The sequence below is a fragment of the Dama dama genome, chromosome 11, assembly GCF_033118175.1.
Source record: "Dama dama isolate Ldn47 chromosome 11, ASM3311817v1, whole genome shotgun sequence".
NCBI lineage: Eukaryota > Metazoa > Chordata > Mammalia > Artiodactyla > Cervidae > Dama > Dama dama.
In genome coordinates, this window is record NC_083691.1 from 8,109,097 (window position 1) to 8,247,654 (window position 138,558).

Sequence of the window (138,558 nt, forward strand, 5' to 3'; positions counted from 1 at the left end):
ACCCGGGGTAGCCTATAATCTTTAACTGCTGTTATTTAACTTTTACTACTCTGATCTGGCTGCCAGTGAGATGTGAAATCACTTAGAGATGACTTGAGCCTGATCTTGAGTTTTTAGGTCAGGTGAGAGACCCAGGAGGCAACTTGTGTTGTTCTTCCTGGCACTTGAAAGGGAACACAGTGACTTCTATTCTTTGTAGGCTTTGGACTTATTCTTGTAATAGGAAAAAGGGTGGTTTTAACAGAATTAAATCCACTGTACCTTGGGACTCCCCTGGTGGTCCATTGGTTTAAGACTCCACGCTCCCAGTGCAGGGGGCCTGGGTTTGCTCCCTGGCAGGGGAACTAAGATCCTGCATGTTTCTTGGCATGGCCTAAAAATGAAATAAAAAAAATAAACCCACTGCACTTTGATGGTGCTGGTGAAGAATGGTCACATATATGAGGGTGATTCATTTGGAATCCTTCCCTGAAATGTGGAGTTTTGTGTAAGTGACATCTTCCAAGCCCCTGAAGCTTACTACTTCAAGTATTGAAACTTTTAACTTTTTTTCTTTTTTTGACTCTGCCACATGTCAGATCTTAGTTCCCCATCCAGGGATTGAACCCACTCTCCCTGCCATGCAAGCTGGAAGTTTTTTTTTTTTTTCAAGCTGGAAGTCTTAACCACTGAAGCACAAGGAAGTCCCAAAACCTTTTACATTTTAAATCATTCTGATAGAAGTCTCTCATAAAGATTCCCTTTGTGAGCTATATCTTACCCAGATGTTTCCTATTCAATAGAAATTGCACAGCAGATCAGAGAGGCAGTGCTTCCATGTCAAAAGTCCCTGGAACTAGGCAGGTTTGGGCTTGAGATCAACTCCACCTCTTATTCACTGGGTCTCTGAAGTTTTCTGAGCCTCAGTCTTCTCAGTTCTAAAATGATTATGATGAATAATAATCCCTACTTGACCGGGGTGTTACCAGGTGTTGTACACTTATTGAGCACTGACCATATCTAGACTCTGTTCTAAGCACTGTGTGTATTAACTCATTTCATGAGATCGTGTATGTGAAACACCTGGCCTGTGCCTGGGATGGACATAGCATGTGCCAGTAAATACTGGCTGCTGCCATTATTAGTAGTACAAGTCTGATATTCCAGAAAGCTAACTCATGCATCTTTTCTTGCGATCACAATGGGAGCTTGATGGCTTGATGGATTTCCAGGGCTTCCCAGGTGGCTCAGTGGTAAAGAGTCTACCTGCCAATGCAGGAGATGTGGGTTCCATCTCTGGGTCAGGAAGATCCCCCCCAGAGGAGGACACGGCAACCCACTCCAGTATTCTTGCCTGTAAAATCCCATGGACAGAAGAGCCTGGTGAGCTACAGTCCATAGGGTCGCAAAGAGTCAGACACGACTGACTGACTGAGCACAACTCAAGGACTTCCAGACAGTCCAGTGGTCAAGACTGCGCCTTCAAAAGACCCTGATGCTGGGAAAGATTGAAGGTAGGAGGAGAAGGGGGTGACAGAGGATGAGATGGTTGAATGGCATCTCATCAACTCAATGGACATGAGTTTGAGCAAGCTCCGGGAGATGGTGAAGGACAGGGAAGCCTGGCGTGCTGCAGTCCATGGGATGGCAAAGAGTCTGACATGACTGAGCTACTGAATTGAGGTTTATCGTAGTTGGGGAGCTAAGATCCCATGTGCCTCACAGCTAAAACATAAAACAGAAGCAATACTGTAACATATTCAGTAAACATTTAAAAAAATTATCTACATCAAAAAAGTAAAAAAAAAAAAGGTGGCTTGAGTCAGATCAGAAAAGATGTACAAGGAGTGAAAAGTAGGAAGGATTGAAGGGAGAGTGGGGGATGGGAACCAAGGCCAGGATGGGGAAGAGCTGCACATAATGGTTCTGGAAAAGGAGGGTTGATCGAGTTGTCAAGTGCTGAGATGTGGGAATCCCCTGGCGATCCAGTGGTTAGGACTCTGTGCTTTCACAGTCGAGGACCCAGGTTCAGTCCCTGGTTGGAGAACTAAGATCCGACAAGCCATACAGTGCAGCCAAAAAAAAAAAAACAACCCAAAACACACACAAAAAAGGGCTGAGAGGCCGTGAGTCACAGTAGACAACCAGCCCAAATGAGAGGAACAGACAAGGCTCTGATCACTGGCTGTGATGACGTAAGCAAGAAGGGAAAGCAGCAGCTCTTTCAGGGTCACATTTTTCCCACAGCACAGGGCCGGGCAGGGTCAGATGAGTTGCAGGTGGGAATCATTTCACTGTTGGGAGGAGCCCCTGCTTCATGGACTTGGGTGTGTGTTAGGGGAACAAGAGCAGGAAAGCCAGGAGTTCGAAAGCGCTGAGTCCGAGCAAAAGGTCTCCCCACTACTCCTGATAAGAAGGAGACACTTGGCAGAAGCATCTGAGGCCTCCAAATTGAGGCATCTAGGCTAGGAATGCAACTTTGCCGAAGAGCATGTAAGGCCTGCCATATAAAGCTTTCCAAATGGCCTATAGTTGTGCCTGGAAGATCACACGTTGGTTTGTGGCCAGGAGCTGGACTCCTCATAAGTTTGTCTCAGGTCTTTGGAGTCAGCCTGCCTCTTACTGGCTGTGTGCCCTGGCATGAGGTCATTTACTTTCTCCAAGCCTTGGCTTCCTCATCTAAAAATCCTCGGGACTTACCTGGTGATACAGTGGTTAGGACTCCATGCTTCCAATGCAGGGCCTCAGGGTTCCATTCCTGGGTGGGGAACTAAGATCCCACGCACTCGGGGTGGGAGGCAGGTTTAAGAGGGACGGGATATGTGTATACATGTAGCTGATTCACGTTGTTATATGGCAGAAACTAACACAACATTGTAAAGCAATTATACTCCAATAAAAAAGTTAATTTAAAAAGCTCCCAGGTAAAAGAAAAAAAACCTGAGTTTCCAAAAACTTAGAAAAAAGTTCTCATTCTTGTGTATTTGAATCTGTGGAATGAAATTTTGTATCAATGGCAATTATATAAAGGTATGTGAATATTTGGGTATTAATCATGTTATATATATTGTAATATATCAAATTAATAAATGTAAGCTATCAAATTAAAAGAAAAGATCCCACATGCCTCATGGTGCAGCCAAAAAAAAATCCTCTCTAATAAGATTGGTATCAAAAGTTAACAAGCTAATGCTCATATTTAACTTCTATGCAGAGTACATCATGCAAAATGCCGGGCTGGATGAAGCACAAGCTGGAATCAAGATTGCTGGGAGAAATATCAATAACCTCAGATATGCAGACGACACGACCCTTATGGCAGAAAGTGAAGAACTAAAGAGTTTCTTGATGAAAGTGAAAGAAGAGAATGAAAAAGTTGGCTTAAAATTCAATGTTCAGAAAACTAAGATCATGACATCCGGTCCCATCACTTCATGGCAAATAGATGGGGAAACAATGGAAACAGTGACAGACTTTATTTTCTTGGGCTCCAAAATCCCTGCAGATGGTGACTACAGCCATGAAATTAAAAGACACTTGCTCATTGGAAGAAAAACTATGACCAACCTAGACAGTGTATTAAAAAGCAGAGACATTACTTTGCTGACAAAGATCCATCTAGTCAAGGCTATGGTTTTTCTAGTAGTCATGTATGGATGTGAGAGTTGGACTATCAAGAAAGCTGAGCACCAAAGAATTGATGCTTTTGAACTGTGGCATTGGAGAAGACTCTTGAGAGTCCCTTGGACTGCAAGGAGATCCAACTAGTCCATCTTAAAGGAAATCAACCCTGAATATTCATTGGAAGGACTGATGCTGAAGCTGAAACTCCAATACTTTGGCCACCTGATGCGAAGAACTGACTCCTTAGAAAAGACCCTGCTGCTGGGAAAGATTGAAGCAGGAGGAGAAGAGGATGACAGAGGAAGGATGGCATCACCGACTCGATGGACTTGAGTTTGAGCAAGCTCCAGGAGTTGGTGACGGACAGGGAAGCCTGGCATGCTGCGGTCCATGTGGTTGCAAAGAGTCGGACACGACTGAGCAAATGAACAGCAACATCTCTCTCTACTGTAAACCAGCCCCACTTTCTCTCTCACCTGGATTACCCAAAGCAGCCTCTTCACTGGCCTCCCTGCCTCCAGACCCTTCAGGGGATGGTATTTCGCAGTAAATATAGCCAGGTTCCTCCCTCTTCCACCCCTTCAGTGACTTTCCATAACCTTCAAAGTGAAGTATAAGCTCCTGAATGTAACCTACAGACCTGCTGCTTCCCACCCTCTACTCCATTCCAGCCACGCTGAAAATTTACTTCCTGGTCATTTATATCTCAATAAAACTGGGGGTCAGGGAGAGAAAGTTTACTTCCTTAAACATACCAGGCTCTTTCAGCCCTCCAAACCTTTACCTTTGCTATTCCTTTTGCTCAGAACAACTTCTTGCTCATCCCTTTCCCAATTCCTACTCATCCTTCACATTCAGCTTGGGTGTCACTTCCTCCAGGGAGCCGCCTTTGGTCACACCCTGTGTTTCCTCCCTTGCACTGTAAGTGCTATAATTGCACTTTTTAAAAACTTTATTTTTAAAATGAATTTTTATTGTGGTATAGTTGATTTGCAATGTTATGTTAGTTTCTGTGGTACAGCAAAATGTACCACAGTTATACATATAACCATTCTTTAGATTCTTTCTCCATGTAGGTCATTGCTGGTAGCGCAGTTGATGAAGAATCTGCCTGTAGTGCAGAAGACCTGGGTTCGATCCCTGGGTCGGGAAGATCCCCTGGAGAAGGAAATGGAAACCCACTCCGGTGTTCTTGCCTGGAGAATTCCATGGACAGAGGAGCCTGGCAGGCTACAGTCCATTGGGTTGCAGGAGTCAGATACGATTTAGAAACTAAAGCACCACCACCCTTCTTTAGATTCTTTCTCAATGTAGGTCATTACGGAGTACTGAGTAGACTTCCCTGTGCTATACAATAGGCTCTTATTAGGAAACTCGCTTATACATAGCAGTATCTGTATGTCAGTCCCAATCTCCCAGTCCATTCCTCCCCTCTTTTGAAAAAAAATTTTCAATTTTTCATTTGAAAGTTTCATATGAAAATTTCATTTCTCATAGTTTGGGTCCTGCTAGTTGGGATTGACATATATACATTGTGCACTCAGTCTTTGTGACCCCATGGACTATTGCCCTCAAGGCTCCTCTCTCCATGGAATTTTCCAGGCAAGAATACTGGAGCGGCTGCCATTTCCTCCTCCAAGGGAATCTTCCCAACCCAGTGATCAAGCCCACACCTCTTTCGTCTCCTGCATTGGTAGGCGAATTCTTTACCGATGAGTCACCTGGGAAGCCCATATATACTCTGCTATGTGTGAAATAGACAACTTGGACTTCCCTGGTGTTCCAGTAGTTAAGGCTCTGCACTCCCAATGCAGGGGGCCTGGGTTAGTTCCCTAGTCAGGGAACTGGATCCCAGATGCCACAACTAAGACCCGTTGCAGCCAAATAAATAAATAAAAAAAGACAACTAAGGAGAAACTACTGTATAGTTCAGGGACCTCTATTCACTGCTCTGTGGTGACCGACATGGGAAGGAAATCTAGAGGGTGTGTGTGTGTGTGTGAGTCACTTAGTCATGTCTGACTCTGCGACCCCATGGACTATAGCCCACCAGGCTCCTCTGTCCAAGGGATTCTCCAGGGAAGAGTACTGGAGTGGGTTGCCCTTTCCTTCTCCAAAGGGGATATGGATATATATATATATATATATATATATATATATATATATGTGATTCACTTCGATGTACAGCAGAAACTTACACAACATTGTAAAGCAATTGTACTCCACTAAAAATGAATAAAATAAATAAATGTTTGGGCCCAGCTGTAGAAGGGTTTCTCAACCTCAACACAGTTGTCATTTTAGACTGGATCTTTCCGTGTTGTGGAGGGCTGTCCCATGTGCTGTGGGGTGTTCAGCAGCATCTTCATCTCTGAACACTGGATACCAGCAGCATATCCCCCTCCAGTTGTGACAATCAGAAATGTATCCAGATATCACCAATGTCCCTGGGATGGGAGGAGTTCTTAAAACCTCTAGTTAAGGACCACTGTCCTGGGAATTCCCTGGTGGTGTTGTGATCGAGTTAAGGGAAGCACACTGACTGAAACCGCCCAATCTGACCACGCACCATGGTAACCATTTGTGTGAGTTGTTTTATGACATGAGGTCCTAAGAAGGAACATGGAACTAATGAGCCACCACCAACCAGAAGAGTTTGGGAAAGGTCAAAAGGAGACACCGCGTGTCTGACCCCCTCCCAGAATCCTTCTCGCTGGCGTCCATCTTGGCTGAGCAATGCGTGCGCCTTTAGGAAGGACTCTGAGTTAGAATGATGGGCCAAAGACAACCCAGAAGCTAATCCCATCACCATGAAACCCGAGGCTGTGAGCCACGTGGCAGGGCAGTTCTCCTGGTTCCCTTACCCTCCTGCTCTCCGCCCAGGTGCTGTTTCCCAACAGAGTCTCCTGCTTTGTCAGCGTGTGTGTCTCCTCAGATAATTCATTTCCGAGTGTTAGACAAGAGCCCCATCCTGGGCCCTTTCTTAAGGGGTTGCCCTTTCTGCAACAGTCAGGACTTGACACTTTCACTGCTGTGGCCTGAGTTCACTCCCTGTTCTGGGAACTAAGATCCCTCAAGCCACTGGGCGTGGCCAAAGAATAAAAATAAAAAAGAACAACGGTCCTCCAGCAATACCATCTGTCTTATACTTCCTTGTCTAGAGCATAGCACAATCCCTGGATGTCTATTTAATCCATTTTTCATTGCAGTATTGGTCGCCTGACCGTAAACAGCATTCCTGTGAGATGTTGTGCGTTTCCCCCACTCAGTAGATGAAGGCATTAACGTCAGGACTCTCCTGGTGGCACATTGTTCGTAAGTGGCGGAGCTGGGAGTCTATCCCAGGCATGTCTGGCTCCACAGCCTCCTCCTCATGAGTCAGCTTTGCATGAGAGGCTGAGCATGAATCACCTTCTGGACCTGTGGCCTGGACCCTAGACCTGTGACAGGTGTGACAGGAATCCCACCTGGAGCAGCCCCACCCCACCTGAGTGCTGTGACCTTGGGGCAGGTCACACCTCCCCACTGGGCTGCGGGATTTCCCCTGCTATGCCGCCCTTCTTGCTGAGAGCTGATGAGAGATACATAGAGTAGGTGAGTGATGGGAGGGCTGCCTGGGCATGGGGGCTCTGCACAGGACCTGGCCTGTAGAAGGTAAGGGGTATGAAGAGAGGAAGGGGCCCACCTGAGGCCCCCACCCCCTGCCCCCCTGACAGCACATTCTCCAAGGATTCTGCTGATGCCGAGGTCTACAGCCACTCAGTTAAGAAGCCCTTGGGTCAGATAACAAGTTCCTGCCTGCATCTGCAGGAGGTCAGATAGAGGCTGAACTGTAGGCTTCAGGCAATCCTGACAGGCAGGAATGTGGGCCCACCTGCCCAATAGTCCTTTTTTTCACAGAAACAGCCAGAAATCTGGGGCTTTTATGAAAAATTTCCCAGTTGAAATATTTCAAGTACTAAATACTTATAAACTCTGTGCAAGGCAAACCCAACACACCCGTTGCCTAGACTCATGGAAGTCAGCTTGCAAGCTGTATGTCACCCTCTGGGGGCCAGTCTGTACCCCTCGGGAGGAGCCAGAGGAAGGCAGAGGTTGGAAGGTAGGAGGCCTGGGCCCCAGATCCCTCATTCTCTTGTGCCTCAGTCTCGCCATCCATATGATGGATGTTGGCCGGCCTAACTGGAGTGGTTCCTAGGAAGAGGCCCCTCCTGGACACCCTTCCTTTGCCCAGGCTAGGCCTGACTCACTGGGAGGATCTGGGCTGGGCTGTTCGTTTGACTCCAAGATGAGTCACTCTGGACATATGTGGGAATGGTACTCATGTGCCCCTTGCCTGTTAGGAACCTAGCACAAACAGGGACTGGCCACTGCAGGGGACGCCTACTGAGGCTGAGGCTGGCAGCACCACGGTTTCCAGGCAACCCTCCAGCACGGTCCCGTCCAGGAGGTAGGTTGGACCAAAAGACCTCCATGATCTCCTCTGGATGGTTGTTCATTTATTTACTTGGCTGCGTTGGGTCACAGTTGCAGCACGCGGGACCTTTTGTTGCGGGGCATGGACTCTCCAGTTGTGGCGTGTGGGCTATCAGTAGTTCCTGCACACAGACTTAGTTGCTCCATGGCAACCAGGGATCGAACTCGCATCCCCCATATTGCAGGGTGGATTCTTAACCTCTGGATCACCAGGGAAGTCCCTTCTCTGGCTGTTTTTAGGGTCTGCTCGGCACCCAGGGCTCCTCCTGGCTGTGGTACTCTGGTTTTCCTTTGAGGAACCATTCCTCCTCCACTCTTAGTCCATGCAGTTTGAGGCAGGATCCTAATTCTGGCTGTAGTGGTAAGGATGTGGCCCAGGGCTGGTCCATGAAAGGTACAACATTCCTCTCTCCATAGTGACTGGTTAAGGGTGAGCATGTGACTCAGCTGGACCAATGAGAGCCTGCCCTAGCACTTTTGCTCTTGCCATTGATATTTCAAAGCTGGCAGGGTGAAAACTTACCTGAGGCTCTGAGAAGTTCAGTTAAGTCTGCCTAATAATGAAACCAACACAGGAATGTCTAAGCAGAGGGTGGAGAAAGATTTCAGCTGAGATCTGGGCTTCCCTGGTGGCTCAGACAGTAAAGAATCTGCCTGCAGTGGAAGAGACCCAGGTTCGATCCCTGGGTTGGGAAGATCCCCTGGAGAAGAGAATGGCTACCCACTCTAGTTTTCTTGCCTGGAGAATCCCATGGACAGAGGAGCCCAGCAGGCTACAATCCATGGGGTCCCAAAGAGTTGGACACAGTTGAGCGACTAACACTTTGAGTACTTGAATCCAGAAATTTCCTTCTTTTTAATGGTTTTTTAAAAATTATTTGTTTATTTGGCCACATCAGGTCTTAGTTGCGGTAGGTGGGCTGACCAGGGATTGAATGAACTGCATCCCTTGCTTTACAGAGCAGGTTCTTAACCGCTGAACCAACAGGGAAGTCCTAAATCCAGCAATTTCTGAAGCTAGATCTACCCTCCTGGATGCACCAGCTGCAACACCTGCAAATCTGCAGTTTTGCATCTGTCATTTTGAGCAGGTGTTTGCCATCAGTGTGACTTTCCTGGTGGCTCAGTTGGTAAAGAATCTGCCTGCAAGTTGGGAGACCCAGGTTCGATCCCAGGGTCGGGAAGGTCCCCTGGAGTAGGGACTGGCAACCCACTCCAGTATTCTTGCCTGGAGAATCCCATGGACAGAGGAGCCTGGCAAGCTACAGTCTGTGGACAGAGGAGACTGGCGGGCTACAGTCCATGGGGTCTCAAAGAGTCAGACACGACTGAGCAACTAATACTTCCACTTTCACTTTGCCATTAGCAGCCGGAAGAGTCCAAATACTGTTTCCAACAAACCCTAAGGGTCTACTGTCCAGATTCCAGGTCAAAGTGTCTTCAGTGCTGGCCTAGACTAGCTGTTTCTCACGCTGTACTCTGAGAAGATTTAGCTTTAGCAGTTAATGTACATTTTTGAGCTCCGCCTCAGAGCAACTGAAACAGATACCGGCGATGTAGGGTTGTGGGTATGGGTTTTCTACAAGCTCCCACGTGATTCTGACTAAACCTCAAGGCAGAGAACACTGGTGGCCTCTGCCCCTCCCCTTTCCATCCTCCTCCCTGTATGTTTCAACCACGTGAGTCTGCCCATCTGGCCACAGCTAATTGGACCAGGAGGGGAATCCTGGCTCAAACTGAGTCATTGGTTCTCTTTCCCCGAAATATGGAATTGGGATCCAGGGACCTGCTCTGTTTGTGGTTGTGTGAAACTTCTTCCACCTCACACTCCAAGAAGTAGAAAAGTTTGTTCAGAGACTTTCCTGACCGGCCAGGGGTTAGGGCTCTGAGCTTCTGTTGCAGGGGCCATGGGTATAATCCCTGGTCAGGGAGGGAAGTAAGATCCAGCATGCTGCGTGGTGCAGCAAAAAAATTAAAGGAAAAAACAAACAAACAAACGAAAAAAGATTGCTCAAAAGAGGAAGGAGGGATCACAGGAGAGAAGGCAGGGCTGAGACAGTCCAGTGGAAATAACCATGTTTCCATAAGGTTCCCAGCCCGACAACTCAGCACAGGTGCCCCTTCCCCACTACCTGTAGAACCCTGTGTTTGTGGAGCCCTTTCCACTTTCTGACATAACTAACTTGGGTGATTTCTGCTGCTTGTAACCAGGAGACCTTTACCTAAGATGTCATTCATTTCTCAAGGTCTCAGTCTCCTTATCTGTAAAATGGCCAGTGTGGCGATTCATGATGCCCTCCCCAGTATGCCACAAGTCCTCACATAGGAGCCCCTGCCTAAACCACTCCTTCCATCAGGAGAGGTCTTGGTGACATGGGATACAGGGAGCTGAAGGATTTTACTACAACAGTGCTTCTCAAAGTCTGATGTGCATTGAAATTGCCCGTGCTGTGCTCAGTCGATCAGTTGTGTTGGACTCTTTGCGACCCCGTGGACTGTAGCCCACCAGTCTCCTCTGTCTACGGGGATTCTCCAGGCAAGAATACTGGAGTTGGTTGCCATGCCCTCCTCCAAGGGATCTTCCCAACCCAGGGATCGAACCCAGATCTTCCGCATTGCAGGTGCATTCTTTACCATCTGAGCCACTAGGGAAGCCCAAGAATACTGGAGTGGGTAGCCTATCCTTTCTCCAGGGAAACTTCCAGACCTGGAAACTGAACCGCGGTCTCCTGCATTGCAGGTGGATTCTTTGCAGCTGATGTACCCAGGAAGCCCTCAAATTGCCTGAGATCTGTTTAAAGTACAGGTTCCTGGACCCTACACGGGGAAGCTATGATAATTAGGTGGGTGTAGGGGGGCCCAAATGTCTATATAGCTACCTATATTACAGCTTTATTGATGTATAATCAACTATAATAACTCCATATATTTAACAATTTGATGAGTACGCATGTATATTTGTGAAACCATCACCACAATTAAGATGAGTAAGATTGTCTCGAAAATCTCCACTTAGTTTCTTGGTGACTCTTTATAATCATCCCTCCCTCCCTCTCCCCAGGCAATCACAGGTCTCTTTTTTCTCACTGTATATGAGTTTGCATTTTCCATAATTTTATCTGAATGAAATCATACAGCATGTACGATTCCTTGGTCTGGCTTTTTTTTTTTTTCACTCAGCCCAATTACTTTGAGATGCACCTATGTTGATGTGTTTATCAATGGTTCACTTTTTATTGCTAAGTAGGATACATTATAATTTGTCTATCTATTCACTCTGTTTTGGCCATGCCATGCAACATGCAGGATCTTAGGTCCTCGATCAGGGATTGAGTCCGAGCCCCCTGCACTGGAGGTGCAGAATCTTAACCACTGGACCACCAGGGAAGTCCCTGTTTATTTAATCACACGTTGGTGGATACTTCCGCTGTTTCAATATTTAGCTTTGACAGATCTAGCTGCTGTGAACCTTGTGTTGTCCTGGTGTACCAGTCTTGATGGTTGTCAAAGCTTGTGCTGCGCTTTGTCGTTCAGTCGTGTCTGACTCTTTGCGACCTTGTGGACTGTAGCCCGCCAGGCTCCTCTGTCCCTGGGGATTCTCCAGGCAAGAATACTGGAGTGGATTGCCATGCCCTACTCCAGGGGATCTTCCCAAACCAGGGATCGAACCCAGGTCTCCCTCATTGAAGGTGGATTCTTTACCATCTGAGCTACAGGGGAAGCCCAAGAATACTGGAATGGGTAGCCTATCCCTTCTCCAGGGGATCTTCCTGACCCAGGAATCAAACTGGGGTCTCCTGCATTGCAGATGGATACCAGGGAAGCTTACATTCAATAAATACCTAGGAGTGGATGGCTGGATTATATGGCTGGTGTATGCTCAACATTTTAAGAAACTGCCAAACTGTTTTTCAAAGTGATTGCACCATTTTAGATTATCACAAACGGTGCATGAGATCTCTGGTGGCTCCACAGTCTTGTCAATATTTGGTGGGGTTTTCATTTTAACCATTCTAATAGGTGGGAAGTAGGACCTCACTGTGGTTTTAATTTGCATTTCCCTAAGACTAATGGTGTGGTTGTCATCTATAGATTTCCTTTGATGAGGTGTCTATTCTATTTTAATTGTCTTCTTTTCAATAAATTCTACATATATCTAAATACAAGTCCTTTGTCAGCTATATTTTTAAAGAATAAATTTATTCACTTATTTTTGGCTGTGCTGGGTGGGTTTATCTCTAGTTGTGGCAAGCATGGGCTGCTCTCTAGTTGCAGTGTGTGGGCTTCTCATTGCAGTGGCTTCTCTTGTTGCAGAGCACAGTTCTCTAGGGTGCACAGGCTTCAGTAGTTGTGGTTCCCATAGTTGCTTTGAGGCATATGGGATCTTCCTGAACCAGGGATCAAACTTGTGTTTCCTGCATTGGCAGGCGGATTCTTTACCACTGAGCCATCAGGGAAGCCCTCAGCTGTATTTTTGTAAATATTTTCTCCGAGTCTGTGCATGCCTTTTCATTTTTGTAACAAATGCCTTAGATGACTTTCATACACTTGGAATCTGAGAACCTCTCCTTAATGACCAACAGTGCAAATTAAAACAGCAGCAGGCAATGCTGGCCCATCTGACTGACAAAAACAAAAAAGAGGGTCCTTGGGTGTCATTGGTGATGCGGAGTCAGGGGGACACTCCTGATACTCTTAGAAGGAGGGGAAATTGGGGCAAAATTTCCCAAATTTCCTAGGAGGACGATTTTGCTGATTGTTCATCAAAATTTTTAAAGGTGGATTCCTTTGACTCAGCAGGTCCTAGGATTTTTTTTCCTGAAAAAGGAATAAGCAATAGCAGTAAGTTGTCTGTCCTGGGATCTTTGGTCCCGGGGTTGTGCTGACAGGAGGGAGTTGCAGAAATGCCTGTCTGGCTGACCTGGGATCTTGGTACTCTGCTGTGGGCTCAAAGCCCCAAGTGAAAGGCTCAGAGGGACCGGCAGGTCAGTGAGGCTGAGATTTGACTGGCCCCCAGCAGGGAGGCTGGAGGAAAGTCCTATGCAGGTCTCACCCGACTGCGTCGGGAGTCTGGGTCCACCCTGAGCCTGGCCTGGCCAGGTTCTAACAATCCACCACCAGTTCAGACTGGGAACAAGGGACATTTGGCTGACACAGCTACCTGGGACCTAGGAAAGGACAACCCTTTGCCCCAAATACCAGTAGTTTCCCCGGGGCACAGGGAGGTGGGGCCTTGGCCAGGGCCAGCCAGGACCTGCTGGAGCCGGGCAGGAGACCTGGGCTGTAGATCAGCCCCTGTCCTTCTGCGTCGCTTGGCCCAAGCCTGTTCCCCTACTGAGGCCCCAGTCCCCTGAGTTGGGCAGTGAACACATGGATCAGGTACTCAGTCCCTTTCTGGCCCCAACAGAGAGGACTGAAAGCATGGGTATTGGAATCTTCCAAACTTGAATTCCATTTCTGTCTCTGACACTTTCTATGACTTGGAATGTTATTTAGCCTCTCTATACCTCAATTTCATTTAAAAAATTTTTATTGACATATACTTGATTTACAGTGTTGTATTTCAGGTGTATAGCAAAGTGATTCATATATATATATATTCTTTTCCCATATAGGTCATTACAAGATATTGAGTAGAGTTCCCTGTGCTATATAGTAGGTCTTTGTTGGATATATGTTTTGTATATAGTAGTGTGTATATTTTAATTCCAAACTCATAATTTATCCCTTTCCCCTCTTCTCCTTTGGTTCCATAAGTTTATTTTCTACATCTGTGCGTCTTCTTCTATTTGGAAATAAGTTCATTTGTCACATTTCTTAAGATTCCACATATAAGCACTATCATATGGTGTTTGTCTTTGTCTGGCTTACTTCACTTAGTAAGATCATCTCTAGGCCCATCTATGCTGCTGCATTGCTCATTCATATACTTCGGTTTCTGTTTCCAAGTAGAACCCTGCAATGGCTCCTCAATTTGCTTTGGAAAAGGGCCCTCATGATCTGCCCCTTCCCTCTTCTCCAGCTCCAGGCCCTGCCTCTCCCCCCTCATTCATCACACTGCAGTCACCCTGTAGCCCCTACACTCCTACCCTCCACCCCAGGGCCTTTGCATGTGCTCCTACCGCTGCCTTCTAAGTCTGTGCCTGTCTCCTCCGCTCAGTCCTACTCATTCATCAGGGCTCAGATGCCATTTTTTCAGGGTCAGACTGCCCTGAATCCAGATACAGCCACTCCTGCTACTGACCCCTGTCGTCACACAGCCATGGTCATTAAACAATGCTACCTGTGATTATTTGTTTGGTGTCTCTCCGAGAGCAGGGACAAGACAGTCTTGTTGGGGACTGTGTCTCCTGCCGTTTACACCGGCTTGGCAGAGAGTAGGCACCCCAGCAGATTTGTTGAACAAGTAGTGTTAACACCCTACGCCATCCATTCTAAGACGTGTTTTCACCTCACATTTTAACATCTCTGAAGTCAGGACGTATATTATAACTGCAGTAACTGGATAGCAGCTGTGACATATTCTCAGTGCCTGCCAGTTTGCATTAAAACTTACAGCTTGGAAGGACACCTCCAAGACAACAGTGGCATTGTTGTTGTTTAGTCACTATGTGGTGTCCGGCTCTCTGCAACCTAATGGACTGCAGCCCGCCAGGTTCCTGTGTCCATGGAATTTCCCAGGCAAGAATATTGGAGTGGGATGCCCTTTCCTTCTCCAGGAGATCTGCCTGGCCCAGGGACTGAACCCACGTCTTTTGCATTGACAGGCGGATTCTTTACCACTGAGCCAGCAGAGAAGCCTCAGGAGTGGCATACTCTGAAGAAAAGCTACTTTACCCAAGCTCTTGATGATATAGGACAATATTACCTGGGACAGCACGGACTTCAGTGACTCCCAATGAAAAAGTGACATAGAAAAGTCGGATTCTAGGACTTCCCTAGGGATCCAGGGGTTAAAACTTTGCACTCCTGATGCAGGGCACCTGGGTTCTATCTCTGGTTAAGGAACTAGATTCCACATACTGCAACTAAAGATCCCATGTGCTGCGACTAAGACCCAGCAGAGCCAAATATATTAATAACAAAACAAAAAACCAAGAATCAGAGTCTAAATCAACTATACTCCTCCAGGGGATCTTCCTGACCCGTGTCTCACGTGTCCTGCATCGGCAGGCGGATTCTCACTAGCGCCACCTGGGAAGCCCATACTTCAAAGAAAAAGAAAGAAAGAAATGAAGTCTTAAAAAAAACACAAAAAAAGATTCTCCATGTGCAAACGTTTCAGGAATATCTTCACGAAATTATTTTGATCATAGTTTCCTTTTTATGTGTGCACAGTAGTGGTATATGATTAAAATGATTGTTTAAAAGAGTGCGTTTAATAAGCATAAAAATAATAAAATTTGTAAGTGTTGAGGAAGTGTGTCCTGTTTTGATAGTGCGGGAGACCCGCGTAGGGCGCAGAGCTCTAGAAGGCCACAGGGGGGCGCGCTGTCCACCTGCACCTTCCCAAGCCCAGAGTTTCGGGAATTGGGGCTGGGAGGCTTGTGGCGTGTCGTTCTCTGTGTGTCCTGTAGGTGGCGCTATACAGCCACAGTCAGGCGTAGCATTGGGCGTCCCAGGCTGGAGGGGTGGGGATGGTGAGATGGGAGCGAGGCCTCAGGAGTGTCCTGTCCTGGAGGGGAGCAGGCTCTTCCACTACCCCAGGGAGAAGTCGTGGCAAGTTCTACCAGCGTGGCTATCCCAGAGGCAGCTCGGGGCGTGGGCCGAGCTTAAGAACCAAAGACGGCAGCGCTCACCCCACCTGGGACGGCTGTGTGATTCTGGCCCCCCTTGCTTTTCTGGCCCGTCTCCCTCCCACTGCAGTGAGGGTGTGAGGGCCTGCCGCACCTGACCCCCGACAAAAGGCCCGAGGTGGCCAAAAGTCCGCCACCAGCTGCCCAGCGGGCCACTCACGGGCTCACCTGCAGAGCCCCAAGCCCCGTGACAGCCCTCTGCTTGTCTGACCTTGCCCCTGCCCCTGAGGTCAAGATGTTGCCCTGACTTCCCGGGTTGGGAAAGAGAGGCCCAAGGAAATTGAAAGACTTTCCCAAGGCTGCAGATCTGTGAGCGGTTGGAGCCAGGTGTGTGTGAAAAGGAACTCTGTTCGCTCCTTCCACCATACCTTGTCTGACCTCTTGTGGCGGAAGGGGACGCAGAGCAGGGTGGGAGGGAATTTCCCATTGAAGAAAAGGAGCTAATCCATCCTTGGTAAGATGATGGATTAGTCATACATGCCTGGGACTTCCCTCGAAGTCCGGTGGTTAAGATTCTGCCTTCCAGTGCAGGGGGTGTGTGTTCTATCCCTGATTGGGGAACTAAGATCCCACATGCCACACAGTGAAGAAGAAGAAGAAGAAGAAGAAAAAACCCACATGCCTAATTTATTGCCCTCCTAAAACCAAAGTAAAGAGACTTTTTAAGCCATTGATTTTTTTGGGAAAAGACACGAAAGGCACAAATTATATAAGAAAATCTTGATGAATTAGACTCAAATGTTTAAATCTTTGCCCTTCAAAAGTTGTCACTAAGAATAAAGAAGCAAGTCACAGATTAGGATAAAAATATTTGCAATACATACCCCTGAAAAGGACTTGTATCCAGAATGTGATGTCTACAACTCAATAATGAGACAATTAGCTCAACTTAAAAGTGGGCGAAATATTTGAAAAATTACTTCACTAAAGAAGATAAGTGCATAGCCAATAAACATATAAAAAGATATGCAACATCATTATTTGTAAGGGAAGTACAAATTAAAACCACAATGAGATACCCCTGCCTGCCCACTGGAATGGTTAAATTTTAAAAAGGCCAATAATCCCAAGGGTTGGTGAGGGAATAACTGGAACTCTCCTATCCTGCTGGTAGAATTGTAAAATGGAAAAAACACTTTAGAAAACAATTTTTCAGCTCTTGTAAAATTAAACCTATATTTACCACACACCCGCAAATCCACTCTTAAGTATTTACCCCAAAGGAATGAAATCGTCAGTTCAGTTCAGTCGCTCAGTCGTGTCCGTCTCTTTGTGACCCCATGAACTGCAGCATGCCAGGCTTCCCTGTCCATCACCAACTCCCGGAGTTTACTTAAACTCATGTCCATTGAGTCGGTGATGCCATCCAACCATCTCATCCTCTGTCGTCCCCTTCTCCTCCCGCCTTCAATCTTTCCCAGCATCAGGGTCTTTTCAGTTCTTCGCATCAGGTGACCAAAGTATTGGAGTTTCAGCTTCAGCATCAGTCCTTCCAATGAATATTCAGGACTGATTTCCTTTAGGATGGACTGGTTGGATCTCCTTGCAGTCCAAGGGACTCTCAAGAGTCTTCTCCAACACCACAGTTCAAAAGCATCAAACTTATGTCCTCCTAAAGTCTTGGGCTTCCCAGGTGACACTAGTGGTAAAGAACCTGCCTGCTGATGCAGGAGATGTAAGAGATGCAGGTTCGATCCCTGGGTTGAGAGGATCCCCTGGAGAAGGAGATGGTAATCCACTCCAGTATTCTTGCCTAGAGAATCTCATGGGCAGAGGAGCCTGGCAGGCTACAGACCATGGGGTCTCAAAGAGTCAGACATGACTGAAGTGACTTAGCACGCAAAGTCTTTTGCAGGATGTTCATAGCAGCTTTACTCACAATAGGCAAAAACGGCTCAAATGACCATGTGGTCATCCACACCACAATACTGGGCAATAAAAAGGAGTGAATCAGGGACTTCCCTGGTGGTCCAGGGGTTAAGAATCTTCCTTCCAATGCAGGGGTCACAAGTTGGCTCCCTGGTCAGAAAACTAAGATGCCACATGCCATGGGGTAACTGAGCCCACAAATGAAGAGTCTGCTCAGCCAAAAAAAAAAAGAGTGATTCACTGACATTCATAGCAACAATATGGATGAATCTCAAAATAATGATGCTGAGTGACAGAAGCCAGACAAAAAACATTCATACCGTGTGAATCCATCTATATAAAATCCCAGAAAACGCAAACTGCAGTGACAGAAAGGGAGTGGGGTGTCAGGGAGGGTGGGAAGAACAGGATTATAAAGGGATGTGAGGGACTCATGGAGGTAACAGATCTGGTCACTATCTGAATTGTGGTGATGAAATCACTGGTGGTCACACACTGAAACGTGTACTTTTTATGCCTTTTGTGTATGTGTGTGTGGCCACAGGGCATGTGGAATCTCAGTTCCCTGACCAGGGATCGAACCCACACCCTGTGCACTGGAAATGTGGAGTCTTAGCCACTGGACCACCAGGGGAGTCTGGTATTTGTACCTTTTAAATATGTGCATTTTATTGTTCATCAGTTATAGCGTGATAAAAAGTAATTATTAGCTACAAGAAAACAGAAAAAAACAATGCTTAACTATGAATAATATTTGCAGAGGAAAAATCACAGAAGCACTGAACAGTGATTGTTAAATTGAGATATTAAATATATTCAGTGAGTTGCAAAAAAAGAGGGTGTAGATCTTAAGTGTGACTAGTGATTTAACCCCAAACCGCGATGGTACTTCCGCAGTAGAAGATGGAGGACAGGAAATGGGGGAGGCGGTGATGCAGGAAAGCAAAATTCTCCCTTCTCACAACAGGTAGTGGTAGAGAGCATTCGGAAGACAGGTAAACAGAGCAGGGAGGAAAAGATGGCTAGAAGGCATGTGTCAAAAGAGTGGTATGTGGTGATTGTTTAGGAGCATGAAATGTGTAAGTGCTAGCAAAAAAACAAACCCAAAGACTCAAAAGTGGTTGCTTCTGGGGGAGGGGAGTAGCATGGGGAGACAGGGAAGGACAGACAGGAAACCAGTGCATGTTGTTATCTTCCTTTTCGCGTTAAGGTGGTTTTGTTTCCCATGCCTGGACTGTATTGCATCAATTCTAAGACGCCCATTTATTCACATGCTTAAAAACTGAAGTATAGCTGATTTTCAATATCGTGTTTGTTTCAGGTGTATGGCACAGTGATTCATATGATGCTGGGAAAGACTGAGGACAGGAGGAAATGGGGATGACAGAGGATGAGATGGTTGGGTGGCATCACCAACTTAATGGACATGAGTTTGAGCCATCTCCAGGAAATAGTGAAGGGGAGGGAAATGTGGCATGATGCTGTCCACGGGATTGCAACAAGTCGGACACGACTTAGTGATTGAACAACAATATATATATATATATCTTGTATCGATCACTTCCTGGCTGGGTGACATTAAGAAAGTCACTTGGCCTCTCTGAGCCCCGAATTCTTCATCTAACAAGTTTGGTAATACTCCAGAATTGTAATACTAAGTAAGCACATGGGCAGGAAGCCCAGTGCTTGATCTACAGTAGGAGTGCAATAAACAGCAGCTGTTCCAATTAGCTCTTTTTTAATTTAAAATAATTGTTATTTTGTCAAAGTAATGCCACACGTCAGTGAATCTAAGACATCACCAGCTATAACACGCACCTTTACTTATGCACCATGGAGAAATAAGCACTGCCAATTAGAGCCATCAGGTGCACTACTGACTGTAAGAAAATGCATCTTGATTTTAAAGATGTTAAAATGTGAATCAACACCTAGAGACGATCATGCTGAGTGAAGTAAGCCAGCCAGACAGAGAAAGATAAATATGATATCGCTTATATGTGGAATCTGAAAAAAAAAAAATAAAGAGATACAAATGAACTTATTTCCAAAACAGAAAGAGACTCACAGACGTAGAAAACAAATTTATGGTTACCAAAAGGGAAAGGTGGCGGGAGGGGAATAAATTAGGAGTTTGGGATTAATACATACACACTAAAAAAAGAGGGCCTATTGTATAGCACAGGGAATTATATTCAATATCTTGTAATAACCTATAATGGAAAAGAATCTGAAAATATATATATATATATGTATATTATAAAACTGAATCACTTTACAACTGAAACTAACACAATGTTGTAAATCAACTATACGTCAATTAAAAAAAAAAAAAAATTGGGGGTGACTGACTCCTGAGTATCACCTCTGTTTTGATTAGTTTGAAAGAGAGAGGGACCATCTACGGTCCCTTCAGTTGTAAAGCCCAGAGAGAAACAAAGACTTGCTCAAAATCACACAGCCTGACAAAGGTCAAGTTGGGCCTAGACCTGGGCCTTTAGCTGGGTCCTTTTCCGGAAACTTGTCTCTCCCTTACTGTTACCCCGAAACTCAGGACACCACTGAGAGCTTGGATTGCAGCTCCGAAGTGCAGGCAACATTTCTGGGGCCCAGGTGGAGCCCTAGGAGGTGGACTCTGGGAAGGCAGGGCCAGGCCTGGTACCTGGAGGGGCTCAGTAAACTCGTCACACGAACACAGCAGGGAGTTCTGGGTCAGCAGCAGGGCGACCTTTGACGGGGCAACCCCACAGGAGGAGGCCGGGGGCACCAGTGTGGCAGGGACCAGGGGCTTGTCTGGAAGCTGTACTTGTGCATCGAGCTCACTGTTTTTAGGCAAAGGTGTCCATGGACAGAGGAGCCCGGTGGTCTGCAGTCCGTGGGTCGCAAAGAGTCGGACGCAACTGAAGCGACTTAGCACGCACGCACGGGCTTGTTCAAGGTCCCTGGGGCACTGGGCTACTAGTGGTTAGCACGATGGGGAGGGGGATAAAAACAGCCAAGCAGTCCTTCAGCTTTGCTTCCTCTTTTAGCCAAAAATTGCTCCCACCTCCCGACACTGAAAAGAGCCCTTGTCACTATTTACTGAGTGTCTCACTGGTCCTCCGAACAGAGGCCCAGAGAGGTCAAGCCAGGCATCTGCAGTCACACAGGCAGGAGGGAACCCGTCTGACTCCAGAGTCTGCACTCCAACCCTCAGCAGCACTGCTCTCCCATGGTATTTCTGTGTATCTGATGGAACATGGCCATTTGGGGCACCCGCCCCCCAAAGGGAAACCTACATCCTGTTTCCGGTTCCACCTCAAAGATATGATTGTTGATAACAGTGACTGGGGAGCTAAGCACTCAGGCGAAGCCCTGCCTACTCTTTCCTTCCTCTCTGGCCCTCTGCAGAGCTCCCAGCAGCCCCCAGTCTGCACTTGACCATGGCCTGCCTGTGGCCTTTGCAGCATTTTCACACCTTGTGTCTCAGAGCCACGTTCTCCTCTTCTGCCAAATGAGAGGGAGGGTAAAACTGACCTTGTGGGTCTCCTTTGGAGACTGCAGGAGTTAATGCATGTTCTGTGCGGTGCACTCCACTTGGTTGGGGATCCGGGAGGGGGGTCGAGGAGTCAGGGGACACGGGTGTGACCCTTGGGCCTGTCACTGACCGCTGTGCGGCTGGAGGCAAGTCTCTGCCTCTCTGAGCCTCGGTTTCCTCATCTGTATGATGGGGGTCGCAGCCTTGCCCCACCCGTCACTTACCTACAGCAGGTTGAGGCATGAGACTGATGTTACTGTGGTTCTCGGTCATCTTCACTGCTCCGCTCCCTTGACCCTCTTTTCCCATCGAAATCCAGGGACTTCCCTGGTAGTCCAATGGCTAAGACTCTGCTCCCAATGCAGGGGACCTGGGTTTGATCCCCAGTCAGGGAACTAGATCCCGTATGCCACAACTAAGAGTTTGTATGCCACAACAAAGATCAAACATCCCTAATGCCACAACTAAGATCCAGCACAGACAAAAAAAAAAAAAAAAGCCCACCTAGAAACCTTATCCCAAGATTCCTCTGTACCCTAGGGTGCTGGGAATCCTCACGGGACTGAACTGAGGGACCGCCAGGATCATTGAATCCTTCATCTGTGAAGTGGGCACAAGGACTGTGTCTGCCTCACTGCAGTGTGGGGAGACCCACGTGAGTTGATGCATGTAAATTACCTAGGGGATCTTCTCTGATGGGAAACCTTCCCTTTGCACAGATGTGCAAAGGGAAACAAGCAAGGAGGCTCATGGCAGCAGGATCTGGGATGAAGAGAAGGGCAAATCATCACGATCCATCTCCCATGTAGCCCCAGAATGCCTGGATCCCTGGGATTCCTCCTTGGGAAGCCCCTCCCACATGTACCAGAGATGCTCTGAGTGACAGTGACCAAGGGGCGCACCCTTGCAGTATGATAACCACTTCTTTATTTTTATGAAGTTTTTTTTATGTGTATGGATCATTGTAAAGCATTTATTGAATTTGTTACAATATTGCTTCCGTTTTATGTTTGTTTGTTTGTGTTTTTTTGGCGGTGAGGCCTGTGGGGTCTTAGCTCCCTGACCAGGGATCAGACTCTCATCCCTTGCATTGGGAAGCAAAGTCTAAACCGCTAGACCACCAGGGAAGTCCCCATATAACCACTTCTGAGGTGAGGTTGTAAAAGACTGTGGTCTTCACCTGGGGCTCTCTCTGGGACAAGCAGCTGTCACATCCTGGGGACACTCAGATGGCCTATGGGGAGGCCAAGGAACTGAAGTGTCCGGTCAAAGCCAGCAAGGAACGGACGCCAGCATCAATCACAGAAGTGAACCTGGAAGCCGATTCTCCAGCCATTGCAGCCTGACTGCTGAGTGACCCAGAGCCAGAACAATCCAGCTGAGCCACTCCCAGATTCCTGACCCCCAGAACCTCTAAGATAGTCAGCGTTTGTCTTTTCTTTGGCAGCACGCAATGCATATAAGATCCTAGTTCCCCTGACCAGGGCTGGGACTCGCACCTCCTGCCGTCAAAGTGCAGATTCTTAACCCCTGGACTGCCAAGGAAGTCTCTAAATGTTTATTTCTCTAAGCTGCTGAGTTTGGGGGTAGTTTGTTTCACAGCAGCAGTTACTGTTATACAGCAGTAAATAACTGATACTATTAGATCCGTTTTCATGTACGCTTGTTATGGAATGCTGTTGTTGTTTAGTCCTTAAGTTGTGTCCGACTCTTTTACGACCCTGTAGACTGCAGCCCACCAGGCTGCTCTGTCCATGGGATTCTCCAAGCAAGCAAGAATAATGGAGGGGGTTGTTATTTCCTTCTCCAGGGGATCTTCCAGACCCAGGGATCCAACCTGAGTCTCCTATTTCCAGGTGGATTCTTTGCTACTGAACCACCAGGGAAGCCTATGGAATGCCGTGTGCTCGGGCTCTCAGTGGTATCTGACTCTTTGTGACCCCGCGGACTGTGTAGCCTGCCAGGTTCCTCCGTCCGTGGAATTTTCCAGGCAGGAATACCAAAGAGGGTTGCCATTTCTTACTCCAGGGGATCTTCCCAACCCAAGGATCGAATCAGAGTCTCCTGCATCTCCTGCATTGGCAGGCAGATTCTTTACCACTGCACCACTATGAAATACTAGACCAATGTCTAAGAAATGAAATGGATTCCTGTGTCCAAACATGGAAAGCTATCCACAGCATGCTGTTAAGTGAAAAGAAATCTTGCAGAACAATGTGTATGGTGTGATACTTTTTGTCTAAAAATATGCTGTTATGGCCTAGCCAAAAAATCTAGGGGAATTTATCCAAACTATTAATAGTGGTTTTTCTCTTTCATTGCAAAAGCAGGGAGGGTGCACAGAAGACCATCACTCATTCTTTCTGTCCTGTTTGAACATTTTACGATATAACTGTCTTAGTCTGGTAAACTGGTGGGGAAAAAAAAGATAAAAATTTTAAACAGACTTGTCTAAAATGAGCCTGGTAGAAAAACAAGTACACAAGTTTCAATAGCCAACGACACTTGAAATCTCAGCGTTGAACAGATTGGGAGTTAATTTCTTCATCTTGTGAACTTCAGTCCCCAGCAGGGAGGGGTGGGTCGGAAGAGCTCTCTTGGGATCTGGCTGGATGAGGGGGCTCTGCGTCTTCACACGTGGCTTCCCAGGCGGCCCTGGGCACAGACACCCAGCTGGCAGATGGGGAAAGAGAGGGCAGAGGATGAAGTGCGAGAATTTTTTCATGGGTCAGATCTGGAAATGGTGCTAGGTCACTTCTGCCCACGTTCCTCTTAGCCAGGACTCAGTCTTCCTCTGGCTATGGCTCCGAGTGCGTGACCTCAGGCCCATCTACCCCTTCAGCTCCCCAAGGTGACTGTCCACGTTCCTTGCTGTGTCCCATCTGAGCAGCTCGGCCACAGGAATATCAGGGCAAGGCCCTCCTGCTGACCCCGGATGCTACCGGCCACCCGGAGGAAGGAAGCGCTGACGCTGCACATTCTAGAACTTGAACTCTCCGCTGAGGGAGGCCCAGCCTGTCCGGTGTGGTCCGGTCTGTCCATCAGGAACACAGCCTTCTGACCTGGTGCCCTCCCTCCGCCTCCTCCTTCCAGGGTCAGGGCCCATCTTCTAGGGTGGGGCTGTTCGAGGATGAACTCGGGGTCACAGAGCCCCAGGAATTGCCGGCAAACCACCACGTGCATCCGTGTGTATCTGAACGGCAGTACCAGACTCGCCAAGGTCAAGAAGCACGTGGAGGCTGCTCTCCATGCCCTCCTGCGGACCAGGCCTGCCCCTGTGTGCAGGACCTCCCAGCAGCTCTCTGAGAGACCCAGGTGGGCAAACTGAGGCTCAGAGAGGGGACGTCACTCACCCAAGGTCACACAGCTCCTGGAGGGTGAGGCTGAGAGTGCAAGCAGGTCTGCCGACTCCAAACTCAGTGTTCCTCATCCTTACTCCACTTCATTCATTCATTCATTCATTCACACATCCCTCAACTGTGTGCCAGGCTGTGTGTGTGTATTTTTTTTCTAATATTTATCTATTTATTTGGCTGCTCTGGGCCTTTGTTGTGGCACTCGAACTCTTAATTGTGGCATGAAAGATCTAGCTCCCTGACCAGGAATTGAACCCGGGCCCTCAGCAGTAAGAGCACAGAGTCCTAACCACTGAACTGCCAGAGAATTCCCATTTTGTTAATACCCTTAAAATTTTTTGGAATAGGGACTTCCCTGGGGGTCCAGTGGCTAAGACTCCTAGCTCCCAATGCAGGGGGCCTGGGTTTGACCTGTGGTCCTAGGGACCACATACATGGCAACTAAAGATCCCATAAACCATAAGACCTAAGACCTGGCACAGCTAAATAAATACATAAAAGTTTTTTGAAATAATATTAGATTTACAGAAAAGTTGCCAAGATAATACAGAAAGTTTCTGTAAACCCTTCATCCGGATTCCCCTAATGTTAGCATCCTAAATTTACCATGCAGTGTTTGTGAAGAGGAAACAACTTTGGTGCATTGCTTTGATGGAAATTCCAGCCTTTACTCACGTTTCACTCCAGTTCACACTGATGTGCTGTTCCAGGAGCCCCATCCAGAACGCCACGTTGCATTTTGTCACATCTGCTTGACTTCTCCTGCTCCATCTCTCCTGTCTTTTCTTGCTTTTCATGACCTGGAGTTTTGAGGAGATTTGGCCAAGTATTTCGTAGAATGTCTCACAATTCAAGTTTGGTGTTTTTCCCTTTGATTATATTGGGGTTTTGGATTTGGGAGTAGGAAACTACAGAAGCGGATGCAGCGCTCTCCTCATTACATTATATTAGGGGGTGCGTGATACCCATATGACATCACCTAGAAGATAAACCTTCACCTCTGGATACTCGTGGTTAAGGCGGAGTCTGATAGATTTCTCCACTGTAAGGTTATCATTTCCTCCTCTGTATTCTTCGGAAGCGAGTCACTAAAGGCAGTCTATACTCAAGGACTGGAGAATTAAACTTCACCTCCTGGAAGAATATAGTAAATTAGTTGGAATTCTTCTGTAAAGATGATTTGTCCCTTCTCTCACAGTTTAAAAAAAAAATTATTATTTTATTTTTTGTTCAAGCCGTGCGGCATGTGCGATCTTAGTTCTCTGGCCAGAGATCAGACCTGTGCCCCCAGGGAAGTCTCTCCTGTTTATTTGCTTTTGGTTGTGATGAGTCTTCGTCGCTCTGCGAGGGCTCACTCTAGTTGTGCTGAGTGGGAGCTCCTCCTTGTTAGGGTGCAAAGGTCTCTCAGTGTGGGGGCTTCTCGTTGCAGCACCTGGGCTGTAGGTTATTCAGACTCAGTCGCTGCAGTACGCAGCCTTGGTAGTTGTGGTTCATGGGCTTACGGGCTTAGTTGCTCTTTGGTGTGTGGAATCTTCCTGGATCAGGGCTCGAACCCCATGTTCCCTGCATTGGCAAGTGGATTCTTATCCACTGTGCAACCATAGAAGTCTCCTCCCATTTATTTTTTATCCATTTTCTTATATTGGTATGGAGTCACATATTTATTTTATACTTTGAGTTGTAAAACCCAATACGACATTACTTGTTTTGATGCTCAAATGGTTCCAGCTTTGGCCATTGGGCGCTCTTGCAGGTTGGCTCCTATGTTCCATTGACACTCCCCTGTCCTTTTGTTTTCTGAGCCTTTCTTAGCTTTCCTGCACTACAAGATGATTCAGGCTTATTTTTATACTTTCCCTGTTTTGGCCTTGGACTCTGCTTTTTCTTAAAGGAGCCCCAATTAGTTTTATTGGAGAATGTCATTTAGAAACCAAGATCTGGGCATTTGGTCTTGGCAGCTTGTTGCTACAAGGATGTCACAGCCTTGTGACATCCTTCTAAGCCTTGTGAGCCATCCCATGACTTTCGCTATATCTATTCATTAAAAGCCAACCTCTAGACCCAGCCTACTCTCAGAAGGCAAGGATTACACACGGAGGCAGGAATACCAGTAGATGGGCATCACTGGGGGTCATCTTAAAGACTTCTTGCCACCAAGACTTAAACCAAAATGGGGCAGCTGTGATGGTCAGGACCAGCCCCATGTGCATGGTCAGAGGACAGGCAGGAACAGGACACAGGTGTGAACAGGAATAAGGAAGCACTGTCTCTACTGATACACAACGATCTCTAAGAGCCTTTGTTCAGTCAAAGAGCATGGAACAGAGCCACAGATGTGGTGTAGGACTTTCCTTCTGTTAATGAGAGAAAAAACCAGAATATAAATTTGTGTTTGCAGAAACTATCTCTGAAAGACACCCAAGAAGCCCATAACACTGCCTTCTCCTGGAGACGGGTGGATACTGTATCTAGATCTTTCTATGCACACATAATTTTTAAAAATTATTTATTTGTTTGTTTTTGACTCTGTCTTCATCACTGTGAGAGGTTTTTCTTTTAGTTTCAGAGAGCGGGGACTACTGTCTAGTTGCGATTCTCGAGCTTCTCATTGCAGTTGCTTCTTTTGCTTCAGAGCACAGGCTCGTGGGCGCCTGGCCTTCAGTAGTTGTGGCTCCCGGGCGCTAGAGCACAGACTCAGTCATTGTGGTGCTCAGGCTAAGTTGTTCTGAGGCATGTGGGATCTTCCTGGATCAGGGATTGAACCCATGTCTTCTGTATTGGCAGGCAGATTCTTCACCACTGACCCAATCAGGAAAGCCCTGTACACATAGTTTTTAAAAATTTTGGAACCATGTGAAAGCATTATCTATTCCAGATTAAATTAAAAACAAAAAAAGTTGTTGTTATGCCAAGTGAAGGACAAAAAACCGATGACTTCCCTGTGGTTTGGAAAAAGAAATATAGCGGGCAGGCCAGGGACCCTGGGGAACACACAGGCTGAACTCAACACGGTGGTGGGCCAACCTCACTTCTGCAAAACATCACAGTCTGTCACACTTGGTTTGTGCAGTAGCTTTAAATGCTGCTGTTCTTGCAGTTTGGTTTGCGCTTAATTCGTAGCTGTGTGGTACAGTGGTCAAGAATATAGGACGCAGGATCCTGACTGTGTGTGTCCAAAACCTGAAGCACCCAGCTAGGTGATTATGGGCAAATGACGGAGGTCTCTGAGTCTCAGTTTCCTCTTCTGTATAATGGGGACAATAATGGTCCCTATCTTGCAGGTGATGAGAAGGACTCGGTGAATTAATACATGTCAGGGGCACAGAGCAGGGGCGGAGCAAGTGTAAAGCTAGTATGGTTATCAAGTTCATAGATATTTAGGGAACAGAATAATTAAAATAATCTATATCACCTCGGGGAATTTTTGAGGTTTTCTCCTTTTTATTTTTTTTAATCAAAATTTTGTTTTATTTATTTATTTATTTTTAGGCCATGTGGCATGTGGGATCTTAGTTCACTGACCAGGAAGCATGTGTTGGAAGCATGGAGTCTTAACCACTGGACTGCCAGGGAAGTCCCAGGTTTTCCCCGTTTAAATGAATGCTTTTATTATTTGAGTTGGAGGAATGTGGGACTGCCACGTGTGCGTGGCCCATGTCCAGCCTAGCACTGTTCACCTTTGGATTAGCATGGTCTGTCTCCTTCCCAATTCCTTCCCAGCCTCCAACCCCAATTGAGATTGAGCTCTGCAGGACAGGGAGGGTCTGTTCACTCCGCATCTCCGCTGTCTAGCCTGGTGGCCAGCACAAACTAGCATCCAGTTAACGTTGGGTGAATACGTGAATGCAAGCAGGAATAAATGAATGAAAAATCCGGCAGTGTGACCTTGTTACTGAACTTCCTCTCAGGTGATCAGGGAAGGCTTCCAGGAGGAAGTGTGGAGGGGGTGTGCGGCAAGGAGGGCAGTGTTTAGGCAGAGGGTTCAGCCTGGACAAAGGTTCAGAGATCAGGCAGCATTTTATTCCTTTGGAAACTGAAAGCAATCTGGGTGGAGGTCAGAGGGTGAGGGTGGGAGGTCATGAAGGAAAAGGGGTCAGGCAGGTGAGCAGGGCCCAGATCACTCACTGTCAGGACGGGGTAGACTTTGCCCTGAGCAGGAGGGGAGACAGAGCCTGGGATGAGGCATCAGAGACTAGAGAGGGAGCAAAGGACTCCCAGCTGAGCTGGTGCCCTCCTCCCCCCCAGGCTGCATATTGCTGTGTTGACTTTGGGCAGGTTGCTTCCTCTTTCTAGGTCTCAGTTCTTCCATCTGTGAAATGGGCACGGGGTTCTTATGAGGGTGGATACCAGACTGTATCACAACGCACACTCCCCTAGCCCACTGATGGGCTGGGAGAATCTGCCTGCTGGTTGACAGGACAATCTGGCATAATGTATTACATTCTTACACTGTCCTTAACCTTCAACTCAGCAGTTCCTTTTCTCAGAACTTATCCTGAGATAATAATTTAGGACTTGTGAAAAGATTTGGCTCAGAGGATGTTCATTAGAACATTGCCTGCGATGGCAGAAAAATTAGAAACAGTCTAAAAGTCCAGCATTAGGGAAGTGGACATGATGCTATCAAAAGTTGTGCTGAAAATTTTCATCTAATGACATGCAAATGTTTCCACTGTACATTACAAAAAGTTTTTACTGCAAAATAGCACATCTCACTTTTAAAACATTCAGATGCTAAGGAAAATTATAAAGTAAAACCTGAAGATTCCCCTTCTACCCACCAATTTCTACTCCTGAAAGTTAACCACTATTAAGTTTTTTAAATTGTCTTTCAGACTTAGATCAACAGGTATACAAACATATAAACATATATACATACCTATGTGTGTTAAATATCATATGTAAAAGATGGTATTTCTTTTTAAGAACATAAAAATAAATGGAAAAAAATGGAAAAAAATAAAATTTTGCATAAAAAAAAAAGAACATGCACAGTTTTCCTTTCTTTTTTTCTTCTCTGAGCCTAATACAAGATCTTAATTCCCCTACCAGGGATTGAACCCATGACTCACAGAGTCCCAACCACAGGACCACCAGGAAAGTCCCAAGAACATGCATAGTTTCCTAATAAAATATTATCTAATGGCATATACTGTGCTAGATCATTATTGTAATGGCCCCCAAAGTATCTTGCCTCCCTCCATCTGTACCCTGGGGTGGGCCCTTCTCATGTTGAATTTGGACCTGATCATGTCACTTGCCTTGGACAAGGGGGCATTAACAAGCCAGATACAAGGAAGGGCTTAATAAGAGCTTGCACTTTGAGGTGTGTCCTTTTGAAATACTCTTGGGATCCAGTTGCTATGCTACAAGGAAGCTCAGGTTAGATTGCAGAAGGATTAGCAGCCACGTGGAGAGAGGCCCTGGAGGGAGAGAGGCCACCTTGGAAGTTCCACCCCAGCTAAGCTCCCAGTTGAAGGCAACCACACGAGTGAGCCCTGCTTATGCCTGTTTTGGAGTGGTTTGTTACTGAGCAATAGATGATAGAAACACGGATTGTTCTGCAACTGTTTGAAAAATCTTAACAATACACACATATATTGTGAATATCCTCCTAGGTCAGTTCATATAAATCAGCTCATTTTTTAAAATGGCGGCATAGTTTTTCATGGGATCTATGAAGCATAATTTACTCACCTGCTTCATACTGATGGGCATTAGGTGGCTTCTGATTCTTTGCCGTGACAAACACTGTCTCCTTGTGTGGACTGTTGTTGTTGTTTAGTCGCTAAGTCGTGTCTGACTCTTTGTGACCCCATGGACGGCAGCATGCCAGGCTTCCCTGTCCACCACTATCTCCCAGAGTTTGCTCAAATTCATGTCCATTGAGTCAGTGATGCTAACCAACCAGCTCATCTTCTGCCACCTCTTTCCCTTTTGCCTTCAATCTTTCCCAGCATCAAGGTCTTTTCCAATGAGTCAGCTCTTTGCATCAGGTTGCCAAAGTATTGGAGCTTCAGCATCATTCCTTCCAATGAATATTCAGGGTTGATTTCCTTTAAAATTGACTGGCTTGACCTCCTTGCAGTCCAAGGGACTCTCAAGAGCCTTCGCCAGCAGCACAATTTGAAAGCATCAATTCTTTGGCACTCAGACTTCTTCATGGTCCAACTCTCACATCTGCACATGACTACTGGAAAAACCATAGCTTTGACTATACAGACCTTTGTTGGTAAAGTGATGTCTCTGCCTTTTAATATGCTATCTAGGTGTGTCACAGCTTTCCTTCCAAGGAGCAAGTGTCTTCTAATTTCCTGGCTGCAGTCACCATCTGCAGTGATTTTGGAGACCAAGAAAATAAAATCTGTCACTGTTTCCACGTTTTCCCCCTTCTATTAATATTTGCCATGAAGTGATGGGACTGGATGCCATGATCTTAGTTTTTTGAATGCTGAGTTTTAAGTCAGATTTTTCACTCTCTTCTTTCACCTTGTGTGGATAGCATTGCCAACTGACACTAGAGTGCCTTTAGGATAAATACCCAGAGGCAGAATTGCTGAGTCAAACGGTATGCACTTGAAAACTTTTCGTGGATGTGGTCCAATTACTCCTCCAGAATGCTGTGCCAATCGGTGTCCCTACCCACAGTGGGTAAGCAGGCCAGGCCCCTAAGCCTTATCTAAGCTTGAAAAAACATTTAAACAGCAACAGGAGGCAGCGCGAGTGTGTGAAAGTGTTACAGAAGTGACTGGGGTGGAGTGAGGGCCAGGACCGTGGGGAAGACTCTGCTGCAGCTGCAGGGAGCAGGGTCTGGGGCCCCAGCCCGACCCCGCCTGGTTCCTTCCTCTTCTGCCAGAGCAGCTGTGCTCAGCACATCCTCTTTCAGTGCAACGCTTGAAGGCGCTTCCCCAGCAGACCTGCCTCGAGGGGAGGCTCAAGTTCCTCCAGCCTCAACCCCTGCTCACAGTGACCCTCTAGCTGGGATAGGACCCGGCTCCAGCCCCTACCTCCTGCAAAGACAGGAGCTCTCCAGGTTTGCCTGTGACTCTAGATGAGCCTCTGAACTTCTTGGAGCCCATAACTGATTTGAAAAAATGTTGGATGATAACCGTATCAACCTTTGGGTGCTGTTGTATATTTCTTCAGTAAACATCTCTCTGTATCTATCTATCCACTCATTGCTTCTGCAAGCTTCCTAAAGAAGCATCCTGGCCTCTTGGCTCCCATGGTCTGTCTAGTGGGAGACAGAGATGGCGGGTAACTGCACAAGTATCTACTTCTGTTTACTGATATGTGGGGGACGTGTCATCTGAAGTCGAGAGCAAGTCCATTGGAATCTGATTTAGTTGGAAGGTGGGCAACTGAATAGGCATTGAGCTGAGGCCATAGAATGAAGATGTTAAGAGGGTGAAAAGCAGAGTAACTGCATTCCTGGTGGGTGGAATGGCTTGTATAAAGGCCCTGAGGTGGGAGGGCCATGTCACAATCACTTCTGATACTGAAAGAATCTGAGTGCAGAGAGTGAGGGGGAGAGAGGGCTGAGATAAACTGGAGGGCCTAACAGCATCGCACTGGCCTTATCAACCGGGGTTGACCATTGAACTAAGAACCTGAAGGAGCCATTGATCTTGTACATTTCTTTACCTGTGGTTAGGGTTCAATAAATGTTATTATTATTAGTTTTAACTTTCTTCACCCTCTGGGGTATAAGGCCAGAGAATTCCCTTTGATCCCAAAAGGCCCTAACTAGTCTGGATCAGCTGTGTCCCTTGACTGGCGATGGCCCCAGAAATAGCCCTCCTGTTTTGAGAAATTAGAGTCCAAAGCCAGGGAGCTTCAGTAATTGGCCCCCAAGGTCACCCAAGGAGACAAGCTTGGGAACTCAGTTCTCTGAGTCCAGGCCCTTGGTCTTGCCTGTTCTCATCATCTCCCTGCCCTGCTGGAAACCCCGAAGGGTTCCCCACTGCCTCCAGAATGCCCAGTCTGGCACTCCAGAGCCTCTGCCCGAGGTTGTCTCTCTCTGGCATGAGTCCACACCAAAGTGAAGGGCACTATTCAGTGTTGTCCAGAGGTTGCCAGAGAGCCTGCTACCCCACATTCACAGGTGCTGTCCCCCAACCAGGAAATCAGGCAATGGGGGCGCTCCAGTCTCTTCCATGGTTATTCTCGCAGCTCATGGGGCCCAGCTGTCCTCCTATATTAATTTCCTACGACTACTGTAATAAATGACCACTTAGCAGCTTAAAATGGGCCTCCCTAGTGGCTTGGCAGTAAAGAATCCGCCTGCCAGTGCAGGAAATGCAGGTTCAATCCCTGGGTTGGGAAAATCCCTTGGAGAAGGAAGGGCGACCAGCTCCAGTATTCTTGCCTGGAGAATCCCATGGACAGAGGAGGCTGGCAGGCTACAGTCCATGGGGTCCCAAAGAGTCGGACATGACTTAGCGACTAAACAACAACAGAAAGCTTAAACAACTCACATATATTACCTTACAGTTATAGATCTTAGAAGTCCAAAATGGGCTAAAATGAATGTTTCAGCCTCACTGAATTCCTTCTGGAGACTCTAGGAGAGAATTCCGGCTTCTAGATGTTCCCTGCATTTCTTGGTTAATAGCCTCTTCCATCCATCTTCCAAGTCAGCCCTGTAGGGCTGAGTCCTTCTCACGCAGCCATCTGTCTGTTTTTCCTTCAGTCTCTTTCACACTGGAGGATCCTTGTAATTACATTGGATGTAGTCACACTCAGATAATCCAGAATAATCTCCCTATGTTAAGGTCAGCTGATGAGCAACCTCAATTCCGTCTGCAACCTGAACTCTACTTTGCCAGGTAGCCTAATGTACTCACACTAATCCCAGGATTAGAATGGGGACATCTTGGGAATTCTCTAGTGGTCCAGTGGTAAAGACGCAGCACTTTCATTGCTGGGGCCCCAGTTTGACTCCTGGTTTGGGAAGGAAGAGCCCGTAAGCCACACCGTACAGCCAAATTAAAAAACAAAACAAAACAAAACAAACAATAAGGGCCTTCTCTGGTGGCTCAGTGGTAAAGAATCTGCCTGCCGATACAGGAGAAACGGGTTCGATCCCTGATCCGTGAAGATCCCACAAGCCACAGAGTGACTAAGCCTGAGCATCACAACTATTGAGCCTGTGCTCTAGAGCCCGGAAGCCACAACTACTGAGCCCACAGGCCCTAGAGCCCCTCCTCCTCAACAAGAGAAGTCACTGCAGTGAGAAGGCCATGCGCTGCAACTAGAGAGTAGCCCCCGCTTGCCACAACTAGAGCAAAGCATGTGCAGCAAGGCAGACCCAGCACAGCCAATAAATAAATATTTTTTAAATGATGTTATCCACATCAAATTATCTGTTTAAAAAATAACTACAAAAAAAAGAATATGAACATCTTTGGGGGGCACTATTCTGCCAGCTACCCCTCCCTTCCCAGGCTCCCGGTCCTGCCCTTCCTAACCGTCCTCACCAGGCAGTTGCCCCCAGGGAATAACCTGGGAGGGAGTGGGTGTTCTTTGTGGTGTGTATTTGAGTTTGTAATGAGCTTTCACATACTTGGGGGCTAGTACTATTTGCTCTGCTCCACATCTGAGAAGTTTGTGGTTGGAAAGTTTAAGTGGCTGGCCCAAGGTCACAGGTCAGAGATGAACATTGCTGGGCTCACTCCCAGGCCTGACCCCAGCTCCCCCTTTCTCCCCTAACCACCCCCCCCCCCCGCAAACGGTCTCCCCCTCCCCAGACCATCCTAATGATTTTCCAAGGCCACTCCAAGGGAGTTCTGTGGCCAATTTGCCCTTATTTCTGGCTACTGCCCAAAAGTCATGGGGTCATACTTGAAAGACTTCCTCAAACCTTGCAAGCCCTGGCTCTGGAGATTTCTGCCTGAATTGGAAGCAGGCCTGTTTTCTATACCCTGCCAACCAGACTTTAACCAGGGCAGGTTTCCAGGGGAGCTGTCAATGTGTTTCGAAAGCCTTAAAAATGTGCAATTTATATGATTTCCAGTGACTTTACATCTTTGCCAATATTTGATAGGGTCAGTCTTTTTTTTTAAACTATAGTTTCTTTGGACTATATTATTTTTATATAATATAATTTTTATATAATTTTTGGCCTAAATTATTTTTATAATTGTATTTATTTATTTATTTTTGACTGTGCTGGGTCTTCGTTGCTGTGCATGGGCTTTCTCTAATTGGGATGACCAGGGGCTACTCTCTGGTTGCGATGTGCAAGCTTCTCATTGTGGTGGCTTCTCTCATTGTGGAACACAGGCTCTAATGTGAGCTGGCTTCAGTAGTTGTGGCTCCTGGACTCTAGAGCACAAGCTCATAGTTGTGGTACACAAACTTAGTTGCTCTGTGGCATGTGGGATCCTCTCAGATCAAGGATCAAACCCATGTTTCCTGCATTGGCAGGCAGATTCTTTACCACTGAGCCACCAGGGAAGCCCCATTGATATAGTCAATCTTTTTAATTTTAGCTATTCTAATAGGTGTGTGAAGTGGGTGAAGTCGCTCAGTTGTGTCTGACTCTTTGCGACCCCCATGAACTGTAGCCTACAAGGCTCCTCAGTCCTTGGGAATTTTCCAGGCAAGAGTACTGGAGTGGGTTGCCATTTCCTCCTCCATGGGATCTTCCCGACCCAGGGATCGAACCCGGCTCTCATGCATTGCAGGTAGACGCTTTACCGTCTGAGCCACCAGGGAAGCCCAAATAGGTGTGTAGTAGTATCTAATCATGGCTTTAATTTGTATTTCCTTGGTGACTATGGAGTAGAGCATCTCTTCGTGTGCTTATGTGAGGCCATCTTTGTATGCCTATGTTGTCATTCCCCCCCTTTTTATTATTAAACTTTATTACAATAAAGTTTAACAAAACGGAAAGGTTACCTGGCCTTGATTGTCATTTTGAATCACTGTGTGATTAGTCACTGTCTGGGACTACATCAGATCCATCCTTTTGCTTCTTCGAGACCCTGTTGATGGACATCTAGGTTGGCTTTGATTTTTTTGCTGTTCTCCCTAATGCTGTGATGTATGTGCTTTTCTGCATATTTGTCCATTTCCTTCATGTGACATCAGTGAGTAAAAGGGATATACATTGTTTTGTTTTGGCCACTCTGTGGGGCTTGTGGTTTGTCAGTTACCCAACCAGAGATCAAATCCATGCCCCCTGCAGTAGCAGTCTGAAGCCTTAACCACTGGGCCGCCAGGGAAGTCTCAGTACAGTTTTAAATAGCACTAGGGATATAACATACAACATGATAAACATAATTAATTCTGCTGTATGTTATATATGAAAGTTGTTAAGAAAGGAAATCCTGAGAGAAAAAAAATTTTTTTTTTAAATTTTGTAACTATATGAGATGCTGGATGTTCACTAAATTTATTGTGATAATTATTTCATGATGTATGTTTCATGATGTATATCATTATGTATGCTGTACATAAATTTATACAGTTCTGTATGTGAAGTGGAAGAGAAAAAAAAGGTGCGTTCTTCTTTTTTGAATATAGTTTATTTTTGGTTGCGCGGGGTCTTGGTTGCTCCCAGCCGGCTTTCTCTAGTTGTGATGAGCGGGGCCTACTTTTTGTTGCAGGTGACCAGGCTTCTTATTGCAATGGCTTCTCTTGTTGCAGAACACAGGCTCTAGGCTCAGTAGTTGTGGCTCACCAGCTTTAGTTGCCTGTGGCTACAGGATCAACCCAGGGATCAAACCCGTGACCCCTGCAATTGGCAGGCAGATTCCATCCACAGCACCACCCGGGAAGTCCAAAGTGTATCAAAGTGTTCTTGATACACTGCTTTTTTTTTTTTTTTTTTTTAAGGCCAGTTCCAAACGTACACATGGTCTGATGTCCTTTCTGGGGGGAAAAAGGTGCTTGCGTGTGTGTATATTTCCTGGGTGATGGGATCGGAGGTGAAGTACTTTTTTCTCTAAACTTTTCTGCATGTGCAGCAACGCTTTTTAACAACCACACGTTTGCCTTTCTATTTTACAACAAATAAAGCAACTTGCATTTTGCAAAAGGAAAACCAAGCAGGGCCTAGCCCCGCCCACCCATCGGAGGCTCCACCCCCTTCTCGTCCGGTCCAGCTAGGGGCTGGAGTTGACCCAGTCTCAAAGGCTTCCTGAGAGCTGGTCCCTGTGCGCAGCGGCCCTCAGGGCAGTGACGAGAGCTGCCCTGCAGATGCTTCCCGGAAAGCCCGAGCGTCAGCTGGACTAGACCATTAAATCACCCCAGGAAGGGGCCGGAGCATTTCCTCTGCAGAGGGAGGGCCAGGGAGGCGGGGAAGTGCGTGCAAGTTACAGATGAGTAAGGAGCCCCCACTTATGCTTGGGTGAGGGATTAGAAGAGAAGGCAGCGCAGCCACGCTCCCAAGGAACCAAAACAGGGGCCTGCAAAACCAGCAGGGCCTTCCTGACTTCTCAGTGCCAGGGGCTCTCCGCTTCAGCCTCTGCCTCCCTGAGCACGTGGCTACCCGGGGGGGTAGTTCAGCTGCCAGCCGAGACTCGCAGAGCGCCAGTTTCCCAAGATAGAATCTGATTGGCCTACCTTGGTCACGTGGCACCTACTCTTGATCCGGCCAATGGGGAGGAGCCCAGAATACTAAGCTGCCTGCTAAGGGGAATCTCAGGGAAGGGGCAGACGTGGGCTGGATGGCTCCCCAAAGCCTGCTCTCTAGGGCTCCACAAGCAGAGAAAAATCGACGGGGGCCGCGGGGGGGCAGGGTTACCCTCCGGCCAGCATGGTGCCTCCCTGTGCGGCAGCTGTCCCGAGGGGCCCAAGTATTAGAAGGGCAGCGGGGGGCCAAGCCCCCTCCCATGGAATGGATCCCCACCCAGGTCTGTGCCATAGCCCGACCCTGGTGACAGCTGCTAAGTTGCCTGCCCCAGGGCAGCAATGGCAAAAGTCCTCTGAGGAATCTGAACGAGGCTGTGGGGGGAAAGGTCAGCCGTGTCGCTAGGAACAGGGATGAAGAGATAGGCACAGAGCAGGCAGAGGAGAGATGGTGACAGCTTTTGACCAGAGCAGCAGTACCACAATCACCACGACAAGCCACGGGAAATCATATTTCTGACGGGCATAGCAGTTTGCATGCAGGAGAACCCTGAATGGGAAGACACGCAGACGCTCAGAGGCCCTTGTCTAACCACTAGCAGGGGTTCTGTTGTTGTTTTCAGTTTTAATACGGCTGTGCTTAGCCTTAGTTGTGGCATGCGTGTGTGCTCAGTCGTTCAGTGGTGTCTGACTCTTTGCGACCTCATGGACTGTAGCCCTCCAGGCTCCTCTGTCCATGGAGTTTGCCAGGGAAGAATACTGGAGAGGATTACCATTTCCTTCTCCAGGGGATCTTCCCCACCCAGGGATTGAACCCGTGTCTCCTGCATCTCCTGCATTGGTAGGCATATCTTTTACCACTAGTGCCACCTGGGAAGCCCTTCAGTTTCAGCACTCGGGATCTTTGATCTTCATTGTAGCATTCGGGCTCTTCAGCTGTGACATGTGGGATCTAGTTCCCTGACCTAGACCACCAGGGAAGTCACCACCTCTAGTGTTGAATGCTAACATTCGCACTGATCCAGCACCTTCTAGAGCGGAGGCATCCTTTCTAAGCACCTCACATACAGCCCTTCATGCAACCCTCCTATCAACTCAAAGAGGTAGGTACTGTTACCCCCATTTTACAGATGGGAAAACTAAGGCACAAAGAGGTTCAGTAACTTGAGGTGGTTCACAGGAGTAGGATTCCAACCTGGACAGCCTGGCTTTGGTGCCGTGCTGGTAACCACTGCCTCCTCCACAGTCACTGGCAGGTGCCTGACACTGAGATGTAGACCAAGACACACATCCTACTTGTGGGCCTGGGGAAAATGACCCAGATATTAACAATGACCCACATCAGGAGCTGTCACTGTTGTTTTAAGAGCTATAAGCTTGGTGGTGGTTGTTGTCGTTGTTTAGTCACTAAGTCATGTCCGACTTTTTTGTGGCCCCATGGACTGTAGCCCACCAGGCTCCTCTGTCTGTGGGATTTCCCAGGCCAGAATACTGGAGTGGGTTGCCATTTCCTCCTCCAGGAGATCTTCCCAACTCAGGGATTGAACCTGCATTTCCTGCATTGACAGGCAGACTCTTTACCACTGAGCCACCAGGGAAGCCTGCAAGTTTGGTACCCTAAGAGAATCTAAAAAGGGACCAACGTGTCCTGGAGGAGTCAGGGAGGGCTGCCCGGCAGCACTGATGCTGAGGACTACAGAGCGACACGGAGCAGGCAGGCAAGGCAGGGAGGACAGAGTCTATGGTAGGAAGAGTCCAGGTGAGAGGGACCTGCACGTGCAGCACACCCTAGATCAGGTAAGTGCTGAAGGTCACCCCGGACAAAGGTGAGAAAACATGATTAAGTCCCTGCCCTGGACTCCAGGTGACTGGCCTGCTCCTCTCTGACCCTGGCAGTCACAGTCACATTCAAATGCCCGTAGCTGTCTGAGGTGGCAGCGGGACCAATCCGTGGACGTATTCGATCACTGTTTGTTACCAAATGGCCTGGAAGGACGCTAATCACTTTAGTGCCCGGTTTGTGGGAGTCATGATGATTCAGGGAAAAAGCCACTCGCTGGCTTCTGGAAGGGAATTCAGCCAATCCAGCTATCCAAGCAGAGAGATGCTATTCAGAGGCCAGCCTGGGCACCAGTCACCTCAAGAGTGGGGCCCTGGCAGTCCATGGAGCAGCCCTGGGCCTTGTTCCAGGGGCTTACTGTAGGCACTGCTAGCTTCTCTGTATGAGTTCAAGAGCAAACGATGGGGTTTTTGAGAAGTGCTTCAGCCTCAGCATCTGATGAGATTCTCAAAGAGAATGGTCAATTTCTGCACTCTGGCAGCAACAGAGGGAATGTCACCACGAGAGGCTGGGTCACTCTTGAGGGTCAGGCACTGCTCAGCAGGGTGAGACAATGGGCTCATACTGACCAGCTGGGCAGAGAACTCACCATCTGCTCTCCAGGCTGAGCTGGTTTTGCCTTCCTGGATGGAATGTTTAAAATGCTCTTGAGGGACTTCCCTCGTGGTCCAGTGGCTAAGACTCTGAGCTTCCAGTGCAGGGGGCTGGGTTTGATCTCTGGTTAGGGAACTAGATCCCACATGCCACAACAATAACAACAACAACAAAAAGATCGTGGATGCCACAACTAAATCATGGATGCCAACACAGCTAAATAAATAAATATAAAATAAAATGCTCTTGACCTTTGGCCCAGAGAGTCCACTTCTGGAAGTTATCCCCCGAGATCTTCTACCAGCACACAAGGAGCGTTTACAAGGGTGCTCACCGCAGTGGCTTGAAGTAGTTAAAAGCTGTAAGCACTGCAGGCATGTCCTCATGCAGGCTTCCCTGGTGGCTCAGACGGTGAAGAATCCACCTGCAATGCAGGAGACGTGGGTTCAATCCCTGGGTCCAAAAGATCCCCTGGAGAAGGAAATGATCTCCACTCTAGTGTTCTTGCCTGGAGAACCCATGGACAGAGAAGCCTGGATGGGACTGGCTCAATCTGGCGTGGATGTCCTCACTAGAGACAGCCATAGCCCCTGAAGAGAATATTCCAGCAAGAGGCAGCCTCTAAGAGTCACTTTTAGGTAAAACAAAACAAAACAACTTGGAAATGACAAAACAATGTGTGTTGAATTATTCCTTTTTTTTTTTTAAGATGCCTGAATGACAAACTTCGAAAAAGCTCCCTGAAGTGTCTGAACAGAGGTCATTTCTGGGAAGGGGGACTGTCATTCTTTAAACTTTCGCTTTCTAGAGCATAAAATTATGCAATGCTTGAATTTTTCAAAGCTGAGTGTGCTACTTTTGTTTTGAGATCTGTTTTTCATGTTTTCGTTCACGTGGCCGGCGGGATCCTAGTTCCCCAATCAGGGATCGAACCTGGGCCTCTGCGGTAAAAACACCAAGTCCTAACCGCTGGACCACCAGGGAACTCCCTGAGATCTTTCCTTCTTTGTTTCTTTCTTTTTAATTTATTCATTTATGTATTTACTTTTGGCTGTGTTGGGTCTTCGTTGCTGCGCGCGGACTTTCTCTACTTGTGGTGCAAACGCTACTCATTGCGGTAGCTTCTCTTGTTGCAGAGCACAGTCTCTAGGGCACCCAGGCTTTAGTAGTTGTGGAAGCCTGCATCATGTAGAAGCTTTTTGGACCAGGGATGGAACCCACGCTCCCTGCACCAGTAGGTGGATTCCTAACCCCCTGGACCATCAGGGAAGTCCTGGATCTTTCTTCTTTAATGTAAGAATTGACTACTGTAACTTTCTCTCTTAGTACTGCTTTCGTTGCATGCCATCCCACAAATTTTGGTCTTGTTGTTTTTGTTTTCATTTGTTCTCAAGATATTTTCTCATTTCCCTTGAGATTTCTTCTTTGACTCATTGAGTGCTTAAGAGTGTGTTGTTTAGTTTCCATGTATTTGTGAATTTTCTAGTTTTCCTTCTGCCATTGATTTCTAGTTTCAGTCTGCTGCAGAGCATGTGCTACATTTGAAATCAGCAGAACACTGACTAAAAGAGAAAGAGAAAGTTTGGATAGCACAGTGGTGAAGAGCTGAGGCCCAGGGTCCAGACTGCCTGGATTTGAAGCCAGCTCCATCATTGATTATCCATGTGACCCTGGGCATGAGTTATCTATCTGTGCCTCAGTTTCTTCACCTGTGAAATGGGACATACTTCATGGGACTGTGAAGATTGAGAGAGTTCATATGCTGAAGACCTTAGATCAGTGCTTGGGGCACATACTAAGATTTGAGGAAGTTTCAGCTGTGATGATGCGGAGGATGGGCCAGTGTCAGAGGCACTGTCTAGAGGGTGTTCCTGCTGAGCCCTGTATGGTGACCACAAGCACATATGATGGAGTTCCCTGCAAAAAGGCCCCTGAGCCCTGTTGTGATGCTTGCCCCTGAAAGGATTACTGTCAGTAGTGGCCTTTTTTTCCTATCTATTTTTATTTATTTACTTATCTGACTGCAACAGGTCTTAGTTGCAGCACGTAGGATCTTTAGTTGCGGTGCTCAAATTCTTAGTTTCAGCATGTGGGATCTAGTTCCCTGACCAGGGATGGAACCCAGGCCCCCTGAGTTGTGAGTGCAGAGTCTTAGCCATCGGACCACCCGGGAAGGCCCCTTCTTTCCTTCAACACTCATTCACTGGCCTCCTGTTATGTGCTTGGCCCAGGAGGGAGAATGGACATAAACTCTTCCATGAAATGGGAATAATGACTGTTTGTTCTTATTGTTCTAACAAAATATCACAGACCAGGTGGTTTACAAACAACAGAAATTTACTTCTCACAGTTCTGAAGGCAGGAAAGTCCAAGATCAAGGTACTGGCAGATTCTGTGTCTGCTGAGGGCCTGTCTTCTCTTTGTGTCCTCACATAGTGTGGATGGGGTAGGGGAGCTCTCTGGGGTCTCTTTTATAAGGGCACTAATCCTTTATATGAGGACTCCATCCTGATGACCCAATTACTTCCAAAAGGCCCCACTGTCAAATACCATCATGCTGGGGGGTTAGGGTTTCAACACATGAATTTAGGTTGGGGGATACAAACATTTGGTCTATAGCAATGATGGAACCCCCTGCAGCCTACTGGCTTAGGAGCACAGGGCTTAGCCCCAAGCATGTTCCTCCAGGGTGAGGTCAATACCTAGAAGCTGTTATTTAGACAAAGAGAAATGACAGCATCAGAGTATCAGGACCACCTTGAAAGTCAACCCCCTTGTCAGAGAGGGGTCAACACTGCCCTGTCTTGGGGCTGTGTCATGGGATACATCACTGTATTACTGTGTTGATTTCAATCCTCCCTGCCAACAAAACTGCACTGAGATCATGATTCTTGTCTGATTGTTCACACTTGTGCTTATATCAGTGAATGGCACAAAAGGACACTCAGTTTTTGATCTAGTTGAATAGTGCCTATTCTAAGCACTTTACAAAAATCTACTCATTCATTACTAATAACATCCCTGGTAAATAAATAGGTAATATATTTCCATTTTAGAGGAAATATATTTCTATTTTAGAGGAAACAGAGGCATACAGAGGTTACATAACTTGTCTAAGGTTACGTAGCCAACTAATGACAGAGTTGGAATTTGAACCCTGGGAGGTATTTGTTGAAGGAAGGAAGGAAGGGAAAGGTGAGGGGTGGGGCCTGGGGGCTGTAGTTCTGAAATGCAGAATCAGAGAACAGGGCTTTTAACAAGCATCAGTCTCCACCCGACTCCCCTGTTGTTCTACAAGTGGGAAGTGGGGACCAAGGTCTGGGAGGGTGGGGCCCTAAAGCCAACCAGGAGAATAAAATTCAGGATTTCCAGTTCCCAGTTAGAAGTTTGGGATGCATCAGAGAATTCCAAGCATTGAATTCCTCACTGTCCCTGGAAAGATTTTCACAGTGAGTTGAGTGGAAGGGACAGGTTACAAAACGGTGTGATGTTAATATTCGGTGATATTTCATAACATCTTATGAAAAACTCAAGAATATTTTGGCCAGTCCAATAGCTAATATTTGACTAGTGCTTCCCTCCTGCCAGATATTTTGTGTACATTTCTACCTTGTGGAATCCTCAAAAGAATTTCCTGAGGTAAGTATGGTCGCTCAACCCGTCTTACAGCCGTAAAAGCTGGGGTTCAGAGTGTTCACGCAACTGGACCCAGGTCACAGAGCTATCGAGGGAAGGAGTCTGGAATGCACACCATGGTCCCTACTGCAGCCCCTGTCCCTCTCTGATCCCCCAGTGCCTCATCACTAAATGATATGACTGATGATCTTCACATTTAAACGTAATAGAGAGCTAGTGGGAACCTGCCGTGTAGCACAAGGAGCTCAGTCTGGTGCTCTGTCATGACCTAGATGGGTGGGACAGAGGTGGGGTGGAAGGGAGGTCCAAGAGGGAGGGGATATGTATACCACATATAGCTAATTTACTTCGCTGTAGAGCAGAAAGTAACAGGACATTGTAAAGAAATTATACTCCAATAAAAAAAATAATAGCTATCATTATGTATTGAATGGATAAATAACAAAGTCCCACTGTATAGCACAGGGAACTATATTCAGTTTCCTATGATAAACCATAATGGAAAAGAATATATAGAAAAGAATCAGGGACCCACCGCAGACCTGCCGACGGCCCGCGGATCTGCCATCCTTTCCAGTGCGCCATGTCTGGTTCATCCAGCGTCGCGGCTATGAAAAAAGTGGTTCAACAACTCCGGCTGGAGGCCGGGCTCAATCGGGTGAAGGTTTCCCAGGCAGCTGCAGATTTGAAACAGTTCTGTCTGCAGAATGCTCAACATGACCCTCTGCTGACTGGAGTATCTTCAAGTACAAATCCCTTCAGGCCCCAGAAAGTCTGTTCCTTTTTGTAGTAAGATGAATCTTGACAAGGTTTTCCAAACCACTTTTCATAAACCAGTGAATATTCAAAGGAAAGCTAAATTTGAAGCCTGTACAAAAGCCTCTCTGTAACGTGCCATACTACACAAACTTCTACTTTTGTCAGTCCTTAATGTCTACCTCTCTGAATATTCTTAATTTTCTGTTTCACAAGGGTAATTATTTTATACACACTGATGGCAGCATACAATAAAATACTTAGTATAAAAAAAAAAAAAAAGAATATATAGAAAAGAATCAGTTCAGTTCAGTCGCTCAGTTGTGTCCAACTCTTTGTGACCCCGTGGACTGCAGCATGCCAGGCCTCCCTGCCCATCACCAACTCCTGAAGCTTGCTCAAACTCATGTCCATCGAGTCGGTGATGCCGTCCAACCATCTCATCCTCTGTGATCCCCTTCTCCTCCTGCCTTCAATCTTTCCCAGCATCAGGGTCTTTTCCAAGGAGTCGATTCTTTGCATCTGGTGGCCAAAGTATTGGAGCTTCAGCTTCAGCATCAGTCCTTCCAATGAATGAATATTCAGGACTGATTTCCTTGAGGATTGACTAGTTGGATTTCCTTGCAGTCCAAGGGACTCTCAAGAGTTTTCTCCAACACCACATTTCAAAAGCATCAGTTCTTTGGCACTCAGCTTTCTTTATAGTCCAACTCTCACATCGATACCATAGCTTTGACTAGATGGACCTTTGTTGGCAAAGTAATGTCTCTGCTTTTTATTATGTTGTCTAGGTTTGTCATAGCTTTTCTCCAAGGAGCAAACATCTTTTAATTTCATGGCTGCAGTCACCATCTGCAGTGATTTTGGAGCCCCCAAAAATAAAGTCTGTCACTCTTTCCATTGTTTTCCCATCTATTTGCCATGAAGTGATGGAATCGGATGCCATGATCATAGTTTTTTGAATGTTGAGCTTTAAGCCAACTTTTTCACTCTCCTCTTTCATTTTCACCAAGAGGCTCTTTAGTTCTTCTTCGCTTTCTTGCCATAAGGGTGGTGTCATCTGAGTATCTGAGGTTATTGATATTTCTCCTGGCAATCTAGATTCCAGCTTGTGCTTCATCCAGCCTGGCATTTCGCATGATGTACTCTGCATAGAAGTTAAATAAGCAGGGTGACAATATACAGGCTTGATGTACTCCTTTCCCAATTTGGAACCAGTCTGTTGTTCCATGTCTGGTTCTAACTGCTGCTTCTTGACCTGCATACAGATTTCTCAGGAGGTAGGTAAGGTGGTCTTATATTCCCATCTCTATAGGAAAGAATATACATACATATATATAACTGAATCACTTTGCTGTACAGCAGAAATTAACACAACATTGTAAATCAACTATATTTTCATGTTTAAAAATAGTTGTTGGGCTTCCCTGGTGGCTCAGTGGTAAAGAATCTGCCTGCCAATGTAGGAGACTTGGGTTTGATCCTTGTCAGGGAAGATCCCGCATGCCTTGGAGCCACTAAGCCCGAGAGCTGCAATTAGTGAAGGCTGCATGCCCTAGAGCCTATGTTCCCCAAAAAGAGAAGCCACCACAATGAGAAGCCCAGAGCACCCGAGCACTGAAACCAGAGAGTAGGCCCTACTTGCCACAACTAGAGAAAAGCCCACACGACAATGAAGACCTAGCGCAGCCAAAAATAAATAATAAATAAAATTATATGAATAAAGTAAAAATAGCTGTTGCTGACAGTAGCACCAAGCATTGTGACTAAGAAATCCGAAAAGAAGCAGAGGTCAGCAAGGACTAAAGGGCTGTGTACATACCCAGGAGGTACCTACGAGGACGGGGAAGTGACCCGGGAACACCCCTTCTCAGTAAACACGGCCCTGATCACTGGGTGAGAGGTGTCGGACTCTTGACCGGTTATGTAAGCTCAGGATCCATCTCCTGATGCCTGGCCTGCTGGGTGGGGGTCTGAAAAGGCTCAGAAGACAAAAATCTAGCTCCAGAGTTCCCCTTTGAGGTCACCTAGCACATGGTCAGGCTTCCTGAGAAAGGCCTCAGCGACACATTCCAGAAATGGGACTTTTGCCTGTCCTTCAGGAAACCCCCAGAGGCCCCGTCTGTGGCTTCGAATTGACTTTGCACAAAAGGAATTCAACTGGACTCCATTTCCAGGGTGGCTCTGTGCCATACACTTTCCCCACATAGTTTGTGTAACTGTGCAAAGGTGTCATTATCTTCATTTTATGGGTGAGGACACTGAAAGAGGTTAATAACTTACTGGAAGCAATAGGGCTGGGATTTGAACCCAGGTCACTTAAAACAAAAGGAAGGCCCCAGGAACTGTGTGCTCATGACGCATCTTGAGATACATGTGGCAGGCAGAGAAGGAAAAGTTAAAGAGGCTAAATTCTTTTCTTTCTTTTTTCTTTTTTTTTCTGGCTGTGCCCCTTGCAGGATCTTAGTTCTCCAACCAGGGACTGAATTCAGGCCCTTGGCAGTGAAAGCATGGAGTCCTAACACTGGACCACCAAGAAATTCCCCAAATTCCTGAATCTTACCGTCCATGTGGGGAACTGGCGTGGAATAATCACATCATCCTTTCTCTAAAATCTAGGCTCCCCATTATCTTTATCATAAAGCACAATACATCATTAACATGGCCTGCAAGGTCCTCCTGCCTACCTTTCTAGCCCTCCCCCTGCCTCTCATAGATCCTGGATGCCTATCTCAGTTTACAATTTCCTCTCTACCAACTCTCCTCTGCCCTGGCTGACTTCTACCCATTGCTTGGACTCAGGCTTACACGCCACTTCCTTACCAAAGTCTGCCCTGACCACATGCACCAGGTCGGGCCCCTCTGGGTTCTCACTGCTCCCTCGACTCCTCTTGACCCCAGGTGTACCACAGCTCTCCCATCGCTTGGGCCACAGTCACAGAGCAGATGGCGTGATAAATATCTGTGAATGAAAAATGAATCAATGAAGTGCTTGGCAGACCTTGGAAGGCTGGGGGCGGGAGCAGACAGAGGGCGAAGCTGGCAACGCTGCTGGCCTGACCTGCAGGTTGTATTAATGACATTACTGCAAGGGCAGGGCCAGTGCCCAGAGCTGGGAATATAGGCTGAAGTTTGGACTTTGTCCCATCAGCGATCTAGAATCCTGGGCTGAGGGCTGATGGGAGCCAAAGTCCTGGTTTAAGAATATAAGCCTGGTCTTGAAGCTGTAGGGGAAGATGGGCAGTCTGGGGAAGACCACTCATGGGTCTCTGAACACAGTGGAAATGAGGCCCAGCTGCTGGGAAGGCTCTCATGTTTCAATCTGGGAATGTGGCCTGACTTTCCACCGTGTCGGGTCAGTCGTTGGGCCTTGGTCTTCACACACTAACTAATCAAATCTGCACAACAACCCCAGGAGGCAGGGACTGCTCTGGCCCCATTGAACAGATGGGAAAACTAAGACTTAGAGATATTGAGTAACCTGCCCCAAGTCACACAAAGACTCATCACTGTTGCCTTAATCAAGCTGCTATATTACAGCTTTAGTTCAGCTGAGTCTCTCAGTCGTGTCCAACTCTTTGTGACCCCATGGACTGCAGCATGCCAGGCCTCCCTGTCCATCACCAACTCCCGAAACTTGCTCAAACTCATGTCTATCGAGTCGGTGATGCCATCCAGTCATCTCATCCTCTGTTGTCCACTTCTCCTCCTGCCTTCAATCTTTCCCAGCATCAGGGTCTTTTCCAAGGAGTCAGCTCTTCGCATCAGGTGCCAAAGTATGAAGTTTCAACTTCAGCATCAGTCCTTCCAATGAATGTTCAGGACTGATTTCCTTTAGGATTGACTGGCTGGATCTCCTTGCAGTCCAAGGGACTCTCGAGTCTTCTCCAACACCACAGTATTACAGCTTACTCAGGGGCTTCTCCCATGGCTCAGATGGCAAAGAATCTGCCTGCAATGCAGGAGACCCAGCTTCAGGCCCTGGGTCAGGAAGATCCCCTGGAGAAGGGAATGGCAGCCCACTCCAAAATTCTTGCCTGGAGAATTTAATGGACAGGGGAGCCTGGCGGGCTACAGTCCATGAAGTCACAAAGAGTCGGACACCACTAAGTGACTAACACATGCACACACAGCTTACTCAGATGTGGGGGACCTAAACCATGCAGAATTGTACCATGTAATATGGTAGTCATTAGCCACCTGTGGCTATCTAAATTTTTAAATTAAATGGAGTTTAAAATTCAATTTCTCAGTCATGTTAGCTACATTTTTAAGTGCTCAGTAGCCACATGTGCCTAGTGGTTAGCATGCTGAATAGAGACAGAACATTTTCATCATTGCAGAAAGTTCTGTTAATAGTGCTTGTCTAGACCATGGAGGGGCTTCCTAGGTGGCACAGTAGTCAAGAATCAACTTGGAATGCAGGAGATGCAAGAGACATGGGTTAGATCCCTGGGTGGGGAAGATCCCCTGGGGTAGGAAATGGCAATCTGCTCTGGTATTCTTGCCTGAAAAATTTCATGGACAGAGGAGCCTGGCAGGCCACAGTCCACGGGGTTAGACATTACTGAGCCACTGAGCACACACAAGCACAGACCGTGGAGGCGGATGGATCGACAGAGACCACTTAAATCAAGACTCTTATTTAGCAGATAGTGAAAGAGGGGTCAGGGACGCGATCAAAGTCATACAGTGAATCAGTGACAGAGGTGGAACTCAAAACCCGGGCTCCTGACTCCTAATTCAGTGCTCTCTCCACTCAAGTAGGTTGATTCTTATCTCTTAACTGGGATTTGGTAAGAGCTGCTGTGAGACAAACTGACACCACAAAGTCCAACGACCACTGATGAAGTGGAAATAATACTTTAACGTATATAATAGAGGTTGATATCCACAATATGTAATAAGCTACTATGAATAAATAATGAAAAGGTGACTCAAATTTTTTAAAGTGGACAAAGGACATAGTCAGGCAATTTACAGAAATTCAAAGTGAAAAAAAAAAGATACTAGTGAAAGAAATGCAAGCACAGTAGTAGAGGGTTTTTTGTTTTGTTTTCCAAACAGATTGGTAAAGATGGAGAAAGTATGGAATGGGCACTGTCTTACACCACTGGTGAGAGTATAAATGGGCTCAGCCTTTTTGGCAGTTTGGCAGCATCTCTCAACAGCAAATATGCAAATACCCTTTGACTCAGTAATCGTTGGGGTGGAACCCAGGGCCGCCTGACTCCAGATCTCATGTTCTGAACCATGATTAGTCTCCATGACTGATGGTCAGGCTTGGTTTGGGAAGGACAGAGTTGGCTGATCAACAGGGGGGACTTGTGGACTTGGCCATGGGAGGTTTAAGTAGGACAGATCACCATGGGTGAGTTCTCTGGGGCCTTTATCTTTTTCTGTGACTGGCTCAGATATTAGCAAGGAGCGTAAAATGAATCGATACACCCCTGGTCAGCTGCTGGGGTGGCTCAGCTGCCATTCCAGTTCTGCAAATAATTGGAGCCCAGTCACCGGTGAATCAGCACCGACCGCCCTTGGCAAGCAGCGCTGGGAAAATGGCTTGGCGTGGCACTCCACGCTGGCTGTCAGGTGACCGAGAGAGCAAGCCAGCTGGGCAGATGCCCTCAGGGTGATTTGGGCAAGTGACATTTTCCACCTCGACCTCAGTTTCCCCTTTCTTTCTTCCTCTCATCTTCTCTTCTTCTGCTCCTTAGTTTTTTCCTCCCCGCCTCCCACCTCCCTTCAAATGAGTGCCAAGTAGGCACCCGTTGTTGTGATGGAAAACAGAAGGCAGAGGCCTCATTTTCTCTGTACACAGCTTGGTAACTTGGGGGCACAGAGCAGGGAGAGAGCACTGTGCCTGATGTGGGGGAATGGGGTGGGAGAGGAGGCTTGAGCTGACACCTGACACTTATTAGTAGTGGCTGTCACCAGCTGGGGAAGAGGACAAGGTCAGGACCTTTGGGCAGAGCTACAGGGGCCTGAGGGGGGCAGGCAGGGAAAGGCTGAGCAGTTGATTCTGGAGGGGCCTGAGTGCCTGGCTAAGAAACTTTATTTTTTTCCAAGAACTTTTGACTTTATCCAGACCGTGATGGAGAAGCATGGAAGGTCTTCTGTTAATATCCTTATAAAAATGAACATCCTTATAATTATACTGTATTAAATTATAAAATAAATCTATCTTATTACAAAAAACAAACAATATCCCAGAATATTCATTAAAATAAACATTTTCCCCCAAACACTCTCCATAGTTGGAAGCTTCTGATAACAATTTAGTGTATCCTTTGAGGTTCTTTTCCATGCTGTGGTCAGTCACTCAGTTGTGTCCAGCTCTTTGCTACACTGTGGACTATAGCCCACCAGGCTCGTCTGTCCATGGGATCCTCCAGGCAAGGATACTGGAGTGGGTTGCCATGCCTTCCTCCAGGGCATCTTCCTGACCCAGAGATCGAACCCTTGTCTCCTGTGTCATCTGTGTTGTAGGCAGATCCTTTACCTGCTGACTCATTGGGGAAGCCCCATTCTTTTCTAGCACACATAAAAAACAAGGTGTGTGCTCAGTCATGTCCAACTCTTAGCGACCCCATGGACTATAACTCACCAGGCTCCTGTGTCCGTGGAATTTTCCAGGAAAGAGTATTTAAGTTGGCTGTCATTTCCTACTCCAGGGGATCTTCCTGACCCTGGGATAGAACCCACTCTCTTGAATCTCCGGCATTGGCAGGTGAATTCCCACTGCACCACCTGGGAAGCCCCATAAATATGTCCATTTTCCTTGACAAAAGTAATCTCATCCTTTACATAGCTTTACAAACACATCCCCTGTGTTTACTTTGCCACAATAGAGTGGGTATCTTCCCCTTGGCACACACATCTCCAGCATCCTTCTCAACAGCTGAGAGCATCTCACTGATGATGCTTCCCTTCATTCCACAAATATGTATGTATTTAACCCTACTAGGTACCAAGTATTGTCCCAGGAGCTGAGGATGGAGCAAAGCACAAAACACATTGCCTTCTCTCAAGGCCTCCCTCTTCCTACTGCCAGACATCAGGTTGCTTCCAATATTTTTGTGTAATATATAAGGCTGCAAGGCCATCTTGTATATCTAATTGAATGCATATGTGAGTATTGCTTTGGGTAACTTTATTTTTTTAATATTTATTTTTATTTATTTATTTGACTGTGCTGGGTCTTAGTCCTGGCACTTGGGATCTTTAGTTGCAACATGTGGTATCTTGTTTCCTGACCAGGGATAGAACCCAGGCACCCTGCAATGGGAGCTTGGTGTCTTAGTCACTGGACCACCAAGGAAATCCCTGGGCAACTTACTGACTTGTGCACATTGAATTTTGATAGTTATTGATGACACTGAGGAGTTTAAAGTATGAGGTGACAAGGTTAAATCTTTAGCCATCCATCTACTCATCTATCCATGTAGCTATCCATTCATATATGGGGCTTCCCAGGTGGCTGGGTGGTAAAGAATCCACCTGCCAATGTAGGAGACTCAAGAGACATGGGCTTGATCCCTGGGTCGGGAAGACTACCTGGAATAGGAAATGACAACCCACTCCAGTACTCTTGCCTAGAAAAATCCCATGGACAGAGGAGCCTGGTGGGCTGCAGTCCATGGGGTCGAAAAAGAGTCAGACACAGCTAAGCAACTGAGCATGCACATCCATTCAAATATACACACATACATCATGTATATATGCATCTATCTATGCATCAATTCCTTAGGCAACCATTTACTGAGTGTCTATCATGTGACAGGCCATGAACTGGATGTGGGGACACCATGAGTGAGGTGTCTTGACCCTGTGAGGCTCATGCTGTAATGAGAGAGAAGAAAGATAGCATCACAAGAGTTTGTCCAGCATCAGATAAAGGTAGGGATTCTCTAAGGGTACCCCTCTTTCTCCAGCTGTGTTTCTGTTCTACAGGCTGATGCCGCAGACAATTCCTCCACTCCCCTGTATTCCTTCTTCTCTCCTATCCCAGTGCTCATGCTCACTTGCTGTTGTTGTTTAGTCGATCAGTTTCATGTCTGATTCTTTTGCACCCCATGGACTGTAGCCTGCCAGTCTCCTCTGTCCGTCAGTTTTTCCAGGCAAGAGTACTGGAGTGGGTTGTCATTTCCTACCTCAGGGGATCTTCCCGACCCAGAGATCAAACCCGCATCCCCTGTGTCACCTGTGATGCCAGCAGATTCTTCACTTGCTGAGCCACTGGGGAAGCCCCGTTCTTTTCTATGCACACATAAAAAAACAATGCGTGCTTAGTCATGTCTGACTCTTTGTGACCCCCCTGGACTGTAACCCGCCAGGCTCCTCTGTCCATGGAAATTTCCAGGCAAGAGTACTGGAGTGGATTGCCATTTCCTACTCCCAGGGATCTTTCCAACCCAGGGATCAAACCTGCATCTCTTGCGTCTCCTGCATCAGCAGGCGGATTCTTTACTGCTGAGCCACCAGGGAAGCCCATATGCTCACATAACTCCTGCCTTAAAGAACCTGGTGGCGTTCAGTCAAATTCAAAATCCTGGGAATATTCAAAAAGCTCTAGTGGGTAACTGTTATCTCCGCTCCACAAGAGCTCCCTCTCTCTTCCCGTTGTTCTGGCTCCACCCTGGTCTGAGCCACCAGTTTCCCGTTGGAATGGCTGTAACAGCCTCCTCACCTGCCTGCCCGCCTGCCTCTGTTCTTGCCTGCTGATGTTCAATCCGTTCTCCAAAGAATGGAAAGAACTGGCAAGAACTTTCAAAAAGGTATTTGGATCTTTTCGCCCACCTGCTTATATCCTCCAATGGTGTCCTTTTGGGCTTAGAATGGAGTCTAAACTCCTTCCAGGCCCACAGGTCTCACATGAGCTGATTCCTGCCTGACTCCATACCTCTCTCTCCTCCCTCTATGCACTCCCCTCCAGGCTCCTCTGTCCATGGGATTCTCCAGGCAAGAATCCTGGAGCAGGTAGCTGTTTTCTTCTCCAGGGGAATCTTCCCAACCCAGGGATCAACCCTGGGTCTCCCACATTCCAGGCAGATTCTTTACCGTCTGAGCCACCAGGGAAGCCCTCCAGGCACACAGAGTCCTGAAAGCATACCAGCTCCGCCCCTGCTCCCAGAACTTCTTGTTCTTGGGGTCTGGGCTGAGATAACGCCTCACAGAGGCTTTGCTTGACCACTGCATCTAAATCAGGACGACTCCCAACCCGTGTATCCTCTCTCACAGTGTCCTGAGAACCCTTCTCCAAACCACTTTTTTTGCTTTAATGTTTATTTGTTTATTACTTTTGGCTGCTCTGGGTCTTTGTTGCTGTGTGGGCTTTCTCTAGTTGCGGCCAGCAGGGGCTACTTTTCATTGCGGTGGTTTCTCCTCTTGCAGAGCACAGGCTCTAGGCACAGGTCTCAGTAGTTGTGGGTTCTTATCCACTGTACCACCAGGGAAGTCCTCCAGACCACTTACTTGTCTGAATTATCTTGCTAGGTACTGGTTTCCTTATATATCCGGTCAGGGCCTCAGGGAGGAAGTACAGGTTCTACTTGGCAGTTTGGGGGGCTGGAGAAGTGAGGACGAGGAAGTACAGGTTCTACTTGGCAATTTGGGGGGCTGGAGAAGTGAGGACAAATTGGCCTGGTGCTCCCTGAAGACTGCTCTCTCAGAGCCCCACATCCTTCCAGGCCTGAGCCATTTGCAGACGCAGCCTCTTGAAGTCCTCACAACATTCTGGAAAGGTTGGTATTCTTATTCCCAGTTTATAGGTAAAGAAACTGTGGCTCAGAGATGGGAAAGTTTAAAGTGTCTCCTTCAGGGTTCCTTCCCGTGCACAGAAAACTACACCCAAAGTGTATGTGACGCCAGTGGTCAATGTTGTGTCGGCCAGATTTCAGACCCCACTCTTTTGGTACCAGGGCAAGCGGTCCTAGCCAGACCATACTGAACCCCCTCTCTATTCGGAGCCCCTGAGCTTTGATGTCTGAAACCAAAGCCATACTACTCATATGCATCAGGGCCAGGATACTAACTCAGACTTGTCTCACCCTAAACGCGGCATCCTGCCCTGGCACCTAGCTCTGACCCAAGACCTATCTGGGAAATGAGGGAAAGGAAACTTCCTGGGTTCCCAGCTTTGATGCAGCAAAGAGATAAATACCCTACCCGAGCTAAGTCTGGCAGCCAGACCCACCCCGCTTCCTGTTGAAGCCCGGGGTTACTCGCGGTCACAGCTGAGAAGTCAGCCAGGGACATCCTTGGCTAGCTCTCTCCTCTGAAATCTCCTCCTGGGATCAGGTAGCCACAGGTCCTTCCCCTGTGAAGGGGGCCCAGCCAGGATTAGTGAAGAAACTCCCACCTCATCACAGGCAGTACAGTTCAGCACTCTAGAGCTTATGCTCTGGGGTCAAGACCCAAGTCAAGTAGTTTAAGCTCTCCAGGTCTCAACTTCCCGGGCTGTAAATGGGGGCACACAATAGCACTGGGAGCTGCTGTTATCAATTTTCTCCTATCTGACTAGTGGTGTTTTTCAAATTGCAGGACAAACTGGAGAGAAGCAGAGGCTGCCCACCATGCTATGGCTGGGAATCAGGAAGAAATCAGAAATCCGAGTCCTGAGATACATTTCCCAACCTCACTCATCCCCAAGTCCACTTGCCTCTGTCTCTTGAATGCCTCTCAGAACCCACTTTTCCCTTCAGTGTTGTGGTTCATTGTCATTACCTGTTGCCTGGATCGCCACAAGCCCCTCATCCCTATTTCCTATCATCTCTCTTCCACACTCTCTATAGTCAGAGCGAGAACTTCTTGCAGCAAAAAGCAAATCTGTCCGGGTCACTTAAAACGTGCGTGTGGCTCCCCTCCTTACTCTGGTCTACAAGACTCTGCTAGATCCTGCCTCTACAGGCCTTCCAGCCCCACCTCTTGCCCCCTGCCTCCCTCAAAGAGCCACAATGCAGCAGCATGAAGGTACCCACAGCTTTCTGCCGGCACTGCGCTCTCTGGCCGCCAGGCCTCTTGAGGCTCTGTCTGCACCCTGCCTGACTCAGGGAATGCATCCTGCCAGTGGCTAGGATAACTTTGTGAGGCCTTCTCTCTGAGTCCCCTTCCTCTCCACTCCTGCCAGCACAGAGCTTCCCCAGTTCCCTCTATGTCCCCGATCACTGTCCTCATTCACCAGATTTGTCTCTGCCTGGGTCCCTGTCTGCTTCTCCATCTGATCTTGAGCTTGGGAAGGTTGGAGATGGCAGGTCCACCAGGCTCACTCCTAAATGCCAGCCTGGCACGCAGCCCTGAACATTTGGGGACTGAATCAATGAACTGCAGTGTGGAAGGCCTGGAACCTAAAAAGCTCCCGAAGTGGTCTCTGCGTCCAGCGCAGTCAGTGCAGTCAGGGAGATCAGCCATACTGGGTAAGATGCTAAGCACCAACAAAAGGCTTAGATAGTTTGGGACAGGAGAAGCTGGTTCTATCACCGGTTGCGTGATGAACTGCTTCAATTCACCCTCTTGGCGAAGGCTTTACAGGCACTTCCCTCCTCGGTGCTGAGAACTAGGGATGTGAAGCCAAAGAGCTGATCATGGTCTAGTTTCAGCCACCTCTCTGGGTGTGTGTTCTGAAAAATGCGAGTCTACCTTCCGGGCCTAATCTAGTGGTCAACGAACTCAAGTCTGGGAGGACACTGGAGGGCCACCTCAGTCCTTGGGCTCATTTTATTTCTTCTCTTCATTGTTTCTCCTTTTTTATTTGCTCACGCCCTCCTCCTAGCCTGCATGCCTGTCTCGGCTTCCCGCCCCGCGACCTCCCACCGCCTTCCCAGGGCCCCTCTCCCCTTCGCTCCGCTCCGCCCTGATCGAGGAGGCGGACCCAGATAGGCGACGGACCAATCCGAGAGCCTCGAGGTGCCTCGGCCTCCCGCGAATCCCGCCCCACGCCGCCATCCACCAATCACGCCCCTCGGCCGCCCCACCGGGCGGCCCAATCGTGGGCGGGCTGAGCCGCCGACGCCCCGCCCCTCCCGCGCTAGGCTGAGGCTCCGCGGGCGGGCGCGCGGGGGTCTCGGCATTCTCCCAGCGGCGCCGCTCTGCGTCGGGCTCGGGAGGCGGCGTCGGGAGCGCGGGCGGCGGCGCTCCTGTTCGCGGGGTGCTGGCCAGAGGCAGCGGGTGAGGCGGGCGCCACCGGCCGGCCGGAAGGGCGCCTCAGCTCCGCCGGGGACCGCGGCGCGGGACCCAGGACCAAAGAGGAGGCGGCGCCCCTGCTGCCTGGAGCCCGGCCGGCTGCCCGCCGGGAGGGGGCCGTGGCCGGACGTTCCCGGCCCGGAGCTCCCCGAAGCACCTCCGGGAGAGAAGGGCCTCCCCCCGCCCCCTGCAGCGCTCTCGACCGCCCCCTGGAGGTGCCCTCGGCCTCCCCGGACTCACCTGCGCCGCTGCCTGGCACCCAGGTGCGGGGGCGTGAGCGCGGCGTGGGCGCCACCCCCGGCCGCCAGCGGGGCGGGGGCGGGGCCGCCCTCGGTCCTCAGCCGGGCCGCCCGTCGTCTTCAGTTTCACCGGTCTGCCCGCCGCGCCCGGTCGCGCGGCGTGAGCTCTCCGGGGACCTCAGCTCTCGGGATGCTGTCCGCCAGCACGGCCGCTCGCGCGCCGCTCGCCACCCCTGCCCTTGACTCGTGGACCTTGCCCCAATGTTTACATGGCCGGTGAAGCCCCCGGCCACTCGGAACCCGTCCAAGCCCCAGCTCCCCGAGGGTGAAGCCTGCCGGCCTGCGAACTGGACTGGTCGTTCGGACCCGGGCCCTCCGGACTCAGCTCCCCATCCGTTCTGCTGCCTCAGCCACCATCTGGGCGGGATCCGGCTCTGGTGTTTTGAGGAGGGGGTGTGGTGGTAGGGGAAAGAATCCTGGGGATTTCTGGCTCCCCCGCTTTTTTTTTTTTTTTGGCCTTCGGGGCTTCAGACTCAGGGAACTCGCTCATGGCTTTCTTGATGAAAAAGAAGAAATTTAAATTCCAAACCACTTTCACCCTGGAGGAGCTGACTGCAGTCCCCTTCGTGAATGGGGTTCTCTTCTGCAAGGTCCGGCTGCTGGATGGCGGGGACTTTGTCAGCTTGTCGTCAAGGTAGGAGCTGGGGCAGTCCTGCCTGCGTGGGGGTGGGCGCAAAGAGGAGTGCAAAGCGGGGTTTGAGAAGCGAGATCTATCCCCTTGGCAGGTGTGGAAGTGCCCCTTGGGGCCCAGAGGAGTCCTGGAGATTATGCGTGTCTGGGGCAGGTTTGCACAAGGCAGGACTGAGTGATCTGGGAGATCTGGGCCTGAGGGAAGCTGGCAGGGTGCGGTGCACCCACCTGCAGGTGACCAGATGGATACCTGGAGAGGGGTGGGGGAGGGGAGTCTGTTCTTTCAGCCCCCTCTTGGGGCCTTGCACACACACAGCCCACAGTAGGCCCATTCTGCAGACTTGCAGGCAGAGCCCAGCAGAGTTTGGCCTTGAAGGGCTGAGAAGGGGCGAGTATTTCCAGGGCATCTTGTACCCAGCTGGCCGCTCAGGCTGTCATATGATTTAAGAGCCTGGGCCAGCTACAGGTTCCCTGGCACTCCCCGACGCCCGGGAAGGTCTGGCCCCCCCGGGCACTCCGGGTCTGGCTGGAGGGTGGGGGCTGGATTTTGACCCGCCCAGCCCCCTCCGAGTGACCGTTCTCTTCTGGCTGGAGCTGGACTGCTTTGCATTGCAAATGCCCTTGTCTTGGAGGCTGCTGCCCTCGCTGAAAGAAAGAAGCTCGGTCAAGTTTAGTTTTGTGTTCTTCCCCATCCTGCAGTCCCAGCCTTCCAGCTTGTTGCTGAGGGTGGCCACTGCCCGGCACCCCCCTTCCCTGGGTCACATCGTCCTGGAGTGTGACAGATGGGAGTTGGAGTCTCAGCTTGGCCACTTTCTGGGCCCAGTACAGGTCTCTCACTCCGAGTTGTGGAGAAGTTTCAGCAGAGGGAACGCGGTCCAGGCCTGACCCAGGGCCTGTGATCCATTGGTTCCCCTCGCTGGGCTGCCCCTTGGCTCCTCAGGCCTCCTTGTGAGCCCAGTTAGCTGGGGCTGCCCCATAGTTGTGAGATGGGGTTGCCTGTTACAGATAGAGAAACTGAGGCCCCAAAAAGAGGAAGTAAGTGGTCTGCCAGGGACCCCACAAGAGGCAGTTGTCGACTGAAATCGGCCTGTTTGGAGACCTATTGGATGAATCTGGTGGTCCAATGTTCCGCTGGGAGGAGAGAGAGGAGGCCTACAGCCTAACCCAGATTTAGGAATCTACGGTGTGGAACGGGGTGGAGCGTGCCTTCTCTGTGCACTTGGGCCTGCTCCGCTCGGCTGGGGCTGCTTGCTTATCTGAGGAATTCAGACAAGGGCTGCCCTTTGCTGTGGGGTTGGGAGCCTGTGATCCCGCCGGCCACACACAGAGCAGCCCAACCTTTCCGGTAAAGGGCTATGCTCAGAGCTGGGGCCTGGGATGTTGGCCCCTCACTGGCTGGGTGACGTAGGGCAAGTTACCTAACCTCTCTGATTCCAGGGACCAGCAAGTTAAGTTATTGGTCCTTTGCACCCTGTTTTACTAGTGCTTCTTACTTAACCCCTTGATTATGCCATGGAGCAGAGTGGAGGCTGGTGGGGGGGGGGGGGTTGCCGTGTAAGATTATTCCCATTTTATAGAGGTGGAAACTGAGGCTCAGAGAGGGAGTGATTTGCCTGTGTTATGGCAGCAGAGGCCAGATTCAAACTCAGGATGTGCTTTTAGCCACTACTGTGTTCTACCTTTGTACCTTAAGTTTTTTTTCTGAGAAGTGGGAGATCATACCCACTGCTACAGTTGTGACGGGGAATGAATAATGTATATACGACGTCTGGCCAGGCAAATCATTGCAACCACTGCGGTTACTATGGTAGACAGGTCCATGCCCCAGGCCCCTCCTAGATCTTGGGGGTACTAGCTGGAGTCAGCAGTGGAGGGGCTCTCATCTGAGTTGAGGGTTGGGGGCAGGGTCTTGGATTCTACTGAGGAGTCAGTATTCAGCCCCAGGCTAAAGTTTCAGCTGGGCTTCCCAGGCCCTGGGGCCCCTGCCACCCTACCTGTCAGTCTTTCCATTGCCCCAAACCTGCCCCCTCACGCGGGAAAGTCTGAAAAGTTCCAGATCTCAGCCCACAGCGTCTGGATTTCTCCTCTCTCTCCCCTTCTTCCTTCTTGGCCATGGGCCATGGATTCCCTAAACCTGGCTGAGCCTCGACAGCCTTTGCCAACCCTCACCCTGGATGAAAGCTGAGTGGGATGAGGAGGGAAGAGCTGGCACTGAACCCCACACAGCTAGGCACGAAGTGGGCTCTGGGTGCCTGTTCGCTGCTGGGCAAGTGTGGCTGGAGGGAATAGACATGTTGGGACCCGAGGCTGCTTAGAGGTGCTTTGGCGTTTTCCCAGGAGATGAGGGTTCCTGGGTTCCTACTCCATCCACTCCCCTTCCACACATCCTGGTCTGCAGCCTGGGAGCCCCTCCTCACAGCCTGCCCCCCCTACCCCCACCCAGAGGGCCAAAGCCCTGTTTTGGAGTTGGGGTGGGGTCAGGGGTACGTGATCTGCTTAGTTGAGCGGCGTACTGCCCCAACCTCGGGGATCCCCGATGTGGTCCAGACAGCGGGGGTAGTGGCAGCATGGGAGGTGTCTGGGTGAAGCAGGCCCGAGGCCCCACTCCTGCAGCAACCACCCTCCTAGCTTAGAGTGTTTCCCTGTGTGCTGGGTGCCATGGCAACAGCTGGGTACACAGCTCCAGCCTGACCCAATTTGAGCAGGTAGAACAGGTGGTTCGTCGCACTGTTTCCCCAGCCTCACCTCTCTGAGGCTTCCTTACGAACTGTGATCCTCATGGTTACCAGCTTCTGTGCTGCGTGCCAGGTGCCACGCTGGGTGTTTTTGCACATGACGTGTCTGTTAATCCTCTTGGCCATCCGGAGGGGTCACCTGGCTAGAAATGCAATTGCAAAAATAACCATTTTATCATCAGGGTTTAAGCTGCCTTTGATTGCGCACTGTGAGATGCCAGGGACCCGCTAAACACCTAGAATGCATGATCCACTGAGTCCTTGAATCCCACCCCTGAGCTGATGAGGAAATTGGGGTCAAGAGACCTAAAGTGGTAGACCCGCATCACCTAGCTGGGGACTGGCAGATTCCTCACTAGAATCAGGTGAGGTCCAAGGCCCCACCCTGCCTTGGTGACCGAGGGCCAGAAGCAGCTGCAGCCCCGTGTGATGCCGCCAGACCTTGGAAGGAGGTTCTTTTCTGTGGGATGGGCGCGACAGGAAAATCCAAATTGGGATCGCTTCGAGGTACTGGGCTCGATCTGGTGAAATCTGAGGAAAAAGGGCCTGGGGGCCGCAGGTGGGGACTGGGGCAGACGTCGTTGCTGTGAACTCTATGCCAGGCGTGGGCTGGCACTGGGGCACAGTGTGCATTTGCCAAGGTCTCTGCCCAGAGGCCTTCTAAGCAGATGCATCCGAATGGCATCTGGGAGGCTTTCCCAGGGGTCCCAGGAGGGACACGTCCCAGCCAAGTCTCGTGAGCTGGGAAGCCGTGGGCCAGGTCGTGGTCTCCCTAGGCAGGCGGGTTGCATGCTTCCAGCCTTGAGCCAATCTGTCTTTCGGGCAGGAGGAATCCCAAACATCCTGAGAGGTCTCTGCGCCCGGCTGGCACTGGGCCTGTGGCTGCCCTGTGCACGTGGCTGGTGGTGGGAGGGAGCAAGAGGGAGGCGCTGATCTACCGGACAGCAAGGCCTCTGTGGAGAGGACAGGCAGAGTGAGCCTCCTGGGCCAGGGGATGGGGAAACTGAGGCTGGGGGCAGAGAAGTCACTCGTTCAGGGTGACCTTGTAGGAGGAGCTCATGGCACAGCTCTGGTTGGCCCTGACCTCTGCCCCGGGTGCCTCAGAGCCCCTCTTGGCATGAAGCGGCAGGCTGGGCCAGGGAGAGACAAGGGGCTCTTCCTGCTCTGGACTTAGTGCCAGGCTGTCTAAGAAACAGACACGTGACTTGGGCGGGCTCCCACCCTGTACTTTCTTCTGTGACCGCTTTCAGTTTTCAATGATTTCTTCAGTGGGGTTTTCACTGGGGCAACCGTTTGAAAGGGGGCAGGCGTGCTCACAAGACGGACACTGCCTTCCTTCCGCGGGCCTGGCCATGAGCAGGCTGGAATGGGAGCTCTCTGAGGGTTGCTTGGGATCTGGAGGGGTCTGAAGAAGGGCCTCGGACAGGTCAGCTCTGCAGCTGGAGGCCGCGGGCCCGGGGAAGCCAGGTCTTTTACACACACACCTCGGGCTTGGCGGGGCCTCGCCCTCCTTCCGTGGAAAAGACCGCAGATGCCTCTTGAACCTGTTGGCTTGCGCAGCCGGCTCTCCCACACTTCTTGGTCTGGAGTTGGACCCACGGTTCTGTCTCTTAGGCCCAAGGGGACAGGGATGTGGGGGTGCAGTGGGACCCCGAGGTAGGCGGGGCCACCACTTCCTTTCACAGTTAGGGGAGGAAGGCAGAGGAGGAGGCCGGCAGGCCCGGGTCCCTACTCCTCATTTTCTGAGCACCCTCTTGGACCCGGGCTTCCAGAGGTGACCAGGAGCAGAGAGCCCGGCTCCTGGGGAGCTCCCCATGGTGGGGGGGCGGGGGGGGGTGGGCAGTGCTCCTGGAGGCCTCACAGAGACTTCACAGCCAGACACACCTGGGAAGGGTCCTCCCAGGACCAACTCGGGAAGCCTTTCTGTTCGGTCATCTGTCTGCTTGGCAGATGTCGACTGGGCACCCACCCCAGGCTGGACGTGGCCCTTGCCCTCATGGAGCTTGTGCGGGGTTTTCTTGCCCTATACAGGGGTCTAACAGGTTTTGACAGCATAAAAAGAAAAAAAATCTTTTAAATCAGTGCATCTGGTGACTGTCACGTGGCAGCATCTGGCCCAAGCTGCCTCTTCTGTGAGCTGCCTGCTCTGGGCTCCTCCTGACCCCCCTCATGCCCTTGGGTCCCTGGTGGTGATCTGCCTGGTCCCCGGGGCCCCTGTAGAAGGCCTTCCGTGGGCAAGCTGGGGCCTGAGGAGGCGGGCACTGGTAGCAACGTCTTGCTGGCAGCCAGGTCGTGGCATCAGGCCAGCTGTGGGCTCCTGGGGTCAGACTGTGGCTGGTGTGCTTGACGAGGCCTGAAGCCGTCCAGCCCGTTGCCTGGCCTTGGTGTCTGCTCCTGGGGCCTGGCCTCTGCTGCCAGCTGGCCACACCATTGGCAGGTGCCACCCTGGCAACCCCGGCCACATGCCTGCCTGCCAGCCTGGCAGTGGCAGAGCTCTGACCAGAGGTGACTGGGCCCCGTGGAGCCAGGGTTGTTCCCTGAGGCCTGTTCCTCACGTTGAGCTCAGTTCTGGGAACCTCTCTGGCCCGGGGTTTGCAGCAGCATCTACACCGTGTATCTGAGGGCCTGGAGAGGCTTTGAATTCTGCTTGCTCAATACTTGGAAGTCCTGACTTGTGTTCTGGAAGCCCTGCCTGGGCTGCTGGCCTATCTGCCCATGGTTCCTGGGAGCTGGGGGACTCGGTGTGTGCAGCCTGGTGACCCTGCAGTCACTAGCCTGCTGCTGAAATGAGCAGTGTATCACCCATGGCAACCAATATAGATTTATCCTCATCTCATCACACAGCCCCAGAAGGTCTGAGCAGGGGAGAGACATCGGATTCACTTAGAATGAGACCTGGAAGTGATGTAGGCTGCGGACGAGGGCTGTCACTCTTCATTATCCACCTGGCCTGGCAAGTGCTGGGGATTCTGGGGACACCAGACCTGCCCTCAGGGCTTCAGTGTGCTCTGTGACCCCAGGGCTTCCCCCCGCCCCCCCCGCCTTCCCACTCTCCATGAGGTCACAACTGTGCTGCTGGTGGCCTTGGTGAGGCCTAAAGCCGCCCAGCCCGTGGCCCGGCCTTGGTGTCTGCTTGGGGCGGTCATTGCACACCCTCAGCCTCTGCTCTAAGCTGCTTTTGGCGCCCAGGCTTGGAACAGACAGCTCTCAGATGCAGGCCTGGAACCATCTGCCCCCCCATCTGCCCAGATGTCAATGGGGAGTGGCCAGTCCACGGTTGGGAGGAAGGAGCCCTGCTAGAGGACGCACTGCCTGTTTGGTCGGGCTGGAGGCCTGTCCCCCCCAGGCCTGGGGAGGACATACCCGTCCTCCTCTGCTGCTTGTTGCCCGTCCGACCTTGGGCACAGGCCTGGGCCCCCCAGCCCTGGGCTGCTGGTGCCTGCCCGCAGTGTTCTTGGGAGACGCGGTGAGATAATGTCCATCAGAGGTCCAGCTCGTCCCCAGCTGAGTCAAGGCGGTGGGCTGGATGGAGCCACCTCAGTTGTCCCTCTGGTTGGGGAACTGCCCTGGGGGCCAGGACTGACTGGGGTACTGTCTCTGTCTTAGGATTCTGGGGGTGCTGTGGGGAGAAGTTCCTTCCGGAGGGCTGGGAACAGGTGAGCTCCCAAGTGTGTAGGAAGCTGGGCCTCATGCTGGAACTCAGGGTCCCCAGTGTGGGGTCTCTGTACTTTCTCGCCTTTGCTGGCTTGAACCTGCTCTGTCTTGGGGGGCTTGGCTCCAAGCCAGGGAGAGCTGGAGTGCTCGCCTGGGTGGGGCTGGGCTAGGGGTTTGGGGGGGCTTCTACACAGGAAGTGCCGAAGGAGGGAGGGGCCCTCCACACAGTCAGTTGTGGGACCGTCGCTGGGAACAGAAGACTGCTCCCCGCCGAGGTCCAGGGCAGACTCTGTTGGGGCCAGGGGAGCGGGGGGCGATGCCAGGGTCCCCGGGCTGCCTGACTTTACCCCACCTTACTCCTCTAGTTGTTTGCTTCTGCAGCTGCTCTGTCCTCAGACTCCGTTTCCCCGCTTTACGTGGCCAAACTCCTGCCCAGCCCAAGAGCCCCCTCCCCTGCGAGGCCTTCCCTGGCCCCCCTTTTGGCCTTGAGCACCCCAGTGGGCCATGCCTCTTAGCTCCAGCCCCAGACTTGGCGTGGCCTCTGTTGCATCTTAGTCCTGGGGCCTTGTGCCAAGGGCAGGCGCTGGCATGGACCTGGGACATTTCTCCCTTGGCCCTGAACCAGCGTGGGCGCTGATGGTGCTGGACCGAGTGCCAGTCACCGCCAGCTGCCTGAGCCGAGGCCCTCCCCACCCTGGTGCCAGGGGTATCAGCGTGTGTCAGGAGCAGCCCTCGCCACCTACCGGGCAGCTGGGCACCGCCTTGGGGCTCAGAGGCTGAGATTGAGAGGCAGCTGGGGGCACCGGTGGGTTGTGTTGGGTGTGGAGAGGGGGGCTGCTCCTAGCGGGGGGAGGAGGTGGAGGCTGGTCCCTGCCCCGACGTCTGCCCTTGGACCTCGGCAACTACCCTCTGACTCTGTAACCACAGCCAACAGCCTGGTCCGTTCAGTCTGGGCTTCCTCCTCCATCCAGTGGGGCAGGGGTTGCCCAGGAAGGGGGTGGGAGGGCTTCCCTGCCCAGCACAGGGCCAGGCACAGGGCAGCTGAAACCAGACTAAACCTGCCAAGAGGGGAGGCGGTGCACGCCGGCGCCTGGGAGGCCGTTTGGGAAGGCAGAAGTCTGGATCCTTCTCGCACGCAAAGGCGCCCTTACCTCCCACCACTTCCTCTGCAAGAGCGCCCCCACCCCCAGTCCCTCAGGACGAGTTCCTGAGCACCTTCTGGGTGTAGGGGGGCTCGTGCTGCCTCCTGGGGTTACTGCCCTGCCCCCCACCGTGCCCCGCCCCAGGCAGGATGCTGGGCTTGGGAGTCTGGGGAGCCATGGGCAAGGGGCCCCGGAAAGACGTGAATCAGAGCTGTATTTTAGAACCCCCAGGGGCAGCCATGGGCTTGACCACTTGGGACTCCAAGTGGCAGGAGGGGAGGCGGCCATCAGCTGATAGGAGCGGTTTCCCACCTCTGTCATCATAGAATGATTAAAAACCAAACTCCCAGCTGGCTACGCAGCAGCCGTTGCCACTCACAGCAAGGATAGTGTGGCAAACAACACTGAGGGAAGGAGCCAGACCCAAGAGCGTGCCGTGCCATCCCGTGCCGGTTATATAAAGTTCAAAAGCATTCTGATTAAAGCCACCCATCCTGATAGGAGTCAGGATGATGCTGGCTTGGGTTGTGGGGGGGAGGTCATGTCTGGAGGGGACTTCCGGGACCTGTGAAGTCCTGCTTCTTAGGCGGCTGGTTACGCACGACTGCTGTGAGAGCCTGCCAGCCGTGCCCCGGTGTGTGCACATGTCTGTGTTGAGAAACGGACTGGACACGCCCACCCCTTTGATCGGGCCAGGCACCTGTGAGCCTGGGGGGCGGGATCCTCTGGTCTTTCCAGGGTCTTTCTGGCTGGGTGGCCTGAACCATCCCTGCCCGAGCCCGATAAGCATCAGTTATGAGCCATAACTCCTCCTGGCAGCTGCCAACAGTCTTCTCTGGCTGGGGATTTTTCCTTCTGCCTCTAGCAAACCCTGGCAGGGTTGGCTGGGTGTGGGCCTTGGCGGTTCAGACGGAGGGTGGGCTCCCAAGGCTGCCAGACCACCGGGTCTCTCCGAGCCTTGCTTTCCTCTTCTGTGAAATGGGGTGATGAGCTCCTTCCCGGCGCTTGGATTAAGTGGGTCACCCACCCTCCCCCGTCCCCATTACGTACCCAGCAGAAACCCCGGCACCAAGTCAGGGCCCTGGAAAGGCTGGCAGTGGTGGCTGTCAGGGCCGTTATTGGAGACGATCCAGGGGTGGGAGCAGGAAGGAAGCGTTCACCTTGCTCCCTCTCGCCCCTTAATTGTTTCTCTTTCTCTCTTCCTGTGCTTCACCCCCTTCAGCAAACATTTGCAGTTAGAGCCAGGCTCCTGCCCTGGGCACTGGGCCCAGCAGTGGCAGAGATAGCCATGGCCCCTGACCCGGCACCCCTGAGCCAGGGGAGGACCATTAGATACATCAGCTCTCCCGGAAGTGCTGAGCACGGGGCGGGAGGGGCGGCATTAGCCACTCCTGCCTGCTCTGGCCCTGACCCCTGTCTTCTCTGGGGGTGGGCCTTTGAGTGGGCATGGCCCTGAATGCAAGAGGAGGCCCGACCCAGGGCTTCTGTGCCTCCTAAGGGTTTCCTGTTGGTCAAAGAGGAATCACATGGACCCGGGTGAGACTGGCCTGGCCCATTTTGGATGCAGTCAAGACCAAGGCCCAGGCTTGTTCCGGATGTGTCCACAGCGTCCCACTCAGGCCTGGCCCGTATTCAAGTGCTCAGTTCATGTGTGTGTGGACAACATGCCCCTGAAAATGACAGGGGCAGCAACTGGCCCAGGGTCAGCCCCTGAGTCTGCAGGAGAAATCAGCTGTCTGGGGAGGAGGTGGAATGAGTCAGGGCCTCCTGGTCCCACCGACCCCCGAGCCCTTTGTCCCGTGGATGCAATCTCAGAGGGCTGCGGAAGATGGCCAACAAAAGCAGGTCTGACTCTGTGCTGGTTTTGTGAGGAGACATGACTCTGGTGGCCTCTGGTTATTCCTCAGTTCCCCTCAGAAGTCCAGGGAGCCGTGGGGCATGTGGTGAGGAGCAGTGGGACCACCCAGGGGCAGATCCAGAGGTGGTGATGACCTCTGACCCCTCGATGACCACCGAAAGCTATAGCACAGGTCCTGACCACAGCTGGAGGCAGCTTTCCTGGAGGTGGAAATCTCAGTGCAAGAAGCTCCTTATTGGGAGCCGGACTGTGGATGTCACTGATCTAGTCATCAGAGACCTACTGAGTGCCTCCCCCGTGCCAGGGCCCAGCCTTAGGATGTGAGAAGCATCAGTGAGTGAAATGGCGGCCTTGCCTCCGAGACGCCTGCACTCTGGGATATAGAAGCTTCCTCATGTTTTCTTCTTTTTTTTTGGTCAGTGTGCAGCATGTGGGATCTTAGTTCCCCAAGCAGGGATTGAACCTGTGTCCCCTGACTGGAAGTGTAGGGTCTTGACCACTGGGACTACCAGGGAAGTCCTTCCATTTTCACCATACCTAGACCCAGAAGGGGAAGTAATGTGTCTGCAGTAGTGAGGAGGGTGCTTTCAGGAAAGACTCTGGGGCTGGGTAGAGGCTCAGAGGACAGGGACATCCCTGTGACTCACTTGAGTCCAGCTCTTCACGGAACTGGACTCCAGAGATGGGGATTCCTCCCTCCTATTTCTTCCCTTCCTTGGGTGACTCAGTCACCACCCAGGTGTGAGTCAGCTAGGAGCGGCCTGAGCGTGCCTGGGCTCCCTGCCAGTCCACCTCCCGGGATGTCCGAGCCAGGTTCAAGGTCTGGGGAAATGTCCTGGTCCATACATATCCTGGGGTGGGGAAGCAGGGCCTCCATCAGGGGCCCTGCACGCCTGGTCTTCCTGCTGGACCATCTGTCACAGTTGCTTCTGACAGTAACGGACATGTCCCCCTTGGTATGTGCCAGGCCCTGTTCTCCCATTCAGCCTCTTAGCAAACCCATGAGACAGAGCAGTGACTGAGGTCCAGAGAGGTCATGTGTCCAGTGGGGGGCAGATCCTGGCCTTGGACCCCAGTCTGTCTGCCTTCATAACCCTTGTCTTATGAACGGTCCTGCTGGGGATCTCAGGGGCTCAGGAAGGGAACCGCCCCCTGCACATAGCTGACCCTTTAACTGTTTTTTTACAGTTGAGGCTTCTGAGGGAAGGGAAAGTTGCTACCTTAGCTCAGCTGTGGCTTCTTGCTTTGAATTTCTAGGGCCTGGGCCTGGTTTGAGATTCTGAGATCAGACAGCTGTGGGTTTAGACCAGATCACGGCCCTGTCCCGGCCACACCTGGGGTAGGTGGCTTCTGTGCCTTGAATCTCAGTTTCCCTGCCTGTGATGTGGGGATGATGGTACCTACCTCCCAGGCTTGTGGTGTGGACTCCAGGAGGTCAGGCAGGGAGAGCTGTCAGTTCAGCACCCGATAAGTAGGCAGGAAGCTGACATGAACTCCTCCAGGAGCATTTCCCCACTCTCCCACCCTGGATTGACGAGGTTTGGCCCCCAACAACAGCAGGTCTTGCTTGATAGGTTTGGCCCAGGGTCATGCCCCACTGACCATGCACTCTGACCTCGTGTGATTTTGCCTCCTTTAGGGTAAGACTGGTCTCAAGACTGCCTCTTCTCTAGTATTAAGACTCGTGAAGGGTCAGCCCGCAAAGCACAGGAACATTGACGATGCTCCCAAGAACAGCTCTTCTGTCTGGGAGCATTTTCCCAGCAATCCTGCATGGTAGGGGATAGGGGTGGGCTCCTGAGGTAGGGCTTGGGGGTGCATTTCACCCCTCACCTCTTGAGTGACCTGTGGACTCCCTGAGTATCCGTTTGCTCATTTGTGAAGTGGATGGTGGTTGTGCCTACAGAGGGTTCATGCTTTAGTAGCCCCTGGCACAAGGCAGAGTACCCCGGAAACGAGCTGGGCTGGGCCACACTTAGTTGAGGGGGGGGACACCTTTACCCAGGTGCCTGGGTTTGGACCATTCCTGGGTCAAAGCCAGCAAGTTTACTCTGGATCCCTTCCAACAGCCTGCTGTCCTCTTGGGCTCTAAGAGCAAGAGGGAGTGGCCTGTTGCGTCTGCTGAGAATCGCATCACCGCATGTTCACCTGGGAGCTGCCCAGCTGCCTCCAGAGCCTGCCTCCGGGTACGGGCAAGTCTGGAGGGCAAAGCAGGGAGGCAGCGTGCCCGTGTCTGTAAAATGGAGAAGCTGGCACCTGCCCCCTTTTTTTTATAAATTGTTTTAATTATTTGGTTGTATCGGGCCATGTGGGCTTCCCAGGTGGCTCAGTGGTATAGAATCCTCCTGCTAATGCAAAAGACACAGGAGACATGGATTCGATTCCTGGGTCGGGAAGATCCTCCTGGAGTAGGAAATGGCAACCCAACTCCAGTATTCTTGCCTGGAAAATCCCATAGACTGAGGAGCCTGGTGAGCTCCAGTCCTGGGTGGCAAAGAGTCAGACATGACTGAGCACGCACGCACACGCGTGCACACACACACACACACACACGCACACATGCACACTGGGTCTCGTGGGATCTTTCGTTGCGGTGCTTGGGCTTAGTTGCTCCACAGCACGTGAGATCTTAGTTCCCAGATCAGGGATCGAACCCACGTCCTCTGCTTTGCAAGGCCGATTCTTAACCACTGGACCACCAAGGAAGTCCCCACTTTGGGGTTTTTTGATCCAACTCAAGGTTTCCGGGCTGGTGAGCAGCAGGATTCGAGGCCAGGGGTGTCCGCCTGCAGAATCCTTCCTCCCGTCCCTAATGCTTTCTCACTGCGCCAGAGTGGCCCGACTTCTAGGAACTTCTTGCTGCCTCTTTGCATCCCAGGAGGAGGGGCTGGCCGTGTCAGAACCACAACAAGCTGCTTCCCCCGCGCGAGGCCCTGGATTGCTGGCAGGAGCCAGATGCTGCCTGGCTGCCGCGTGGGCCACGTCACTGGAATGGAGGCTCCACCGCCCTGCAGCCCCTGGACGGACGCCTCGTCCGCTCCCAGGGGTGGGCCCCTCCCCAGGTGGCTGGACTTGCTGCTCTTCTGGGAAGCACAGGCAGATGTTGTCAATTTAAATGGTTTCCTTATGAGACTCTTGCCTCGCCTGGCCCAGGGCTGGGCTTCATCAGCCGGGAACCTTGATTGCATCACTAGGACCACTCGCTGCTCCTCCTGAAACCAGCCAAGGATGGGAGATCCCGGAGCCCACGTGGCTGGGAGGTGCAGGCGGGATTTGGTGACTGCCTGGGGTGGGGGGCAGGGAGGGATTCACATGATGGAGCCTTGCTCTGCTTATTTCTTGTCCTAAGGGCAGAAAGGGAGGGACTGGTCCCCCAGGAAAGTAGGAGCGCAGTGGGGCCGGGAGTCCCCGGGGTCCCACCCAGTGCTCACAGACGTGCCCTCTTAGCTGGGTGCCCAACTCCTGCCTCGGAATTAACCTGGGAGCTTTTCAAAAAGTCCAGTCCAGGGTCTGCAGCAGTGGTTCTTAACCAGGGATGTCTTTGCCTCCACAGTTGACAGCATCTGGGGACATACTTGGTTGTCACAGCTGGACTTGTGCTCGTGGTAGGATGCTGCTAAATGTCCTGTGATGCACAGGACACCCCCCCCCCAAAAAAAAAAAAACAAAACAAAACCAGAATGGTTTCAAATGTCCAGAGTGCTGAAGTGGAGAAACCCTGCCGTGACAGAGTCTAGTTCTGGCAGGGCCCGGGAATCTTCGTTTGTGACAGTTTTGTTTTTCAATGTTGATTAGAGTCTAAGATGCTCTGTCCTCCCAGGCCCCGGCACCCCCACTTCTAGACCATGACCATGGTTGAGCTGCTCGGCTCTCTGCTGGGCACAAGACAGACAAATGCTTGCAGCCAGGCCGCTGGGAAGGTGAGGGACTGAGGTTGGGTCAGGCTGGAGCCCTTCCATGGGCCCCCCCACTGAGACCCTCTCAACTTTCCTGCTCTGAGACTCCTGCGGTCTGTGCTGTGGCTTTGCCTGAGATGGCCCCGCTTTGGTCCCTATCTGCAGGGACCCTGTAGATGCGACAGCCTGTGGGTTGTAATCAGCCTGAGGCCAGGAGGTGGCCCCCGTGGCACTGACCCCTTGTCACCTGCTTGATGGAGACTGGGAGCAGTGCTAAAGCTCTGAGATCTTACATTTTCTGGGCAGTGAGGCTGGTCTGGGCCAGGAGCTAGGGATGTGCCAGTGAGCCACCCTTGGGGAACCACGGAACCCAGACTTTGGCGGGGGGGATGGCATCTCTTGCTGGGAGCCCCAGATTTCTCCATCTGAAAGGCTAAGGATGGTGCCTCGCTTCCTGGCCTTTCAGTTTCTGGGAGCCTGGGGAGAAGCATTTGCTCCACCCAGGTGTCCACTTTCCTTCCTGCATTTGAGGGGCAACAACACGGGGAAGAGGTGAAGGGGTGGCCTTGGGTCAGCCTCTGACCCTATTCTGTCCCGCCTTGGTTGGGCTTGTTCTGTCCCTTCCTGAACCTCAGTTTCTTCATCTGTAAAATGGGACCAACGCTGGCACATACTTCCTAGGATTGTGATAGAAGACGATGCCCGTGTATATGAAACATGTGTCCTGTAGAACAGGCTCAATGAGAGGGCTGGGTTTTACTGCTGATTAAAGATGAGCCTGGAGGCAGGAGGACGTTCTCAAACGAGAGTCCTGCTCTATGTGGCTCTGTCCTGAGCTCCAGGGAAGCAGTGCTGGTCGATAGATGCCCTGCGCCCCCCATCTGTGTGGGGCCGCAAAGGTGGTCAGCTGCCTTTCTCTCGGTCCCTGATACACGGTGGGACAGATGCTAGGATGATGTAGTCACCACACCCCCACCCCGCATTGGCAGAATTCTTTGTATCCCCCCTCGGGCTGAGCAGAGGAGAAAGGAGCTAGCTGGACATGGCCCAGTGGGTCACCGGACAGCCCCTCGCAGTGGGCGGGATCACCCTTTCACAGATGCAGTCCCGGTGACGGGCCTCCCGGTCACTCATGCACCTCGCCCTCCCCTGCCTCGTCCTGCCCACCCCCCTTCCCAGCCTCCTTCGTTCCGGGTCGTCCTGGGCTCTTCCCACCGCCTGGCCCATCTCCCTGCGTCTTTGTCCAGCCAGCCACAGCCTTGAGGTCCCAGCTGTGGGGTCACTGCCGCCGACCCAGTGAGGCCCCCGGTCTCTTCACGTCGCTCACAGCCCCTTCCCTTCCTGTCAAGCTTCCCTTGATAGCAGTTGTCAGGTCACTTTTTGTGTAATTGGGCTTCCTTGTGGCTCAACTGGTAAAGAATCTGTCTGCAATGCAGGAGACCTGGGTTGGTTGGGAAGATCCCCTAGAGAAGGGAAAGGCTACCCACTCCAGTATTCTGGCCTGGAGAATTCCATGGACTCTATAGTCTATGGGGTCACAAAGAGTCGGAAACGACTGAGTGACTTTCACTTGACTTTTGTGTGTCTCCCCAGTGAGCTGGGGAGACATCCTGAGGATGTCTGCTCCGGTTGTGTACCCCCTGCCCGTGCGGGCCTGGCATCAAGCCGGTGCCCAAAGGGAGGCTTTTTGGAGGCATAAGAGAAGCCCTGGTGAGGATCTGGGGCCAGGGGAGCTCTGAGGGAGACACCAGCCCGGTAGGGTGCTCTGCTCTATTTCAGGACAGCCCAGAAATAGCTGAATTCTGTTGCTGTGAGGGCCACCGGCAGGCTGCGGTGGGTGGAGAGGCCTCGCCCTGCCTCTCTGGGGTTTGGATGTCTAATTGTATATCTTAAAGCTAAAAACGAAACTCGCCTGCAAACCCAGTCTCTGTAATTACCTGTCCCTGGCAGTGTGGACTCAAACCCTGAAACCCCAGGCGAGGGAGGTTCGGGGCCATCTTCGTCTCTTACAAGGGGCTGCGCGGTCCTGCTGGGGGGCGAGTGTGGGCCCAGGCCTTGAATCAGGTAGGTGGGCATTCAAATCCTTTTGGCTTTTGACCAGCCCTTCTAACCTCACAGGGCTTCCTTGGTGGCTCAGACACGGAAAGGTATCTGCCTGCAATGTAGGAGACCCATGTTCGATCCCTGGGTTGGGAAGATTCCCTGGAGAAGGGAATGGCTACCCACTCCAGTATTCCTGCCTGGAGAATCCCATGGACAGAGGAGCCTGGCAGGCTGTAGTCCATGGGGTCACAGAGGTGGACACAACTGAATGACTAACACTTTCACTGTTTTTTCTAACCTCGGAAGCTTTTCTCGTTTTTCAATTTCAAGTTCAACTACAGAAACAATTCTCGGAGAGACATGAAGACAGTGGCCCTGCAGTCCCTCACCCCACCTTAGCCAGACCCACCCCAAGCTCCCTCCTTCCCTCAGCCACTGTCCCTTCCTGCCCCTTTGCAGGCGGAGCGGGCCGCTTGGCTTGGGAACCAGCAGCCTGAGGCTCTCGACGGTGTCCTCTTCGGGTTTGGTGCCATCATCTTTACATTCCAGTTCTCAGCCTGTTCTAAGCCACATTAGCAGGGGAAGCGGGGTGGGGGAGTGGATACACAGTCCTGTGTGTGTGTTATTTTTCTCCTTTTTAAAATTTATTTGACTGCACTGGATCTTAGCTGCAGCCCTGGAACTCTTAGTTGTGGCACGTGGGATCTAGTTCCTCGACCAGGGATCGAACCCAGGCCACCTGCATTGGGAATGTGGAGTCTTAGCCAGTGGACCACCACGGAAGCCTCCCAGCCCTGTGTGTTCTTAATGAGCATCTTCTGGATGATTTTTCGTCATAGAGGCTCACTTGTAATTTTTTCATGCTCTCCCTGTTCCCCCCTCCATCCTGCTCATGGCACCTGGGGAGTCAGGAATGTGTCTGGAGATCCACATTGCCCACACAGGCCCCATCCCAGCCCCCGCCCCTTGGGCCACAGTCCATCGACTCATGGCTGGTGTCAGGCAGTGCTCAGCTTTCAGCATCCGGGTCACCTTCAGGGCCCTTGGCAGCCCCGAAGCGGGGACCCTTGCTATTCCTGGGGGCTATTCTCCACGGTGCTTTCTTGGCCCGTGGCCTCCCTGCCCCTTCCTAAACATGCCAGGCAGATCCCCACCTCAGGGCCTTTGTACTGATTGTTCTTCCCCCAGGTGTCCGCATCGTCATCACACTGTCACCTCCTTCAGCTCTTTGCTCAGGTGTGCCCTTCCCATCAACATCTTTCCTGGCCGTCTTGCCCTCAAGCTCCTTCCTCCCCAGCACTTCCCACCATCTGCTGTGTTTTTACCTCATTTTGTCTGTCTCCTACCTACTGCCAGACTATAAGCCCTTTGAAGGCAGAATTTTTTTGTTTTGTTCACTGTTTATGTTCCTAGGTCCTTCAGCAGTACTTGACACCTAGTAAGTGCTTCATAAGAGTTTCTTCTTCAGTGAATCAAGCCCTGAGATTTCCTCAAACCTGGCTAAAGTCAGCTCCCACCTTGGGCTCCTGGTCCTCTACTTGGCATCTTAATTCTTGCTTTTTTTTTTAATGAATGCCCCCATTCGCACCCTGAGTCTGTATTCATCTCCCCCCATTATCCCTGCCTGTGCCTGGGACCCCAGATCACCTGGCTGGAGGTCCTGGCTCCCTCTCTCCAGAGGGCCCTGGAGGCATCTGCAGGGCTGGGTCCCGGGTGTGCCCTCCCTGGCTCTGGACACAGATGGGCCCCGAGTTGAGATTGAGCTCCGCTCCTCACCGCTCTGTGACTGGGTTTCTCAGCCTTTCCAAGCCTCATTTTCCTCATCTGTGAAGTGGGCCACCGTAACAGCCAACTCCTAGTGCTGAAGAGTTCTGGGCGGCACGCAGTAGGCCACTGCTGGGGCGCTTGTTTTATCCTTGCCGTGACCTCCCGGGTTGTGCCAGGGCGAGGCTCTGCGCTTCTTCCCGTGGGAGTGGCGGGACTTAATAGTGTGTATTTAGAGCCCTGTGGAAACAGGGGGAGGCGCAGGACTGATCCCGTGAGCCCTGCCGCGGCCCACCTTCCCACAGTGGGAGAGGAAGCCGCCTGTAACCCGAGCCTGGGAGGGGTCCCCGAGGCTTTCTCTGGCTGGGGCAGGAACCACAGTCAGGGAGGCGTCCTGGCCCGGTGTTCCCATGGCAGACTCACAAAGGGGAAGGGAGAGAACGCACAATTCGATACCGGCTTTCTTTCCCAGACACTAATCCTGATTCCTCTGGGTGTTTCAACACGCCCGGCACTGTGAGCTTCCTCCTCAGCCTGCAGCAGCTGCTGCCACTCCCGGGCTGGCTCAGGCCAGCGGAGGGGCGGGCGGAGGTCTGAGGGTCTGCTCTGGCGTCCCTGCTGGCCCCTCGCTTTCCCTGCTTTCAGGCTTGGGGCCTCTGCCCGATGGGAAATGGTCTAGTCTTTGTGCCTCTCCACCCACCTCCTCCAGGCTGAGGCCCTCAGCCCGGAATCCATCGTGGCAAGACCCAAGACCCAAGACCGAGGCACTGTCAGGGGGAAGGCTCAAGGGTTCTCACCACGGTGCAGCGGGACCTAACCCTGCTCCCTCCACTGCCTCATCCCCTCTGCTCCCCTCCCCAGTCCCATTCAGCCCCTGAACCCCCACGCCACTTCTCCATTGGCCAAGCTTGTTTCTACCTCAGGGCCTTTGCACTTGCTGTTCATGCATCAGGACGGCTCTTCCCGCCAGTCTTTGCTCAGCCTACACCCTCACTTCACTCCAGACCTTGATCAGACATCACTGCCACAGGGCTTTCCCTACCCACCTGCCCAAAGGAGCAGCTCCCCCTCTCATCTCCGTCTGGTACTCCCTAACCACTGTCCCTGTTCTCTGTGCTCCATTTTCCTCTTTGTTTGAACTACCAAGCTTTTGGTTTGGTTTTGGTAACTGTTCTTTGAGCTGCAATTCACAAACCACACAGTTCACCCATTTAAAGTTTTTAGTATATTCACAGAGTTGTGACTGTCACCACAGCCAAGTTTAGAATGTTTTCATCACGCTAAAAAGAAACTCCATACCCATTAGCAGTTATTCCCATTTTTTCCCCCAAACTCCCCCATCTCCTGGCAGTCATCAGTCTTTCTGCCTCTTATAGGTTTGCCTCTCTGGACATTTCTTAGAAACTGAATCATACAAGGTATACTCTTTGTGACTGGCTTCTCTCACTAAGTAGGATATTTTCAAGGTTAGTTCACATTGTAGCATGTTTAGGTGCTCTTTGGACTGCTGAATACTGTTCCATTGTTTGGATATATCACACTTTATGTATCCATTCACCAGTTGATGGACATCTGGTTTGCTTTCACTTTTTTGGCTATTATGAATAATGCTGCTGTGTACATCTGTGTACAAATTTTCGTATGGACATGTGTTTCATTTCTCTTGGCTTTATATCTAGGAGTAGAATTGCTGAGTCATATGGTAACTCTAGTTTAACCTCTTGAGGATCTGCCAGACTGTTTTCCAAAGCAGATGGACCATTTTACATTCCTGCCAGAAGTGCACCGAGTGTTCCAGTTTCTCCACATCCTTATCAACACTTGTTATTATCCTCCTTGATTATAGCCGTTCTAGTGGGTGTGAAGTGGTCGCTTGTTACAGTTTTGATTTGTGTTTTCCTGATAGTTACTGATGTTGAACATCTTCTCATGTGTTTATTGGCCATTTGTATATCTTCTTTGGAGAAATGTCTATTCAGATTATCTGCCTATTTTTAAATTGGGTTATTTGTCTTTATTTTTGAGTTGTAAGAGCTCTTTGTATACTCTAGCTACAAGTCCCTTATATTTATGATTTGCAAATATTTCCTCTTGTTCTGTGGGCTGTCTTTCCACTTTTTTGATGGTGTTCTTTGAATCACAGAGTTTCAAAATTTTTATGAAGTTCGGTATATCTATATTTTTATCTTACTGCTTGCACTTTTGGTGTCATATCTAAGAAACTGTTGCCTCATCACAGATCATGAAGCGTTACCCCTATGTTTTCTTCTAAGAATTTTATAGTTTTTTGCTCTTCAACTTACGCCTTTGATTCATTTTGAGTTAATTATTGTACATGGGGTGAAAAATGGGTTCTACTTCATTCTTTTGAATGTGAATATCCAGTTGTCCCAGCAACTTTTGTTAAAAAGGCTATTCTCTCCCCCATTTGTACCTTTGTTAAAATTAATTTACCATAAATGTAAAGATTTGTTTCTGGACTCTCAGTTCTATTCCTTGGTTCTTTGTATCTATCCTTATGCCAGAACCATACTTTCTTAATTTGTAGCTTTGTAGAATTTTTGCAGTCAAGACATGTGAATCCTTTACGTATGTTCTAGATTGTTTTGATTATTCTAGTCCCTTGAGTTTCTAAGGTTTAGGATCAACTTTTCAATTTTTGGTGGCAAAGTCAGCTGAGATTTTGATAGAGATTGTATTGAATTTTCAGACCAATTTGGGAGTGCTGTCATCTTAACAAGAGTAAACCTTTCTGTCCACGACTATGGGATGTCTTTCCATTTACTTAGATATTCTTGAATTTCTTTCAGGAAGGTATTGATAGTTTGTAGTTTTGCAGAGCATATGTTTTGTACTTCTTTTGTTAAATTTATTCTTTTTGATACTATTGTAAATGAAATTGTTTCATTTCATTGTGGATGTCCACTAGTATACAGGAGGTCACTGATATTTGTATATTAACCTTGTATTCTACAACCTGGCTGAACTGGTGTATTCTAATAGGTAGTGGCTTCCTTAGGATTTTCTGCATACCAGATCAAGTCATCTACCAATAGAGGTAGTTGTAGTTCTTCTTTCCAGCAAAATGTAAGCTAGTCACTGCTGTGGCCCAGTGCACAGAACAGGGGCTGGCACACAGCTGGTGCTGAATCATTTGATGAAAGAAGGGGGCCCACCACGGCTGGGTCAGATGGTGCTCCGGCCTGGGACCGCCGCCTCTCCTGGGGCACCTGCTTCCTGCCCCATGTCCACCAGGGGGTTGGGAACTCTCCCTTCCTCTCCCCCTCCTCTCGAGCCCTGACCTTTTCTGTCTGTCCCCAGTCTGCTCGGGTTGCTGGAGCTCACGTTCCTAACAAGGTCAGAGCATCTTGGTGATTGAGTGCCCCTCAACTCCAGCGTCTTCATCAGATAAGACATGTCTCAGGGGCCTCCCGAGGCCTGGCCCTTGCCGGGCACACCTCCCTGAATGCTCTCAGGGGCCCACGATGAGTGGCTCCTGTGCCTGTTTCACTGATGCTGATGCAGAGGTTGGGCCTCAGCCTGAGCTGCACAGTGTGCGGTTCTGAGCCCGGGTCTGCCTGACCGAGTCGTGTTGCTTCCATCACAGCCCTGGCAGGACATGGGGAAGCCTTGGTTCCATCCTCAAAGCCTCGTGGGGCGAGAAGGGAGTTCCTCCTAGAGTCTTGGCTCGGGGCCCTTCATTGGCCGAGAACCCAAGAGTATGATCGTTTCCCACTCATGCAGTTCCCTCTGCTGGGAACTGTGTCCCCCACTGGCTACTCCCCTCCTCTGCATTCGGGTCTGTGCCTGAATGCCATCTCTGCAGCTAGTAACTGTCCCTGACTCACCACTCCCCCTGCTCTGTCCTGGTGACGCTGAGTCATCACTGGGGTGACTCACATGTCAAGTCTGTCACTCCAGTCCACTGCAGAGTCCAGCACCTGGCCTGGACTTGGGACTCAGAGACCCAGATAGATGCCTCGGGGAACAAGCATGTTGCAGCTGGCCCTATGACCCTCGTGGGTTCCACGTGCCAGCCTCTCCCGAGCCGCTGACCCGTGAACCAAGACGATGGCTGGGCGCCCTGACCCTGTGATTGGCCAGTCCTGAGCTCAGATCCTGCTTTGCCTGTCTCTGGGGGGTGTGACTTTGGGTGGTCTCTGGGAGCTTCAGTACCCTCAACTGTATAGAAGGGGAGGGACAGAGTCCGTCCCCTTCCAGAGTTGCCAGGGGAAGTAAGTGTTCAGGAGATGCTCAACCTGTGGCTGACCCTCCGCCCTCAGGCCCCAGTCTGGCCGTTAACCCTCCGGTCTCCAGGGGGTGGAGCGGTCACTTCCTCAGCTGTCCGCTTGGCCGTTCCTGTTCGGTGGGATGAGGCTGGAGATAATGTCTCTCACGTGGGCCCCTCCCTTCCTGAGCACATCCTGCCCTGCTGGGGCGGGGGAAACCTCATCTCCTTCACGTGAGAAGTCATAACCACTTGCACCCCCGACTTCCACCTCCAGAGCCGCCGCAGCTGGAGAGGCTGGGGGAACCGCTCCTGCCGGCCCCCATTCACCCCCAGGGCACAAGGCACCTCCCCAGTGGTGGGGGGCGGGGGGTGCTGAACTGGGAGTGGGGCTTGGTCATGCTCCACAGGTCCAGGAGGAGCTCCAGGAGCTGGAAAGCCAGCTTGTCCCCCGCTGCCCCCAACCCAGTGGGGAAGACACACCTATGGCGCAGAGTCTGGCTGCTTGGGTTCGAGTCCCTGTTCTGCTCTGCTCATGGTGGGCCTCGGGCCGGGGTCTTAGCCCCAGAGGTCCCATTTTCTTTGCATGTGGGCTTGGACTACTAAAAGTAGTTGCTGCAGACAGTTGCTGGGAGGGTTAGCATGACCGTGGATCGCCAGCGCTTGGAGCAGGCTCCGATGGCTTTGGGTTGTGTCTGGCACATAGGAAGCGTGGTGTGCGTGTTTGCTATTGTTGCCGTCATTGCTCTTATCATCGCTGTTACTGCTGGTAAAGAAGGGGGCTCTGAAGCCGGGCAGCACCGGACTGAGGGCACAGCTGTCTCCTGGCTGGGTGATACTGGGCAGTTTATCTAGCCTCAGTTTCTTCATCTGTGAAAAGGGCTGACAGTCAATCCCGGGAACACCTTTGTGAGGCTCACTTGAGATGGCCAGCCGCAGTCCAGCGGGAGGGGGGACATGGCAGCCGAAGGAGCTGTCGGAGGCCCCGGCACACGGTGGGGGCTGGCAGGCAGGCAGTGCCGGAAACACACGGCTGCCCCCTGCCCTCCCCCCCGCCCCCGCTGGCCTGCTCTCACCCTCGCGCGCCTTGTGGTTTTTTTTTGTTTTTCATTTTTTATCTTGTTTTTGTTGTTGTTTTTATCACACTTCCACAAGCAGATTCTTGTTATGAAGCTGCAGTCACTTTGTGATACAAAGTGAAAAGTGAGAGCTCCCCCTGCCCACCCCCGCAGGTGGGCAGGGCCCTCACCTCCCTGAACGGGGACCCCCCCCCCCCCCCCCCCCGCCTTGTGCCCGCAGGGAGGAGGTGCAGGAGAACTGCGTGCGGTGGCGGAAGAGATTCACCTTCGTGTGTAAGATGAGCGCCAACCCGGCCACCGGCCTGCTCGACCCCTGCATCTTCCGAGTGTCAGTGCGCAAGGTGAGGCTGGCAGGGGGCTGCCAGGACCACCAGGCTGGTGGCTCCCGGCCCATCCACTGAGTCAGGCTCCCTCATTTCCTGTCCTCCTCCCCTGGGGGTCAGATGGGGAGGGGGGCGGAGAGGATTGGGAAGACCCATGAGGTCGCTGGGACTCCCTAGCCATCCTGATCGCCGTGTCTGTTTCCCTTGCAGGAGCTGAAAGGCGGGAAGGCTTATTCCAAGGTAAGCCAGGCCAGGTGAAGGGGCGGCGGGGTGGGACGGGATGGGACAGGCATGAGAGAAGCTCTAAGAAGAACCTCCAGCCACCTCTCTTACCCAAACAGAAGATGCCCTGCCCTCTATGAGATGTATTATTTTTTGGAGATATCTTTATTGATAGCCTCTGCATTTAATGTAAAGGCGGAAGATGCTTATTACAGCACAGATTGTAGAGGGCTTCCCACCTTGCGCCTCCCTCGGCCTCCTCCTCACACCCTTCCAGACCTCTTAAGAAAACAAAAATGTATGAAGTGGGGGACCTCCCTGATGGTCCAGTGGCTAAGACTCCACACTCCCAATGCAAGGGGCCCAGGTTCGATCCTTAGTCAGGGAACTGGATCCCACATGCCTCAACTAACCCAGTAAAGCCAAATAAATAAATAAATACTTTAGAAAAGAAGAAGAAAAATGCATGAACTATCTCAATCAGAGCAGTGAATAAAACATGTGCATGTAGTTTAGAGGATCAGACGAGGAGCCCCCATGGTACCTAAGCACACGCAAGTGATAGGATTTTTAAATTCACAAGAGGGACTTGTCCTACAGATTCTGAAACCTGTTTTGTGTTTTTTTTTTTAACTACCCAATACAGCGCGGGCATGTTTTTGTGTCATCACAAGTTTCCTTTTGCTTCCTAACAGTGGAGGGTCCCCTCGTCTGGCTGGGTGAAGGGGGCTCAGTCACCCCAGCAGCTGCACGTTTGTGTGGTGGGCAGGTTTCCCCTCGCCCACAGACATTTCAGACCTTCCCATTTAAAGCCTTTTCCACTGGGGAAGGTGGGGGAAGATGGTTCTGGAAGGGTTACCTCTGGCTTTGAGTCAGCCTGCTCTGCCCTGTGCCCCGCTTCTCATAGGGCCTCTTGCCCACCCTCTGGGGCCCGGGGAGGTGCCCAGCAGCAGGGAGGTGGGCTCAGTCAGTCCAGAGGGGACATGCTTTTGTCTCACCTCACCCTGCGTGGGGAGCCTGAGGCAGGCGATAAGTGGGGTGGGTCCCTTCTCACTAACCAGAGCTCAGGAAGTTCAGTGAACACGGCCGTGCCCTGCGCCCTGTCCCAGGCACCGACACCCTGCCCAGAAGCAGAGGGCAGGGTGGCTAGAACCAGACTGCGGAAGGTGCTCTTAGAGTGGAGACTTCTCCTCCTGTTGATGCACGTGGGTGAAGCACAGCCAGGGAAGAAATGGCCACAAACAGCGGGAGCACCCACCTCCCTCCCCCTCCTCCCACAAACCTGCTGTGTCACCTGTCAGACCTCCCAGGCCCTTCCCTCCTGTCACAGGCTCGTGTGTGTGTGCTAAGTCGTTTTAGTCATGTCCAACTCTTTGTAGCCCCACAGACTGTAGCCCACCAGCCTCCTCTGTCCATGGGATTCTCCAGGCAAGAATACTGGAGTGGGTTGCCATGCCCTCCTCCAGGGGATCCTCCCCACCCAGGGATTGAACCCGTGTCTCTTAAGGTCTCCTGCATTGAAAGGTGGGTTTTTACCACCAGACCACCTGGGAAGCCCCACCACAGGCTCTGGTTCCCTTAATCAGAGGAAGAAGCTGAGGCCCAGAAAGGTGGTAAGATCTGACACTGATCAGGCCTCATTTCAGTCCTGGCTCTGCTGGCTAAGGTGTGTGAGACCCTGAGCAGGTCACTTGCCCGCTCTGAGCCTTAGTTTCTGGGTCTGAAGCATGCGCCCTACACTCTGCAGTAGAGACTTGCATGCAGCAGGTGCTCAATGAAAGTCCCCGCTTAGCCTGATTTGTCCTCCAGGTCCCTAAGCCCAGCACCCACCCCCCGCACCCCAACCTCCAGGTCTGGCAGACATGGCTTCCGCCCAGGAGGCCTTCTCAGCTCATCCACCCTGTTCTTCTACTTTCTCACTTCCCTCCCCACCCCGGGCTCCCTTCTGCATCCCGTGATGGCTCGGGGTTCCCACCAGCCCCTGGCTCCTGCCCCCACCAAGGTCTCCCGCCCGCCCAGCAGAGTGCCCCCCACCCATCCACCCACCCACCCCAGCGCCAAGTTCCCACGGGCCTGGCCTCCCCTCCTGCCCGCTGGCCTGGGGGCTCCCACAGCACGGCCTTGTTCCCCTGGGAACAGTGCGTCTGTGTCGCAGACAACAATGTCCTTTCATCTCGGGCGCGGCCCCGGTGCATGCCGGGACGCGGCATAAAGGGCGCTTTGTGCAGCCCGGGGATGTGAGCTCCTGGCTTTGCCACGCGGAGCCGCCAGCCGGGGCCTGTGTCCTTGGGTGCCGGTTATGCAACAGCCCGTCGGGGCTCCGGGGCGGGCCCGGGGCTCCAGCCCCCCCGCCCCCGGCCCAGCTCACCTCTGGGCCGCCAGCCCTGCACCCACACTCCCCTCAGCCTCCCGCCCTCTCCTCTGTCCCCGCGCAGCTGGGCTTCACCGACCTGAACCTGGCGGAGTTTGCAGGGTCGGGCTCCACGGTGCGCTGCTGCCTGCTGGAGGGCTACGACACGAAGAACACCAGACAGGACAACTCCATCCTCAAGGTACCGGGGGCTCTGGGCCTCGGCCGCCCCTCCCGCCCAGGGGCCAGGGCGGGGGCGGGCCACCTCCCTGTCAGAGGCCCCCGGGGGAGCGGCGAAGAACACAGGTTCTCACCCCAGACGGACAGCAAGAAACACTGGAAAGACCTAGGCCCTGGGGTCAGGAAACCCGCCTCGGAGGCCTGACTCGGCCACTGGCCTGTTTCACCCACCATAATCGGGGCTCAGGGGGTGGACCCCAACAGTCTCTGGTGGTGAGACCAGCACCCCTTATCTCGTGGTGCCCGACCACAGCCTGGCAGGGAGTGGTGTCTCTTCCTGGCCCCAGTTTTGCACAGGAGGGGCTCAGGCACAGAGGTTTGATCATCCACCCGAAGGCACAGCAAAGCTGGCACCTGACCCTGCAGCCCAGCTCCTAACCACTGGCCCACATGACGCGAGGCCACCTGAGCTCTAGCACCGGGGTGTGGACAGACCTGCTGTCCCAGGACCCGGCAGACCCAGGCAGCTGCCTCCTGAACCTCTGAGGACAGAGATATCAGGGCGTCCACTGCCAGCGCACCTCTCTTCCTCTACGCCACACCCTTCCACCTGGCTGAGAAAACAGTCTTGTCCTAACCACAGCCCCGAGAGCTGACCCAGCGGGAGCGTGCTATGTCCGGCAGAGCTGGGCAGGAGGTGCTGGGGCCTCCTGGACCTTTTGCAGAAGAAGGCAGAGGCCCCTGGAAAGGTCCAGGCTAGCTCTTGGGAGAGCCAGGGCCTCAGTGCATCCTCAGACCAGATCAAGGGGGCCTCGGGTCCAAGGCCAGCTCCCCCACGTCCTGTCTGCAGGACCTTAGACAGTCATTTATTTCCCCTGAGTCTGAGTCTCAGTTCCTGTGTCTGCAGCCGGGGGCCACCACGTACGTGGCAGGTTGCTATCACAGCCAAATGAAATAACCCATTAAAAATCTCAGCCTCACCCCAGCAGGCACCGTTTTTGTGGGCGGTATCCCTGGGATTCTCCTCTCACCCCATCACCTGTCACTTCATCCTAGCCCCAATTCGGGGACCCAGATCTTGCCTTGTTTGAACCATTGCTGAACTCTTTGCCCAAGTGGATGTTAAACGTTTCTAATGACTTCTTGCTTTGCTTTATTCAACAAACTTTCACACACCCGTGCCCTCTGTTTTGGACTCTGAACCCTCACACCGTGTCAGGCGGGGTGGGCCCCTCCCCTCCCCACCGGGTAGGCATCAAGAGCTGCCCTCCCACCTGCCTCGCCCGTTCTGGGGGCCGTGAGGATGGAGAGTGTCTGCGGCCCCACCCTTGAGGGTCCCACAGTCTAGTCGTCATTCTGAAATGACAGTAGCCGACTTTCACTCCTCACTCACTCCATGCCAGGTGCCCCAGGCATCCTCTCTGCCATCCCATGAGGCAGGCGTTAGGATCAGTTTTGTCCTCTGCACAAGGAAACTTCAGTGAAGTTTGATGGTGTCACCAGGGCCAGCAAGGGACAGAGATGGGATCAGAGTCCAAGCTCATCTGAAGCCAGATCAGGGGGGGCCAGGCACCTGTGGGGGAGCTGGTGGGGTTGGACGGGGCGTGGCTGATTTCCCCGGCTTTTGCACAGGTCACTATTGGAATGTTCCTGCTCTCAGGAGACCCCTGCTTCAAGACGTGAGTGCTGGTGCAGGCCAGCTGAGGGGTGGGGGCTCTGTCCTGGACATTGTGGCGGGGGGGGGGGGGGGCAGGGACTCTTCCCTCCTCCAGGCTCCTGGGGTCCCCTGTCTTCTCCTGACCCCAAGCTAGGGCACCCCAGTCACACCCCTCTCCGTTTTCCCTAGGCCGCCGTCCACTGCCAAGTCCATCTCCATTCCAGGCCAGGATTCCTCCCTGCAGCTGACGTGTAAGGGTGGCGGGACCAGCCGTGGCGGCAGCAGCAGCAACTCCCTGACCGGGTCCCGGCCCCCCAAGGCCCGGCCCACCATCCTCAGCTCAGGTACCGTTCCCCACCTGCCCTCCGCACTCCTCCTGGGACTAAGGCTTTCACCTCCCTCAGTCCCTAGGTCCCAAGGGGGAACACTTGCTGAGCAGAGAAAGCCAGTGGGGTGGTGTTCACCCACCCTTGGTCCGTTGGGTGGGCATCTGCGCCCCTCCCATGATCCGGGCTCTGCCTGGCCCCAGAATCACAGCAGCGCCTTGGACCGAGATGGATCAGGTCGCTGGCCTCGTGGCTCTCCCTGTTGAGCAGGAGAGACAGGGGTCAATGAACAATAAATATATCAAATGCTTGTCCGCCTAGAACTGTGACGAGAACTGGAAGAGAGATATAGAAGGTATCCGCCTGGGGACAACGAGGGAAAGCTCCCTGAAGGGATGTCATTTGAGCTGAATCTGGGGTGTATTGTGCCATGTTCTGGCAGAGGGACATGCTAGGAACTCTTGTTCTGCTCCTTGCTTTGTGACCCTGACCGGCCGTTTTACCTCTCAGGTCTCAGCATCATCCTCTGCAAAGTGGGATCAGTAGTAGTAACCACATCTGGGTTGCTCTGGGAAGGAACTGAGTAAATGCATGTGCCTTTCCTGGCACCTGGGTCGTTCTCTCTATTTCCCAGCATGTTTCCATTGAATTATCATTATTACTAATATTACAAAAAATGCAAATGAGCCTGACTCCCCAGAGGAGTGGGTGTGGCAGTTAAGAGGGAGAGGTACTATCAGGAAAGGAGCCCAGTGCTATAAGGGGTGGAGTAGGCCCTCCCCCAACAAAGCATGAACCTTGGTCCCTGCACCCCGTCCCTGGGGGTGAGCTCAGAGCTGGGAGGTGGACAACCCCCAAGCTGATCGGTAAGCAGGGTGGCACATGGTGGCCCTAACCTGTGCCACAAGAACAGTGAGGGCACGAGGCCTCAGATCCTGTTTGCTGGGTTGAGTCTGCCCCCAGGGCTGGGAACTGAGAGGGACCCTCTGACCCCGAGGGCCAGCTTTCCTGCCCTCCCATTTTTCCTGCACACCAGCCAGGTGGGGCCCAGAGCAGAAAGCTGGGCTTCTCCCTGCCTCAGCTTGGGGGCTGCATGCAGGAATGGGGGCTTCCCAGTTACACTGCTCTCTCCAGCTTCAGGGTGGGGGTCCCCAGAGGAGCAATCTGGGGACCAGGGCACCCCAGCACATGTGGTGCTTTTTGTGTAAGAAAAGAGATGCTTCTCCCACGTTGGGTGGGAATTTGAGCCCCACAAGCCTCTCTCTCCCTGCAGCCCCTCAGAGGCAGAGAACCTGCCGGGACTTGAAAAGCCTTGTGGCTTTGGGTGGGGACACAGACAGGCCTACGGTCCAGGCTATGACCTGGGTGTGCTCATGTCTGAAGAGTATGGAAGAGTCTTTGCTTCCTGGGTAGACCAGAAGGACCGGTGGGTGGGTGGGTGCTCTCTGAGCCCTGGGCAGACCCTGCTTGGTTCCCTGTATCTCTTGCTGCCAGTGCCTCAAAGTGTGTTCCCCACCCTTATTTACTCCACTCCAGCTACACAGACCCCAGCTCACTGAAGCCTCAGGGCCTTTGCTTATGCTGTTCCCTGGGTCTGAAAGGCCTTTTCTCTGATGCCTTACCTAGCCTGCTCCCTGCCAGATATCCTGAAGGTCTTTCATTAAGGCCACCTCCTCAGAGAAGCCTTCCCTGATTTCAGACTGGATTTCAGACCCGCCCTCCCCTCATATGCTCCCTGCTGTGGGCCATTGGCCAGTTATGGTTAATTATGGGTCATTTTTGTCCTACATTCTTCCTTCCCACTACTGGGTGCCTGTGACACCCTGTCTCCTGTCCCCCAGCACCCAGTAGAGCGCCCCCCCCCCCCCCCCATATTTGTGGAATGAAGGAATGACCCTGGGTTAGAGTGCTGACCTGTAGCTCAGGACAGGTTGCTGCCCCCCCCTGAACCTCGGTTTTTCCATCTCTTAAGTGGAAATACATAGTGTGCCCCCCCCCCCCCCCACCCCGCCACATTCAGTGAGAGGACTAGTGAGAAGCGAGCATACTGGTCATCCCTGCCCCTCCCGGCCTCCAGGGGTTCCGGAGGAGCCAGACCAGAACCTGTCCAGCCCCGAGGAGGTATTCCATTCCGGCCACTCCCGCAACTCCAGTTACGCCAGCCAGCAGTCCAAGATCTCGGGTGAGTGCCCGCCCGCCCTCCCCATGCCCTTGGCCTCCCAGCCTCCCCGACCCCCGCGTCATGACCTGCACCCCACCGCCCAGCAGGCTACAGCACAGAGCACTCGCGCTCCTCGAGCCTCTCGGATCTGACGCACCGCCGGAACACGTCCACCAGCAGCAGCGCCTCGGGCGGCCTCAGCATGGCCGTGGAGGGGCCCGAAGGCAGCGAGCGCGAGCACCGGCCCCCCGAGAAGCCGCCGCGGCCGCCCCGGCCCCCGCATCTGTCGGAGCGCTCGTTCCGGTAGGTCTCACCGCAAGTGCTGCTGGAGAGCAGCGCCCTCTGGTGGCTCCCGGAACCCCTCCTCCCCCTGTAACACCGGGGCAGCTGGCCCCCGCTGGCTGGGTGGCCTTGGGTGCGTGGCCGTCGAACCAGCTGAGGCTCCGTGCTGGCCGCACCAGGGCTGGCGCGCATGCTCAGTGGGCGGATGGTGCGGGTGGTCTAGCGTACCCTGGGGCCCGCCTGCTTCCGCGCTCTGCGGCCTCTCAGAGGCTGGCACTTAACCTCCCAGGGCCTCTGCGGCCTCCTCTCTAAAACCAGGTCACAGCAGCATCCGCACGGTAGAGTTGATGTGACGGTTCAATGAACATGTCTGGACCGGCTTCCAAGTGCACTCGGAGGGTCCTGAGTGCAGTGGAGGGGGACTGGGTCCTATGGTCGTGTGACTTTCCTGACTCCCGCCCCACCCCAGGAGGAAGAAGGACTCGGTGGAGAGCCACCCAACCTGGGTGGATGACACGCGCATTGACGCTGATGACATCGTAGAGAAGATCATGCAGAGCCAGGACTTCACGGAAGGGAGCAATACTGAGGGTGAGCTGCCAGTGCAGGTGGGGTGCAGGGGTGAGCAGCCAACAGTGACAGGGGGACAGTGCCTGGGGGCTCCCTGGCTTCGCTGCCCCATTCAGCTTCCATCTTCCCCGGTGTTCCCACAGACAGCAACCTCCGGCTGTTCGTGAGCCGCGATGGCACCACCACCCTGAGTGGTATCCAGCTGGCCAACAGGTAGGTCGGGGGGACGGTTCTGGGTGGGTGACAAGTGTGGCTATGGGTCCCCGTGGTGAGAGCATATGGCTTCTGCATCCCACTGACCTAGCTTTGAATGCCAGCTCTTGTTCGTGTGACTTTGGGCCAGTCATATCTGTCTGAGCCTCAGTTTCTCCATCTGTCAAATGATGTGGATCACACCATCTCACCCAGAAACCTGGGACAAATGCCCCAGGGTTGGTTTGAGAGGGTTCTGAGGAACCTTGGAAAATGCCTGGCACAGGGCTTGCCACACAGCAGGGGCTTCATGTATCTTTATTTAAGATCCCACTTTTCTTTTCCTTCCTCTTGGGCCTGGGAGCTCCTAAAAAATGATGACGACTCATGTATCTGTTAAACAAATAGTTTCTGCGCACCAGCTCCGATCCACAGTTCTGAGCTAGGTGCTGGGAGTATGGCAGTGAGCAACATAGATTTCTGCTTCATGATGTTCAGAGGCAAGCAGATGTGAGGGCCAAACTTGTGGCTTGAACTCTGCCAGTATATAGAGCATCCTCGAAATCATTCATTTACAGTATGCTGGTCTGTGCCTGGCTCATTGAATGAATGAGTGGAGGAACTTACCACCTGCAGGGCTGTGCTGAAGCCTTTACTCCTGGTTCTTGTGGGCCAGATGGGAAAGTGCCCATTTAACATCTAGGGCCAGAGCAGTAGGAGGCTTGGCTGGGCTACACTGGGGCCTCAGCCCTGCCTTCTGGTGTTGCTTGGCTGACGCCTGCTGACTGAGGCTCAAAATTGCAACTGCCATCTTTGCGTGGCCTAGGCTGCCCCTAGTGGGGTGGGCAGAAAGAGGGCACTTCTTGGGGCTTTGTGACATCCCTCTCCAGCCCCCTCTGAGGATGAGGAAACTGAGCTGCATACTGCACCCCAAATGACCACAACCCTGCCAGTGGGCCTGGCCTCGGTGGGAAAAGCTGATCAAGCTTCCCAACCTTCTACTGCACTTTCAGCAAGCCCCATAATCCCTCTGAACCTCAGTTTCTTTATCTGTCAAGTGGGCTTGCTGCAGATCCTCTCTGCCTGAATTGCTGTGAGGATGGGCACAGCACACCCCAGCATGTGAGCTGCTGGAACCCAGGGGGGCTTGGACATGGTATGTGCAAGCTCTGTGATTCCACAGGCTCAGGTACTTAACATCTGTGTTACCTTGGGCAGGTGACTCAAATTATCTGAGACTCAGTTTCTCTCTCTGCAAAATGGGGCCAGTTAACAGTGCTTGTGAAGTACCTCCCAGGGCTGGCCCAGAGGACCATCAGGGAGGACAAGCTGACCTCTTTCTCCCCACAGGGTCTCCTCTGGGGTCTATGAGCCAGTCGTGATTGAAAGCCATTGAGGAGCAGGTGCCCCAGCTGGAGAAGGGCCCTGCCTTTACGGGCGTCCAGACCCGCATCATTCCACAGGGGACCTTCGCCTTCGGATCACCATCCATGCTGCCTCTCATCTGTGCCTCCTCCATGCACTCCAGCCCCAAAGCATCATTCCACTGACCTCCCATCTATGCTGGGATGCTCATGGCCCGCCAGGGCCCCGGGCACCACTGTGAATATTCTCCTCTGAACCACTAGAGGGCAGGACACATGGGCCCATGAAGCAGGTGGGCAGAGACCCATGGCGGGCACCGCCCCTCTGAGACCCACTTGGGCCCTCGGTGAGGACATTCAGCAGTTCCTGCACATGCAGGGAGGCTGGTGGCCGCGGGCCTTCTGTCCTGTGTCCCTGTTCACTCCAGGAGCGCTGGCTCAGCCCTGGCAGGGCCTCACTCCATTGCCCCCTTGTCCTTGGAGGGGCAGTCCACCCCCCGGAATCCTGCCACCGTGGCCCTCTGACTGCTTAGTGCTTCAGCCGTCCCTCTCCTGCGTCCCGGGGGACCTGCTGGCGGCCTCCTCCGGGAAACCAAGACCTCAAACCTCACCTGTGCTCCGGATTGAGACCCCACCTCCCCTGCAGCGAATGTTCTCCTGCTGCCCGGCAGCCTGCACTTTGCACACGCTTGTCTCCAGCACAGCGCCCTGGCCCTCGCCTGCCCATCCACTGAGCCCTTCCCAAGGATCCCTGGGCACTGCCTGCTGTGCGGTCAGCAGCCCAGCCCTCGCAGCCCGGCTGGAACGTGGCACTGCCCCTGCCCCTCCCTGCCCTCTCCGGTTGGCTCCAGCTCAGGCCTGAGCCCTCTGCTGAGAAAGGTCTGAGCCTGAGCAGTGGTTCCCCTCTGCCTAGGGCTGGGTCCTGGGCAGCTAGCTTCTGTTAATGAAGCCAGGAAAGGTGCCTCCCAAGGCCCTGGAGGTCAGCAGCCCGGCTGGGCTGGGTTTGCCAAGCCAAGCACCCTTTCTCTCCCCTCAGGCTCAGCTGGCCCAGGCCGGGGCCGACGCGGAGAAGCAGATGGGCTGTAGCTGGACTGGCCCGGAGCTGGCTTCCTGGCCAGAAAAGCCTCAGCCAACCTCTGAAAACATGCCCTCTCTGGGCAAAGGAGAGGGCGGGGTGGGGGGGGTCCATTAAGGGGGTTTTCCCAGCGGGGAGCAGTCTGGCCCTGCCCCCGCCCCTACCCCTCGCTATACCCTCTGCTCTCAGCACTTTCCCCTGGCCTTGTCCTCGTTACTTGCTTGAAGGTGGGTTCTGGCTGCCCGCCAGTCCCTGGACAGACTCCCCCGACACTCTAAATTTCACTCATTTTGTATAAACCCAGCAGGCTGGTGTTTGCATAGCCCCATACCTTTTTCCTTTTCTTTCCTGATTGTTTTTTTTTTTCTTTTCTTTTTCTTTCCTTCCTTTCATTTTCTTTTTTTAAGAGTTCACAGTTTGGTATTTCCTCCTCCCCCAGGCGAGGGGAGGTGCTTCTGTTCTCCCCCTACCCGCTGGCTGGGTCCCAGCAGGGCTGGGGATCTGGGGTGGGGGTGGGGGGGTGCCCTTCCCAGGCTGGGAGGGGTCCTTGCCATCTGCCCCACTGGCAAGAATTGGACTTGGTCTTGGAACCTCCTGGCATTGGGACCAGAGCATTTCTAGGATTTCTGTTGTTTTTAACGCCCTAACCCTTTTAGAAAATGAATGTTGAGAAGGTGCCTGCCGAGGCAGGATGGAGCGTTTGCTCTGGCTGGGGAAGGCTCTGGTCAGCTCTGCAGGTCCCTTCCTGCTCCACAGACACCTGGCACTTTAAAAGGGAGCTGGCTGCACTGTCTGCAGTTGAAGTGACCCCCAGAAGATGGGGGAACGCTGTCCTTCCCTTCTGTATCTGCACGACCTCAGCCCAGTGAGGCGATGTATTCAGGGTGTCTTTAGGGTCTGAGTCAACATTCTGGGGGCTTCAGGCATAAGATAGCTGGTTTTGGTGCTGTTGGGGAGAATTTCCCATACCAGGAACCCCAGCCCCACCCTAGGCGAGCTCTGAATTTGACAGTCACCCCAGAAGGAGACAGAGCCTGCCACACCCTCCCATGCCAGGCCCTGGGCCAGGGTAACTGGACTGACAGAATTCAGCCACAACCAAATCGATGCTGGCTGGAGCCGGAGGCCTGGAGCCCCGGAGCCCCAGCCTCATCCCCACGTGGGAGCCCTTTCTTCGACCTTCTGGTCCCCTCAAGCTCAGTGAATTCCCATTAGGTGCCCACAGCTCTGGACTAAAAATCCTATATTTAGAAAGAGATAGAATATATTAGAGATATTTTTGGAAAGGAATTGGTCTATGCAATGCCAGTTTGGAATCTTCTTGAAAGACAGTTTAACGTTTTTACTAGGAGATTTAAAGAAAAGAAAGGTCTACAATATTTTTAGGTTGTTTCTTGTTTTTTGTTTTTTTTTTTCTGGTCACCCCACAAACCGACCACATGGCATGATCCGCCAAGATGGAGAATGCCCATGGTCTCCTCTCTTTCGGGAGATGAGCAGGGAGATGCGGGGAGGGGAGGCTTTTTGTTTTTTTTTAAACACCCCTCCTTTCTAACAGAATGTTACCATCACCACCCCCTGATTCAGTGGGCTGTGTTTGTCCCAGCTTCTGTTGTAGAAAATAACCTTGTAAGGGGAAATCAGCCTAGTGTCAGTGTCTTGGTTTGGGGGGGGGGGCGGGGATTAAATGTTGCAGATTTTGTTATGGCATGTTGGTTCTTGCTTGTTTTACTGAGTTGAATCCCGGGTCACAGATGGCATCAGAAGGGAGCCAGACGTAGGAGATGACACTCTGGGGGTGGGAGAGACGTCGGTGGCTGGGGTTCTTGGTTGTCCTGGCTGCAATCATTACAATTATTATCACTGTTACTACTACACATTCGTTGGGAGGAAACTTAGGCCCAGGAAGGGCAGTTTCTTGCCAACCTCACACTTACAAGGTGGCAGCTCTGACCTCAGAGCCCAAGTTCAAACCTCCCCAGGGTCAGGTGGCCTCTAACAAGCACGCCTGAGGACCAATGACTGCTTGTGCCTCAGCTTTCGCAGCTGCAAATGGGGTTGTGGATCAAATTAGGAGGTGGGTATACAGGAGGGCTCTTGACCCACCCGAGAGACGCTAAGAGTTTTCCCAGCCTCCCTAAAGCCACAGGCCAGCATTGTCTCCAGGCTTGGACCACCTCACTCCCTGCCCTTGCCTCAAGTTCCTGAAGAGCTGGCATGGCCACCAAGCTCTGGGAAAGGCAAGTCACCCTGGGCCTTTCATGAGCTCAGAAATGGCAGGAATCCTCAGGGCTCTGGACAAGCTGGAAGGGACCAGACTACCAGGCCTTGTCCCAGCCCAAGCACTGCATTATCTTCACCCATTCTCAGCGCTGATGCCTGCTTATGACCCAGAAAACCCTGGAGACTGATTCTCAGCCCCTTCCTCGGTTCTGTGCACACCTGGGGAGGGATGAGTTGGCTCCTGGCTGAGCCCCAATTCTCCTGAGACAGAGAGGGAAGGAATAGGCTGTAAGGTCCAAAAAAGTTTGCTTCTTTGAAACACAGTAATGCTCAGTGGTGGCTCAGACAGTAAGAATCTGTTCAATCCCTGGGTCAGGAAGATCCTCTGGAGAAGCGAATGGCTAGCCACTCCAGTATTCTTGCCTGGAGAATTCCATTGACAGAGGAGCCTGGTGAGCTACAGTCCAGTTCAGTTTAGTTCAGTTGCTCAGCTGTGTCCGACTCTGCGACCCCGTGGACTGCAGCACGCCAGGCCTCCCTGTCCATCGCCAACTCCCGGAGTTTACTCAAACTCATGTCCATTGAGTTGGTGATGCCATCCAACCGTCTCATCCTCTGTCATCCCCTCTCCTCCTGCCTTCAATCATTCCCAGCATCAGGGTCTTCTCAAATGAGTCAGCTCTTCACATCAGGTGGCCAATGTATTGGAGTTTCAGCATCAGTCCTTCCACTGAATATTCAGGACTGAATTCCTTTAGGATGGACTGATTGGATCTCCTTGCAGTCCAAGGGACTCTCAAGAGTCTTCTCCAACACCACAGTTCAAAAGCATCAATTCTTCGGTGCTCAGCTTTCTTTATAGTCCAACTCTCACATCCATACATGATTAATGGAAAAACCATAGCTTTGACTAGACAGACCTTTGTTGGCAAAATGTCTCTGCTTTTTAATATGCTGTCTAGGTTGGTCATAATTTCCTTCCAAGGAGTAAGCGTCTTTTAATTTCATGGCTGCATTGACCATCTGCAGTGATTTTGGAGCCCAAAAAAATAAAGTCTGTCACTGTTTCCACTGTTTCCCCATCTATTTGCCATGAAGTGATGGGACCAGATGCCATAATCTTAGTTTTCTGAATGTTGAGCTTTAAGCCAACTTTTTCACTCTCTTCTTGCACTTTCACCAAGAGGCTCTTTAGTTCTTTGTTTTCTGCCATAAGGGTGGTGGGTGTCATCTGTGTATCTGAGGTTATTGATATTTCTCCCAGCAATCTTGATTCCAGCTTGTGCTTCATCCAGCCCAGCGTTTCTCATGATGTACTCTGCATATAAGTTAAATAAGCAGGGTGACAATATACAGCCTTGACCTACTCCTTTCACTATCTGGAACCAGTCCATGAGCTTGCAAAGAGTCAGACATGACTAAGCACAACTTCCACTTGTTTTTTTCCATGCTAAGTGAAAAATCAATAATATAAAATGATGGGGGGAAAATGTTCCTCTCAGCTTTGCGATGGGCTCAGACAACCCAAAGAGACAGATGCGGCCAGCAGGAGCAAGCCACGCCTGGTTCAGACTCGATCTTTGCATGCCCCTGCCCCCCTCCCCTCCAAGTGAAGACAGCACAGGGAGAGCCTGGCATTGCCAGATGCTATTCTCTATAGCACTGCAGAAGTCACCAAAATCTTAAAGCTGGTTGACTGATTCAAAGCTCCCAGTTGTGCCAAGCCTCATTCTGGGCACTGGGGATATAGACCCTTTCCTCAGGGAGCTCACAGTCAAGTGGGCCAGGTCAACAAGTAAATCAGATAATTAAAACGCAGTGATGGGGCTTCCCTGGTGGCTCACTGGTAAAGAATCCACCTGCCAGTGCAGGAGACTAGGTTGGATCCTTGATCCAGGAGGCCCCCACATGCTGCGGAGCCCTCTGCGTCTCAAGTACAGCCTATGCTCACAGAGCCTGTGAGCCGCAGCTACTGAAGCCCGCATGCCCTACAGCTCGTGCTCTGCAGCGAAAAAGCCACGGCAATAAAAGGCTCTGCACGGCAACTAGAGAAGAGCCCTCGCAGCGACGAAGACCCAGCGCGGCCAAAAATAAATAAAATTAAAAAACAGAAAGGCAGTGACAAGCGTCTTCCTGGTGATGCACTTGGGGCTGTGAAGCACAGAGGAAGGGACCCCGGTTCCTCCTTCTCCTCCCACCCTAGGCGGGTCCTTGAACTTTTTCTTTACCTTACCCTCGACAGACACGTTCGGGCCTGGGGACCAGGAAGTAGCGCCCTCGGGTGGTGGAGTCAGCTATACACCACTGACTCAGACTGTGATCTCCTGAAAAGTTCTTGCCCCTCTCTTGAGCCTCCTTTTCCGTACCTGAAACACGGGACTTCTGACCATTCACCCACATCCTGTTCTGGCTTTAGGACTCTTAGATATTGAGAGATGGGCTTTTTTTTTTTTTCCTCGGGCGAGTTTGACAGGACCGAGCCCACAAGTGCCAAGCCTATCTCGGTTCCTCACCTCGGTCTCACTGCGGAGAGATTCGGGAACGCGTCACAGAATGTCCTCGAGAAACTACATTTCCCGACATGCAAAGAGGAGGCGGTGCCCGCCCGTCTCCGGCGACGAGGTCCCGGACCATCCTGAGGACTACGACTCCCGGAGTGCCCCGCGGCTCAAGGCCAGAAGGGCCCGGATCCGGAACCGGATGGGGCTTGCGTCTCCGGTGCCTGAAGCGCTGGGGAAATGGTGAGCTTGAGGCCGAGTGTCGGCAATGGGGGTGTCTGGGAGGTGGGGGTCTTGGGTCTGCTCGGGAGCTGGGGCTTGAGCACTCGGAGCCGGTATCGCTCTCCCGCCGTCCCATCGTACGAGTGATAGACTTTGGCCCGGTACTTTCTCTTCCGACCTAGAAAAGATATCTAGTCAGTCACGTCACATGTGTCAGCTGAGTAAATGGACGTGATCGGGCCGCAACGACCCCCACTCCTTCCTAAACGGAGGATCTCTTCCTCAGTTGAATCTTCCCTTTTCTGCAGGCCACGGGAACAGACCAGGTGGTGGGACTCGGCCTCGTCGCCCTTAGCCTGATCATCTTCACTTATTACACCGCCTGGGTAATTCTCTTGGTATGTGTGCCTCCCCGCCCTCTCTCACCTCCCATCCCTGGATCTTGAAGCCGACTCCTCACATCATTTTAGCGGGCACTGTGCTAGGTGCTGTCACTGCATATCTCATGAAAGCTGCAGGACAGCACTGTGAGGAAGATGGTAACAGGTGCCCCTATTTTATAGGCGAGGAAGCAGAAGCTCTAGGGGAGGGCTCCGGGTGGAATCCTTAACCACTCCACTGCGAGGTCCTGTCCTTGATTTGCTTTGCTTTTGATGGGAGTTCTAGTCCTTCTGGTTATCCTGCGGGCGCTTGGGCATGACAATCCCAGTGGATTTTGTCAGAGTGTTTAGCATTTTTTTTTCTCCGTGGGAAATCTTTTTTGGTTACTGCTTTAAAAGTGCAGTGTTTGTTTGAAGGGCAAAATCTTGCAGAAGTCGGTATCCTTTGGAGAAAAATGTTAGTAAAGAAAACCTTGGAGTCCTGGTTGGGAATCACTCGTGGATTCCTCATGTCCTCTTTGTCCTTGCCAAGTTGTGAGGGCAAGTCCTACCAGGTCTCTAGCCCCAACTTTGGGCAAGCACCAGTCAAGTGCCCAGTACACAACCATTAGATAACTGAAGGAAGGGAACAAACCAAGGCACCCAGAGTGCTATCATCTTAGAGAAAAGCAAATGCAGTGCTTTGATGGGGTCAACCCCTGAGATGGAGGAGGTGGGCTATTTGGACTTGGGGAGCTGAGCGGAGCAAGGAACACTCACTAGAGCTCTGCCTTTGATGCCAGCCATTCATCGACAGTCAGCATGTCATCCACAAGTATTTCCTGCCCCGAGCCTATGCCATTGCTATCCCACTGGCTGCCGGCCTCCTGCTGCTCCTGTTTGTGGGTAAGTTCCCCCAACCCTGGACAGGGTGTCTTGGGGACCCCATGACCCCCTCCCAATACTGAACATGCTGCTACACTTCATCACTCACTGTACATCTGCTTGAGGCTCCTTACCCCCCAACTCATGTCCTGGGGTTTCCCTGTTCATCCTTCAGGGCTGTAAGTCAGTCTTCCCAATGCCTCAGGCTCACTGGAATCTAATGGGATGTCTCCCTCTTTCTTGCTCCCTCCACCACCACTGCTCTGCTCACACCTCTCACCTCTCACCCCCTTGTCACCCTGATTCATGATTCCTGCATCTCTCTATCTCCCAGGGTCTAGCGTGTGGGCCTTATAGGGGCAGGGACTGTGGTTTTATCATTACTATGTCCTCACCCCAAGCACTAGCTGTGGCACTGAGTTGGTGCTCAAGAAAGTGGTTTGGATGAATCAACAATTAGCTCTCTGGATGATGGGGTAGGTGGATGATGGATGCTGAGTGGGTGGGTGGTTTGGTAGATGGACAGGTGGTCGGGTGAGTAGATAGATAGTTGGGTGGATCTTATTCCCTGTAGAATCAGAAACACTAAACTCAGCAAATTGTGTGTGGTAGTCACTCAGCTGATGTTTGTTGAATGAGTGCACGCAGAAGTGTGGCTTGATGAATGATTAGGGAAATGGCCTCCAGGGCATGGCCTGGAGGGCAGTTAGGTAGCTTCTTGGCCTCTTGTGTGGCTCACTGCCATGCTTGGGTCCTGCTCTGGCCTCCCCGGGCTTCCCTTGTGACCCAGCTGGTAAAGAATCTGCCTGCAATGTGGGAGACCTGGGTTCAATCCCTGGGTTGGGAAAATCCCCTGGAGGAGGGAATGGGTACCCACTCCAGTATTCTGGCCTGAAGAATTCCATGGACTGTGTAGCCCATGGGGTCACAAAGAATCGGATACAACTGAGCAACTTTTCACTTTCACTTCACTTCCTGGCCTCCCAGCAGTCCTGAGCCAGGATCTTACCTGCCTTTTCTGGTCTGTGTATTCCAGGTATATTCATCACCTACGTGATGCTGAAGAACCAGAAGGATACCAAAAAGGTTCAGTGAAGGCCCAGCAGGAATGAGGCTGCTGGCCCCTTCTCTGCTTCTTCTCCAGGCAGACCCAACGGGGGTGCCCACAGGACCCATCCAGGCACTGAGGCCCCCTCAAGCCTGATTGCCCTGCAGACACCCCTGTGGGATAGAAGCCGTCAGGACTCACCCCTGGCTGACCAGTGCCCTTGCTCCTCCTTCCAGAAGCCAGGGAGAAGTACCTGGAAGTCTCCATCTCACCCCTCTTCTGACTCAGGGCCTGGAAGATGCTGGTCCCCCTCCACATACACACACACCTCCCCTTCAGACCACTATCATTTTTCCCGCTGGGTTCTACACTTGCCTCAGTTTCCTTCTTGTCATATGATGGTGTTGGACTTGGCAGGTTCTGGGGCATCACGTGACCTCTCCCCACATGTCCTGCTCCTCCACAAAGGCAGCCTTCCCAGGTCTGACATAGCCCCAGACCCCACAAAGATTTCTGGACCTGGAGAGCCTAGAGGGAGGCCTTGACCTCTAAGGGGCCCCGGGGTACATTAGTTTGGCCACAGGGGGCTCCCCAGATTGACTGCTTCTCCTGGAGGCCCAGCCCCCCAGCCTCAGTGCTGGCCTGATGGGAGAACTGAACAATAAACACTGTTTTCTTTGTCTCAGTGCCATCCCTGACCCAAGGAGCCCAGGGGCTGGGAGCTGGCCTGTGCATTGGTCTCAGGTCAGGAGACACTGGTTTGTGCAACGAGGGTGCCTTGGGTACTTCCTGGATTATCCCCGTGCTGGGCAGAGGACAGAGCAGGGGCCAGGACTGATGTGGATCTGGCCTGGTGCAGCTCGCAGCGAGGGAGTCTGGAGGCATGGCCATCTGCCAGACATCACATCAGCCTCTACCTCGCCTCCCCTGTGCCAACCCAGCCAGTGGGCACTGGTATATTAAGGACCCTCAGACCCCTAAAAGCCCAAGCCCATCATCTGTCTTGTACCCAGCAGCCCAACTTAGTGTGACTCTGAGCAGAGGGCCGCTGTGAGCCAGAGGAGGGCTGTTTCCATTGTGTTCCGGTTGACTGGTCCAGGCTTCAGCTCGAGCCCCTGGCAATCCCACTGTGCCTCTCTGGGCAGCCAGCTCTCCTGTTCACAGTGTGAGCCTCTATCCCTCACTTCCTTGGGCGCCCATTCTTCCTCCAGTTAGCAGAGGTGTCCCGCCCCCCTCATCAGGAAAGAGCCCAGCTGCAGGCACACCTGCCCTATGCTTACCTGTTCTCCTCCCCATCCTCCAGTCCAGGTGGAGCTGCCCTCCTGGACTCGGTCCTGTCCTTTCCTACCACTGTGGCAAGGGCCTGCTTTCTGATGATCCCTCTCAGGGGAACAGCCTCTGCCTCGCAACGTGGTCCTCCAGTGTTAAATGAACGTGTTATAGGCTCCATATAAGGGACCCTTCATCAACCCGTTAACTCCCTCCAGGTCTCTCCCCATCTCCTCTTCACAACTAAACTTCCCCAAAGGGTATCCACCCCTGCCCCCTGTTTCCTCTCCTCCCGCTGTGCTTGGCAGCCTTCCCGGAGGGCTGCGCTCAGACCACCAGTGATGTCCAGTCTTTACATCAGAGGCATGTTCCTTGACCTCCTGCCACATTTGGCCAGTGACATCCCCCCCGCCACCCCACCCCTGGGTGCATTCTCAGTTGCCGGATGACCCATTCTCCTACTTCTCTCTCTTATATTCATGCTCCTCTTTCCTGCAATGAGAGTGTAGGTTTCTCAGGATTCAGTCACAGGCCTCTTCACCCCACAGTCTTAGGGGCGACCTTATCCTCACCCAGGCTTGCTTCCAGCCCAGCTTTCTCCTGAGCCCAAAGGTGTTGCATGTGTGCCAGATGCCCACCTGACATCCCCATCAGATATCACTGACCTTGGCTTTGCTCTTCCACCCCACATCCACCAGACCCAAATCCTATCAATTCTTGCCATTTCTTCCCCCGCCCCAGTCACCTTTCTGATGCAAAGCTACCATCCTCTGCCCTAAATCACCAAAGTTGTCCTCACTTCTCTCCCCACTCTCCCACAATGGCCCCCTCTGTGTACATCTACTTGCACTGGTTCAGCATATACCAGTTTCTCAAAACACCAGTTTGTGCCAGGTTACTGCCAGGAAAGGAGCCTGCCCTCCTTGCACTCTGGGTAGGGGCAAGGGGGATGTAATAAATAAATGAACAAGACAGTCTCTGACAGTGTTAAGCACGATGAAGAAAATAAAAGGGATGTGATCATGACTGAGGCCAGAGTAGGGCAAGGTGATAAGGAATAAAGCAAATCGGGTGTGTGTGTGGTGGTGGTGAGGGGGGTGGGTACTTCAGCCAGAAGGAACAGCACCTCCAAAAGCCTGGAGGTTTGAAAGAGGGCCCAGAGCCCCTGTGGCCGTGTATTGGGTGCAGGGAGAGTGAGTTGAGAGGAATCTGAAGAGTGGGTCTGGGGCCGTCCTGGGAGGTTTGGGCTTTGTTTCAGTGCCTTGGGAAGCCACTGGAGGCTTCGAGCCCGACAGTGACATCATCCGATTTATGCTTTTAAAAGCTCACGCTGGCAGCTGTGTTCCTCTCACTTACCCTAAAATCTGCCCTCCCCAGCGCCCCCCCCCCCCCCCACAACACACACCCTGGCCTACACTGCTCCTGGCCCATACTGAGTGTTCAAAATAAATGTTGAATGAATACTTGCCCCTGAGTTCCTGGAGGTAGTCACTTTTCTCCCTGGACCTCAGTTTCCTTACCCGAAATGTAGTCTGTGGGATTTTCATGCCAGAGTGGGTGGGCGGGACTGGATTTAGGTTACCGGCCTCCCGAACTCCCCCAGATCTGAGTCTCCCACACTCGGAACGGAGTGGGGGGAGGGGGTCTTCACGCCGCAGAGATCCTAACCATCGCGCGGCGGCCCCGCCCCGCCCTGGACCGCTATCCGAAGGATGCTGCAGCCCTGGAGGCGGGACCCGCAGGCTATCCCCGGCTCCCCCTTTCGGATTGGGTGCAGCCGTGACCGGCACCGCTCGATTGGTCGATCGAGAAGCAGGGGCGGGGCCTGGCTCCTGCTGCGGGGCTACCGGGCAGCTGGGGACGCGGCCCGAGCCCGGGAAGCTGCTGCGGGGGCGATGGCCGCGCCGAGCCCGGGGCCCCGCGAGGTAGGTGCCGACCCGAGAGAGGACAGGAAAGGAAAGGGTTGGAGAGCAGTGGCCGGGTCTCCCCGCCCTGTATGGGGCGGACACATCCCCATCCAAACCCAGGAGGGGTCCTGCACTTGGGCGGGACTGGGACACGCCCCACCTGGGGCTGCTGGTCTGAAGTGGGGAGTCCGGCGGGTTTTCCACGAGAACTTGCTTGGTTTCCTCATTGCAAAATGGAGACAATAATAAAAGCGTCTCCTTCATAGGGCAGTTAGGAGGTCAAGCTCTCAGCGAGGGCTGGGCTCATGGTGGGTGCCGACTGAAGATGGGTCAGAAGCGGTGACCTCAGCTTCATGGGGACCTGCCGCGCGGGACTGGAGGAATTCGGCGTAGACGAGTAGAGTAGATGACTCAATCACTGACATCACAGCTCCTACTATAAGGAGATCCTGTGCACGGTGCTCAGACTCAACAGTAACAACAGTTAATACCATCCACGAAGGAGTTATTGTAGTTCTCAGTTTACAGACCAGAGAGCGAGGTGCAGAAAGGTTAGGTGATTTACCTAAGGTTACACAGCTAGTGAGAGGCTGCGGAATGAATTATCCGCTGATAATAAGAACCATCACTATGAGTGCTGACTGAATGCCAGGCACGGTCCCCTCACAACACGCCATGAGGTGGGTACCAGCCTTTTCTGCATTTTACAACTAAGGGAACTGAGGCAGAGAGAGATTAGGAGAGAGCTGACAAACAGTGATGTGGGACTCAGACCAGGGTCTTTCCCTGGTGGGATGCTGACTGCCCCATGCTGACTGCTTCTGGTGCCACCCACCACAGATCCTGGCCCCCTCCCCAGAGGCTGGACGCAGAGCAGCTGCTTCAAGCTCTGGCCACCGTGGGCTCCTCTGGCGTCTACGAGACAAGCAGTGTCGCCTGGGACTGTTTGAGATTGGCCCCGGGCACGAGTTGCACCAGGTGATGTGCCTGATGCAGGCAGGGCTGTGGGCTGCCACTCAAGTGTCCATGGACCACCCGCCCACGGTGAGTGGCCAGTTCCGCGCACCTCCGCTAACAGTGAGACCAGGCTGATGCCCCGTCCTGCTAATAATGCAGGGCTGGGGATCAGAGCAGGCCAGATAGAAGGGGAGGAAGGCAGGGACTTGGTGCAGGGAAGGAGGGACATTTCTGGGCTGAGGCCAGGAAGCCAGAGAGCCCAAGGTGTGTTGAGGGTGTGAGGAAGCCCTTGAACCCACGTGGTGGATGTATGATCTAGGTGGGTGTCTGCCTCTCTTTAGGCCTCAGTGTCTCCATCTGTATAATGGGTGGGAGGGATTGTACTCTTTGGTCTCTGAGGTCCTCCCTTTCTGCCAGGGTGTGCAGTTGAGAAGGGACCCCACCCCCACCCCACCAGCTCCGCCCATCCTCCCCAGAGCTCTGGCTAGGGCCAGGCTGGCTCAGCAGAAAGGGTCGCCCACTGCAAGCTCAGCAGCTGGATGGCCCCGGGTGAGCATGTGTGTCGTTTGTGTGTGTGCACACATGTGCAGTGTGACCCCATCCTAGCACAGGGACCTGGAGGTCCAGGGAGATGCAGGAGTCCTCTAAATCTCATCACCTGCTGAAAATCTTGCAGGGTTCCTCAATTCTCAGCATGGTCTCAGCGTCCTGCTGGCTCAAGCTCAAGGGCCATCTGTCCAACCTCATTCTCAGTCCACCCCTCCTTATTCTCTTCAGTCTCGGTCTCTCCTCTTCCCAGTGGCCATCACTGCTGTTCCCCCTGCTATGAGCACCTTGCTACCCATCTTCACTACCCTCACATTTCAGCTTAGGGGGCACCTCCTCCAGGAAGCTTTCTCTGATTCTACTCTTCCCAGGCTCAGTCAGGCAGGTCCCTAGACTTCAAGGCCACCCCCTTTTACCGGGAGGGCATCCAGCAACACTTTGGCCAGCGTTGTGTCTGGGCACATGTGCCAAGCTCTAACTCAGAGACTGGTGTGGGAGACTCAGCAGTGAATAAGACACACCTGGGACCTGCCCCGGCTCCTTCCCTCCAGCTCTGGGAGGGCTGGCGCTCTCCCTGCTCAGCTCAAGCACACCTAGGTTAGCCCCCAGCTGCTGGAGGAACCACATGGGGGGAAGGGGTGAGGCCGGGTGCCAGACTCTGGGAGACCCTGGGCTGGCAGTGTCGGCTGAGACTTGCCCTGGGCCCCTCTGCTCCTTGCTCCAGGGGCTGCCCACAGAGGAGGATTTTTCCGAAGTCCTGACCCAGGTTCATGAGGTAGGAAGCCCAAGACCACTGCATGAGAGGGAATGTGTTCAGCTCTCCTCCTCCGTTTCCTCATCAGTTGCAGTGGGAGTGATGGCTTGACCCTGGGGTCTTGCAGAAAGAGTGTGCTTAACCCTGACTCTCCCGCGGGAGGGCCAACTGCACACCTCTGGGCGCCGGGGGACACTCGTGGGGGCTGTTCTTCCTCCTCGCAGGGCTTCGAGCTGGGCACCTTGGCTGGCCCCGCCTTTGCCCGACTGCGGCGCTCCCTGGGGCTGGCCGAGGAGGACTACCAGGCCGCGCTGGGTCCCGGCCGCCCCTACCTGCAGTTCCTCAGCACCTCCAAGAGCAAGGCCAGCTTCTTTCTGTCGTGAGCTGGTGGCAGGGGTGGGGAATGGCGGGGGGAGTGGTGTCTGGGGGGAGGGGTCGGGGGAGGGATGCGCTTGAGGAGAGAGAGAATGGCCAGGTTAGGTTGGGTCACGTCCAGATAGCGGTCCGATGGAGAGGGGCGGAGATACGAGGCCAGACGGGCGGTGGGGAGGCGGCTCCCGACCGGCCTGGACAGTGACCTCTCCCTCCCGCCCCTCAGCCACGACCAACGCTTCTTCCTGAAGACCCTGAGGAGCCGGGAGGTGCAGGCGCTGCTCGCCCATCTGCCCCGCTACGTGCATCACCTGCAGCGACACCCACACTCACTGCTCGCACGGTTGCTGGGTACGACCTGTCCGGGACCCGGGACTGCAGGGAGCGGGGAGGGGTGAGGAGAGAGGGCGAGAAGGGGAGGGGTCGGAGAGTCGGAAGGTTCCAGGATCGGGGGTGGTGGGGGTAGCGTAGGGGACCTGAGTCCGAGCAGGGTGGAGGGCACTAGGCAACAGAGAGGCGGGGGCCAAGTCCAGTGGGGAGGCAGGTCCTAGACCGCAATGTACGAGGGGGCGGGGTCGATGGGCGGGGCCAAGACCTGGGTGGGGCCCCAAGGGGGCGGGGTTGGGATTTTCAGTAGTGTCTCTCTGCGACCCCGTGGACGGTAGCCCGTCAGTCTCCTCTGTCCATGAGATTCTCCAGGCAAGAATACTGGAGTGTGTAGCCATTCCCTTCTCCAAGGGATCTTCCTGACCCACGGCTCGAACCCAAGTCTCCTGCATTGCAAGCAGATTCTTAACCGTCTGAGTCGCCCATTTGGGGCTAAATCTAGAAACAGGTCAAGTCGGGACACCACCCTCAAATTGGGGAAGGGAGGGGTCTGGGGGCGCGGCCTGGAGGCTTGGGAAGCGGCAGATCTCAAAGAGGAGGAGTGGCCTGAAACTGGCCCTGGACAGGATGGGCCCCAGGGGCGTATCCGAATTCGTGCCCCTCACCTGACGCTCTCTCCCCTTCCAGGAGTGCACAGTCTGCGGGTGGCTCGGGGAAAGAAGGTGGGTGAGGCCGAGCCGAGTGGACCGGGCCGGAGGGGGCGGCGGAAGGGTGAGACCCTGTCTCCTCTCACTCCCTACTCCTGTCCCCAGAAATACTTCATCGTCATGCAGAGCGTCTTCTATCCCGCCGGCCGCATCTCTGAGAGGTGAGTCGGCCTCCCAGCCCCGCTCAGAATGTACCACCTGAATCGCCCACACTCATGGGATAGACAGCGAAAGATGGATCCCAAGATCTCTTGACGGGTCCGAGACCATGATCCCCACGACCAATGTCTCTTGAGTGCTCAGGAGGCAATGGCTGCTGTGTTGAGTCATTTGCACTCATCATCTTCCTTCCCAGAATATCTCTGAGGGGTAGGTGTCCTTATCATCCCCATTTTGTGGATGAGAAATTGAGGAGGGGAAATCTACATAGCTACTGTGCTAGAAGCAGGGATTCAAATCCAGCCTCTGATTGGAGGAGGCCCTCTGAGCCTCCTAGTCCTGCCTCCTCTGCCACCAGAGCTCCACATTGGTGCTCCCCAGGGGCTGCAGACCTCCCACAGGCCCTTGTGGTTCTGCTAGCAGTGTGGGCCCACTGTGTCAGATACCCCAAGGATGACAAGGGGCCAAGAGGCAGGCACAGGCGAAAGGCTGGACTGGTGTTCAGCCTGAGTTGGAATCCCTGCTCTGCCCTTTAGTCACTGTGTGGTCTTGGGCAAATTGAAAAACCTCTCTGAGGTTTTTTTCTTCATCTCTAACAGGGGAGCGATAATGGACTGGGGTTGTGCTGAGAATCTGAACAGTCACCCGGTGGCTGCTCTTGATTCTTTTTTTTTTTTTTAATTTTTTTTTTATTAGTTGGAGGCTATGCTCTTGATTCTTATCACCTTGTGAACTTTCCTGTGTGTCTGTATAATGTGGAATTCTGTCTCCCCCACCCCTCACCTCCAGGTATGACATCAAGGGCTGCGAGGTGAGCCGTTGGGTGGAGCCCGCCCCTGAGGGCAGCCTCCTTGTGCTGGTGCTGAAAGACCTCAACTTTCAGGGCAAGACCATCAATCTGGGTGAGCCATAGGGTGGTCACTGCCTGCTCTTCCTCTGTTTAGGGTGAAGTTAGAAGGGTGTCCTTGGCACTACCCTCTGCCCGAGTCATTAACAGCCTAGATTCTGGAGTCAAGTGGAGAATCCTAGCTCCGCAACTTTCTAGCTAGGTGACCAAGGCAAATTACAGATGAGTTTGCCCATCTGTGAATTGGGACAGTAATGTCTCCTGCCCTCCCGGGGCAGGTGCGTGTGGAGCCCGCAGCACCTTGCCCGGCACCCGACGAGCACTCAGGTGGGGGCACTGATGCTCCGGCAGGGCCCCAGCGGAGCTGGTTCCTCCGCCAGATGGAATTGGACACCGCCTTCCTCCGGGAGCTCAACGTACTGGATTACAGCCTCCTGATGGCCTTCCAGCGTCTTCATGAGGATGAGAGGGGCCCAGGCAGTAGCCTTATCTTCCGCACAGCCAGGTGGGCCCCCCAGAGGCAACAGCAAGAATGAGGTGATGAAAGCATGGACAAGACAGGTGGTGTGGTGGGAGAAACAACACAGGCAGAGGTTCAAAGCCTGGAAAGTGCAGTATTTGTGTGTATGTGTGTACATGTGTGTGGGGGGGAGGGGCAGAGGAGAGGCGTGGAGAGCTGGAGAAGCCTGGCCAGCAGGGGTAGTGGGCACAGATGGATCACAGCAGGGGAAAGACCAGGTGAGATCCAGTTGGATGAGAGCTTCAGTGTTGATTTGAAGAATCTGCCCATTTTCCAGAAGGGGATGTGGAGTCATTGAAGATTTCAGACCTACTTCATTTTTGCCTTAGAAAGAGCCCTTGCCCCTTGACCTGGTCATTTCACTTCGAGGACCCTGAAGTCATCACCACTGGCACCATCATCATGTTGCCTTCCTCTTGCATGCAGTCAGTCCTTGCATGCTGACCATGAGGTTTTGAGAGGATGGGTTCATTCCCAATTTAGAGATGTGAAAACTGAGCCTCAGAGGGAGGAAATGAAGTTGTAGAATTACTTTTGAGGATTCATGTTAGTACTTGGTTAGTTACTTGGATTTCAGTCCTCCAAGGCCCACTTTTATAGTTGAACAGTCAGGGCTGCCCTGGCAGTTCGGGGGTAAAGAATCTGCTTGCAGAGCAGGAGACCTGGGTTCAATCCCTGGACTGGGAAGATCCCCTGGAAAAGGGCGTGGCACCCCACTCCAGTATTCTTGCCTGGAGAATCCCATGGACAAAGCAACCTAGTAGCCTGCAGTCCATGGGGTCGAAAAGAGTCGGACATAACTGAGCTACTAACACTTTCACTTTTGCTTTTCAGAAATATTTAGGCATTAAGATAGGTCCTTCTTGGAAAATAAGAAAGGAAATAAGTTCATTGATTTGGTGGGTGGACAAATGAAAAATGATGTCCACTCATCCAGCCCCCAGCCCCACCCTTTGGAGGAAGACCTTCCAATGGGCAAGTCTTGGGCACAACCCAAGGTAATGGCTCCCCATGAAACCTGTGACTTGGTGGACACATCCTGACCAGGTAGTGGAATGCCCGCTATGGGATACAGATTCCCCTAAGTCTGCCCATCCAAGCTAGAGTAAATCCAAGTTTGCATACAGTGGTTGTTATTCTATTGAAATTTTCCAAGCTGGCTGGTAAATGGCCACTGCCCCACTTCCACTCAGTTCCCAGCCCCTCATTCAGAACCTACCATCTCCAGGTTAACCCTGCCACTGCAGAAAGTACCAGTATTCTGTCCAGGCTCCCAGACCACTCTGTTCAGATTGGTTGGTGCCTGGGGTGGGAGGGAGCTTTCTTTGATTGGCCTATTTCCCCCCAAGACCTGGGCAGGGCAGGAATAAAGTCCTCAGCGACCCCCGACCCCCTACTCTCCAAGTCGCACCATCACAAGAGGACAAAGTTAGGGAACTGAGCCTTCTCTGGCTTGGATTGGGGGCCCCCACCAGAGGCATCTTCTGATTTGGAATACAATTTGAGGCAAAAAGACACACCATCTGCAAACTTTGGTTTTTCTGCAAGGTTTCAACTCTGCCACTCTGAAACTTTCAGGGTTGGATGACCCCAAACAGCAGTTTTGGAAATACCTAAATACGGTGTGGCGTGTGCATGCTCAGTCGTGTCTGACTTTTTGCGACCCCCTGGACTGTAGCCCACCTGGCTCCTCTGTCCATGAAATTTTCCAGGCAAGGATACTGGAGTGGGTTACCATTTCCTTCTCCAGGGGATCTTCCCCACCCAGAAACCGAACCCATATCTCCTGCATTGCAGGCAGATTCTTTACTGTTTGGGCCATCAGGGAAGCCCACCCAAATATGGGACTTACCCAAAGTAATGTGGTACTTAAATGTAGACCCAAATGCTAGATACCAGCGCTTTCCAGTAGAAAGTTAATCCTAGCCACACAGGTAGTTTTACATTTTCTAGTAGCCTCATTTTAAAGAGTAAAAAGAGTGACTTCCCTGGCAGTCCAGTGGTTAAGACTGCCTTCTAATGCAGGGGGTGCGGGTTTGATACCTGGTGGGAGAATTAAGATCCCACAAGCCTTGGGGCCAAAAAACCAAAACATAAAACATAAGCAGTAGTGTAACAAATCCAATAAAGACTTTAAAAAATCTTAATAAATAAATAAAAAGTAAAAAGAAATAGGTAAAAATAATTTTAATAGCATATTTCCCTTACTTCATACATCCAAACTTTTATCCTTTTGTCATCTAATCAATGTAAACATTTATATCTTGCATTCTTTTTCTCATACTGTCTTGGAAATTCAGTATTTTTTTTTTTCTTTTTCTTTTTTTTTCCAGTATGTATTTTACACTAACCATGCATCTCAGTTGGGACTGGCCACATTGAAGCGCTCAGGGGCCATACGTGGCTAGCCAGCGGCTGCAGAGCGCACAGCTCAGCTTTTAGCCTGTCAATTGCAATTCACTCAGCCCCCCAGTTTATCTGACATCACAGGCCGGGGCACACAGGAGGTGTGGGGATGACCCAGTGGCAGCCTGGCTCGGGCTGACAGGGTCCATTGACTGGGGGTCCTCGGAGGAGGCGGTTATCTCACCCTCCTGTCGGCCCCCAGGTCTATACGAGGGGCGCAGAGCGCCGAGGAGTCGGGAGCCCAGAACCGCCGACTGCTGCCCGACGCCCCCAACGCCCTACACATCGTGGACGGGCCGGAGCATCGCTATTTCCTAGGCCTGGTAGACCTCACCACGGTCTACGGGCTCCGCAAGCGGCTGGAGCAACTGTGGAAGACGCTGCGCTACCCAGGCCGGACCTTCTCAACCGTCAGCCCAGCTTGCTATGCCCGTCGCCTTTGCCAGTGGGCGGAGGCGCACACGGAGTGACCGGCGCGCAGCCGCTGTCTCCCCATCTGGACACATGGGACCACGCCGGGGACGCGGGTTCCAGCCTGGCCCCTCGCCTGCCGTTCCTCCGGTTGGCCTCCAGAGGGCGGCATCCCCTAATACTATGAACTCATTTTGCTGGGGAATGCTGTGCCTGGCATTGTGCCAGGGACTACCCTAACGTGAGATTATTTAATTCTCAAAAAAAAAGAGAAAAGCTACTATTCTTTTTTACAGACCATGAAATGAAGGTTCAGGGGGTGAAGGGACTGAACAAAATCATTCAGCAATAAATGCGAGAACCAGGACTCAACTATGCCTTTTGGACTCAGGAGCTATATTCTTATTCATCAGCTCCCACAGTCCTGTCCTCACTGGGGAAGGGGGTGGCTGAAACCTCCAAGTCTAGCCCCTTTGTCGTCCGGACGGGGAAACTGAGGCCCAAAGACTTTAAGGGACTCATGCATGGGTAAGTGGCAAGGCCAGCCCAAGAACCCAGGCCTCCCAATACCTGCCCCCCCAACCCAGGCTCAAGCAGGACCCACTGGTCTCCCTCTGGGGTGGCCCCGTTATATCCTGCACAGGTGGGAGGAAGTGGGGCATGGGGGGGGGGGGGGCTTCAGCTCTAGGAAACATTAGACCGGGGTCCACTATTGATCTTGAGTAAGTTCTGCCCTCCTCTGGGAGTCACTTTAATCACCTGTGAAATGGGAGCAGGGGTTGGTGGTCAGTCTGGACACACAGACATCACCACAGCAGAGAAGGAAATTGCCTGCATAGCCCCTGATCATTCCTTCTCCCTCCTCCAGGAAACTTCAGCCCTACCTCTGACCCCAGCCCAATTCGACCATGCCCAAGGGAGCCTTTCCTCTAGAGCTTCTCTGTGGCCAGGCTGTGGGACCAGGAAAAGGTGCTAAACCTCTCTGTGCCTCAGTGGTCTAATTTTGCAAATGGAACTATTTAACTCATTAAATATTTATTGAGCATCTGCTATGTGACAGGCCCTCTGCCGGGGGAATGCGGACCTGGGGTGGAGCGAAATGCAGAGATTCTTCCTCCGAAGAACTCACAGTGTGTGTGTGTGTGTGTGGGGGGGGGACAGTGATAAAAGCCACGTGTGTGACAAAGCCTCGTGAAGAAACAAGGGGCCATGGCACTTAGGGAAGGAGCCCCTATCTAGTTATTTGATGGGAAGGGGGGCTCTAACCTCTAAACAGAGACCAGAAGAATCAGATACAGCTCTGGTGGTGGCGGGGGGTTGGGGGGTGTCCCAAGCCAAGGACACAGCAAAGATCTGGGGTAAGAGAGAGCTTGGCATTTGAGAGAAAAAATTATTTCACTGCGGTCGGAGTTTGAGGGTGGGGTGACAGTGTGGTGGGGTGGGGGGAGCTTTGTGGGCCAATCACTGGTCCCTGGGGTCGGATGATTCCAGACCTTAGGAAAGTCACTCAGTGACTCAATGCTGCCATTGCAAAGGCCATAAGAGAAAACAAGGAAAGACGGCTGGTGGGGGAAGGGAGAGGAAAAGGAAGTCTTAGGCTGCAGGGCTGGAGCGTGGGCTCCTGGAATATATACATAATTGACGTCATCCCTTGCTGTTTGGGTGACCCTAGGTGATTACTCAACTTTTCTGAGCTGGCACAAACCACGGAGCACTTCTCGTTCTGGCTCAGCAGGAAGTTGAGACACGGAGTGCGTTAAGGTCATCACTAAGGAGGTGGGTGGGTCGTGGAAACTCTGGTGGAAGGGCAGCACAGCAGGAAACGGGGGTTTGGCCCTACATTCTCCTGGGGTCTGGATCCGACCGGGCTGAGTCAGGGCCTGAGACCTACGCTCATGGAGAGGGATGGTTCAGTCTCTACCTACTTTGGGTCTCTGACAATGGGCTGAGGCAGGGCCTGAAAGAAAGTGGCCCCTCTAAGGTCTCACGAGGCACAGGACTCCTGGCTCTTCTAACTGGCTCAAGCAACACATTATCTAGCACTGTGTGTGTGCTGGACACCGTGCTGGTGTTGGAAATGCTCTAAGGACATGACTGGCCTGACTGCCCACACGGAATAGAGGTTAGTGGGCAGGTGGACCATAAACAAGACAATGAGTCAATGCACAGTGTGATTTCAGAGTGTGACAAGTCCTCTGAAAAAAATAAATCAAGTTGGGACAAGAGGAATGGGGGTGTGGTGTCAGATAGAGTGGTTGACAAGGGCCTTCTAAGGAGGTGATATTTGAGCTGAATGACTAGAAAGAGCTGACCATGTGAATACAGAAGTCCAGGTTGAGGATACGGCAAGTGCAAAGGTCCTGAGGTAGGAACAAGTTCAATGCAATTGGAGATTGAAACGGCAGTCAGGGTGGGTGGACAGCGATTGGGAAGGAGGCAGGAGTTCAGAGCATGCACGGCCTTACAGATCAGGATGAGGAGAGAGGACTTTTGCAGGGTCAAACTGAAGAGCTTCACCTGCGGCTGCAGGACTTGCTGGTGTCAGTTCCCCTGTGGATGTACGATCTTCTTCTGCTCTGGGAGCTTGGGACCGTTGTGTGTGTCCCTGTCCCCATGCAGTCTTAGCAAGGCAGGATATGCCTCTATGCGGAAGGAATCATCACTTCACCAGCCATTGTGGGTGATCAGTGAATCCATAGGGAACATCTCACCATTTTCTTCCCCTTGGAGTTAGGGCCACGGAGAAAGACTGAACTTAGGTGTGCCCAGGTTGGGATGAGGCAACACAAGGAAGGCTTGTGCTCAAAGGATGCGCTGGGAGCAGGGCTGCTTCAACATCAGCCCTTCCAATAGGATGAGTAGCAGCACGGAGGTCTAATCACCGGCTTCGGGGAATTTGGCTTTGCATGTGGTCTTCCCAGGTAGTGCTAGTGGTAAAAAACCCGCCTGCCAAAAAAAAAAAAAAAAAAAAAAACCCGCCTGCCAATGCAGGAGATTCGGGTTCAATCCCTGGGTTGGGAAGATCCCCTGGAGGAGAGCATGGCAACCCATTCCACATCCTTGCCTGGAGAATCTCTTATGGACAGAGGAGCCTGGTGGGCTACAGTCACTGGGGTCACAAAGAATCAGACATGACTGAAGTGACTTAGCATGTACGCACATGGAGTGGATAGCCCTGGAAAGTTGCTGAAGTGGGTGCAGGTTCCCAACACAGATACCTTGCTATTGTATCCACATCAGAACCTCTTAGAAATAGGAAAATAGAGTTTGAAATAGGACCAGAGCAGGAGCCCAGGCTTTTACAGTGTGACTTCTTCTGTTTCTACGCTTCCTCCTCATCTTGCGTGAAACTCATAGGATTTAAATTTAGTAATTCAAGATGGAGTCACAGTGGCCAATGTGAACTTCCATATTAGTTATTGTGAACTGTCCATTACAGGACTGTGAGTGTCTGAATGTGATAAGTTAACATTGTTGCTTTAGGGACTTTCTTGGAGGTCCAGCGGTTAAGATTCTATGCTTTCCCTGAAGAGGGTGCAGATTTGATCCCTGGTGGGGGAACTAAGATCCTGCATACCATTTAGTGTGGTCAAAAAAAAAAAAGCATTGCTTTAGATAAGGAATTAGTTTGGTTTCTCAGAAAGACTCTATTGGCACCAAGACTGATAAAGACTAAGACTCCTTGGGGGTATAACTGTTACCCTCTATAGGCAGATTCCTTAAAATGAGACCACAGTGCTGAGCAACTTGAAGGCTCTTTGCTGGAGGACTCCCCACTGCTGTTCCAGATGGATGCTCTGTTGGGGCAGAAGGTGACTTCCTATCATGTCTGTCATGAGACTGGTTCAGCTGGACCAAAACCTGCTGCTCACTGGTGCTGAGATGGGATCTTCCCAGACTTCTCCTTGGACAAGTTTGTTACCCTCGTTTCTATTTTCCCTACTTTGACTAACCTGTGTTGCCTGCTTTTGTTGTTGTTCAGTCACGAAGTCATGTCCTAGTCTTTGCGACCCCATGGACTGCAGCACACCAGGCTTCCCTGTCCTTCACCATCTCCCGGAGTTTGCTCAAACTCATTTCCAGTGAGCTGGTAATGCCATCCAACCGTTTCCTCTGTCATTTCCCTTCTCCTCCTGCCTTCAATCTTTCCTAGCATCACGGTCTTTTCCAATGAGTCAGCTCTTCACATCAGGTGGCCAAAGTACTGGAGCTTCAGCTTCTGCATCAGTCCTTCCAATGAATATTCAGGGTTGATTTCCTTTAAGATTGACTGGTTTGATCTCCTTGCAGTCCAAGGGACTCTCAAGAGCCTCCCCTAGCACCACAGTTGGAAAGCATCAATTCTTCAGCAGTCAGCCCTTTATATAGTCCAACTCTTCACCTGCTAATTGTGTACAATAAACCAAGTGACTCATGAATTGAATACTGGTTATGTTTTGTATATCCCCATCCTGTGATTCTAACCTGGTCTTACCGCTGGACCCTGCAACAAAACAGGGGCATTTGGGAGTTGAAAGTAGGTGGTCAGAGCCCTGGCTTTGCAGTGACTGCCCAGTTCAAATCCTGCTTCTGCCACAAGATGCTCCGGCACTTTGAGGTAGGTTCTATCATCAACCCCCCTCCACAGAGGAGAAAAACTGAGGCTCATCTGAAGTAGTCCAGGTAAGGATGCCAGAAAAAAAGAATACAGGATGCCCAGTTACACTGGAGGACTTCCCTGTAGCTCAAACGGTAAAGAATCTGCCTGCGATGCAGGAGACCAGGGTTCCATCCCTGGGTCGGGAAGATCCTCTGGAGAAGGGAATGGCAATCCACTCCAAGATTCTTGCCTGGAGAATTCCATGGATAGAGAAGCCTGGCAGGCTACAGTTCGTGGGGTCGCAAAGAGTTGGACATGACTGAGCGACTAACACACAGTTACACTGGACTTTCACATTTCTAACATAATTAGTGGCTACTTTCCTGCGTAGTTCACCCGGTAAAGAATCTACCTGCACTGCTGGACACTTGGGTTCGATACCTGGGTCGGGAAGATCTCCTGGAGAAAGAAATGGCAACCCACTCCAGTATTCTTGCCTGGAGAATCCCATGGACAGAGGAGCCTGGCGGGCTACAGTCCACGGGGTTGCAAGAGTCAGATGCGACTTAGCGCTATCTTTCTTTTCTCAAATTCAAATATAAGTGGGCATCCGGTATTTCACTTTGCGAAATCTGGCAACCCTACCAAGCTGGAAATCTGGAGCTGCCTCAGCCTAAAACCCCACTTGATTGTCCCTGAAGCTCCCCACACCCAAACTTCAGAAATGGAGAAATTCCAGTCCGGACCACAAGAGGGCGACAAGGCACACAAGGCACCCTCTAGGTCTTTCCTCTAGGGGGCCGCCCACCCCACCACCCGCAGGAGCTTAGGAGATGCGCTGAAAGGCGGAAGGGAAGAGATGCCGGAGCTGAGACTCCACCCCCAGCTGCTGAAGCCGGGTCCCCAGACCTTGCGGCCTCGCCGCCCCCGCCCACGCCCACCGCGCACGCCCCACCCGAGGCGCGCTCGTAGGCCCCGCCCCCGCCCCCGCCGCTCAGCCCCGCGCCGGGCGCCTGTCTCCTCCCCCCAGTCCTAGCAAACCCCGCCCCCGCCGGCGGCGGCGCACAATCACTTTCCAGCCTCTAGAAGCTGAGACGACGGCGACGGCGACGCCTCAGCCCCGGGGCTCTGGCTTCCTGCCCCGTCCGTCCCGCCCGCGGGCCATGGAGCTCCGAGCAACGGATGGGGAGCAGCCGGCGCATCCCCGCCTGCCCTCCAGGTTAGCGCCCGAGCTGGTGAGGGGTCGGTGGGGTCTGGCGGTGGGGTGGAGAGTCCTTGTCCCGTCCAGCCCCAGGCCTCTCTGTTAGTGAGTTAGGCGGAGATGGGAGTCAAGGCTCCAGGCTCCTGGTGCTTATCTGACCCAGACTGGATGGGGTGGCCTTGAGCCCTGGGCTTCTCTTGTCTACCTCTCCTTCCCCATCTGTGCAGTGGGGACTGGGTTGGCGGGAGGTTTCAGCTCCTTTAGGATGGGGCCGGTGTTTGCCCCGTGTTTGGGGACTTAAGGGCATGTGATTCCCAGAAGCCGTCTGCCCTGACCCAGGCCTGTACCCTCCCCTGCCTCAGTATCCCTGGGCAGATTCCTTGGAGGCCTGGGACCCAGCTCTGAGTGTCTGGGTCTTGGCAGGTCCCTGGCTCCTCCGATCCCTTCCCAGCCTGATCCCTGGAGGCAGCAGCCACCGGGCTGCTAAGCGGCAGTGACAGCATGAAGGCTCCGGTAAGTGGCAGAAGGAGGAAGGCTCACAGGGGAGGTGGCTTCCGGCCCAGTAGCCTCACCCCCCGCCCCTGACTCCCCACCCCAGGGCTGACTGTTACTTATGATTCCACTGCTCCTGAGCTGAAGGAGACCAGCAGACTGGCCTCAAAGTCCAGCCCTGATCTTCCAGGCTGTGTGGCCCCGGGCAAGTGGCATTCCCTCTCTGGTTTCAATGCCTTGCTCCTCCTTCTGTGTATAATGGAGATAATAGTACTGCTTCCTGTGAGCATCCAGGGGTCACCCAGGTGATGCATCTACCTGGGAGCAGGGTTTGTCGTGAAAGTTCAGTTTAGCGGAATCTTGACTTTATTCAGGAGCCCCTGGTGAGAGCCTTGAATGTTGTGGAAAGTCAGCTGCCTGAATCAAGGTTTCTGGGTCCTTGCGGGCAGGGAACCAGGTGCCAAGCACAGCTTGAGGCCTCAGGGGCTGAACCCCCTCCTGCGCACAGCTGGTCTCACAGAGATTTATTTTTAGGAGCTGAAGTGGCTTGTGGGCAGAGGAGGGAGGGCCTCTGGCAGGATATGCCCAAGGAGGGGACTGGTGGGGGCTACTTTTTCACCTCTGATTTTCAGAGAGCCCCAGCCAGCTTGCCAGATGGTTTCTGAGGCTGAGGGACCTGTGTCTTGGGCAGGCTGGGAGACCGGTTAGAGCCCAGAGAGACACAGGTGGTGACCAAGGTGGCCCGGCACACAATGGCAGGCCAGGGTTGTGTCCCCCCACCAGGCGGCCCCTCCTTGAAGGCTCGGTGGAGGTATTCACTACATCTGCCAGCCGGGCAGGGGGCCAGGAGGGCTTCCTGGTTCACGTGGCCTCTGGGGACGTGGTTTCTGGAGGAGGGAGCCTCAGGGCTGCAGCTCTCAGTTCTTGAAACCGTTTGCTGAGTGACGCTTCCCTATATCCCCTTCTACTGTCTCTTTACTCACACGGTCTGCCGACCCAGGTCACGATCATCAGCTGGGGGAGGGGGCGACCATGGAGTCAGCTGGGGGAGGGGACAGCCTCAACCTGGGATCTGAAGGGAACTGGTGGCCCTTCTACTGGGCCACTCTCATGTCTTCATATGCACAGCACTTTACTGTAGCCCTTTGACCACTGTCCTCAGAGTGAGTTCCCACTGTGGGTAGTATCAGTTTCACAGAGGAAGCAGGCCCAGAGAGGTAGACAGTTATACCCAAGGCTGCACAGGGCACCTCAGCTTTCTGGTTAAGAGGACGGTTTCTGATTTGGAGACCCCACCCTGCTGCTTTCTTACTGTGTGGCCTTGAGTTGCCTACCCATTTTCACCCCAAATTGGTTTCCTTATTTAGAATATTGGGATAATAGGGCTTATCTCAGTCATGCATGCGCTCCGAACCAAGCCCAGAGGCAGGCCTGGCTAACAGAGACTGTGGCCTCGGCTGATGTTCTGGGAACTACTGAACTGGGGTTTGGACCCATGAGGCTGGGGACCCCAGCGGCAGCTTCTAGGAGCTCCAGCGCCAGTACCCCCAGCTCGCACCCCATGACCGCTGTCTCCCCCAGGGTCGGCTCCTGCTCATCGTCCTCTGCTCTGCGGGCTTCTCGGCTGTCTACATCCTGCTGTGCTGCTGGGCCTGCGTGCCCTTCTGCCCGGCCGCCTGCCTGGACCCCCACCTCTCTATCAACTCCAGGCCCACCGTGCCGGGGCCTCTGCACTTTAGTGGCTACAGCAGTGTGCCAGATGGGAAGGTGAGTTCGCTGGGCAGTGTGTCGGGGGGGTGGGGCGCAGGGCCAGCCAAGCTTGCCAGGGTTCTCCCCGACTCTCTGGGGACTGTGAGAACTGGGCTCACATCAGGCCAGCCTGCATCCTGGACTTGGCTCCTCTGCTCAAGCTGACCCTTTACCTCTCTGAGCTTCAAATTCTAGGAGGAAATTTTTTTTTCCAATTGTGGCTGCACTGCGTGGCTTACAGGATCTTAGTTCCCCAGTTAGGGCTTGAATCCAGGCCACAGCAGTGAAAGCGCTGAGTCGTAACCACTGGACCACCAGGGTATTGCTAAATGTCTTTTTTTTTTTTTTTAATTCAATGAATATTGCCTGATGGCTCTCAGCTGGGCACTGGGGATAAAAAAGATGAGTTAGGCAGGGTGGCCACCTGGAACTCGCGATCCAGCCTGGGAGCCAGATAGCATCACATCATGGTGGTACATGCAGCTTTAGATTTATTACTAACTGTCCACGCACAACCCATCTGTTTAGCAAGTGTGTATTTGGTGCCTTCGATGTGCCCTGCCTTGTGCTGATACCTGCTGGGGATACAGATCTGCCCCAGAGCTGTCCCTCTACAGGAGACAGGGACAGTGGAGCCCAGGGTGATGAGGCAGCTGAGGCCCCTGCCCCGTGGCGTGCACCTCCCCATGCTTGTTCTGCCAGGCGAGGTTCAGAACGCTTTACACCGCTCACCCTGATTTCAGCAGCCCCAGCTGGTAGGTTTCTCAAAGGCATCTCCCAACGATACTCGGTGCAGGAAGGTCCGAGCTCGGAATCTGCCAGCTCTCCGAGTGTTGGTCAGAGGGAGGACGGCTCAGGGACCTTGCGTTGGAGATCTGTTTCAGGTCTTCATCCCTCTGAGTCACAGTTGCCTCATCTGTGAAAGGCAGTCATTGTGGTTCCTGCCTCAGTAGGGTTGCTCTGCAGGTCCAACTCTGTGATTCATGAATAGTGTTTAGAATAGGTGCTGTATAAATCTTTGATCAAGATGCAGAAACAGCTGAGTTGGGAGGGACAAACTCAAGTGCCGCCAGGTTTGGCCAAGAGGGACAAGCGGCAAGGTGGGCTGGGTAGACGCTGTCCCAGCTTCCATGGTCACGGCTAGTGTTCATTTCAGATGCTCAGAGTTTATGAGGACGTGGCCCCAGGATAGCCAGATCCTCTGAGTTTGTTAACAGAGCAGAAAATCTTAGAATGTCAAAAGGGCTGATTTCTGTATAGGACTCATTGTCTTAAAGGCCCTGCAGAACAGGACAAGCAGAACACCTTCTGGGGCTGATGGTGACCTTGGATCTGAACAGACTACAATTGTCAGCTCAGGCTCAAACTGAGGGCAGAATAAGGAAGTCTTGTTCTTTATTGCCAGGGCATGGAAAATGGGGCCACGAGTCCTTAAATCAACACAGTGTCAGACATAAACTGTCCCTGAGTGGGCTACAACTGTGTGTCTTTTATCGACTAGATTGAGTGTTTCCACATCCTTTATAGGCCTCCATCAACCTGTGTTCCCAAAGAGGGCAAGGAGGCCTGGGGTAGGCAGCAAGTCTTCTTCCTGGGAGCCCTGACCTCCAGTTACAGTTTGCAGACTTGTTGGATCAGCTTCTGCCTCTTATGAGATAATGAGGTGGGGTAGGAGGGCAGCTTACTATGCCCTCAGGCTGTGTTGATCACTCTCTAGGCATTTTTAATTGAATCCTTACTGACCTGATCAAGTAGATGCTATTTTCGTCCCCTTTTTATAAATGAAGAAACTGAGGCTCAGAGAGACAAAGTAACTTGCCTTAAGCACACACAGCTAGGATGGGGCAGAGCCAGGATTCAGGCTCAGAACCAGAGGTTCCCAATGTTGTCATGGGCTTTTACTTATAAACTGGGACAAGGAAAATGGGACTTGGGCAGAGGAGGAAGTGACCTAAAAGTAATTCTGAAGAGCTGGGGTTCATATTTACCTAACAAATATATAACTGACACCTAGTCTGTGCCAGGAACTTCTCTAAGTGCTTTATAAATATTAACTTACATAATCCTAACAAGAAAGTGCAATGTAGGGCCTCATAGGGCCTTAGCAACAGAAACCAGGGCCAGAAATGTGGCTGACGGGGAAGCACAGGACCTTGAACAAGGAATCTTAGCTCTGCCTCTTGTCACTGGTATGACCTTTAGAAAGTCATTCCAACTGCCTGGCTTCTGTTTCCTCATCTGCAGAATGGGTTGACGAAGTCCTTGGAGCTGATACAGGTGGTCAGGGGTATTCCTGGGTGGCGGAGAAGGCGGGGTGGAAGCTACGTGCCCAGGACTTCCTTTCTTTCTCTCTACCTCCCCCCACAGCCGCTGGTCCGAGAGCCATGCCGCAGCTGCGCCGTGGTGTCCAGCTCAGGCCAGATGCTGGGCTCGGGCCTGGGCGCTGAGATCGACGGCGCTGAGTGTGTCCTGCGCATGAACCAGGCGCCCACCATGGGCTTCGAGGCAGACGTGGGCCAGCGGAGCACCCTGCGGGTCATCTCCCACACGAGTGTGCCTCTGCTGCTGCGAAACTACTCCCACTACTTCCAGCAGGCCCGCGACACGCTCTATGTGGTGTGGGGCCAGGGGAAGCACATGGACCGGGCGCTGGGCGGCCGCACCTACCGTGCGCTGCTGCAGCTCACCAGGATGTACCCTGGCCTGCAGGTGTACACGTTCACCGAGCGAATGATGGCCTACTGCGACCAGGTCTTCCAGGACGAGACGGGCAAGAACCGGTGAGCGTGAGCCGGGGAGCTGGCCTGCTGGGGGTCTCCCTGGCAGCTGGGGGCCTGCCTTCTCCAGGAGCCTCTGGTCCATCGAGGGTCTGCTCTGTCTGGCACTGGGGCTCAGCAGTGATAGAGGCAGACGTGGTCCTGCCCTCTGATGGGGACAGGAATCAGAGACTGTCATCATCGAATGACCATATAGATGTTCCACATGGCGGTGAAGGGCATTCGGCCTCACCAGTATACACCGTGGCGGGGCAGGGCGGTGGCGGGGATTGGTGGTGGTGGTGATGGTGGTGGCCAGTGTGGGGCCATGGCAGGGAGCTCTTCTGTTTGGAGGGGATGCTCTGAGACCTGAATTGGTTTCTGATGTCCCTTCCAGAATTGAAAGTAACAGTGGCAGTTCTAACAGCCCTTTTTGTGCACCAGGTACTGAGCTAAGTCCTCTTGCCTTCAAGATCTCATTTTATCCAACACCCAGAAGAGCACTTGAACTGTTATGGCTTCTTCCTCTGCACACTGGCTTCTCCCCCACTTCCTCAGCTCAGAAAATACAGCCACCAGCCTCCAGTTTTTTAGTCAAACACTTGACTTTGCCCTCGACTCCCCTTGTTTCATCACCTGTCACGTAGGATGGGCTCGCGACTCTCCTTCCTTGCCCACGGGTACCTCCTTGACCTAAGCCACCATCCTCCTCTGTGTTTTTGGTAATATTTTTAGTTAGTTGACTGTGCCTGGTCTTAGTTGCAGCACATGGGATCTTTGTTGTGGCATGCTGGATCTTTAGTTGTGGCATGCAAACTCTTAGCCGCAGAATGTGGGATGTAGTTTCCTGACCAGGGATCGAACCTGGGTCCTCTGCACTGAGAACGCAGAGTCTTAGCCACTGGAACACAGGGAAGTCCCCACACTCCCCTGCCCTTGCAGCAAGCCCTGCAGTCTGATCTCTAAGTGCCCCAGTGAATTCATCCCACCAGTCACCTGGCCTCACCCTACAGCAGCTTCGCATCACATGGAAAATAAAATCCAGATTCCCACCTCCTCCCCTCCCCTGGCCTTCATGCCCTCGCATGGTCTGCCCCTGCCTGCTTCTGTGGCCTCATCGTCCGTCGCTTGCCCTGCTCCAGCCACACTGGCCATGGACATCCACACTGCTCTTGCCTGCAGGCCTTTTGCACCTGCCATCCCTACCCCCAGATCCTCCCTTGCGTTCAGTATGGATGGCGTTTCTCCTTGGCCCCGTCTGAAGGAACACTTCCTACCTGACATCAGTCATCCCATTCTTTTGTTTCCTTGTCTTCCCAGCAGGTCTCTTCCAGCTGCCCCCTTCCTTGAGAATGTTAACGCTGGGTGGGGCCACTTCATGGCCAGCTCAGGGCTTGGGAGGTGTTTAGTTTGAATGGCTGAACCACCCCACAGCCCTTCAGTAGAGCCCGAGATGAATGGCCATCGGCTGGGAAAGTAATCAGTACTGGTGCTTTGAGAGTGGCGAGGCCAGGTCCAGCTCCAGGCTCCCGTGCTCTGAGTTGGGGGTTGGGGCTTGTGGGAGGAGCTGGACTGACAGTGTTCCCTCTCCATCACCACCTATAGTTATCCCCATGTCACCCATGGGGCAGTGAGGCTCAGAGAGGTTCATAAGCAAACCGGATGCCCCGGAGCAGATTCAGGATTCAAGTTGAAGACTGTTTGACTCTAGACAACCCTCTTCCCCACTTTCAGTGGCTGTGTTTCTGCTGCTTTCTGCTGTCTCTGCAAGCTTGGTCCCTGTGATGCGGAGAGGGTGTGACCAGGGCTGATGCATCATCATTGTTGGGGGCGTGGTTTGCTCAAGTCCTGTGTGGATGGGTAGAAGATGAACAGACCTGGGTTGGCACCCACGCCCACCTCTTGCCCACTGCTGGCCTTGGGCCAGATCTTCCAGCTCCCCAGTGTCCCCCAGAGCCTTTCTGTGGGGGTCGAGGTGAGAAGCCCTTGACTCGGAGGGGAACCAGTGCTATGTGGTGAGCCAGCTGAGCTGGGGCCACCTTGCTTCCAAGTTGAGCTGGCGGACGTGGCCAGCTGACTGTGCGTCCCTCCCTCGGCCAGGAGGCAGTCCGGGTCCTTCCTCAGCACCGGCTGGTTCACCATGATCCTCGCCCTGGAGCTGTGTGAGGAGATCGTGGTCTACGGGATGGTCAGCGACAGCTACTGCAGGTCAGGCCAGCCAGGAGCCAGGCGGGGGGACACCGTGTTTGGGCCCTACGCTGAGGGTATGTGGGCTTCCGCGTGAGCAGCCAAGGCACAGACAGCCCTCGGTCCTGGTACCCAGTGGGAAGGAGCCCAACCTGTAGAACAGGCTGGGTTCCAACCTCCGCTGTGCCCGAGTGGTCTTGGGCCCGGCTGCCACCTCCCATGGCAACCGTTTTCTCAGGTCAAAGAGAGCAAATGACCACACTGTCCTCAGAAGTTTGTGGAAAGGTTTAGCGAGAGAACGATCTACCAAAGTCCTTAACCCCAGCCTCAGGGCTGCCATGCGTGTCCGTCATCAGCTGTTATGCCTAAGCTTTGACTTGTGATGTTCTAGTTCAACACTGTCATAGCTCCCATCTCTGAACTGAAGGGGCCCCACGTTTTCACCCTCTGTTTTTTGGGGGGAACTTCTTTGCTGAGCACGTGGGCAAGATGAAAGTAGCCCCTCTCTACCAGGACGCCTGGCCAGACTGCCCGTGAGTAGGTGGATGTGCAGGCCTGGCAGTTCCATGCTGCTGGGAACCAGGGGTTCCTCAACCATGAGCCTGGCACCAGGCACTTTGCATTTTTTGACCTGTGGTTTTAGCTTCCCTAGTGGCTCAGGCCATAAAGTCTGCCTGCAATGTGGGATGACCCAGGTTTGATCGCTGGGTCAGGATGATCCCCTGGAGAAGGAAATGGCAACCCACTCCAGTACTCATGTCTGGAACATTCCATGGATGGAGGAGCCTGGTAGGCTACCGTCCATGGGGTCACAAAGAGTCGGACATGACTGAGCCACTTCACTTTCACTTTCAGCCAAGAAGGCAGATGTCACCATGCCCATTTTACAGATGGGTTATTGAGGCTCAGGGCGTTTGTCTTGGCCTAGAGTCAACCAGCTCGCAAGAGGTACAGCCAGGGCTTGAGCCCTTGGCCTTTGGAATCCTCAGGGGCTTCCCTGTTCCTCCTTTATCTGTCTTGGCTACCCTTGGGACCAGGCCTGTGGGACTCTGTGGTCCGAAGGGCTGGGTAAGGGATGGTCCTGGCAGGTGGCAGGGTCTGGCGGGAGGCGGGCGAGCTGGGGTTCCTCACACCTGTCCCTCTTCCCCACCCACAGGGAGGAGCATCACCCCTCGGTGCCTTACCACTACTTTGAGAAGGGCCGGCTGGATGAGTGTCAAATGTACCTGGCGCATGAGCGGGCGCCCCGCAGCGCCCACCGCTTCATCACCGAGAAGACTGTGTTCTCTCGCTGGGCCAAGAAGAGGCCCATCGTCTTCGCCCACCCATCCTGGAGGATGCAGTGGCCCCATCGCCACAGCGCCATCACCAGGCCTCTGTTGCAGCCACACTCCGCCAAAAACACTTAATTTATGGATCCTGCCTCCTGCCATGTGCCGAGCGGACCTGAGTTCCCTTCCAGCCATACCCTTGGGGACACTTGGAACCATCTCAGGCTTCTAGACTTGGGGAGAGAGGAGGAGGCCTCTGGTGACCTTTGCAGCCTCCTCCCCACCCCCGCTCCCTGAGTAATCTGAGTCTTCGTTTTCAAGTTCTTCCCACCTCTGAGTCTGTCCAGTGACCTTTGCCCTGGGGGCTGGTGGCCCCCAGTCACCAGCACTATGAATTTCGACCGAGCACCAGCCCTGGTCCTTCCTCTCTGCACTCCCTCTCCACCTGCCTTTGGTGCCACACTTCCCAGGCTGGTTGCCCTCGGTGGGGCAGCCTCGAGCTTGGGGTTCGTTGGGTGAGGGGGGGGAGCCTTTGAACTGTGACTGCCAGGGCCACCTCTGGAATGTACGGGTAAATGTGTTTTCTGGAAGTCTGTCCCGGCTATTGTCATGTGTCTGAGGGTGGGGACTGGAGCTTCTCTGCTCACCACAATCCCATGACCTGTTGCCTTGAGGGGAGACCTCCAGCCAGCTGGCCTTCTGGCTGTCTAATCTGCCTGCCTGTTTCTTCCTCGAGAGCCTGTCTTCTTCCCCACCAGCTCAGGGTGTGTGGCCTCATGGCAGCACATAGCCCAGGAAACGCCCCAGATCAGAGGCTTCCCTGGGATTCCCATCCTGCACTGGGAGAGCAGTCAGGGTGGGAGGAAATTCCCCCACATCACATTCCCTTCCTGGTTCAGGGTCAGATTCCGAGGGCCTGGCCAGTTCAATTCCCAGTTAACTCTGGAGTTCATTACACTATCAGAAAGGAAAGCGGGGGGCAGGCCTGGGGCTTTCCTTCTCTGAGTAGCAGTTCGGTCACCGGTTAAGTGGAAAAGCAGACCCACCATCGGACAAGGGATGGACGGTGTGCAGCCACCGTCCATGGGGTGGGGTTAGAGTTAACCCAGTTCACAAATGACACGAAGCCACTGGGTTGAGCCAGGATGCAATCCCAGGTCTGAGAGCTGCAGCTAAGTGTCTGGGCCCCCTGTATCAGGTGGTTGGAAAGAGGGTTTCACTCCCCCTCCCTTCTTCCTGACTTCCTCCCTTTTCCCCATTTCTGGAGGCTAGGAGACTAATGGTGGGCCAGGACCCCAAGGTCTCAGCTGGGATGGAGTCCTTGGGTTCTAGCTTGCAGCTCTGGGACTCAGCCAGTTCATTGACGGGTGACCTGTGCAGTTTCCTCAGGCACCAGGCTTAGCTTAATGTTCTGCAGTTTCCACTTGACACTTTTTTTTTTTTTAATTAACAAGGGGCTACCCCTTTTCATTTGGCACTGGACCTATCAATCACGTGTAGCCATTTGTGCTAGGGAGTCCAGGTGACTCGGAATGTTCCCCTCCTATGCCCAACCTTGTCAGGAGAGTCTGGAGACCTGGCACTTGGCCCACAGGCCTTTTGTGCCCTGCCTCCGCTTACCCAGTGCCCGGTGGCCCCAGAAGTCTGCAGGTGTGGGAGGAGAGCCCTGAGCTGGGGAGGCAGGGAGCCACGCTGTGGGAGGCAGCAGGCTGGCGGCCAAGCCATAACTGCTGGCCTGGCGGTGGTGAGTGTTTCTAAGCTGGTGTTGGGCAGAGGTAAGGGGCAATGTGACCTCGTGGCTGGTGGCAGGGTGGGGGTGGGGGGTGGTTGGTGGGGGAACTTCCAGGCTCAGAGAGAGGACTCTGGAGTCAGACCTGGCTTCATTCTGCTTCCTGCTGCAGGGCCCTGGTAAGTTAGCACCTCCCTCGTGGCCTCAGTTTCCTCACCTGTAAAAGGCACAGGGAGTAGTCATACAACTCACGGGAGAGAGATGGCATCCAGGAAGTGGGGCGCCATCATTTTCAGCGGGGGCTCATTTGCTCACCCAACCCTGCCTGCCCTGGTGGTGAGGGATGGGCAGGAAGTCCTCCCAACACCATCAGCCGTGTCTGCTCATGGCATCACCCTCAGTCTCCCAGGCCCAGGGTCTGCTGGGTTTGATTGGATTACGACTGCAGCCTATCCCAGGAGGTTGCCTCCCACTCCCGTTCCATTACTCGGGAAATGCAGGCCCAACCCTTGGTGTCCAGTGTACAGAGTCACCTCTATCTTGGCCCTGCCCTTGGGTGGGTTGGAGGTTTATTGCTTTGTTGACCCAAATGTCTTTCTGGAGTGGTAACCTGGCAGCCGCGATCCACCAGCCACTCCAGATGTCTGGAGATTGGATCTGGGCCTGCTGACGTTCTCCGGACCCCCTTCTCTGCCACTGCGGTTCCTGTAGCTTCCCGGAGGTGAGTCGGGGGGAGTGGGAGCCTGAGGAATATAGTGGGGGTCACGTGAGGGCAGCCCTCTAGGCCCCTGTTTTCAGTCACACCCAGGCTCTTTTGTCTCCTCTGTGGGCCTGCTGGGGACCCACTGCTTCCTCCTAGAAACCAAGGGAAGCTGGGTGAGTCTCATAGCCTGGAGATATCTCATGTAGCCTCTTCTCAGAAAGAACTTGGGGCCAGGCAGGAAAGCACACTCACACATTTAGCCCAGGTGAGGAAAGGAACCTGGGTTCTTCTAGGTACTGGTGGGTACCCAAGTCCAGTGTCACCTGGACCAGTCTGATGGCTCCAGCCTCTGTCTGCGAATGACCAGGGACTTCTTAGTTCCAGACCCACTACTCAGAGGCCTGTGAAGGCTTTTTCCAGTATCCCATGGTGGGGGAAAAAACCCTAACAGTGCAAAGATTACTATGGGGTGTGAAGGGCCTGAGGGACCACCACCCTGGGGCAGGAAGGGCTGAAGCAGAGGCCACTGCCCTCAGACCATGGTGGGGGCAGGGGGACAACTCCAGAGGGCACCGGCTGCCCAGCTGTGGGCAGGGTCGGGGAGCAGCACCAGGACTGGCCGCAGCTTCTCAGACATGAAGGTCCTGGCATGTGTGCGGGGCAGGCTTAGGGCTTTGGTGGCAGAAATGCTTACTCAGTCGTGTCCAACTCTTTGCAACCCATGGACTGCAGCCTGCCAATCTCCTCTGTCCGTGGGATTTCCCAGGCGAGAATACTGCAGTGGGTTGCTATTTCCTTCGCCAAGGGATCTTCCTGACCCAGGGATCAAATCTGCGTCTCTTGCATTACAGGTGAATTCTTTACCGCTGAGCCACCTAGGAAACACTTGTCGGCAGAAAGGTTGTGACTATTTAGTGTACAGGCCTGGGGCAATCCAAGCTGAAACACCTGTGTACTCTCTGAGCCTCACTTTCTCCCTCTGGGAAGCGGGAGTAACAGCAGTCTCCACGTTATAGACTGTGCTAAGGATTCAGGTGTGTTCGCATAGTGCTTGTTATTAATAGCGCAGGAGAAACTCCTGACCCACAGGAAACTGTGTAGGCTTCCATGTCCTTGTTATTATTATTGGAGTGGTTGTTACTCTTCTTGGGGGCTCTGGAAAGGGAAGCTAGCCCTAGAGCAGAGCCTCCTGGAGTAAGCCTGGTCCCAGGGACACGGCAGGCCTGACGGGGGAGCTCCAGCCCCGGATTTGGTCCTGGAGCTGGGCTGCAGCACCCTTTTATTTCCAGAGTCCAGGTCATCGGCCGGGGCTGGGAGAAGGACCAGGGACTGGATGCCTCCACCCCTGGCCTCTAACCTGCCTGTGACCTCAAGCAGGAGATTCCGCTTCTGTGAGCTCCCGGCAGTCATGCTCATCAGGTGCCCTGCTCTCTGCTCCGTGGTTTCCTGTCCTGTGGCCGGCAGGGCAGGGCAGGCGCCGAGGAGGGCTGGGGTGAGGATGGGGCCCAGGCTCAGGAAGTGGATGGAGCGGGACACCAGAGGGGCAGGAAGCCTTGCCTGCGCCCACGGCCATTTGTACTGCCCCCAGTGCCTGGAGGGCAGGGTCTCTACAGCCTGGGGGCTGGACCTTGGGGGCCCACTGACTTGTTTTAATTAAAAACAAAGTGGTATTAATGTCCTAAATTAGTCCAACGCAGACCACTTGGAAGTTTATAAAGCAAAAGGTGAAAATAGCACCCAATCCACTCTCCCCACATCCACTCTCCAGGGGAAACTACTGCCTGTAGTCCCTTCATGGATTCTTCCCAAAGCAGTTTGTGTGCACTTACAAACCCATGTGCATAGATAGTTGGATTAAAAAAATGAATCATGCTGTATATGCAGTTCATTTTTTATATTAAAAATAAAATTTAAAATATAAAAAACATTATGTGACCATTATCTTAAAAAATTTGGAAAATACAGCGAAGTCAAAAGAAGACAGCAGCCCATAATCTTATCATTCCAGAAATAACCACTATTGACCCTTCAATCACTGTGATAGACAAAAACATCTCTTTATTTTCATTTATATTCTTTTTTTTTCACCTTTTAAAAGACACCCGAATGACAGCGTGAGTTATACTTGTGAATAATAAAACAATATAATGAACTTCTTGAATTCATATCCCACTTAAAGACCAGACCTTTGATACTATAACTTGCACACCCCTGCCTTTTTTCCCTTCTCCCACACCCATCTCCCAACACACAAAACTGCTGTGTTCTTGATTTTTACTTTTAAAACTTTAATCACTCTGATAGGCAAAGCTATCTCCTGTCCTATGAGAGGCGGCCTACTGCCTGCTGTGCACTTAAACAGTATATTGTGTAGTTCCATTTGTCTTCCAGAACTTGGCTTTTTCACTCCTCCTGTCTGTAAGATCCATCCATGTCATTTCCCCCTGCTATATAGTATTTCACCATGTGAATGTATCATAATGTAAAAAGATTCCATTCTCCTTGATAGCTATATGAATTATTTCCAGTTTGGTTTCAAGCATTGCTGCTCTGAACTTCATAACCTGCATTTGCAAGACCTTCTCCAGGGTATATATCTAGGTGGTGGTGGTTTAGTCGCTAAGTCGTGTCTGACTCTTGCGACCCCATGGACTGTAGCACGTCAGGCTCCTCTGTCCATGGGATTCTCCAAGCGAGAAGACTGGAGTGAGTTGCCATTTCCTTCTCCAATATATCTAGGAGCAGGATGCAAAATTTTCCAACTTCGTTTTCCAAAGTATTATAGAGATGCATTTTTAACACTTGCTTTCTTCATTTATGACATATCTCGGTGAACATCCTGGACATCTCTTCCTGTCGGTGTATATTGATCTGAATCATTCATTTAGCAGGGTTGTGCCTTTGTCCATTTAACCAGGCGTCCAGCCTTCTTATTTTTCACTATCACAGAAGATGATGTAATGAATACCATGATAATTATAAGAAGTAATGTAACGTTTTTTAATCCTTACAACACCGCGGGAGGTTGCTCGCCCCATTTTTTGAAAGCAGGGGAAGCGTCAAGTCGTGTGCCAGGCCGCACAGCTAGCAGCTGGCAGAGCTGAACTTGCACAGTGGACCCCTGCGTTCACCCAGGGTGATTACTGGGTGCAGGGCTCTGGAGGCTCGAGGAAGGGATGCCCAGGGAGAAACTTGATTCCAAGGGCAGGGTGCTCTGTGACTCAGTTTCCCCATCCCGGCCGTGGGGACAGTAAAGTGAAGTGGGTGTGGGTGTGACCCACAGAAGAGGTTCTTCGGAAAGCTGTTACTGCCCTTGTCACTACAGGCTGCCTAGAGGCTTGAGCAAGGCGCCTGGGTGCTCCGTGCGGGGGTCGCCTGCCCCTCACCCATCACCGTCTGCACCGCCCCGGGGCGGAGCCACCCGTGGCCCCTCGAGGCTCCGCCCGCCTCCCAGGCCTGGGCCGGAGATAGGGGAGCGGCGGCGCTAGGACCCGGCGGGCCGGGGCTGCGGCGGGGCCTGGGCGGCCACAGCTTCGCGGACCCCGGCTCTCGGCTCCCGGCGCCATGTGAGGGGGCTCGGGGGCCGCGGGGAGCCAGCGCTCCCCGGGGGAGGTGAGCAGGCCCCGCGCGGGGGCGGGCTGCGGGAGGGGGCGCCGCCTGCACCCCTGGTGGGGGTGGGGGTGGGGTTGGGAGCCGCTGGTGATGGAGATTGATGCGGGGGCCACCGGGGGCACTCCTAGACCCACTCACTCTTGGCAATCGCGCCTGAAGATCCCGGTCCTCGCGACCAAGGGCTGTCGCGGGGTTCGCGCGGCCTCCCGCCGCTGACACCCCATTCGAGCTCGGGGACCCTGGCGCCGTCCTGCCTCCCTTCTTCCCTGCTGAGGCTAGAGCTCCTCACCCGCCAGAGTGCTGGAGTTCGTGGGGTGGGGGGTCAGCGCAAGCGGGATGTAGAGAACTCGTCGCCCCCTCCCAGGTGCACCCACGGTTTCGGCGTCCCCCATTTGGAATTAGGAGCCCCCTCCCCCTTCTCCCGGGAATCTCCTCCCACGCGACTCGTGGGGGCGTCCCGACCGCGTAGGAGGGCTCCTCGAGCTGGGCAAAGCGAAACCCCCAAACAGAGGACAGGGTGTGGCCCCCAGCCTTAGCCCACAGTTTCAGCCTTCTGACCGGGCCTCCTTAGGACTGAGTCCACGCTCCTGGCTCAGGGCTGTGGGCTGCCGCCTCCCTGGCCTGAGGAAGTGGCCCCTCAGCAGGCCTGCTATCCCTGCTGAATCAGGTGCTGGGCATGCACCCGGTGGCCTCTAGTCAGTACCAGCCCTGGGGGATCCTTGAGAGAAATCCTGTCAGGCTCATCCCCAGGTTGCTGCCTGGAAACAAGCCTGGAAATAAGACTTCCCAGCAAATTCTGAACAGCTCTGCAAGGCACTTTGCCTCTGTGAACCTCAGTCTCCTCATCTGCGAAATAGGGAGGAGAGCCCCTACTGTGTACAATTGCCAGGAAGATTCAGTGAGTGGGTGGTGCTTAGCAAGGACTCAGCATTTATTGATATTAGAGGGAAGTTGCTGGGCCAGGCATCAGAGGCAGCGTGGGGGAGAATTGTTTGGCTAGCTCCTGAAGAGGCAGGCCTTAAACAATGAATAACCAGAAAACTAACAGCTGCTGGCCCCGACCAAGCGCTTTCAAATCCCTGTGCTGCCCTTGCCACATCTGCTTGAATCCTTCTAACAATCTTGTGAGTTACCTACTCTTATCATTCCATTTCACAGATGAGGAAACTGAGGCTCAGAGAGGTCACATGGCTTGCCCAAGGCCCCTCAGCCAGTAAGTGGAGGAACCCGGATTTGCAGTTGAGCCTGAGATGCTGTACTGACCATGGCCTTCTCAGAGCAGGACTGTGACGGGGGCTGACCAGGGGGACAGTGGTCCTGGCTGAGGGCACTGCTCAGGCAAAGGTGGGAAAGTGGGGGGGGCGGGTCTGGGAACTGGAGTGTTCTAGGGTGTCTGGAGCTTGGGGGATCCGAAAGAAAGCGTAGTGAGAGGGGTGGCTCAGCTCGGAGAAGCAGCTGGAATGCTAGAGGCCTCAGGGCAGATGGGGGCTACCCAGGGATCCTGGATAACTTTTGCATTAGTGGGCTGTGAGTTTAACAACAAGCTGCTGTTCCCTTCCGTTGAACCTCTGTCTCCTGATCTGTGGATCCGGCGGGACTGGACCCGGTGAGAGTCCCCATCAGAGTCCCGACCGGAGGCTTTGAAGGCCGGCTGCGGCGAAACCTGAAACACGGCTTGGGAGGAGGGGGCGCCTGCAGAGAGAGGGCGGGGTTGGTGGTGGGCGGAGTTAGGACCCAACCAATCAGGAGCTGTGTGGGGACACCTCCTTTGGCCTGGGACTTTTTGGCTATTCCTGGTAGCGGTGTAGGAGTAAACAGCTGCTAGGTCAGGGGGCGGAGATAGTGGCGGGAGCTGGGAGGCCCCTGGAGGGAAGCTTCGACTGACCTAGGGAGGTGCTGGGCCCCAGTTTCTTTCTTTGCGCACTCACTTTCCCTTAGTGCCTTCTGGCCTCTAACCTGCTGGAGGTGGCTGGACACAGGTACTGACTCCCTTTTGAGAGGTGGGGAAATTGAAAGCTGCAGAGAAGCTGCGTCCTGCGAAGATGGGGGCGGGCGGGGGAGCGTCTGTTGGAGAGTGAGGAGCAGAATGTGTATGGTTCCCTGAGACGCTCTCCCCCCTCACCAGGGTGGAGCTGTGATTATGGCCATTGGATAGATGAGTCTGAACCCTTAACCGTCAAGATCTTAGGTAATAATGAACAAAGTCAAAACCGAGGGAAAACAAATTAAGAATGGAATCACTCAAAAAAAAAAAAAGAATGGAATCACTCAGTGGACCTCCTGCACACATCTCCAGGGCCCTGGAGGCACAGCAGAGAATGGGAGTGAGGCCCTGGGCCAGCTGTGCCATCAGAGCTCTCAGCTGGAAAGTGGCATGCAGGGGACATTCCTGGCCCACCCCAGGTGGGAGGATGAGTGGGCATGAACAGGGTTGTGCAGAGTGTTCCAGTTGGAGGGGCCAGTTTATGCAAGACCTGGAAGGGTATGAGTGTTGAGGAGTTTGGGGACCTACAAGGAATGTTGCTTTATTCCCAGGCTTCGGGACCATAAGGCAAGGTTTAGAGTAGAGGTATGAATGGGGCTCCTGCTAGGTGAGGAGCAGCCCACCCCCCACCCCCAGCAGGGAAGCCAGCCTTTGGCCTGCAAGCTGCCTTTGGCACAGTGTGGGAGAGAGCATGGCAGGGAGAGAGGCAGGGCTCTGGCACCACCTGGCTGTATGACCTCTGACCAGTTCCTGCCCTTTCTCGACCTCAGTGTCTTCATCTGGAAAATGAGTACAGCCCTGAGCCTTGGAGTCATGGGTGGGTAGGAGAGCTGGCGGGAGTGGGGAGGGTGTTGCTCAAGACCAACTGGACCATAACCCTTTCTGTGGCTTGCAGGTGTGACCCCACACCTCTACCTGGGCCACCTGCAGGACACTGGCCCCTGCCCCTCAGCAGACGCCGGAGAGAGATGAAGAGCAACAAAGTAAGTTACCTTTTGTTTCTTGTCCCCATCTCTTTATTTCTTGTCCCCATCTCAGCTTCTTAATTTCCCTTCGTGAAATGGTCGCCTTCGGACCTGCCTCACACCCAGTCTCTCTTCCCTGCTGAAAAGCTCCTGATGCGTGGGAGACCCTGGTGCAAGCCTTGCTGTAGCCACTGACCTGTGTGGTCTGGGCAAGTTCCTGCCTCTCTCTGGGCCCAGGTCCACTTCTGTCCTCCTAGGCCTGACTGGTCCATCTGTGGTCAAGCATTAGCTGAGAAGGTGACTTCGGAGTTCTGGGCAGGGGGTGGGGTAGGGGAGTGAAGGTGAATGGGAGGCTGGGAGAGGGGGCAGCAGTCAGAGTCAAAAATGACATAATGTTATGAGCATCACTCCAAGGGTGCCAGGGTTCCCCATCATCCATTCATGTATGCTTTCCTGAGCACCTACTATGTACCTGGCCCTGTATACCCCTTTCCTAGGATCCACTGAGCTGCGGCTTTGGCAGAGCCTGGGGGTTGGGATTGGGGTGATGTGGGTGTGTCTGGGTCCAATCTGGAAAGAGAAACCACACAGTAATTTGAACAGAGCAAATTTAATGTAAAGAATTGTTAAGTATAATTGGGCATTGGAGTAACAAAGGATTCAAACTCTACAGAATACAGGAATAGCAGGCATAAGGAGCAGTCACTGGGAATTTTCTAATGGTCCAGTGGTTAGGAATTGGTACTTTTACAGCTGGGGACAGGGTTTGATCCCTGATCAGGGAACTAAGAGCCTGCAAGCCTTGTGATGTGGCCAAAAAAAGGAAAAGAAAAAAAGAAAAAAAAGCAGCTGCCCCCACAGTCAGAGCTGAGACTCAGGCCTTACTGGCCTGGAGGGGATAAGAGCTATGGCCCAATGGATGGCAGAGAGCTCACGGTGATGCTGTGCCATGGAAGTTGTCATAAATCCACTTGCTAGGCTACAGGGAAGGCTGTTCACAGGAGGTAACTCCCAGGAGGCACTTCAAGCATCATGCAGAACTGTTCCGGGAAGGTGAAGCTTAATTTTTGTGGGTGTTGCTGGTGGTTGAGTGTGCCACATGAGCTCAGCTCTGGAGAAGCTGTGGTCACAGTAGCTTCAAAACTGCCGGAGGGTGGATGCTGGAGGAAGCTGCTGACCCCTGGGAGAAGCCATGTGCCCTGGAGGAGCAAGTGCCCAGAACCAGGCTCAAAGCCCCCAGAACTGGGCAGCAAACTTGCTTCCTTCTGAAATCTATCTCTGGTGCCCTCTACTAACAAAGTTTGCTAGCGAGGAAAAGCTTTAAGGGGTCCAGATCCATTTTCACAGAATAAGCAAAAAAGAGTAAACTTGGAACTGAGAAGCAGTACGTCAATAACCGCCTAGGGGGCTCAGCGCGAGGAGTCAGGACTCCAAGGCCTCTAGCCTTGCAGACCCTGGGCCAATAAATCCCAGTGGATGCTTCAGAGATCACTTACCTGCCTTCTGCCACAAGTTGGTGTACCGACTACCATGCATCCTGATTCCTGACCACAACCTTTCCCTTCAGGTTTAAATGAATGATGAACATTTATGGAGACTGACTGACTGGGGAAGACCTGGACCCTTTCGTCTGAAAGTCCCATCTGTCTCCAAGCATCCTTCCCGCCGTAGCTGGAGGGATCCTTGCGACCCCCACATCCAGTCTGATCCAGCCAACCTTCTGGGCTCCACACTGGGAGCTGAGATATGGTGGGGATCAAGGCTGACTCAGTCCTAGCCCTCAGAACTCATGGTTTCATTGAGGGGGATCTGAATGCAGTGGGATTGGTCCTGTGATAGCCAGCACTCAGGCAGTTGGAGGAGGCCTTCCTGGGGGAGGTGGTGCCGGAACTGATGGAATAAACAGGAATTAGCAGGTGTGGTCAGTGGTGAGGACCCTGCCGGACGGCTGGGCCCTCACTGGCCTCTCCCCTCTCCAGGAGCAGCGGTCAGCAGTGTTCGTGATCCTCTTTGCCCTCATCACCATCCTCATCCTCTACAGCTCCAACAGTGCCAATGAGGTCTTTCATTATGGCTCCCTGCAGGGCCGGACGCGCCGGCCTGTCAACCTCAGGAAGTGGAGCCTCACTGACGGATACATCCCCATTCTTGGCAACAAGGTAGGGCGGCCGCTCTTGGGAACTCCCTGGGAGCTGCCTGGAGACTGCCCTTCCCCACTGCCCACCATCACTGCTCCTACCTTCTTCTCCTCCTCCACTTCTCTCTACTTCCTCCATCCCTGCTAAAGAAAAGGGTGGACCCCAGGAGTCCAGTGCCTTCAGCCCCTTGTTTGTGATGTGACCTCGGACAAGCAGCCTGTCCTCTGGACCTCAGTTTTCTCCAAGGTTCCACCCTCAGTGCTAATAGCCTATAATCTCCTGAATCAGAATCCCTTTGGAAAGGTCTGTCTGGTTTTCAGATCTCGGTCTCCTCAGGGGAGTCTACATAGGATTTGGGAGCAGGACTCTAGGGTACTTGGCAACACAAAAGCAATAATAAGAATGGCTGCCAATGGTCAGTTGCTTGTTGTTTGCTGGCCACTGTGATCAGCAGTAATCCTCATACCAGCGCTGTGAGTTTAGCATTATCTCCCTTGACGAGATGGGAAAATTGAGGCTCAGAGAGGCAAAGTTACTTGCTCAAGGTCACATAGCAGGGGTAAGGAGGAGCCTGGGTATTGCCCCAACATCTGATGAGGACACAGCTGTGTGGAGAGGCCCAGAGTCTTTCCTGGGGCTTCTGTTTGTCTTGGATGGCTATGAAACTCAGGTTGTATTTCCGGAGTTCACCTTGTAGTCCTCTGAGCCCCAGTGTTTTCCTTGGGGTCAGGGAGAAAATTGTTGGCCTCAAGCATGGATGCCACCTTCCAGAAGGAGGTCCCCCAGCCCCTGCCTGCCTCTCTCTTTTCCCTCACTAACCCTCCTAAATCTCTAGAGGTCTTTGCATATAGAGCCTGGGACCATGAGCTCATCCTCACTGGAAAAAGGCCCATTAGCATGTGTTTAGAGACAGAGGCTTCCCTGGTAGCTCGGCTGGTAAGAATCCACCTGCAATGCAAGAGACCCCAGTTCCATCCTTGGATCGGGAAGATCCCCTGGAGAAGGGATAGGTTATTCACTCCAGTATTCTTGGGCTTTCCTGGTGGCTCAGACAGTAAAGATCCACCTGCAATGTGGGAGACCTGGGTTTGATCCCTGGGTTGGGAAGATTCCCTAGAGGAGGGCATGGCAACTCACTCCAGTATTCTTGCCTGGAGAATCCCCATGGACAGAGGAGCCTGGTGGGCTACAGTTCATGGGATTGAAAAGAGGCAGACACGACTGAGTGACTGAGCACAAGAGACTGATTAAGGGCTTCTCCAATTGCTCAGTGGTAAGAATCTGCCTGCAATGCAGGAGAGGTGGGTCAAGCCTTGGGGTGGGAAGATCCACTGAAGGAGGAAATGGCAACCCACTTCGGTATTCTTGCCTGGGAAATTCCATAGCGAGAGGAGCCTAGCAGGCTGCAGTCCATAGGGTCACAAAGAGTTGAACACAACTGAAGTGACTGAGCACGCACACAGAGACAGATTAAGGGCTTTCCCATTGGCTTAGTGGAAAATAATCTGTCTGCAGTGCAGGAGACTGGGGTTCAAACCTTGGGTCAGGAAGATTCCCCTAGGGGAGGGCATGGCAACCTACTCTAGTATTCTTGCCTCGAGAATTCTGTGAACAGAGGAGCCTAGCGGCTGCAGTCCACAGAGTAGCAAAGAGTCAGACACAACTGAGCGACTGAACATGAACATGCGACACGAGAGACAGATTAACATCTAACTGAGACTTTCTCTACCCTAAGGATCCTTGAAAGAGAAATTAAAATGGTAGAATCCCTGGGAGAAAGTGGAACTGCTTGAGGGTGGGTGATGTGGAAGGGAATGAGACAGAGCTTGGCCAGCAGCTGTTTCTAGCTTGATAGGGGAGGCCAGGATGGTAGAGCTCAGGAAAGCTGGCAAAGCCATCAGTTGAGGTATTAAACATGAGACATGTTGCTGGATCTTGGAGTAAGGCCTCAGGGAAGGCTGCCTGGAGAAGGTGGCACTAGAACTTAGCCTTGAAGGGTGCAGAGGAAATCCATGGGCAGAAAAGAGGCTTCAGATGGCTTGTGGTTCCAATCTGTTCATTGCACCAATGGGAAAACAGAGGCTCAAAGCAGCTTCCACACCATTTCCTACTGACAAGTTGATGGCCTGTTTGTGGGTGATGTGGAAATGTCATGGATACATTGGGGAGGATGTCTTCTTTGAAGAGCTGGCCTGAGGGTGAAGCTGGGGCTCTGTGGCCATGTAGACCTAGGTTCAGATCCTGACCCTGCACTCCTTTGCTCTGTGACCTTGGGGACATCCCAGCATGGCTGTCCTGCATGGTTTCTTTTCATCCTTCAGGTGTTAGCTGAGAGAAGCCCCCTCAGATGACTTTTCTAGCATAGCCCTCACTCCTGCAAATCTTGATCCTCTGCCCCTATTTTATTTCCTTCCCAGCACGTATAACTTACCACCTGGCATTATTTTATCATTTACTTGTTCACCATCTGTCTCCCCAGCCGTGAATTTCTTAAAAGGCAGGAGTGGGGTCTCTTTTTTATTGCTCTGTCTCTTGTAGTTGGCCATTAGCAAGCTTGCTATAAATATCTCTTGAACGTTGAATGAATACGGCTCAATTTCCCTGTCTTTAAAATGGGCATCGTAATTCCTGCCTCCTGGAGGCCTGGGTGTATGGAGCACAGTGTCTGGCACCGAGTGGTCATAACAGTGTTGGCTTTCCTTAACCCCCCAGACGCTGCCCTCCAGGTGTGGCCAGTGTGTGATTGTCACCAGCTCCAGCCACCTGCTGGGCACCAAGCTGGGTCCTGAGATCGAGCGGGCCGAGTGCACAATCCGCATGAACGACGCACCCACTACAGGCTATTCGGCTGATGTGGGCAACAAGACCACCTTCCGCGTGGTGGCCCATTCCAGCGTATTCCATGTGCTGCGGAAGCCTCAGGAGTTTGTCAACCGGACCCCTGAAACTGTGTTCATCTTCTGGGGCCCCCCAAACAAGATGCAGAAGCCCCAGGGCAGCCTGGTGCGCATCATCCAGCGGGCAGGCCTGCTGTTCCCCAACATGGAGGCCTACGCCATCTCCCTCAGCCGCATGCGCCAGTTTGACGACCTCTTCCGGAGTGAGACAGGCAGGGACAGGTACCAACCTCCTGCCCGCTCCCTCCGGCCAGCCCTGTGCTCCCTCTCAGCGTGCTCTGCCTGGAGGGCCTATTGCTCCCAGCATGCACTGCTCTGAGGGTGTGGTCACTTCTTGCCACCTTTTCTTGGTCAGGTTTCCTAGGGGAGTCCGCTTCATGTCCAGCTCTTAGTTTGTGTCATTTCCAACATGCTCTGCCTGGCTTCATCTCCCTGGGAGGGCTTGCAGTGCTCCCAGAGGACAAGGGCTCTCAGCATGCTTTGCTCTAAGGTTGTATCGTCACTCCTACATCTTTCTAGGACAGCCCTCACGTAGCATGCCTCACGGAAAGTGTTGACCATTCCCAGCATGTCTCTTCTAAGGATACATCACCCTTGGTATGTGCTGCTCTGACTGATCTCTCTAGAAAAGCTAGGCCAACAAAAAAAAAGCTAGGCCAGTGCTGTCTAATAGAAACATCATGCGGAAAAAAAGAAAGAAAGAAAGAAAGAAAAGAAATATCATGTGAGCCACATAGGTAATTTAAATTTTTAGAGTAGCCACATTTAAAAAGTAAAAAGAAACAGGTGAAATTCAATTCACTTTTATTCAACTTGATATGTCCAACATATAGGTCCTATACATATTTTGTTTGATTTATACCTAAATATTTAAAATTTTTAGAACTATTGTACATAGTATTAGAATTTTGATGGGTTTCCCATTATTCATTGCTAGCTTATAGAAATATGACTGATTTTTTTGTGTTGACCTTATATCCAGTAATCTTCCTAAACTTACCTATTGATTCAAGGAGACTTTTGTAGATTCTTTGGATTTTCTGTGCAAATGATCATGATGTAGCAACATGCATAGAAGGACAGTTTTATTTTTTGTTTCCAATCTGTATGCCTCTTATTTCTTTTTCGTGCATTATTGCACTGGCTAGTGCTTTCAATATAACACCAAATTGTTTTAGAAGTGGTGAGAGTGGACATCCTTGCCTTGGTCTCAGTCTTAGGGGCAAAGTGCTCAGTCTTTCATCATTGAATATGGTGTTGGTTGTAGGTTTTTGAAGCTATGGGTTGAGGAAGTTATCAGGTTGAGGAAGTTTCCTTCTCTTACTGGTTTGCTGAGACTTTTTTGTTTGTTTTGGTTCTTGGTGATTTTTTTTTTTTTTTAAGCCATGCTATGCAGCATGTGAGATCTTAGTTCCCCAACCAGGGATGAAATCTGTGCCCCTTGTTTTGAGAGAATGGAGTCTTAACCACTAGACCTCCAGGGAAGTCCTGCTAAAAGCATTTTTCTTAGTCATTACTGGGTATTGCATTTATCAAATGTTTTTATGCATCAATTGATATCACATGGTTTTTCTTAAGGCTATTAAAATGATGGATTATATTGATTGATTTTTATATATTGAATCAGTCTTGCATTTCTGAAATAAACT

At 52.3% G+C, this 138,558-nt stretch overlaps 6 protein-coding genes across 25 annotated transcripts in view; all 6 read left to right on the plus strand.

Moving 5' to 3' along the window:
- Nucleotides 1–43,779: 43,779 nt before the first annotated feature.
- On the plus strand, nucleotides 43,780–44,267 carry LOC133065404 (guanine nucleotide-binding protein G(I)/G(S)/G(O) subunit gamma-5). The gene has a single exon (XM_061156173.1). The coding sequence runs from the start codon at nucleotides 43,847–43,849 to the stop codon at nucleotides 44,051–44,053; it is 207 nt and encodes a 68-aa protein (XP_061012156.1). The 5' UTR covers nucleotides 43,780–43,846; the 3' UTR covers nucleotides 44,054–44,267.
- Nucleotides 44,268–56,983: 12,716 nt separating this feature from the next.
- EEIG1 (estrogen-induced osteoclastogenesis regulator 1) lies at nucleotides 56,984–93,519 on the plus strand. Of its 2 annotated transcripts, none has more exons than XM_061154560.1 (11): nucleotides 56,984–57,132; nucleotides 79,748–79,868; nucleotides 80,061–80,090; nucleotides 82,508–82,624; nucleotides 84,235–84,281; nucleotides 84,449–84,603; nucleotides 86,663–86,767; nucleotides 86,851–87,049; nucleotides 87,498–87,619; nucleotides 87,742–87,811; nucleotides 89,141–93,519. In XM_061154560.1, exons 1-11 carry the CDS (start codon nucleotides 56,987–56,989, stop codon nucleotides 89,184–89,186), a joined length of 1,158 nt encoding a protein of 385 aa, XP_061010543.1. In that variant the 5' UTR covers nucleotides 56,984–56,986; the 3' UTR covers nucleotides 89,187–93,519. The 2 variants fall into 2 exon arrangements, with proteins under 2 accessions (XP_061010543.1, XP_061010544.1); XM_061154561.1 differs by having other exon boundaries at nucleotides 86,854–87,049.
- A 1,550-nt stretch (nucleotides 93,520–95,069) lies between these two features.
- Nucleotides 95,070–98,144, plus strand: DPM2 (dolichyl-phosphate mannosyltransferase subunit 2, regulatory). Its single transcript, XM_061154562.1, has 4 exons — nucleotides 95,070–95,193; nucleotides 95,481–95,570; nucleotides 96,335–96,437; nucleotides 97,453–98,144. The coding sequence occupies exons 1-4, from the start codon at nucleotides 95,191–95,193 to the stop codon at nucleotides 97,509–97,511; spliced, it is 255 nt and encodes an 84-aa protein (XP_061010545.1). The 5' UTR covers nucleotides 95,070–95,190; the 3' UTR covers nucleotides 97,512–98,144.
- A 2,484-nt stretch (nucleotides 98,145–100,628) lies between these two features.
- Nucleotides 100,629–109,018, plus strand: PIP5KL1 (phosphatidylinositol-4-phosphate 5-kinase like 1). Its single transcript, XM_061156174.1, has 10 exons — nucleotides 100,629–100,658; nucleotides 101,481–101,684; nucleotides 102,868–102,918; nucleotides 103,122–103,276; nucleotides 103,496–103,620; nucleotides 104,284–104,318; nucleotides 104,409–104,464; nucleotides 105,252–105,364; nucleotides 105,661–105,814; nucleotides 108,438–109,018. Exons 1-10 carry the CDS (start codon nucleotides 100,629–100,631, stop codon nucleotides 108,703–108,705), a joined length of 1,191 nt encoding a protein of 396 aa, XP_061012157.1. The 3' UTR covers nucleotides 108,706–109,018.
- A 5,287-nt stretch (nucleotides 109,019–114,305) lies between these two features.
- On the plus strand, nucleotides 114,306–123,471 carry ST6GALNAC4 (ST6 N-acetylgalactosaminide alpha-2,6-sialyltransferase 4). Of its 4 annotated transcripts, XM_061154564.1 has the most exons (7): nucleotides 114,308–114,444; nucleotides 114,850–114,939; nucleotides 116,500–116,685; nucleotides 119,035–119,283; nucleotides 119,377–119,447; nucleotides 121,524–121,631; nucleotides 122,767–123,471. In XM_061154564.1, exons 2-7 carry the CDS (start codon nucleotides 114,928–114,930, stop codon nucleotides 123,017–123,019), a joined length of 879 nt encoding a protein of 292 aa, XP_061010547.1. In that variant the 5' UTR covers nucleotides 114,308–114,444; nucleotides 114,850–114,927; the 3' UTR covers nucleotides 123,020–123,471. The 4 variants fall into 4 exon arrangements, with proteins under 4 accessions (XP_061010549.1, XP_061010547.1, XP_061010546.1 ...); XM_061154563.1 differs by having other exon boundaries at nucleotides 119,035–119,447; XM_061154565.1 differs by lacking the exon at nucleotides 121,524–121,631.
- Nucleotides 123,472–125,029: 1,558 nt separating this feature from the next.
- Nucleotides 125,030–138,558, plus strand: part of ST6GALNAC6 (ST6 N-acetylgalactosaminide alpha-2,6-sialyltransferase 6) — a 15,978-nt gene continuing 2,449 nt past the window's right edge. The window contains exons 1-8 of one of the 16 annotated variants that reach the window (XM_061154581.1): nucleotides 128,834–128,925; nucleotides 130,084–130,269; nucleotides 131,051–131,113; nucleotides 131,805–131,892; nucleotides 132,022–132,171; nucleotides 133,442–133,623; nucleotides 133,854–134,033; nucleotides 136,725–137,131. In XM_061154581.1, coding sequence (XP_061010564.1) covers nucleotides 133,621–133,623; nucleotides 133,854–134,033; nucleotides 136,725–137,131 — 590 coding nt within the window. In that variant the 5' untranslated portion in view covers nucleotides 128,834–128,925; nucleotides 130,084–130,269; nucleotides 131,051–131,113; ... (1 more) ...; nucleotides 132,022–132,171; nucleotides 133,442–133,620. Of the gene's footprint in view, nucleotides 125,332–128,816; nucleotides 128,926–130,083; nucleotides 130,270–130,716; nucleotides 130,905–131,050; nucleotides 131,114–131,679; nucleotides 131,727–131,804; nucleotides 131,893–132,021; nucleotides 132,172–133,441; nucleotides 133,624–133,853; nucleotides 134,034–136,724; nucleotides 137,132–138,558 lie in introns of those variants that run through there. The other 15 variants (XM_061154571.1, XM_061154577.1, XM_061154572.1 and 12 more) reach the window with 15 other exon arrangements.

What these genes read in the sequence shown, in the direction of transcription:
- LOC133065404 (XM_061156173.1), top strand. Translation starts at nt 43,847, where the DNA reads ATGTCTGGTTCATCCAGCGTCGCGGCTATGAAAAAAGTGGTTCAACAA.
- EEIG1 (XM_061154560.1), top strand. Translation starts at nt 56,987, where the DNA reads ATGGCTTTCTTGATGAAAAAGAAGAAATTTAAATTCCAAACCACTTTC. An exon ending in GGAGACCCCTGCTTCAAGAC is followed by an intron (nt 84,282 to 84,448) that starts GTGAGTGCTGGT and finishes CGTTTTCCCTAG; the next exon opens with GCCGCCGTCCACTGCCAAGT. An exon ending in CCAGCAGTCCAAGATCTCGG is followed by an intron (nt 86,768 to 86,850) that starts GTGAGTGCCCGC and finishes CCCACCGCCCAG; the next exon opens with CAGGCTACAGCACAGAGCAC.
- DPM2 (XM_061154562.1), top strand. An exon ending in CCGCCTGGGTAATTCTCTTG is followed by an intron (nt 95,571 to 96,334) that starts GTATGTGTGCCT and finishes CTTTGATGCCAG; the next exon opens with CCATTCATCGACAGTCAGCA. An exon ending in CCTGCTGCTCCTGTTTGTGG is followed by an intron (nt 96,438 to 97,452) that starts GTAAGTTCCCCC and finishes TGTGTATTCCAG; the next exon opens with GTATATTCATCACCTACGTG.
- PIP5KL1 (XM_061156174.1), top strand. Translation starts at nt 100,629, where the DNA reads ATGGCCGCGCCGAGCCCGGGGCCCCGCGAG. An exon ending in CGAGCCCGGGGCCCCGCGAG is followed by an intron (nt 100,659 to 101,480) that starts GTAGGTGCCGAC and finishes CACCCACCACAG; the next exon opens with ATCCTGGCCCCCTCCCCAGA. An exon ending in GGGTGGCTCGGGGAAAGAAG is followed by an intron (nt 104,319 to 104,408) that starts GTGGGTGAGGCC and finishes TCCTGTCCCCAG; the next exon opens with AAATACTTCATCGTCATGCA.
- ST6GALNAC4 (XM_061154563.1), top strand. An exon ending in GACGAGACGGGCAAGAACCG is followed by an intron (nt 119,448 to 121,523) that starts GTGAGCGTGAGC and finishes TCCCTCGGCCAG; the next exon opens with GAGGCAGTCCGGGTCCTTCC. An exon ending in GTCAGCGACAGCTACTGCAG is followed by an intron (nt 121,632 to 122,766) that starts GTCAGGCCAGCC and finishes CCCCACCCACAG; the next exon opens with GGAGGAGCATCACCCCTCGG.